The 144,179-nt window shown below is 42.3% G+C and overlaps 3 protein-coding genes across 4 annotated transcripts in view; 1 reads left to right on the top strand and 2 right to left on the bottom strand.

The window, feature by feature from the left end:
- Window positions 1-2,834, bottom strand: part of ttc14 (tetratricopeptide repeat domain 14) — a 9,017-nt gene extending 6,183 nt beyond the window's left edge. The window contains exons 1-5 of the mRNA XM_079349687.1: window positions 2,233-2,834; window positions 1,909-2,039; window positions 1,181-1,380; window positions 728-812; window positions 1-99 (exon numbers count right to left, since the gene is read on the bottom strand). The exon at window positions 1-99 is cut by the window's left edge and continues 31 nt beyond it. Of these exons, the coding sequence (XP_079205813.1) occupies window positions 1-99; window positions 728-812; window positions 1,181-1,380; window positions 1,909-2,039; window positions 2,233-2,372 (655 nt within the window). The 5' untranslated portion in view covers window positions 2,373-2,834. The remainder of the gene's footprint in view (window positions 100-727; window positions 813-1,180; window positions 1,381-1,908; window positions 2,040-2,232) is intronic.
- A 39,664-nt stretch (window positions 2,835-42,498) lies between these two features.
- On the bottom strand, window positions 42,499-50,843 carry LOC306828501 (uncharacterized protein). Of its 2 annotated transcripts, none has more exons than XM_079351016.1 (14): window positions 50,470-50,843; window positions 49,104-49,307; window positions 48,871-48,945; window positions 47,603-47,721; window positions 46,904-47,078; window positions 46,537-46,662; window positions 46,203-46,252; window positions 45,796-46,098; window positions 44,846-45,026; window positions 44,522-44,605; window positions 43,854-43,999; window positions 43,469-43,707; window positions 43,242-43,351; window positions 42,499-42,964 (listed from the first exon to the last, which is right to left on the bottom strand). In XM_079351016.1, exons 1-14 carry the CDS (start codon window positions 50,599-50,601, stop codon window positions 42,779-42,781), a joined length of 2,130 nt encoding a protein of 709 aa, XP_079207142.1. In that variant the 5' UTR covers window positions 50,602-50,843; the 3' UTR covers window positions 42,499-42,778. The 2 variants fall into 2 exon arrangements, with proteins under 2 accessions (XP_079207142.1, XP_079207143.1); XM_079351017.1 differs by having other exon boundaries at window positions 46,203-46,243.
- Window positions 50,844-68,337: 17,494 nt separating this feature from the next.
- Window positions 68,338-142,585, top strand: cachd1 (cache domain containing 1). The gene is made up of 27 exons (XM_079350987.1): window positions 68,338-68,680; window positions 96,275-96,337; window positions 101,670-101,818; window positions 109,870-109,976; window positions 114,273-114,399; window positions 115,705-115,849; window positions 116,018-116,234; window positions 116,325-116,474; window positions 119,218-119,502; window positions 120,567-120,716; window positions 123,039-123,162; window positions 123,278-123,395; window positions 125,572-125,740; window positions 125,898-126,040; window positions 126,910-127,091; window positions 128,042-128,152; window positions 129,521-129,643; window positions 130,177-130,276; window positions 130,386-130,502; window positions 131,186-131,346; window positions 131,688-131,774; window positions 132,548-132,664; window positions 133,105-133,256; window positions 133,848-134,009; window positions 134,915-134,992; window positions 135,104-135,205; window positions 139,303-142,585. The coding sequence occupies exons 1-27, from the start codon at window positions 68,432-68,434 to the stop codon at window positions 139,551-139,553; spliced, it is 3,939 nt and encodes a 1,312-aa protein (XP_079207113.1). The 5' UTR covers window positions 68,338-68,431; the 3' UTR covers window positions 139,554-142,585.
- The last annotated feature ends 1,594 nt before the right edge of the window (window positions 142,586-144,179 follow it).

Genomic DNA, 144,179 nt, shown 5'->3' with positions numbered 1-144,179 from the left:
CGACTCCAAGTTTGACGCGCTCCATCTTGGAAGAAAGAGACGCCTGGTGGAGTGAGACTGTGACTTTCTCCTGGTAACGGTCGATATCCTTCACTGCAGCTACGGAATGACAAATGTACAGAGAGGTTTTAAATATGTTTTCAGTCAGATATGAGGCGTGACTAATAAACAACAGTATCAAAAATGTTATAGAGTATTTAAAAATGGTGTTTTATGTTTTCTGCAGATTGACTTACTGATCACTTACAGGTTGATGAGCTCAACTTTAAAAAACAAACAGAACACTAGACCATACATATATTACAGTGAGTAGAGGATTTTATGAGCTTTAAACTCGCTCCTGAACGTCTCGAAATTTTAATTTGCAAACAAAGTAGAAGCATTATGTGTATTTAAGAGGCTCAAACGGTTTTATTTCACTTTTACACAGAACATTGTTGATTTTCATTCGGTCAGCCTTGTTAGTGTAGAAACAGCAGAAGTACCGGTTTGGCATTGTCATCCTGTACGTTTCAAAGAGTTTTATTAGTTCAAACTGTTTGTATTTAATGGATTCATGTTTAAAGTAACTGCAGCGCTGCAAAAATGGTTTCAATAAAACACAAACTGAGAGAAAGACGGGTCTTTTTGGAGCTCTTTTTTTGGGCTCTCTCTTAAAATATAAATGACTAAACACAGTGAAAAGTCTGCGGTAAAATAATGTCATGTAAAGTCATAACACACTAACCTCTGATGAAGTCCCCAATCTGGTAGTAGGACAAAGGGTCATCATGGCTTCCAGAGGAGGGAATTTCTCTGATGTGACAGAGAGCCTGAAGGCAGAAAGAGAAAGAGGGGAAAACGGAAGGTTTGAGAACAACTTAGCCTTTACCAAACGATGCAAGTACAGAGTTTAACAGACTCAGAAAGAGGAAAGAAATGTTGTCCAGTATACACAGAATGCATTTCATATAAGCAGAAGCATTGGCTTATAAGATATCCAATGCATTAAGACTCATGTTTGCTTCCACTGTCAGTCAAGCAGGAAATCTCAGAACCACTGAGTTGGCACATTACGCCAAACTGGACAACTAACTATGTCAAGTATCCTGTTGCATTCCTGTTAGGTGGACTAACTGGTTTATATCTGTTTCAACTTTATTGCATCAAGTACACACGCTCAGTGTACTTGTTGACCTACCGACAACTCCAAGTCTTCAATGTCTCTCTTCAGCCCTCCCGCCGTGCAGAGCAGTGTCAGGAAGAAGCCGTATTCTCTGATGTTGTTGATCCTCCCCACCACAATATCTCCTTTTTCCAAATCCCTGTACAGCATGACTCGCCTCTCCTCAAAAGACGCCTCCATGAATAACTCTAACGGTGGCATTACAGCATAGGGCTCTGTGGAAGATCAGACACTTGGATCATTAAAGTTAAACAAAAAGGTGTTTGTTTTTTTGTTTGTTCAACTGACACTGCATATAGTGGTATATAGTGGTTCATCTAATATTTCTTTTTTGATGACTTCTTTAAAAATAAATGGAAGGAAATATCCAAACCACACCAACGGATTTGTTTAATTCTTTGGAGCTGAGAAGGTGCTCAAAAACAGCACCCACATTTATCAAGTGACTTTTCTAAATTATATTGGATTTGTTAAAATTGGTCACTACAAATACACATTAAAAAACACCACTTGCGGGAAAGACTACAGTATTCTGACTGAACTAACGCAGGGCTCGATGAGTGTTTATTACTGCTATTAATAAGATTAATTAATATTACTCATGAAAGCCTCCTGCGCATAAAAGTGTGGTATACATATAGTATGGTTGGTGGAGTTCGCTTCATTAAACAAAATATAAGTCATAACAGAAAGCAGAAGGGGACTTTCCACACTGTCAAAGTATTTTCTTTCAAAAATCACACCTGCATCGTCCTCCTCCTCTACTTGCTCCTCTTCCTGCCCCGTGGCAGTCTTCCATGATGGACAGAACAGGATGTCAGCCTTCCTGGCAATAAATTGCTCCACAAGGGGGTTGTCCTGAACTTCACAAATGCTGCACAAAAACAAAATCTGCTAGTTAGAAAAAAAAACAAATCATGTCACATATGAGTAATGCATACACAGGGGAAGGGGTTAAAAATTGCCATACAGATAAGTGATGTTTAATGTGCAAGTGATCAGACATTGTCAGAAAAGACTACATCTAAACTGGAAAGTGGGAGACTGGAAGTCACATGTTTACATACCTTTCACACGTGGTCTTGCACAGATCTGATACGACTGCTTGAAAGTCTGGGTTTTCTATTTGTTCACATTTCAGTTTGTCTAAAAGTGATTGTCCGTGATATGTCAGACACTGCCTCAGCAAGTCTTTGTCCATTTTCATTCCAGGACTGAGCTCACATTACTTATACAAGTCAAAGATACAGCTGGTATTGCGTGTCGTTCACTATGTTGCAGTTGACTCAGCTGTTCACGTAAAGTAGTGAATGCAATGTGTTTTCTTGCAGAGGAGGCACCTGGGCACATTGAGTACTTTTTAAGTGTAGTCTGCTCGAGAAACACACACTCAGGATCTTAAAACTATTACCCTAAGCTAGCAAAACAAACGCTGGTTAGCTAGCTATGCTAACCCTCTGGCGGGGTTTAATTCGCTGTATTCGTAAAACAACAACAACAACAGCAAGACGATAAGGCGCGAGTTTTACTATTGCAAAGTTCCCATATTTTCAGTAGCACTAACGCACTACTGTCTTTATTTAGAACAAAGTCACGTCAGAGGTCCGTCACTCAGTTTTCCGTGTGCAGCCATACTCATGAACGACTGCGCATGCGCACATTGTGTTACACTAAAAGACTCCACGGAAACAATCTACGTCGAAATGAAAGTACCATACAACATACTTTATTACCTTATTTTTATTCTCTTATTTATTGAGACTTTCATTTACTTTTTATGCTATCATTATTTTTGACACATTGATTATTTAATTTAAATGATCGACTCTTCTAAATACCTGATGTCTTTGTACATTGTTTCTTGAATAAAGTGATAGAAAAAAACACAAAGACAGGCAGACAAAACCTGTTACTGATTTTTTTTTTAAGTGTTAACATATTAGTCAAGTATACAACTTAATAATGACTAGATTGACTTATTAAGTAATGAACACAAGTTTTTCAGAGTTTCACTCCTGTTATTGTGAGCATTTGTAAATATTTAGGCTACAAGCAAATACAAATGTAGTTTAGTAGTTATTAACCTACTGGGACTGTGAATTATACAAGGGGGATTGCTCCCATACCTTAGCAACTTGACGATTAGTAAAACTGCCTTTACTGATGTTAGAGATATATGAGAGTGGTAGAATCGCCCTCCTGGTATTTTATTACTTTAGTTTTCTCAGTGTGAAACAAATAGAATTGCACAAAAACATGAAAACTGTCAGAGTAAGCCATTGATGATCCTAAAGCAAGCTCAGTAAGTTTCCTTATCAAACTCTGTAGTGATAAAATTGAACTTGTCTAAATGCAAGATGTACAGACTGCATTATTTCTCACCGATTCAATTTTGAAATATTCTAACAAAAAAGTTTATTTGCACATTAATAGTAGGGAGTAGTAAATGACATGAAGTTAAAAGGTTACACATTTACTAAGTACTTACTAAGTATTGTTCCCATTTAATTAATTACAGTGTTGGTGTCTGTTTCATAACAATCATGACGAGCAGATGCGAAACTGACGAGCCTGCATCCTGCGATACACATTTATTTAGAATTTGACAAAAATGTATCTCATGGTGATGAAAAACATGTAAAAGCATAAAAATGCCCTGATGATAAAAGGTATACCATTTCATTATTGTCACCCACCCAAAAGCAGTGAGTGCTGCAGAAGAGAGGCATTGCATTACATCGGGAAACCTGTTTTGCAACACTGATTAGAGTTTCCAGTAAAGGGAAGATTAAATACAAAGGAATTTTATTTGAGGGCAGCTCTGGATTATGATGGCAATGTATTTACGCCCAAAAAATCTGGATAAGGAAGTTATCCTGGAGATTCAATTGATTAGACTCATAGACAATCAGTTATGTTAGTATTGCATGCAAAACATTCTGGTGACATCCAGCCATTAGACTCAAAATCAGCTTTATTGGCCAGGTATATTTAACACTATTTAACTTCGGTAAACTGTGCTTGCTCTGTATGAAAACTTTTTGAGTCTTTGACCTTTTAGTATTGTTGTAACTCTGGGATTTTAAACACTTTGTAGATCATCCCAGGAGATGTTAAAGCTACATTAACTTAATTATTAATGCTTTACATGAAAGGTCATTCCAAGGACTTTCAAACCTTCCTCAGTCATGCAAAGTGTGATATACAGTATCTACGCTGTTTTAAGACCATTTTATATTTGCTCAATTGTAAAAGGAAATGGTTTATTGTACCTGATTGAATGCAACACCTGACTGATGCAAGTATCACAATCTTGCTCACATTTGAAACTTTTGGATTTGATCTTAGCCATGTTGCATTGTCATGCAGATCATAGACAATATAGCATGTAGAGCTGAATTACAAGAATCATTGTTAATAACTTTTTTAGGCTCTAGAGTTAAAAAGAATATAGTCGATTTCCTTCCCATTTCACCTGCATCAGAAATGCTTTTTCATTACGAACAGGATGTGTGTATATCAAGTCTGTGGGTGAGAAATTATCTACCTTTGTGTGGTAAAATGAAAGCAACACCACACTCAATAAGAAAGTCAAACAATAATTAAGGTAAAAATCATGGCTCAGAATGTGTCTCAGAATGTGAATTGTTATCATTTGAGAAAAGGTTATTTGTTGTGCTCATTCTATAACTTTAACAATTATGACTGACCTTGTCAATTCATCAGTGAGCACATTGTCAGTGATGCATGGTATAATGTCTCTACAATTTGAAAGAGCTTGATATTTATTTTTTGTATTGTTGTTTAAATTTATTTTTTATATTGTTGTTTACATTTATTTTTTGTATTGTTTAAATTGGTTCATTGTTTATTTATATTTATATATTATATTTATATTATATATATTTATTTGTTTCCAAGGGACATGATAAACGTGTATTTAATTGACCTGGTTTTTCAGGTTATATGAAAGCCAAACCCTCATAGCCTCACTTTTTGTGTGAAAGAGGAGTTGTCCACATGTTAAGTTCAACATACAATCACAGACTGAATACTAGTCTATACCTGAAGAAGTGAGAAGTAACACCATCACCATGGACATGGACAGAAAACTCCTTTATTGGATATTCATGCTTGGATATTTACGTCTATCCTCTGGACAACGTAATTATTCTTTACTGTCTAAAATGTGTTATTGTTTCATATTGTACAGGCACAGAAGAAATGTATCTGTTTTTCATGTTTGAGTAATCGATTATTGCTCTCTTTAATTGCCCAAAATCCACTAATGTCGACCCCAGAAAGAACAACTGAGCTCTAAGGGAAAGCTAATGAGAATCCTAACAAATAAACTATTAATCTCGTAGAAAGAAACTGTTATTTAAAAGATTTAGAGGGACAGAAGATGTATGGTGAGACAGAGGGGTATGTCATGTTATGAATAAAACAGCATCAGGATCAGGAGACAAACCTGTGACCAGTGTGCCTTACCAACTGAGCTAAACCTTACTATTCATAGTCCTCTAAAAAAAAGCAATAACCTCTTTTGCATGGATTATTAAATAAGGAAGCAGGTTTTTAAATGTTGATGTATACGTCATAAGACATACAAATTGGCATTATTTTCAATGTAATTATCATTAATTATCCTTTTAAGCAAGTTACAGAAGTGTCCACTTATGTAATTAACTACAATGGACATCATAAAATGCTGTTAAAGAGAACCTGGATGTTACCAATTTAAAATTTATCGTAATTTGATAACATAAATCAAGTAACTGTACGTCACCTGTGAAACATCGCCACAACATGATCACCTGCAGTGGTCCGGTCTTATAAAACAGCAGGATTTTCAAGATACGCCTGAGTCACATTCTAATTGAGCAGCCAACCTGAGTTTGAAGCCCTTAATGGTACACTTACTACAATTTGCAAGAGGATGGCAGTGCATAGGAGGACTTGCTCACGTCCACAGAAGTGGCTGATGTTATACTAAATTAATTTAGTATAACACAGCTTTTGAATGGCAGTCCACTGCAGTGACTGTTATGCATTAAAGGGTTAATCTTGAAAGTGATTGCAAGCAAAGTGGCAAAAAACCTGCATTGATATTGAATTATTACATAAATTGTAACACAATAAGTTAATGTGATTGGAGATTGTGTAGCCAAACATTATAGCCAAGGAAACATTTCATTCAAGGACTATCACATGCAGAAGCAACATGTTAATTAGTTTGTTTCTTGTATTCTTAAAGGCTTGTTACCACTGGCACATCTCCAGGTAAGAATACGTACCTTTGGAGAAATCAGCAATCAAACCCTCATCGCACTTGTAACACAGGTATGTAACAGCATATGTTGAGTTAAACATAAAGGTAATGGAGGAACACAGAATAAAGGGTTGGGTGAAGGGAATGAGAGCAATCTTGGGATGTTAACTAGTTCTCTCTATGCAGGTTTTGAATGAAAAGATTGGCATGAACCACACAGCCCATACTCCCACAACTGTAGCTCCCACAACAACAACCACAGCTCCCACTTCCACAACTGCAGCCCCCACTTCCACAACTGCAGCTCCAACGACAACAACGGTAGCCACCACTATCTCAACTCCAGCCCTCACTACCACAACCACAGCTCCCACTACAACAACTGCAGCTCCAACTGCAACAACTGCAGCTCCCACAACCACAACTGCAGCCCCCACTGCCACAACTGCAGCCCACACTACAACAACAGCAGCCCCCACTACCACAACTGCAACTACAACTGTAGACTCCACTACCACAACTGCAGCCCCCACGACAAATACTGCAGCCCCCACGACCACAACTGCAGCCCCTACTACACCAATTGAAGCCCCCACTACCACAACTGCAGCTCCCACTACAACAACTGACGTCCCCACTACCACAACTGCAGCTCCCACTACCACAACTGCAGCCCCCACTACCACAACTGCAGCACCAACTACCACAACTGCAGCACCAACTACAAAAACTTCAGCCCCAACGACCACAACTGCAGCTCCAACTACAACTACTTCCCCCACTACCACAACTGCAACTCCCACTATCACAACTGCAGCTCCTACTACAACAACTGCAGTCCCCACAACCACAACTGCAGCTCCCACTACAACTACTGCAGCCCCCACTACAACAACTGCAGTCCCCACTACGACAACTTCAGCCCCTACTACAACAACTGCAGCTCCAACTACCACCACTTCAACTCCCACAACTGCAGCTCCCACTACAACTTCAGCTCCAACTACAACAACTGCAGCTCGAACTACAACAACTGCAGCTCCGACTACAACAACTGCAGCCCCCACTACCACAACTGCAGCTCCGACTACCACAACTGCAGCTCCGACTACCACAACTGCAGCTCCGACTACCACAACTGCAGGACCCACTACAACTGCAGTGCCTACTACCACAACTGCAGCTCCGACTACAACAACTGCAGCCCCCACTACAACAACTGCAGCACCCACTACAACAACTGCAGTCCCCACTACCACAACTGCAGTCCCCACTACCACAACTGCAGCACCAACTACCACAACTGCAGCCCCCACTACAACAACTGCAGTCCCCACTACCACAACTGCAGCCCCCACTACCACAACTGCAGCTCCGACTACCACAACTGCAGCACCCACTACAACTGCAGTGCCTACTACCACAACTTCAGCTCCCACCACAACAACTGCAGCTCCGACTACAACAACCACAGCCACCACTACCACAACTGCAGTCCCCACTACCACAACTGCAGCACCAACTACCACAACTGCAGCCCCCACTACAACGACTGCAGTCCCCACTACCACAAATGCAGCCCCAACTACCACAACTGCAGCTCCGACTACCACAACTGCAGCACCCACTACAACTGCAGTGCCTACTATCACAACTTCAGCTCCCACTACAACAACTGCAGCTCCCACAACAACAACTGCAGTCCCCAAAACCACAACTGCAGTCCCCACTACCACAACTGCTGCACCAACTACCACAACTGCAGCCCCCACTACAACAACTGCAGTCCCCACTACCACAACTGCAGCCCCCACTAGAACAACTGCAGCTCCGACTACCACAACTGCAGCACCCACTACAACTGCAGTGCCTACTACCACAACTTCAGCTCCCACTACAACAACAACTGCAGCCCCCACTACCACAACTCCAGCTTTAACTACAACAACTGCAGCTCCGACTACAACAACTGCAGCCCCCACTACAACAACTGCAGCCCCCACTACCACAACTTCAGCTTTAACTACCACAACTGCAGCTCCGACAACAGCAACTGCAGCCCCCACTACCACAACTCCAGCTTTAACTACAACAACTGCAGCTCCGACTGCAACAACTGCAGCCCCCACTACAACTGCAGTGCCTACTACCACAACTTCAGCTCCCACTACAACAACTGCAGCTCCCACAACAACAACTGCATCCCCCACTACCACAACTGCAGTCCCCACTACCACAACTGCAGCCCCCACTACCACAACTGCAGCTCCGACTACCACAACTGCAGCACCCACTACAACTGCAGTGCCTACTACCACAACTTCAGCTCCCACTACAACAACTGCAGCTCCCACAACAACAACTGCAGCCCCCACTACCACAACTCCAGCTTTAACTACAACAACTGCAGCTCCGACTACAACAACTGCAGCCCCCACTACAACAACTGCAGCCCCCACTACCACAACTGCAGCTTCGACTACCACAACTGCAGCACCCACTACAACTGCAGTGCCTACTACCACAACTTCAGCTCCCACTACAACAACTGCAGCTCCCACAACAACAACTGCAGCCACCACTACCACAACTCCAGCTTTAACTACAACAACTGCAGCTCCGACTACAACAACTGCAGCCCCCACTACAACTGCAGTGCCTACTACCACAACTTCAGTTCCCACTACAACAACTGCAGCCACCACTACCACAACTGCAGTCCCCACTACCACAACTGCAGCACCAACTACCACAACTGCAGCCCCCACTACAACAACTGCAGTCCCCACTACCACAAATGCAGCCCCAACTACCACAACTGCAGCTCCGACTACCACAACTGCAGCACCCACTACAACTGCAGTGCCTACTATCACAACTTCAGCTCCCACTACAACAACTGCAGCTCCCACAACAACAACTGCAGCCCCCACTACCACAACTCCAGCTTTAACTACAACAACTGCAGCTCCGACTAAAACAACCGCAGCCCCCACTACAACTGCAGTGCCTACTACCACAACTTCAGCTCCCACTACAACAACTGCAGCTCCCACAACAACAACTGCAGCCCCCACAACCACAACTGCAGTCCCCACTACCACAACTGCAGCACCAACTACCACAACTGCAGCCCCCACTACAACAACTGCAGTACCCACTACCACAACTGCAGCCCCCACTACAACAACTGCAGCTCCGACTACCACAACTGCAGCACCCACTACAACTGCAGTGCCTACTACCACAACTTCAGCTCCCACTACAACAACAACTGCAGCCCCCACTACCACAACTCCAGCTTTAACTACAACAACTGCAGCTCCGACTACAACAACTGCAACCCCCACTACAACAACTGCAGCCCCCACTACCACAACTTCAGCTTTAACTACCACAACTGCAGCTCCGACAACAACAACTGCAGCCCGAACTACAACAACTGCAGCTCCGACTACAACAACTGCAGTCCCCACTACCACAACTGCAGCCCCCACTACCACAACTGCAGCTCCGACTACCACAACTGCAGCTCCGACTACCACAACTGCAGGACCCACTACAACTGCAGTGCCTACTACCACAACTGCAGCTCCGACTACAACAACTGCAGCCCCCACTACAACAACTGCAGCACCCACTACAACAACTGCAGTCCCCACTACCACAACTGCAGTCCCCACTACCACAACTGCAGCACCAACTACCACAACTGCAGCCCCCACTACAACAACTGCAGTCCCCACTACCACAACTGCAGCCCCCACTACCACAACTGCAGCTCCGACTACCACAACTGCAGCACCCACTACAACTGCAGTGCCTACTACCACAACTTCAGCTCCCACCACAACAACTGCAGCCACCACTACCACAACTGCAGTCCCCACTACCACAACTGCAGCACCAACTACCACAACTGCAGCCCCCACTACAACAACTGCAGTCCCCACTACCACAAATGCAGCCCCAACTACCACAACTGCAGCTCCGACTACCACAACTGCAGCACCCACTACAACTGCAGTGCCTACTACCACAACTTCAGCTCCCACTACAACAACTGCAGCTCCCACAACAACAACTGCAGCCCCCACTACCACAACTCCAGCTTTAACTACAACAACTGCAGCTCCGACTACAACAACCGCAGCCACCACTACCACAACTGCAGTCCCCACTACCACAACTGCAGCACCAACTACCACAACTGCAGCCCCCACTACAACAACTGCAGTCCCCACTACCACAAATGCAGCCCCAACTACCACAACTGCAGCTCCGACTACCACAACTGCAGCACCCACTACAACTGCAGTGCCTACTACCACAACTTCAGCTCCCACTACAACAACTGCAGCTCCCACAACAACAACTGCAGTCCCCACAACCACAACTGCAGTCCCCACTACCACAACTGCAGCACCAACTACCACAACTGCAGCCCCCACTACAACAACTGCAGTCCCCACTACCACAACTGCAGCCCCCACTAGAACAACTGCAGCTCCGACTACCACAACTGAAGCACCCACTACAACTGCAGTGCCTACTACCACAACTTCAGCTCCCACTACAACAACAACTGCAGCCCCCACTACCACAACTCCAGCTTTAACTACAACAACTGCAGCTCCGACTACAACAACTGCAGCCCCCACTACAACAACTGCAGCCCCCACTACCACAACTTCAGCTTTAACTACCACAACTGCAGCTCCGACAACAACAACTGCAGCCCGAACTACAACAACTGCAGCTCCGACTACAACAACTGCAGTCCCCACTACCACAACTGCAGCCCCCACTACCACAACTGCAGCTCCGACTACCACAACTGCAGGACCCACTACAACTGCAGTGCCTACTACCACAACTGCAGCTCCGACTACAACAACTGCAGCCCCCACTACAACAACTGCAGCACCCACTACAACAACTGCAGTCCCCACTACCACAACTGCAGTCCCCACTACCACAACTGCAGCACCAACTACCACAACTGCAGCCCCCACTACAACAACTGCAGTCCCCACTACCACAACTGCAGCCCCCACTACAACTGCAGTGCCTACTACCACAACTTCAGCTCCCACCACAACAACTGCAGCCACCACTACCACAACTGCAGTCCCCACTACCACAACTGCAGCACCAACTACCACAACTGCAGCCCCCACTACAACAACTGCAGTCCCCACTACCACAAATGCAGCCCCAACTACCACAACTGCAGCTCCGACTACCACAACTGCAGCACCCACTACAACTGCAGTGCCTACTATCACAACTTCAGCTCCCACTACAACAACTGCAGCTCCCACAACAACAACTGCAGCCCCCACTACCACAACTCCAGCTTTAACTACAACAACTGCAGCTCCGACTAAAACAACCGCAGCCCCCACTACAACTGCAGTGCCTACTACCACAACTTCAGCTCCCACTACAACAACTGCAGCTCCCACAACAACAACTGCAGCCCCCACAACCACAACTGCAGTCCCCACTACCACAACTGCAGCACCAACTACCACAACTGCAGCCCCCACTACAACAACTGCAGTACCCACTACCACAACTGCAGCCCCCACTACAACAACTGCAGCTCCGACTACCACAACTGCAGCACCCACTACAACTGCAGTGCCTACTACCACAACTTCAGCTCCCACTACAACAACAACTGCAGCCCCCACTACCACAACTCCAGCTTTAACTACAACAACTGCAGCTCCGACTACAACAACTGCAACCCCCACTACAACAACTGCAGCCCCCACTACCACAACTTCAGCTTTAACTACCACAACTGCAGCTCCGACAACAACAACTGCAGCCCGAACTACAACAACTGCAGCTCCGACTACAACAACTGCAGTCCCCACTACCACAACTGCAGCCCCCACTACCACAACTGCAGCTCCGACTACCACAACTGCAGCTCCGACTACCACAACTGCAGGACCCACTACAACTGCAGTGCCTACTACCACAACTGCAGCTCCGACTACCACAACTTCAGCTCCCACTACAACAACTGCAGCTCCCACAACAACAACTGCAGCCCCCACTACCACAACTCCAGCTTTAACTACAACAACTGCAGCTCCGACTACAACAACCGCAGCCACCACTACCACAACTGCAGTCCCCACTACCACAACTGCAGCACCAACTACCACAACTGCAGCCCCCACTACAACAACTGCAGTCCCCACTACCACAAATGCAGCCCCAACTACCACAACTGCAGCTCCGACTACCACAACTGCAGCACCCACTACAACTGCAGTGCCTACTACCACAACTTCAGCTCCCACTACAACAACTGCAGCTCCCACAACAACAACTGCAGTCCCCACAACCACAACTGCAGTCCCCACTACCACAACTGCAGCACCAACTACCACAACTGCAGCCCCCACTACAACAACTGCAGTCCCCACTACCACAACTGCAGCCCCCACTAGAACAACTGCAGCTCCGACTACCACAACTGAAGCACCCACTACAACTGCAGTGCCTACTACCACAACTTCAGCTCCCACTACAACAACAACTGCAGCCCCCACTACCACAACTCCAGCTTTAACTACAACAACTGCAGCTCCGACTACAACAACTGCAGCCCCCACTACAACAACTGCAGCCCCCACTACCACAACTTCAGCTTTAACTACCACAACTGCAGCTCCGACAACAACAACTGCAGCCCGAACTACAACAACTGCAGCTCCGACTACAACAACTGCAGTCCCCACTACCACAACTGCAGCCCCCACTACCACAACTGCAGCTCCGACTACCACAACTGCAGCTCCGACTACCACAACTGCAGGACCCACTACAACTGCAGTGCCTACTACCACAACTGCAGCTCCGACTACAACAACTGCAGCCCCCACTACAACAACTGCAGCACCCACTACAACAACTGCAGTCCCCACTACCACAACTGCAGTCCCCACTACCACAACTGCAGCACCAACTACCACAACTGCAGCCCCCACTACAACAACTGCAGTCCCCACTACCACAACTGCAGCCCCCACTACAACTGCAGTGCCTACTACCACAACTTCAGCTCCCACCACAACAACTGCAGCCACCACTACCACAACTGCAGTCCCCACTACCACAACTGCAGCACCAACTACCACAACTGCAGCCCCCACTACAACAACTGCAGTCCCCACTACCACAAATGCAGCCCCAACTACCACAACTGCAGCTCCGACTACCACAACTGCAGCACCCACTACAACTGCAGTGCCTACTACCACAACTTCAGCTCCCACTACAACAACTGCAGCTCCCACAACAACAACTGCAGCCCCCACTACCACAACTCCAGCTTTAACTACAACAACTGCAGCTCCGACTACAACAACCGCAGCCACCACTACCACAACTGCAGTCCCCACTACCACAACTGCAGCACCAACTACCACAACTGCAGCCCCCACTACCACAACTGCAGTCCCCACTACCACAACTGCAGCCCCCACTACCACAACTGCAGCTCCGACTACCACAACTGCAGCACCCACTACAACTGCAGTGCCTACTACCACAACTTCAGCTCCCACTACAACAACAACTGCAGCCCCCACTACCACAACTCCAGCTTTAACTACAACAACTGCAGCTCCGACTACAACAACTGCAACCCCCACTACAACAACTGCAGCCCCCACTACCACAACTTCAGCTTTAACTACCACAACTGCAGCTCCGACAACAACAACTGCAGCCCGAACTACAACAACTGCAGCTCCGACTACAACAACTGCAGTCCCCACTACCACAACTGCAGCCCCCACTACCACAACTGCAGCTCCGACTACCACAACTGCAGCTCCGACTACCACAACTGCAGGACCCACTACAACTGCAGTGCCTACTACCACAACTGCAGCTCCGACTACAACAACTGCAGCCCCCACTACAACAACTGCAGCACCCACTACAACAACTGCAGTCCCCACTACCACAACTGCAGTCCCCACTACCACAACTGCAGCACCAACTACCACAACTGCAGCCCCCACTACAACAACTGCAGTCCCCACTACCACAACTGCAGCCCCCACTACCACAACTGCAGCTCCGACTACCACAACTGCAGCACCCACTACAACTGCAGTGCCTACTACCACAACTTCAGCTCCCACCACAACAACTGCAGCCACCACTACCACAACTGCAGTCCCCACTACCACAACTGCAGCACCAACTACCACAACTGCAGCCCCCACTACAACAACTGCAGTCCCCACTACCACAACTGCAGCCCCCACTACCACAACTGCAGCTCCGACTACCACAACTGCAGCACCCACTACAACTGCAGTGCCTACTACCACAACTTCAGCTCCCACTACAACAACTGCAGCTCCCACAACAACAACTGCAGCCCCCACTACCACAACTCCAGCTTTAACTACAACAACTGCAGCTCCGACTACAACAACCGCAGCCACCACTACCACAACTGCAGTCCCCACTACCACAACTGCAGCACCAACTACCACAACTGCAGCCCCCACTACAACAACTGCAGTCCCCACTACCACAAATGCAGCCCCAACTACCACAACTGCAGCTCCGACTACCACAACTGCAGCACCCACTACAACTGCAGTGCCTACTACCACAACTTCAGCTCCCACTACAACAACTGCAGCTCCCACAACAACAACTGCAGTCCCCACAACCACAACTGCAGTCCCCACTACAACAACTGCAGCTCCCACTACAACAACTGCAGCACCCACAACAACAACTGCAGTCCCCACTACCACAACTGCAGCCCCCACTACCACAACTGCAGCTCCGACTACCACAACTGCAGCACCCACTACAACTGCAGTGCCTACTACCACAACTTCAGCTCCCACTACAACAACTGCAGCTCCCACAACAACAACTGCAGCCCCCACTACCACAACTCCAGCTTTAACTACAACAACTGCAGCTCCGACTACAACAACTGCAGCCCCCACTACAACTGCAGTGCCTACTACCACAACTTCAGCTCCCACTACCACAACTGCAGTCCCCACTACCACAACTGCAGCATCAACTACCACAACTGCAGCCCCCACTACAACAACTGCAGTCCCCACTACCACAAATGCAGCCCCAACTACCACAACTGCAGCCCCCACTACAACAACTGCAGCCCCCACTACCACAACTTCAGCTTTAACTACCACAACTGCAGCTCCGACAACAACAACTGCAGCCCCCACTACCACAACTCCAGCTTTAACTACAACAACTGCAGCTCCGACTACATCAACTGCAGCCCCCACTACAACTGCAGTGCCTACTACCACAACTTCAGCTCCCACTACAACAACTGCAGCTCCCACAACAACAACTGCATCCCCCACTACCACAACTGCAGTCCCCACTACCACAACTGCAGCACCAACTACCACAACTGCAGCCCCCACTACAACAACTGCAGTCCCCACTACCACAACTGCAGCCCCCACTACCACAACTGCAGCTCCGACTGCCACAACTGCAGCACCCACTACAACTGCAGTGCCTACTACCACAGCTTCAGCTGCCACTACAACAACAACTGCAGCCCCCACTACCACAACTCCAGCTTTAACTACAACAACTGCAGCTCCGACTACAACAACTGCAACCCCCACTACAACAACTGCAGCCCCTACTACAACAACTGCAGCACCCACAACAACAACTGCAGCCCCCACTACCACAACTGCAGCTCCCACTACAACAACTGCAGCACCCACTACAACTGCAGTGCCTACTACCACAACTTCAGCTCCCACTACAACAACTGCAGCTCCCACAACAACAACTGCAGCCCCCACTACCACAACTCCAGCTTTAACTACAACAACTGCAGCTCCGACTACAACAACTGCAGCCCCCACTACAACTGCAGTGCCTACTACCACAACTTCAGCTCCCACTACAACAACTGCAGCCACCACTACCACAACTGCAGTCCCCACTACCACAACTGCAGCATCAACTACCACAACTGCAGCCCCCACTACAACAACTGCAGTCCCCACTACCACAAATGCAGCCCCAACTACCACAACTGCAGCCCCCACTACAACAACTGCAGCTCCGACTACCACAACTGCAGCACCCACTACAACTGCAGTGCCTACTACCACAACTTCAGCTCCCACTACAACAACAACTGCAGCCCCCACTACCACAACTCCAGCTTTAACTACAACAACTGCAGCTCCGACTACAACAACTGCAACCCCCACTACAACAACTGCAGCCCCCACTACCACAACTTCAGCTTTAACTACCACAACTGCAGCTCCGACAACAACAACTGCAGCCCCCACTACCACAACTCCAGCTTTAACTACAACAACTGCAGCTCCGACTACAACAACTGCAGCCCCCACTACAACTGCAGTGCCTACTACCACAACTTCAGCTCCCACTACAACAACTGCAGCTCCCACAACAACAACTGCATCCCCCACTACCACAACTGCAGCCCCCACTACAACTGCAGTACCAACTACCACAACTGCAGCCCCCACTACAACAACTGCAGTCCCCACTACCACAACTGCAGCCCCCACTACCACAACTGCAGCTCCGACTGCCACAACTGCAGCACCCACTACAACTGCAGTGCCTACTACCACAGCTTCAGCTGCCACTACAACAACAACTGCAGCCCCCACTACCACAACTCCAGCTTTAACTACAACAACTGCAGCTCCGACTACAACAACTGCAACCCCCACTACAACAACTGCAGCCCCTACTACAACAACTGCAGCACCCACTACAACAACTGCAGTCCCCACTACCACAACTGCAGTCCCCACTACCACAACTGCAGCACCAACTACCACAACTGCAGCCCCCACTACCACAACTGCAGTCCCCACTACCACAAATGCAGCCCCAACTACCACAACTGCAGCTCCGACTACCACAACTGCAGCACCCACTACAACTGCAGTGCCTACTACCACAACTTCAGCTCCCACTACAACAACTGCAGCTCCCACAACAACAACTGCATCCCCCACTACCACAACTCCAGCTTTAACTACAACAACTGCAGCTCCGACTACAACAACCGCAGCCCCCACTACAACTGCAGTGCCTACTACCACAACTTCAGCTCCCACTACAACAACAACTGCAGCCCCCACTACCACAACTCCAGCTTTAACTACAACAACTGCAGCTCCGACTACAACAACTGCAGCCCCCACTACAACAACTGCAGCCCCCACTACCACAACTTCAGCTTTGACTACCACAACTGCAGCTCCGACAACAACAACTGCAGCTCCCACAACAACAACTGCATCCCCCACTACCACAACTGCAGTCCCCACTACCACAACTGCAGCACCAACTACCACAACTGCAGCCCCCACTACAACAACTGCAGTCCCCACTACCACAACTGCAGCCCCCACTACCACAACTGCAGTCCCCACTACCACAACTGCAGCCCCCACGACAACAACTGCAGCCCCCACTACAACAACTGCAGCCCCTACTACAACAACTGCAGCACCCACTACAACAACTGCAGTCCCCACTACCACAACTGCAGTCCCCACTACCACAACTGCAGCACCAACTACCACAACTGCAGCTCCGACTACCACAACTGCAGCACCCACTACAACTGCAGTGCCTACTACCACAACTTCAGCTCCCACTACAACAACTGCAGCTCCGACTACAACAACTGCAGCCCCCACTACAACAACTGCAGCACCCACAACAACTGCAGTCCCCACTACCACAACTGCAGCCCCCACTACCACAACTGCAGCTCCGACTACCACAACTGCAGCACCCACTACAACTGCAGTGCCTACTACCACAACTTCAGCTCCCACTACAACAACTGCAGCTCCCACAACAACAACTGCAGCCCCCACTACCACAACTCCAGCTTTAACTACAACAACTGCAGCTCCGACTACAACAACTGCAGCCCCCACTACAACTGCAGTGCCTACTACCACAACTTCAGCTCCCACTACAACAACTGCAGCCACCACTACCACAACTGCAGTCCCCACTACCACAACTGCAGCACCAACTACCACAACTGCAGCCCCCACTACAACAACTGCAGTCCCCACTACCACAAATGCAGCCCCAACTACCACAACTGCAGCTCCGACTACCACAACTGCAGCACCCACTACAACTGCAGTGCCTACTACCACAACTTCAGCTCCCACTACAAAAACTGCAGCTCCCACAACAACAACTGCAGCCCCCACTACCACAACTCCAGCTTTAACTACAACAACTGCAGCTCCGACTACAACAACCGCAGCCCCCACTACAACTGCAGTGCCTACTACCACAACTTCAGCTCCCACTACAACAACTGCAGCTCCCACAACAACAACTGCAGCCCCCACAAGCACAACTGCAGTCCCCACTACCACAACTGCAGCACCAACTACCACAACTGCAGCCCCCACTACAACAACTGCAGTCCCCACTACCACAACTGCAGCACCCACTACAACTGCAGTGCCTACTACCACAACTTCAGCTCCCACTACAACAACTGCAGATCCCACAACAACAACTGTAGCCCCCACTACCACAACTCCAGCTTTAACTACAACAACTGCAGCTCCGACTACAACAACTGCAGCCCCCACTACAACTGCAGTGCCTACTACCACAACTTCAGCTCCCACTACAACAACTGCAGCTCCCACAACAACAACTGCAGCCCCCACAACCACAACTGCAGTCCCCACTACCACAACTGCAGCACCAACTACCACAACTGCAGCCCCCACTACAACAACTGCAGTCCCCACTACCACAACTGCAGCCCCCACTACAACAACTGCAGCTCCGACTACCACAACTGCAGCACCCACTACAACTGCAGTGCCTACTACCACAACTTCAGCTCCCACTACAACAACAACTGCAGCCCCCACTACCACAACTCCAGCTTTAACTACAACAACTGCAGCTCCGACTACAACAACTGCAGCCCCCACTACAACAACTGCAGCCCCCACTACCACAACTTCAGCTTTAACTACCACAACTGCAGCTCCGACGACAACAACTGCAGCCCCCACTACCACAACTCCAGCTTTAACTACAACAACTGCAGCTCCGACTACAACAACTGCAGCCCCCACTACAACTGCAGTGCCTACTACCACAACTTCAGCTCCCACTACAACAACTGCAGCTCCCACAACAACAACTGCATCCCCCACTACCACAACTGCAGTCCCCACTACCACAACTGCAGCACCCACAACAACAACTGCAGTCCCCACTACCACAACTGCAGCCCCCACTACCACAACTGCTCATCCGACTACCACAACTGCAGCACCCACTACAACTGCAGTGCCTACTACCACAACTTCAGCTCCCTCTACCACAACTGCAGCCCCCACTACCACAACTGCAACCCCGACTACAACAACTGCAGCCCCCACTACCACAACTGCAGCCCCCACTACCACAACTGCAACCCCGACTACAACAACTGCAGCCCCCACTACCACAACTGCAGCCCCCACTACCACAACTTCAGCTTTAACTACCACAACTGCAGCTCCGACAACAACAACTGCAGCCCCCACTACCACAACTCCAGCTTTAACTACAACAACTGCAGCTCCGACTACAACAACTGCAGCCCCCACTACAACTGCAGTGCCTACTACCACAACTTCAGCTCCCACTACAACAACTGCAGCTCCCACAACAACAACTGCATCCCCCACTACCACAACTGCAGTCCCCACTACCACAACTGCAGCACCAACTACCACAACTGCAGCCCCCACTACAACAACTGCAGTCCCCACTACCACAACTGCAGCCCCCACTACCACAACTGCAGCTCCGACTACCACAACTGCAGCACCCACTACAACTGCAGTGCCTACTACCACAGCTTCAGCTGCCACTACAACAACAACTGCAGCCCCCACTACCACAACTCCAGCTTTAACTACAACAACTGCAGTCCCCACTACCACAAATGCAGCCCCAACTACCACAACTGCAGCTCCGACTACCACAACTGCAGCACCCACTACAACTGCAGTGCCTACTACCACAACTTCAGCTCCCACTACAACAACTGCAGCTCCCACAACAACAACTGCAGCCCCCACAACCACAACTGCAGTCCCCACTACCACAACTGCAGCACCAACTACCACAACTGCAGCCCCCACTACAACAACTGCAGTCCCCACTACCACAACTGCAGCACCCACTACAACTACAGTGCCTACTACCACAACTTCAGCTCCCACTACAACAACTGCAGCTCGCACAACAACAACTGCAGCCCCCACTACCACAACTCCAGCTTTAACTACAACAACTGCAGCTCCGACTACAACAACTGCAGCCCCCACTACAACTGCAGTGCCTACTACGACAACTTCAGCTCCCACTACAACAACTGCAGCCACCACTACCACAACTGCAGTCCCCACTACCACAACTGCAGCCACCACTACCACAACTGCAGTCCCCACTACCACAACTGCAGCACCAACTACCACAACTGCAGCTCCCACAACAACAACTGCAGCCCCCACAACCACAACTCCAGCTTTAACTACAACAACTGCAGCTCCGACTACAACAACTGCAGCCCCCACTACAACTGCAGTGCCTACTACCACAACTTCAGCTCCGACTACAACAACTGCAGCCCCCACTACAACAACTGCAGCACCCACTACAACAACTGCAGTCCCCACTACCACAACTGCAGTCCCCACTACCACAACTGCAGCACCAACTACCAAAACTGCAGCTCCGACTACCACAACTGCAGCACCCACTACAACTGCAGTGCCTACTACCACAACTGCAGCCCCCACTACCACAACTGCAGTCCCCACTACCACAACTGCAGCACCAACTACCACAACTGCAGCCCCCACTACCACAACTGCAGCTCCGACTACCACAAATGCAGCACCCACTACAACAACTGCAGCCCCCACTACCACAACTCCAGCTTTCACTACAACAACTGCAGCTCCGACTACAACAACTGCAGCCCCCACTACAACAACTGCAGCACCCACAACAACAACTGCGGTCCCCACTACCACAACTGCAGCACCAACTACCACAACTGCAGCACCAACTACCACAACTGCAGCACTAACTACAACAACTGCAGCTCTGACTACCACAACTGCAGCTCCGACTACAACAACTGCAGTCCCCACTACCACAACTGCAGCCCCCACTACCACAACTGCAGCTCCGACTACCACAACTGCAGCTCCGACTACCACAACTGCAGCACCAACTACAACTGCAGTGCCTACTACCACAACTGCAGCTCCGACTACAACAACTGCAGCCCCCACTACAACAACTGCAGCACCCACTACAACAACTGCAGTCCCCACTACCACAACTGCAATCCCCACTACCGCAACTGCAGCAGCAACTACCACAACTGCAGCCCTCACTACAACAACTGCAGTCCCCACTACCACAACTGCAGCCCCCACTACCACAACTGCAGCTCTGACTACCACAACTGCAGCACCCACTACAACTGCAGTGCCTACTACCACAACTTCAGCTCCCACTACAACAACTGCAGCCCCCCTAACACAACTCCAGCTTTAACTACCACAACTTCAGCCCCCACTACAACAACTGCAGCACCCACTACAACAACTGCAGCTCCCACTACAACAACCGCAGCTCCCACTACAACAACTGCAGCCCCCACTACCACAACTGCATCTCCCACTACCACAACTGCAGTCCCCACTACCACAACTGCAGCTCCCACTACAACAACTGCAGCTCCCACTACAACAACTGCAGCTCCCACTACCACAACTGCAGCTCCCACTACAACAACTGCAGCCCCCACTACCACAACTGCAGCTCTGACTACCACAACTGCAGCACCCACTACAACTGCAGTGCCTACTACCACAACTTCAGCTCCCACTACAACAACTGCAGCCCCCCTAACACAACTCCAGCTTTAACTACCACAACTGCAGCCCCCACTACAACAACTGCAGCACCCACTACAACAATTGCAGTCCCCACTACCACAACAGCAGCCCCGCACTACCACAACTCCAGCTTTAACTACAACAACTGCAGCTCTGACTACAACAACTGCAGCCCCCACTACAAAAACTGCAGCCCCCACTACCAAACTCCTGCTTTAACTACCACAACTGCAGCCCCCACTACAACAACTGCAGCACCCACTACAACAATTGCAGTCCCCACTACCACAACTGCAGTCCCCACTACCACAACTGCAGCACCAACTACCACAACTGCAGCCCCCACTACAACTGCAGTGCCTACTACCACAACTTCAGCTCCCACTACAACAACTGCAGCTCCCACAACAACAACTGCATCCCCCACTACCACAACTGCAGTCCCCACTACCACAACTGCAGCACCCACAACAACAACTGCAGTCCCCACTACCACAACTGCAGCCCCCACTACCACAACTGCTCATCCGACTACCACAACTGCAGCACCCACTACAACTGCAGTGCCTACTACCACAACTTCAGCTCCCTCTACCACAACTGCAGCCCCCACTACCACAACTGCAACCCCGACTACAACAACTGCAGCCCCCACTACCACAACTGCAGCCCCCACTACCACAACTGCAACCCCGACTACAACAACTGCAGCCCCCACTACCACAACTGCAGCCCCCACTACCACAACTTCAGCTTTAACTACCACAACTGCAGCTCCGACAACAACAACTGCAGCCCCCACTACCACAACTCCAGCTTTAACTACAACAACTGCAGCTCCGACTACAACAACTGCAGCCCCCACTACAACTGCAGTGCCTACTACCACAACTTCAGCTCCCACTACAACAACTGCAGCTCCCACAACAACAACTGCATCCCCCACTACCACAACTGCAGTCCCCACTACCACAACTGCAGCACCAACTACCACAACTGCAGCCCCCACTACAACAACTGCAGTCCCCACTACCACAACTGCAGCCCCCACTACCACAACTGCAGCTCCGACTACCACAACTGCAGCACCCACTACAACTGCAGTGCCTACTACCACAGCTTCAGCTGCCACTACAACAACAACTGCAGCCCCCACTACCACAACTCCAGCTTTAACTACAACAACTGCAGTCCCCACTACCACAAATGCAGCCCCAACTACCACAACTGCAGCTCCGACTACCACAACTGCAGCACCCACTACAACTGCAGTGCCTACTACCACAACTTCAGCTCCCACTACAACAACTGCAGCTCCCACAACAACAACTGCAGCCCCCACAACCACAACTGCAGTCCCCACTACCACAACTGCAGCACCAACTACCACAACTGCAGCCCCCACTACAACAACTGCAGTCCCCACTACCACAACTGCAGCACCCACTACAACTACAGTGCCTACTACCACAACTTCAGCTCCCACTACAACAACTGCAGCTCGCACAACAACAACTGCAGCCCCCACTACCACAACTCCAGCTTTAACTACAACAACTGCAGCTCCGACTACAACAACTGCAGCCCCCACTACAACTGCAGTGCCTACTACGACAACTTCAGCTCCCACTACAACAACTGCAGCCACCACTACCACAACTGCAGTCCCCACTACCACAACTGCAGCCACCACTACCACAACTGCAGTCCCCACTACCACAACTGCAGCACCAACTACCACAACTGCAGCTCCCACAACAACAACTGCAGCCCCCACAACCACAACTCCAGCTTTAACTACAACAACTGCAGCTCCGACTACAACAACTGCAGCCCCCACTACAACTGCAGTGCCTACTACCACAACTTCAGCTCCGACTACAACAACTGCAGCCCCCACTACAACAACTGCAGCACCCACTACAACAACTGCAGTCCCCACTACCACAACTGCAGTCCCCACTACCACAACTGCAGCACCAACTACCAAAACTGCAGCTCCGACTACCACAACTGCAGCACCCACTACAACTGCAGTGCCTACTACCACAACTGCAGCCCCCACTACCACAACTGCAGTCCCCACTACCACAACTGCAGCACCAACTACCACAACTGCAGCCCCCACTACCACAACTGCAGCTCCGACTACCACAAATGCAGCACCCACTACAACAACTGCAGCCCCCACTACCACAACTCCAGCTTTCACTACAACAACTGCAGCTCCGACTACAACAACTGCAGCCCCCACTACAACAACTGCAGCACCCACAACAACAACTGCGGTCCCCACTACCACAACTGCAGCACCAACTACCACAACTGCAGCACCAACTACCACAACTGCAGCACTAACTACAACAACTGCAGCTCTGACTACCACAACTGCAGCTCCGACTACAACAACTGCAGTCCCCACTACCACAACTGCAGCCCCCACTACCACAACTGCAGCTCCGACTACCACAACTGCAGCTCCGACTACCACAACTGCAGCACCAACTACAACTGCAGTGCCTACTACCACAACTGCAGCTCCGACTACAACAACTGCAGCCCCCACTACAACAACTGCAGCACCCACTACAACAACTGCAGTCCCCACTACCACAACTGCAATCCCCACTACCGCAACTGCAGCAGCAACTACCACAACTGCAGCCCTCACTACAACAACTGCAGTCCCCACTACCACAACTGCAGCCCCCACTACCACAACTGCAGCTCTGACTACCACAACTGCAGCACCCACTACAACTGCAGTGCCTACTACCACAACTTCAGCTCCCACTACAACAACTGCAGCCCCCCTAACACAACTCCAGCTTTAACTACCACAACTTCAGCCCCCACTACAACAACTGCAGCACCCACTACAACAACTGCAGCTCCCACTACAACAACCGCAGCTCCCACTACAACAACTGCAGCCCCCACTACCACAACTGCATCTCCCACTACCACAACTGCAGTCCCCACTACCACAACTGCAGCTCCCACTACAACAACTGCAGCTCCCACTACAACAACTGCAGCTCCCACTACCACAACTGCAGCTCCCACTACAACAACTGCAGCCCCCACTACCACAACTGCAGCTCTGACTACCACAACTGCAGCACCCACTACAACTGCAGTGCCTACTACCACAACTTCAGCTCCCACTACAACAACTGCAGCCCCCCTAACACAACTCCAGCTTTAACTACCACAACTGCAGCCCCCACTACAACAACTGCAGCACCCACTACAACAATTGCAGTCCCCACTACCACAACAGCAGCCCCGCACTACCACAACTCCAGCTTTAACTACAACAACTGCAGCTCTGACTACAACAACTGCAGCCCCCACTACAAAAACTGCAGCCCCCACTACCAAACTCCTGCTTTAACTACCACAACTGCAGCCCCCACTACAACAACTGCAGCACCCACTACAACAATTGCAGTCCCCACTACCACAACTGCAGTCCCCACTACCACAACTGCAGCACCAACTACCACAACTGCAGCCCCCACTACAACAACTGCAGCACCCACTACAACTGCAGTGCCTACTACCACAACTTCAGCTGCCACTACAACAACAACTGCAACCCTCACTACCACAACTCCAGCTTTATCTACAACAACTGCAGCTCCGACTACAACAACTGCAACCCCAACTACAACAACTGCAGCCCCCACTACAACCACTGCAGCCCCCACTACCACAACTCCAGCTTTAACTGCAACAACTGCAGCCCCCACTACAACAACTGCAGCACCCACAACAACAAGTGCGGTCCCCACTACCACAACTGCAGCACCAACTACCACAACTGCAGCACCAACTACCACAAATGCAGCACTAACTACAACAACTGCAGCTCTGACTACCACAACTGCAGCTCCGACTCCAACAACTGCAGTCCCCACTACCACAACTGCAGCTCCGACTAACACAACTGCAGCTCCGACTACCACAACTGCAGGACCCACTATAACTGCAGTGCCTACTACCACAACTGCAGCTCCGACTACAACAACTGCAGCCCCCACTACAACTGCAGTGCCTACTACCACAACTTCAGCTCCCACTACAACAACTGCAGCTCCCACAACAACAACTGCAGCCCCCACTACCACAACTCCAGCTTTAACTACAACAACTGCAGCTCCGACTACAACAACCGCAGCCCCCACTACAACTGCAGTGCCTACTACCACAACTTCAGCTCCCACTACAACAACTGCAGCTCCCACAACAACAACTGCAGCCCCCACAACCACAACTGCAGTCCCCACTACCACAACTGCAGCACCAACTACCACAACTGCAGCCCCCACTACAACAACTGCAGTCCCCACTACCACAACTGCAGCACCCACTACAACTGCAGTGCCTACTACCACAACTTCAGCTCCCACTACAACAACTGCAGCTCCCACAACAACAACTGCAGCCCCCACTACCACAACTCCAGCTTTAACTACAACAACTGCAGCTCCGACTACAACAACTGCAGCCCCCACTACAACTGCAGTGCCTACTACTTCAACTTCAGCTCCCACTACAACAACTGCAGCCACCACTACCACAACTGCAGTCCCCACTACCACAACTGCAGCACCAACTACCACAACTGCAGCCCCCACTACAACAACTGCAGTCCCCACTACCACAAATGCAGCCCCAACTACCACAACTGCAGCTCCGACTACCACAACTGCAGCACCCACTACCACAACTTCAGCTCCCACTACAACAACTGCAGCTCCCACAACAACAACTGCAGCCCCCACAACCACAACTGCAGTCCCCACTACCACAACTGCAGCACCAACTACCACAACTGCAGCCCCCACTACAACAACTGCAGTCCCCACTACCACAACTGCAGCACCCACTACAACTGCAGTGCCTACTACCACAACTCCAGCTTTAACTACAACAACTGCAGCTCCGACTACAACAACTGCAGCCCCCACTACAACTGCAGTGCCTACTACCACAACTTCAGCTCCGACTACAACAACTGCAGCCCCCACTACAACAACTGCAGCACCCACTACAACAACTGCAGTCCCCACTACCACAACTGCAGTCCCCACTACCACAACTGCAGCACCAACTACCACAACTGCAGCTCCGACTACCATAACTGCAGCACCCACTACAACTGCAGTGCCTACTACCACAACTGCAGCCCCCACTACCACAACTGCAGTCCCCACTACCACAACTGCAGCACCAACTACCACAACTGCAGCCCACACTACAACAACTGAAGTCCCCACTACCACAACTGCAGCCCCCACTACCACAACTGCAGCTCCGACTACCACAACTGCAGCACCCACTACAACTGCAGTGCCTACTACCACCACTGCAGCTCCGACTACAACAATTGCAGTCCCCACTACCACAACTGCAGCCCCCACTACCACAACTCCAGCTTTAACTACAACAACTGCAGCTCCGACTACAACAACTGCAGCCCCCACTACAACAACTGCAGCCCCCACTACCACAACTCCAGCTTTAACTACAAAAACTGCAGCCCCCACTACAACAACTGCAGCACCCACTACAACAATTGCAGTCCCCACTACCTCAACTGCAGTCCCCACTACCACAACTGCAGCACCCACTACAACAACTGCAGTCCCCACTACCTCAACTGCAGTCCCCACTACCACAACTGCAGTCCCCACTACCACAACTGCAGCACCAACTACCACAACTGCAGCCCCCACTACAACAACTGCAGCACCCACTACAACTGCAGTGCCTACTACCACAACTTCAGCTCCCACTACAACAACTGCAGCTCCCACAACAACAACTGCAGCCCCCACTACCACAACTCCAGCTTTAACTACAACAACTGCAGCTCCGACTACAACAACTGCAGCCCCCACTACAACTGCAGTGCCTACTACTTCAACTTCAGCTCCCACTACAACAACTGCAGCCACCACTACCACAACTGCAGTCCCCACTACCACAACTGCAGCACCAACTACCACAACTGCAGCCCCCACTACAACAACTGCAGTCCCCACTACCACAAATGCAGCCCCAACTACCACAACTGCAGCTCCGACTACCACAACTGCAGCACCCACTACCACAACTTCAGCTCCCACTACAACAACTGCAGCTCCCACAACAACAACTGCAGCCCCCACAACCACAACTGCAGTCCCCACTACCACAACTGCAGCACCAACTACCACAACTGCAGCCCCCACTACAACAACTGCAGTCCCCACTACCACAACTGCAGCACCCACTACAACTGCAGTGCCTACTACCACAACTCCAGCTTTAACTACAACAACTGCAGCTCCGACTACAACAACTGCAGCCCCCACTACAACTGCAGTGCCTACTACCACAACTTCAGCTCCGACTACAACAACTGCAGCCCCCACTACAACAACTGCAGCACCCACTACAACAACTGCAGTCCCCACTACCACAACTGCAGTCCCCACTACCACAACTGCAGCACCAACTACCACAACTGCAGCTCCGACTACCATAACTGCAGCACCCACTACAACTGCAGTGCCTACTACCACAACTGCAGCCCCCACTACCACAACTGCAGTCCCCACTACCACAACTGCAGCACCAACTACCACAACTGCAGCCCACACTACAACAACTGAAGTCCCCACTACCACAACTGCAGCCCCCACTACCACAACTGCAGCTCCGACTACCACAACTGCAGCACCCACTACAACTGCAGTGCCTACTACCACCACTGCAGCTCCGACTACAACAATTGCAGTCCCCACTACCACAACTGCAGCCCCCACTACCACAACTCCAGCTTTAACTACAACAACTGCAGCTCCGACTACAACAACTGCAGCCCCCACTACAACAACTGCAGCCCCCACTACCACAACTCCAGCTTTAACTACAAAAACTGCAGCCCCCACTACAACAACTGCAGCACCCACTACAACAATTGCAGTCCCCACTACCTCAACTGCAGTCCCCACTACCACAACTGCAGCACCCACTACAACAACTGCAGTCCCCACTACCTCAACTGCAGTCCCCACTACCACAACTGCAGTCCCCACTACCACAACTGCAGCACCAACTACCACAACTGCAGCCCCCACTACAACAACTGCAGCACCCACTACAACTGCAGTGCCTACTACCACAACTTCAGCTGCCACTACAACAACAACTGCAACCCTCACTACCACAACTCCAGCTTTATCTACAACAACTGCAGCTCCGACTACAACAACTGCAACCCCAACTACAACAACTGCAGCACCCACTACAACAACTGCAGTCCCCACTACCACAACTGCAGTCCCCAGTACCACAACTGCAGTCCCCAGTACCACAACTGCAGTCCCCAGTACCACAACTGCAGCCCCCACTACAACCACTGCAGCCCCCACTACCACAACTCCAGCTTTAACTACAACAACTGCAGCCCCCACTACAACAACTGCAGCACCCACAACAACAACTGCGGTCCCCACTACCACAACTGCAGCACCAACTACCACAACTGCAGCACCAACTACCACAAATGCAGCACTAACTACAACAACTGCAGCTCTGACTACCACAACTGCAGCTCCGACTACAACAACTGCAGTCCCCACTACCACAACTGCAGCTCCGACTACCACAACTGCAGCTCCGACTACCACAACTGCAGGACCCACTATAACTGCAGTGCCTACTACCACAACTGCAGCTCCCACTACAACAACTGCAGCTCCCACTACAACAACTGCAGCTCCCACAACAGCAACTGCAGCCCCCACTACCACAACTCCAGCTTTAACTACAACAACTGCAGCACCCACTACAACTTCAGCTCCCACTACAACAACTGCAGCTCCCACAACAACAACTGCAGCCCCCACAACAACAACTGCAGTCCCCACTACCACAACTGCAGCCCCCACTACCACAACTGCAGCCCCCACTACAACAACTGCAGCACCCACTACAACAATTGCAGTCCCCACTACCACAACTGCAGCCCCCACTACCACAACTCCAGCTTTAACTACCACAACTGCAGCTCCGACTACAACAACTGCAGCCCCCACTACAACAACTGCAGCACCCACTACAACAACTGCAGTCCCCACTACCACAACTGCAGTCCCCACTACCACAACTGCAGCACCAACTACCACAACTGCAGCCCCCACTACAACAACTGCAGTCCCCACAACCACAACTGCAGCCCCCACTACCACAACTGCAGCTCCGACTACCACAACTGCAGCACCCACTACAACTGCAGTGCCTACTACCACAACTTCAGCTCCCACTACAACAACTGCAGCTCCCACAACAACAACTGCAGCCCCCACTACCACAACTCCAGCTTTAACTACAACAACTGAATCTCCGACTACAACAACTGCAGCCCCCACTACAACAACTGCAGCACCCACAACAACAACTGCGGTCCCCACTACCACAACTGCAGCACCAACTACCACAACTGCAGCACCAACTACAACAACTGCAGCCCCCACTACCACAACTGCAGCTCCCACTACAACTGTAATGCCTACTACCACAACTTCAGCTCCCACTACAACAACTGCAACTCCGACTACAACAACTGCAGCCCCCACTACAACAACTGCAGCACCCACTACAACAACTGCAGCCCCCACTACCACAACTGCAGCCCCCTCTACAACAACTGCGGTCCCCACTACCACAACTTCAGCTCCCACTACAACAACGGCAGCACCTACTACAACAACTGCAGCTCCAACTACAACAACTGCAGCTCCAACTACCACAACTGCAGCTCTGACTACAACAACTGCAGCCCCCACTACAACTGCAGTGTCTACTACCACAACTTCAGCTCCCACTACAACAACTGCAGCTCCCACAACAACAAATGCGGTCCCCACTACCACAACTGCAGCTCCCACTACAACTGCAGTGCCTACTACCACAACTGCAACCTTGACTACAACAACTGCAGCTCCGACTACATAAACTGCAGCCCCCACTACAACAACTGCAGCTCCCACTACAACAACTGCAGCTCCCACTACAACAACTGCAGTCCCCACAACCACAACTGCAGCACCAACTACCACAACTGCAGCACCAACTACAGCAACTGCAGCTCCCACTACAACAACTGCAGCTCCCACTACAACAACTGCAGTCCCCACAACCACAACTGCAGCACCAACTACCACAACTGCAGCACCAACTACAGCAACTGCAGCTCCCACTACAACAACTGCAGCTCCCACTACAACAACTGCAGTCCCCACTACCACAACTGCAGCACCAACTACCACAACTGCAGCACCAACTACAACAACTGCAGTCCCCACTACAACTGCAGCTCCCACTACCACAACTGCAGCTCCCACTACAATAACTGCAGTCCCAGCTACCACAACTGCAGCCCCCACTACAACAACTGCAGTCCCCACTACCACAACTGTACCTCCAACAACCACAACTGCAGCCCACACTACAACAACTGCAGTCCCCACTACCACAACTGTACCTCCAACAACCACAACTGCAGCTCCCACTACCACAATTCCAGCTCCACCCACAACAACTGCAGCTCCCACTACCACAATTCCAGCTCCACCCACAACAACTGTAGCTCCAACTACCACAACTCCAGCTCCACCTACATCCACTGCTGCTCCAACTACCACAAATGCAGCACCTTCTTCAACAACTGCAGGCCCAACCACCACAACTGCAGCTCCAACTACCTAACCTTCAACTCCAACAAAAAAATGTATGATCATCCTAAATTGAAGAGTTCTGAATGATCAAAGTTTTGAGCACAGAAAACATTGGCTTTAACTTCCTAAATGGGTCACCTGAGTTATAATGATGAATTCAGCTAACAGTTCTTCCACCCGGCCAGTAGTGTTGCTTTCTTCTCAGTCTCAATGTTTATTCCCTGTAGAATTCTTTAATCAGAGCTGAAGAAGGATGTTGGACTCCCCCTTCATAAACCTGCCATCACGTCTGTAGAGGTGTTCTCTCCTTCTCCCTCTTTCTGGACACACGTATAGCCCAGAGCCTTGTGCCTGGCTCTACTTCGTAGCTCCTGCAACTCCTGTTGGCATCAAGAGATCTGGAGTAATATTTGTCACACATTTTATTTTTTCTATCAAACCACCATGCACATGTTAGATGTAATGTTTAACCACATGACTATAGACATCGTTTACTTCATCAGTGTGGGCTAAATGGATTTTAGGAATCCCACAGCTGGACAACTAGCCGCAATGACTGGGAGACAGACATCTTGACATTTCTGCAACTCTGCAGCTGCAAAAGAAAGACACAAGAGTTATTTGTAACTGTAAAAATGGGTGTGTGAGTATAAACACTCAAATGTATATAGTACTGCATAGGTTAAATTATTGGGCATGTTTTTTCAATGTAGCTGCATGGTTGACATGTGATGATCGAAATGTATGGAAGCCCTGAGAGGAAGAATTGTTTTTTTATTTGTTTTTGCCAAGTTGATGATTAACTTGAGAAATTATACCATATGTTTATTTTTTAACAGCTACAACTTTTGTTTCCCTATGTTTACATTTGACAGTCACTGAGATAATACTAGGTCAGCCCTTGTTATAATATAGATTTGCCTGGACTAACGACTGGATTTTGTATAACATTTTAATTCACAGAGAACAATGAAAATATTTGAACTCTGGCAATTCCTGCCTAAAATTACTTTGAAATAATCTTCATTTGAATAGGTATTAATTATACCCACTTTTATACCTTCACTATATTCCCAAGGGCAATGAAGATGCACTTTCTCTAAAGTATCAAATGATTTGCACACAACAATGGGCAGCTCTAAATGTAATCTGACCTTTCAATTAGGTTTCTTAGAGGTGTCAGTAATTCCCATGCTTAGAAATTTGAGGATCAGCTGGCACTAGTCTCCAGGAAACTGATAAACATTGTGTGCTGCTCACTCGTCCCTTCCAATGTATTTTACAAGCAAACATTTCAATAAAAACAATGGTACGATAACCTGCATGAGCTCTTTTGCATGCTGCATGACAAATGTTTCAAGAATCAGTGAAGTGAAAGGTTTATCTGGTAATCATGCCGATATGTATAGTTATTGCATGTGAATCGGATTTGTCATTGATGTTTGTTTTCAATTTGTTTAAAAAAATATGAAGTCTTTTCTGATTATCTTGCCCTAGAACAGAGAAGGATGTCTGAAACACTGTGTGGGTTTATTTTGTATTGTGTTGGCTTTTTGCCCCCATACTTTAGCAACTTGATGATTACTAAAACTGCCTCTACTGGTATTGAGATGTGAGAGTGGTAGAAATGTCTTCCTGGTATTTTATTACTTTAGTTTTCTCAGTGTGAAACAAACACAATTGCACAGTAACATGAAACCTGTCAGATTAAGCTATTGATGATCCTGAAGCAAGCTCAGTAAGTTTCCTATGAGCATAGAAATGCCCTGACGATAAAGGGTAACCACCGAAGACACTAACAAAGGCTACATTGCTGTTGTTTAGCATATATATTCTGTTAAAAAAAAAAAAACTTCAGGAAATGTATCAAATAAATCAGATCAAAGTTTACAAGATTAAATATGGTTTAAGGAATATGGAACTTGTTTTTATCTCAGCTATTGGCATATATACACAAAAAGAAACTATTGTCTTATGGATAATGTGTGTATTGAGTGATTGTATTGAAGAGTGTCACATTGTGTTAGTAATAATTAAGAAATAGTAGATATAGTAATAGTAAGAAGTTAAAAAGTAATGCATGTAAACCATCTTGTAACAGCATTTCATTACTGTCACCAACCCAAAAGCAGGGAGTGCTGCAGAAAAGAGGCATTGCATTACATCGGGAAACCTGTTTTCCAACATTGATTAGAGTTTCCAGTAAAGGGAAGATTAAGTACAAAGGAATTTTAATTGAGGGCAGCTCTGGATAATGACGGCAATGAATTTACTATTTGTTTGTTCGTAAATGGGTTACCTGATTGAATGCAACACCTGCCTGATGCAAGTATCACAACCTTGGTCACCGTTGAAACTTTTGGATTTGATCTGAGCCATGTTGCATCGTCATTTACAAAACTCAGTCACAGAGAGCATAGCATGTAGAGCTGAATTACAAGAATCATTGTTAATTACTTTTGGGGTTTTTTGCTAATGTACTGTAAATACTTGATTGATTGCTCATTTCACCTGTATCAGAAACCCTTGTTCATTGCGAACAAGATGTGTATATATCAAGTCTGCGGGTGAGAAAGTGTCTGCCTTTGTGTGTAAAATGAAAGCAATACCACATGCAATAAGAAAGTCAAACAATCATTAAAGTAAAAACCATGGCTGTATCTCAGAATGTGAATTGTCATCATTTCAGAGAAGGTTCACTTTTTGACAATAATGACAGACTGTAATCTTGTCAATTCAGCATTGAGCTCAATTTTCTAAATGTCCAGTGATGCATGGTATAACATCACAGCAATCTTCTTTCAATATTAAGAGTTTGATGATTTTGTTTGTATTGTCATACATGTGGTTTAGTGTAGCTTATTGTTCAGGTTTTGTAGGACCATGGTAAATATGTCTTAAATGTACCTGGTTTTTCAGGTTATTTTAAAGTCATGCCAGTAAAACCCTCCCTCCAAGTGTGAAGGAGGAGTTATCCACATGTTAAGTTCAACATTCAATCTCAGACTGAATACTCGTCAACACTTGGATAAGTGAGAAGTAACACCATCAGCATGGACAGAAAACTTCTTTATTGGATATTCATGCTTGGATATTTACATCTATCTTCTGGACAAAGTAATTATTCTAATTATTCTAAAAGTGTTTTTGGATTAGATTGTACAGGCACAGAAGAAATGAATCTGTTTTTCTTGTTTGAGTGATCGATTGTTGCTCTCTTTAATTGCCCATTATTAATCTCTTCTTAGAGAGAAAATGCCATCCTAAAGATTTAAAGGGACAGCAAATGAAGGCACTGCTTTATTATAAAAAAACAAAGCAGGATTTTAATTGTTTATGTTTACTTCTTAGGACATACAAATTGGCACTATTATTGTTTAATTTGATAATCACTTATAATTTCAAGCAATTTACAGAAGTGTCCACTAAAATAAACATCATGAAAGGCTGTTAAAAAGAACCTGGATGTGACTGGTTTTTAATTTTGCATTATTATTTGATAACATAAATCAATTAACTAATCACCTGTGAAACATCACCACAACATGATCACCGCAGTGGTCCGGTCTTATAAATCAGCAGGATTTTCACAATACACCTGAGCCACATTTTAAGTTTGACCGAGTTCGGCCAACTTGAGTTTGAAAAACTTACTGGTACACTTACTACAATTTGAGCCCAGAGGGTGGTAGAGCATGGGACGACATGCTCACGTCCACAGAAGTGGCTGATTACACATTAAATCATAACCTAACAATTTAGTAGAAAACAGATTCGAATAGCAGTTCACTGTGGTGACTGTTACTCATTAAAGGGTTAATTGTGAAAGTTATTGCATGCAAAGTAGCAAAAAACATGCAATGAACCACGACTTGCACGGTGTTTGGCTGTAAGCACAACACCCACCTGTGGAAGTCAGGCCCTCATGGAGTCTGTTTCTAGTCGTTTGAGCAGGCACATGCACATTTGTGGCCGACTGGAGGTCATGTTGCAGGGCTCTGGCAGTGCTCCTTCTGTTCCTCCTTGCACACAGGGCAAAGGTAGCAGTCCTGCTGCTGGGTTGTTGCCCTCCTACGACCTCCTCCACATCTCCTGATGTACTGGCCTGTCTCCTGGAAGCGCCTCCATGCTCTGGACACTACTCTGACAGACAGCAAACCCTCCTGCCACAGCTCACATTGATGTGCCATCCTGGATGAGCTGCATTACCTGAGCCATTTGTGTCAGTTGTAGACTCCGTCTCATGCTACCACGAGAGTGAAAGCACAGCGAGCATTCAAAAGTGACCAAAAAATCAGCCAGAAAGCATCGAAACTGAGAAGTGGTCTGTGGTCACCACCTGCAGAACCACTCCTTTATTGGGGGTGTCTTGCTAATTGCCTATGAATTCCACCTGAATATTCCATTTGCTCAACAGCATGTGAAATTGATTGTAAATCAGTGTTACGTCCTAAGTGTACAGTTTGAAATGACTGAAGTGTGATTGACTTGGAATTACAATGTGTTAAGTGTTCCCTTTATTTGTTCAGCAGTGTATTTTACTGACAGAAAAAAGAGGTAGTTATGCAATATGGTTGGTTCCCTTGTGAGCGTTGGGTTAACTTGATCCAGGAGGATCTTTGATTAAGGACAATGAGTTTCAGGAAAAATATTTAGTCCATCTTAATAAAAGTTTGACAGACTAGTGGTAATATTTCAGCTAAATTTACATTGTACTACTATTGTTTTAATGACGAAGCAAAGACCACATTTGATATGGTAGATCTGCAGCAGTAATATCTTGTAATATTTGTCTAATTTCACCAGCCACAGCTCCTCCAACTGCAGCTCCGACTACAACAACTGCAGCCCCGACAACCACAACTGCAGCCCCGACTACGACAACTGCAGCACCCACTACCACAACTGCAGCTCCCACGACAACAACTGCAGCCCCCACTACCACAACTGCAGCCCCCACCACAACAACTGCAGCCCCCACAACCACAGCTCCCACTACAACAACTGCAGCCCCCACTACCACAACTGTAGCCCCCACTACGACAACTGCAGCTCCCACTACCACAACTGCAGCCCCCACTACAACAACTGCATCTCCCACTACCACAACTGCAGCCCCCACTACCACAACTGCAGCTCCCACTACAACAACTGCAGCTCCCACTACAACAACTGCAGCTCCCACTACAACAACTGCAGCCCCCACTACCACAACTGCATCTCCCACTACCACAACTGCAGTCCCCACTACCACAACTGCAGTCCCCACTACCACAACTGCAGCTCCCACTACAACAACTGCAGCCCCCACTACCACAACTGCAGCCCCCACTACCACAACTGCAACCCCCACTACCACAACTGCAGTCCCCACTACAACAACTGCAGCCCCCACTACCACAACTGCAACCCCCACTACAACAACTGCAGCCCCCACTACAACAACTGCAGCCCCCACTACAACAACTGCAGCCCCCACTACAACAACTGCAGCCCCAACTACCACAACTGCAGCCCCCACTACCACAACTGCAGCCCCCACTACCACAACTGCAGCCCCCACTCCGACAACTGTAGCTCCCACTACCACAACTGCAGCCCCCACTACAACAACTGCAGCTCCCACTACAACAACTGCAGCCCCCACTACCACAACTGCAACCCCGACTACAACTACTGCAGCCCCCACTACCACAACTTCAGCTCCCACTACAACAACTGCAGCTCCCACTACCACAACTGCAGCTCCCACGACAACAACTGCAGTCCCCACTACAACAACTGCAGCCCCCACTACCACAACTGCAACCCCCACTACAACAACTGCAGCCCCCACTACAACAACTGCAGCCCCCACTACCACAACTGCAGCCCCAACTACCACAACTGCAGCCCCCACTACGACAACTGTAGCTCCCACTACCACAACTGCAGCCCCCACTACAACAACTGCATCTCCCACTACCACAACTGCAGCCCCCACTACCACAACTGCAGCCCCCACTACCACAACTGCAACCCCCACTACAACAACTGCAGCCCCCACTACAACAACTGCAGCCCCCACTACCACAACTGCAGCCCCCACTACCACAACTGCAGCCCCCACTACCACAACTGCAGCCCCCACTACCACAACTGCAGCTCCGACTACAACAACTTCAGCTCCGACTACAACAACTGCAGCATCAACGACAACAACTGCAGCCCCCACTACCACAACTGCAGCCCCAACTACAACAACTGCAGCTCCCACTACAACAACTGCAGCCCCCACTACCACAACTGCAACCCCGACTACAACTACTGCAGCCCCCACTACCACAACTGCAGCCCCCACTACGACAACTGCAGCTCCCACGACAACAACTGCAGCTCCCACTACCACAACTGCAGCCCCCACTACCACAACTGCAACCCCGACTACAACAACTGCAGCCCCCACTACCACAACTGCAGCCCCCACTACGACAACTGCAGCTCCCACGACAACAACTGCAGCTCCCACTACCACAACTGCAGCCCCCACTACCACAACTGCAACCCCGACTACAACAACTGCAGCCCCCACTACCACAACTGCAGCCCCCACTACCACAACTGCAACCCCGACTACAACAACTGCAGCCCCCACTACCACAACTGCAGCCCCCACTACCACAACTGCAGCTCCCACTACAACAACTGCAGCCCCCACTACCACAACTGCAACCCCGACTACAACTACTGCAGCCCCCACTACCACAACTTCAGCTCCCACTACAACAACTGCAGCTCCCACTACCACAACTGCAGCTCCCACGACAACAACTGCAGTCCCCACTACAACAACTGCAGCCCCCACTACCACAACTGCAACCCCCACTACAACAACTGCAGCCCCCACTACAACAACTGCAGCCCCCACTACCACAACTGCAGCCCCAACTACCACAACTGCAGCCCCCACTACAACAACTGCAGCCCCAACTACCACAACTGCAGCCCCCACTACCACAACTGAAGCCCCCACTACCACAACTGCAGCCCCCACTACCACAACTGCAGCCCCCACTACAACAACTGCAGCCCCCACTACCACAACTGCAGCCCCAACTACCACAACTGCAGCCCCCACTACAACAACTGCAGCCCCAACTACCACAACTGCAGCCCCCACTACAACAACTGCATCTCCCACTACCACAACTGCAGCCCCCACTACCACAACTGCAGCCCCCACTACCACAACTGCAGCCCCCACTACACCTGCAGCCCCCACTACCACAACTGCAGCTCCGACTACAACATCTGCAGCTCCGACTACAACAACTGCAGCTCCCACGACAACAACTGCAGCTCCCACTACCACAACTGCAGCTCCGACTACAACAACTGCAGCATCAACGACAACAACTGCAGCCCCCACTACCACAACTGCAGCCCCGACTACAACAACTGCAGCTCCCACTACAACAACTGCAGCTCCCACTACCACAACTGAAGCCCCCACTACCACAACTGCAGCTCCCACTACAACAACTGCAGCCCCCACTACCACAACTGCAGCTCCCACTACAACAACTGCAGCTCCCACTACCACAACTGCAGCTCCCACTACCACAACTGCAGCTCCCACTACCACAACTGCAGCTCCCACTACAACAACTGCAGCCCCCACTACAACAACTGCAGCCCCCACTACCACAACTGCAGCTCCCACTACCACAACTGCAGCCCCCACTACCACAACTGCAGCTCCCACGACAACAACTGCAGCCCCCACTACCACAACTGCAGCTCTGACTACAACAACTGCACCATCAACTACAACAATTGCAGCCCCCACTACAACAACTCCAGCCCCCACTACAACAACTCCAGCTCTGACTACAACTGCACCATCAACTACAACAATTGCAGCCCCCACTACAACAACTCCAGCCCCCACTACAACAACTCCAGCTCTGACTACAACTGCACCATCAACTACAACAATTGCAGCCCCCACTACAACAACTCCAGCCCCCACTACAACAACTCCAGCCCCCACTACAACAACTCCAGTTCTGACTACAACTGCACCATCAACTACAACAATTGCAGCCCCCACTACAACAACTCCAGCCCCCACTACAACAACTCCAGCTCTGACTACAACTGCACCATCAAGTACAACAATTGCAGCCCCCACTACAACAACTCCAGCCCCCACTACAACAACTCCAGCCCCCACTACAATAACTCCAGCCCCCACTACAACAACTCCAGCCCCCACTACAATAACTCCAACCCCCACTACAACAACTCCAGCCCCCACTACAATAACTCCAGCCCCCACTACAACAACTCCAGCTCTGACTACAACTGCACCATCAACTACAACAATTGCAGCCCCCACTACAACTCCAGCCCCCCCTACAACAACTCCAGCCCCCACTACAACAACTGCCCCAACTTCCTCAATATCACAAGGTATGTTTACATTTTAGTATTCACTCTTACATTTTTTTTCTTCCCGAAGTGCTGCAATAATAGTTACAACTGGCACTAATAAAGGGTTAATTTCAATATTGATGGAATTGCTTGAATTACGGTATATACTTTTTGAAATTTAAATAGTCCTTCATATATAAAATCAGTTACAAAATGCAATCTCGATTTCCTTTGATATTTGTAATTACAATTTGGTTAATAAATTGCACTGAGCTAATATTTCGTTCTGCTCTAAGTGTAGGATACATTTTCCTGTTTTTTTACTTTTACCACAACTGCAGCTCCGACTACAACAACTGCACCATCAACTACAACAATTGCAGCCCCCACTACAACAACTCCAGCCCCCACTACAACAACTCCAGCTCTGACTACAACTGCACCATCAACTACAACAATTGCAGCCCCCACTACAACAACTCCAGCCCCCACTACAACAACTCCAGCCCCCACTACAACAACTCCAGTTCTGACTACAACTGCACCATCAACTACAACAATTGCAGCCCCCACTACAACAACTCCAGCCCCCACTACAACAACTCCAGCTCTGACTACAACTGCACCATCAAGTACAACAATTGCAGCCCCCACTACAACAACTCCAGCCCCCACTACAACAACTCCAGCCCCCACTACAATAACTCCAGCCCCCACTACAACAACTCCAGCCCCCACTACAACAACTCCAGCCCCCACTACAATAACTCCAGCCCCCACTACAACAACTCCAGCCCCCACTACAATAACTCCAGCCCCCACTACAACAACTCCAGCTCTGACTACAACTGCACCATCAACTACAACAATTGCAGCCCCCACTACAACAACTCCAGCCCCCACTACAACAACTCCAGCCCCCACTACAACAACTGCCCCAACTTCCTCAATATCACAAGGTATGTTTACATTTTAGTATTCACTCTTACATGTTTTTTTCTTCCCGAAGTGCTGCAATAATAGTTACAACTGGCACTAATAAAGGGTTAATTTCAATATTGATGGAATTGCTTGAATTACGGTATATACTTTTTGAAATTTAAATAGTCCTTCATATATAAAATCAGTTACAAAATGCAATCTCGATTTCCTTTGATATTTGTAATTACAATTTGGTTAATAAATTGCACTGAGCTAATATTTCGTTCTGCTCTAAGTGTAGGATACATTTTCCTGTTTTTTTACTTGTTTTTTTACGTATTGCACTAACACAACAACAAAATAGATCATTGAAAACACAGTTCATAATGATTATTCAATTAAAAAATCCATCTTTTGAAAGAAATAAACATCCTAAAAAGGAACATGCAACACAAAGACAAATTGTAACTTATGCATAGAGAAGCAACACTTTTTTGGGAAGTAACTAACGTGGGTTTCTTTTTGTCATATATTCCTTTTGTTTTTAAACGCTCGTTAGCAACGGTATATCTCCGGATTAGAGTACGTACCTTTGGAAGTGTCAGCAATGAAACCATCAAGTCACTTGTTACACAGGTATGTAACAGCATTTGTTGAGTTAAACATAAATGCTAACACATGTACACAATATGAAGGATTGGGTGAAGGGAATGAAAGCAACCTTGGGACGTTAACTCCCTGTGTTTTCTGCCTATTTAGGTTTTGAATGAGAGATTCGGAGTAAACCAGAGTAACAATGAACGGTTTTGACATTGTCCCATAGGACAGGACAAAAAACAACAACAACGTAAGTGTGCTTTTGGTTTTGTGTATGCATAATGTGAGAGAACAGTTCAGTTCAAATGCTTCTTCATATCTGGAAAGACGTTTTGTTGTCTTTTTTCAAATTAATTTTATGACAGATTGGACAGTGGATAGAATCTGAATACATTTTATTTAATTTTTCATTTCCTTTTTAAAGCAAGTAGAATTATTTAAACATGAACTTTAGAATCCGCCATAATAAATTATGTTAAGATACAAACAGGAAAATACAAGGCATAAATATTTTTGATAATTGTGCACCAAAAAAACCCAAAACGTTTTGAGCACAGTTCTTTAACCCAAACAGTTGTGTGTCTTTCTTATCAGTCTCAAGGTTTATTTTTTCTAGAAACCTTTGATCAGAATTGAGGAAGGATGTCAAGCTTCCACTTTATAAACCTGTCGTCACATCTGTAGATGCTGTTCTCTCCTTCTCCCTCTTTCTGGATACAGCCTTATGCATGGCTCTACTGAGTAGCACCAAAACATCTGCAGCACCGGCCACACCTGTTGGCAGCAAGAGATCTGGAGCACAGTTGGAGACGTTGAGCAGGTGCACACCTGACATGCCCCCCTCCTAGACAATGAAGTCAGGGCATGGGAGATATAAAATGAACATTAATGTGATGGCCGAACAAAATCAAGGCAAAGACAAAAAATCTGTTATAATTATATCATTATCAACTGAATATCTACAAACTGTATTTATATTATGCTACATGAATAAATCATAGCACCAAGCACTTGGAAACAGTTGTAACGATGAAATACTCCTATAAGAGGCAGAAACTGGTACAACCAGACTCCTTGTTGGAAAGCAATCTGCAAACTGTTATGATCTAATGGTTACCAACCTGGGTGTAAAAACGCAAAGAGATCAACATGGGGAAGCCAAAAGGAGGATGATGATCAACTCCAGTGATGAAGCAGAGGAGTTCTTCAAGGGAAATATCTGCCTGTCCATCTGATGAAGAAAAAAAAATGAAGAAAAAAAACTAAGTCAGATGGTCTCACAGTAAACCTTGGACTCCTGACACAGCTTAAAAACATCATGTCACCCCGTTCAACCCTCTGATCTCACCACTGATCAAGGCAAGGGCTGTTTCCCAGTGAGCGGCTGCTGCCTCCTCAGCCGCCCTCAGTGGGCTGTCTGGAGGACTGTAGCAGACGGTAAAAAGCTGTTTGAACTCTCTCAGGGTCAGAGGCTGCTGTGCACCTGTCATTACTGGTTTAAACACCTCCCAGTGGGACTGTATCATATTCCATAATCCACTACAGCTGTTCAGCCCATCAGTGAACTGGGAGATCATACTGGATACCCTAGAGAACAGCCATATAGATTAAGTGACCAATTTTATACAAGATGCTATTCAATTATTTGAATATTTGTGTTAAAGAAAAAGACTTAAGGAATGGACAGAATTTAAACTTAAGACCGTTCAAGCATGTGTGTTGGTTTCCCCTACCTGTGGTAGATGTAATGTTTCACCACATGACTATAGATATCTGTTACTTCCTCAGTGTGGGCTGAGTGAATTTCAGGGATCCCACAGCTAGACAACCAGTCACAAAGACTGGGAGACAGCATCTTGACATCTCTGCAACTCTGCAGCTACAAAACAAAGAAAAGAGAGTTATTTTTAACTGTAAAAATTGTTGTGTAAATGTGCACACTCAAATGTGTATATGCAGTACTTCACAGGTTACATTACTGGGTATGTTTTTTTTTTGTTTTTTTTTAACTTTAGCTGGTTGATATGTGATGATGGAAATCTATGGAAGGCCTGAGAGGGAGAAAAAGTGTATAAAAAATACATTCAGACCTATGAGTCACATTTGATATGATTAATTTGTGAAATTATGTACTATGTATACTTTTGAACAGCTTAAACTTTTGTGTCCTCTGTTTCCATTTGATCGTCACTTCTGGCATACAAACAACAAACAAATGTTTTTCTCCGTCACCACCAGAAACACAACCTGTAGAGTTGTATTTTAGGGTAAAGTTAAAATTAATTATGTGTATTCAAGAGATACAATGCAGATGCCACCTCCATGGGGCTCTCAATCAGTACGACAATAACAAAAAATGACGTCGAGGCAAGAGGGGAAACATGAAAGTTATCTCTGATACCTGCTGCAGTCTGTTTTGTGCTTCAACATCAACAATGTCCTTCCAGCTGAAGTCTTCTAAAGATGGATTCTGGCCACACATCAGCTGTGACAAAAAATAAATAAATCTTCAAACCTGCTTCTACACAACCGTCTGTCTCTACATCATGCTTTACTCAAAGCTTTAATTAATCATTTAGAATTAGAACAATAGAAGAAAAGAGTGATCCATTCTTAAATGATGAAATTGATAAAGCTTTCCCCTGTCGTGGTATTTAATTTATATACGGGTGATATTAATAAATTGGTTTGGCATGTATCGAACAAAGACAAGTATGCACACAACCTGGTAAAGAGCTGGGTGTAGACAATAAGGTCCAGGCCCACCCTGAGTCAGAGACCAGCCAACCAGAACACCAGCTTCATAGTACTTCCTATCTTCTAGAGCTGAGAGATCATGGGTCAAGAACAGACGTCCAGGGAGACCTTCAAACAAAGACGTTTGTCGCAACTCCAGCAAAGTCAGTCTAAGTAAGGAGAAAAAAACCCAACAAATAGTGAAAAATTCCAAAGCACATGTGACAAGATTTAAATAAAAATAAAATAAAAAACTATAAGACTTATCAGCTGCGTCACAAAAGCTTGCCTGTTTCTCTACATTAACATTAATTATCTAACTAATTATTATTACTGTGAGTTAATGTAAGCCTTTCTTATCAAATCTACTTGCCTGTAAGTGATGTTAGCTTCTTTTGTTTGTAAAGATTAGCTGTTGCTTTATGGTAAAAGCTGATCAAATGAGCTTCACTTTTTATCTTCCTTTTCAGCTGATAAATTGAGCATGCATGTCTGGAACACAGACGCATGACATTACAACATTTGAGCCTGAATATGGTGGATGCTACTATTGAAAAGAATGTATCCAGAATAGCCTTTAGAAAACCAGATAATGTTGACACCTTTAGAAGTATGGTTTTAAAAAGGAGATCAATTTTGATTTGATTCTATTCATTTTGAAATACTATATTATTCCCTGAGGGATAATCACACATGCAAAAAACAGGATCTGTGGACATGCATTGGTGAGAGATGTCAGATTGGGGCTGCTACATACTGCTAAAGCTCGGGAAGTGCCCTGGCACCTTTCCAGCAACTAGAACGACTTTGTATTTCGGTCCACACCAGGACTTGAAAGGGCGACACTCCGGTTCCCAACCCAAATCCCTGCACACTGAGCTACTGCCGCCCCTACAGCACCAGTGTTTTATGAGCAAATATGAGCTTAACGTTAAAAACCTGAAGAACTCTCCGAGTGCTCCCTCATGACTGTGAGTCTCCTCCCCGATGAAGGAGATGGTTGGTGTCGTTCTGAAGTGGAAGCCAGGTCTTCTTACTGCCTGCAGAGCACAGTGGAGGAGGTCTCCCCTCCTCAGCAGGATGTGAGTTTCCAAATTTTGATCCACATTCTCCTGACAGAACAGCGTCAGGATGGTTTTCAGGTCAACCTCCTCTGAGGGACTACAAACACATGGCTGGATCTGCTCTGACAGCTCACTTTCTTTATCCATTGCTCCTTCCTTTGGGCTAAAGTCATCTTTCCTAACAAATGGTGAAACAAATGGTGAAACACCAATACTCAATACGCAATTACATTTCCTTATTTATAAATTAACCATTGTAAGATATTGGAAATATTTCTTTACTTGTTCAACACAGATGTCTCATCGGCTGCCTTTTCAGAGTCCTGTACTCTCTGAGAGTGGAGGGGGGAAGGAGGAAGAGAGAGAGAGGACCTACATTTACTGAGACAAAATCACCAAACAGAAAACCAGTACTGCATTGATGTAATTGCTTTTTTTTTTCCACTGAATCGTTATCCAAAACACATGAAACGTACACAGCATATGAGAATAAAAGTCTTCTCCTTTTATGCACCAAATTAAATGTTAAGAACATTTCAGAACAAAAAACAATGTTTTAATGTACTTTTTTTTTTTAGCATCACACAGGTAAGAATGCATTTTTATAGCTGTTCACCTGGGGGTATTCCTGTTGGCTGAGGATGTACAGAGCACCATGTCCAGCCAACTTCAGTACCTCTTCTCCTGTCCAGCCTTCTGCAGGGGTGATTGGAACAAACAGCACCCTGGAGCCCTGCACACACTGCAACCAAATATTACATCACTTATAAATACATTTATTTTCTGGCAGGCTACACCTTATCAAAAGGAAAGAATGACCCTGATGAATGCCACAGGACGGAATGTTAAAGTTGATCTTTATAAAACATGTTTTGCTGGAGCTTTTTGACCACCCAAAAGAAAGAAAGATATAAGGTGTTGAATTGAAAGGTGCTGGAGTCAGATAAGCGTTCATATTAATTATTGTACACTACTCCACACACCTGTAAATATGTGAAGGAGAACTTTTGTCCCATCTGTCCTTCTATCTGCCCTCGGAAGAGCAACAACAGCCGACTCTCCATCTGATTGGCTGACCATCCACAGTCAATGGTAATGCGAGCGGTCATTCCTGAGGCCACTAGTGGTGCTTGTTCTTTGTCACATGGAACAACGGGTCTGGATAATACAGAGCGGAATATTTACTGCATTCATTTATTATTTGTATTGAACAATAAAGAGTTTCTGAACACGCAATATAACCAACATGACGAACAAATGAAGAAACTGGCCACAAATCAAATTAGTGTAATAAGTTTTTACTTAAAATAAAATATACACCGGTACATTTAATGATGGAATTGGAGAACGTGTCCAAATTGGAAAGGTTTTATTTTCAATGGGGCAAGACTGCTCTTGTGTCACTGTGACCAATAAATATTGGGTATAAGAGTCAACTAATTGTCTTGCTATTAGATCAATAAAATGTGAAGATGTATCCTTTAGGAACTATGGAAAATAGCCTTCAGTTGAAGACAATTCATCAGGATTACAAATACAAGCATAAAGAGGAAGCAATATATCCAAATAATAATATTAAAAGATTGATCAAGTAGAGTGCCATTAACATCCATACATTTCAAACCACCAGCAGTTCAAAATGTTGCTGAATTAGAAACGTTATACATGTTAAAGTCTCTCACCTCTCCAGCTCTTCCAGGTCAAGTCCTCTGGGGAGACAGATCACGTCTTTGACAACCAGTTCTGTCCTTTGTGGAGTCTGTCTCTTCCATTTTAGACGATTAACTTTCTTTGGAGTTTGCTGCAGCACACAACATTATTAAAAAGTCAGGTAAAAAAAACATAAAATGGTGGATTGGTTGTATTAATACGTCATATTAATTGCATCCTCACATCGTTTCACTTTTGCTTTTTACCTTTAGTTTAACTAAAGAAACGTGCTACTATTTGGTGAAAACCCCTCTGGAGAAGGACAGTAAGTATTAACATTGAGATTTGCATAGAGCAAAAAAAAAAGCAGTCATGCTGTGGGGTAAAACAAGAAATATCTAGAGCTATGAAAACATGATTAAAGAAATGACCAGCTCCTCTTTAAGCTATGAGCTGGCCTCTACTTCAACACATGCAAATAAAAATAACTCTGGGTCACTGCTAATAATCTAAATGGCTTTTCAGTTAGGCATTTTTACATGATTGCCTATTTTTTGCCTCTATTGGATAGGACAGCTAAAGAGAGAAAGAAAATGATGGGAGGAGAGAGTGGTGGATGACATGCCGCAAAGGGCTGAGATCGATTTTGAACAGAGAGCCGCTGCGAAGAGGACTTTAGCCTCTGTGCATCAAGCACGCGATATAACCACTAGGCTATCAGCGTTCCCATTTAATTGACTAAGTTTAACAATAACACTGACTAAATAGAGCATAGTGCAACAACAAAGAGGAATGAACCAAAAACTATTTGTGTTGATAATACTAATTTCAGCAGTCGTTTAACAACGGCTTCTTGAATCTGATGCCTAACCCAAGCAGCAACCTCTGCTGCGAAAAAAATGAAGCAAACGTGGAAGTGCAAAAAAACTGCATTGCCCAAGTGTCCATTAGAGGCTGGCTCTAAAAGAACTGTGATCCCAAAAAATAAAAATCTCTTTTACAAGAGACATGACATTTGCCCTTGACATTATTCACCCTGGGAACAACACCTGCCCACATGTTGTCAGGTGTTGGCTCTGTTACCCATAACAACCATTACAATGCATTCAACAAAAAAAACCTGACTGACTTGCAGACTGAAAGAAACAATTGATGAGATAGCTGATAGGAGTTTTATCACTGCACTGGCATGGGCACAGATAAAGGGACCAGATAAAGTGGTTTGTCTGTTCAAGTGTCACCCTGTTGGAATGTGAGTGTGCTGATCAGGAAGTGTCAAAGTAAACCTCAGGTGACTTACCACAGTCATCAGGGTTGGATCATCAGACTTTATCCCCACCAGCTCTCTCTGAGGCACTCTGAGGGGCAGAAACAACTGCAAAGAGGGGGGGGGGGGAGAGAACTTCTCAGAAATGTATTATCCGTCAAATCATATTCACACACTTTCCCAACTTTCTTGCAGTTTTATTCTCCTTTGCATTGCATATCCATCAGCTCACTTTACAGCACTTAGGAACATGCATTTTCACTTACATCCATTTCAATCTCAATCTCCTCCATGCATCCTGGGACAGGGAGGTGGTGCTTGGTCAGATCCATAGCAGCAGTCTCTGCACTGGTCTTTGGATGCTGCTGCTCCTTGAGAGGGGTCTCCAAAAGCTGCTCTGGGTCCTCTGCCTCCTCCTCAGAGTCAGAGTCAGAGCCAGAGTCAGAGACAAGAGGATGCTCCAGATGTTTCTGAGTTAAAGAAAAGGAAAAGAGAAGATGTGTAATCTGCTTGGCTGTACAAATTAACAAAGAATAGAGAAGATGTTTCACAATGGAGGGAGAGTATCTGAGAAGTGTTGATGGTTGCTATATTGGGTCTGAATAATGTAAAACTAAATGTAAAAAAAATAAATTAGAAACTAAAGTTTACATGAAGCAACTGTGATGTATGTGACATGACATTGTTTGTGACACCACTGTTTATGTATTTTGGTCCTTGTCAATTGTGGGGTTTTGTATTCATTTTTTGTGTTGATGGTTTTTAAAAAAGGTTCAGTTCCCCAAACTCACATACACTGAAATTACTATTTTTTTTCTTACTACTCCTAAAGCTGCTGTTCCCAGGCCTTTTTGTGCTAGATATTTTTTACTGATTAACTTCCTGATAAGAGTAAGATTTCATTTCTCTAGTCATATATCCTCCACTTCACCTCTCCACTTGTCATATCTGTCTGTCTGGGATTTACTGCCTTAAAAGGAATCCATTTGAAGGTATTGCTGATGTGTCAACAAAAAACACGCTGCAGTTTTAAATATTAGGTGCATGGAGTTTTGTTTGTGTGCCAAAACACACACACAAAAAAACAAGAACACAGTATAGCAGAACACTTTTTCAGAAACGACAGCCATTTGTAGTTCTAATTGTTTTGTCTATACTGCATTTAACTGGTACCAGAAATTTCTCATAATAAAATAATATGAAACAAGTATATCTAAAAATCTGGGTTTGTAAAATAATGATTATTTGCAGGGAATTTATCCATAAATGTGACCTTTTGTACTTTGTTTTATGTAATGAACATGAGTCTATGTGGTGACATATGGTGAATCAGCTAATCCTACAAGTGATTTAACTGGAAAATGAATCAGTAGTATGTAATCTGAGTCACTTAGAACATTCAACAACCTGAATTTTGACAACAGTTTCCTCATGAACTGCACAACCCTTAATATTAAAAATGTCGCAGATAGTTAACCTAATGACATATTTTAGGGTTTTAAGTGCAGAACAATGTTTGGACCTCCACTTGATAACGGCAAAATCTTTCTTTTAACATGAAACATATTTGGTCCGAGTGCATTATCAGTTTTCTTCTAGTTTACAATCATTACATTTAAATTTGAGACACACCCAGTCATAGCTGCATTCTTCTTCCTTCTCGATTGTTGTTATAACCATGCAGGGCTCCTCTGAAGAGAACAGCTCCATCTCAATGTATTCTTTGACAGACAGCAACGGCGTCCTCCTTTCACTGAACTTCATCCTCTGTTACAACTTGATATCTCTTGCTGTCTTTCCTTTTGAATCCACTCCTTGTCAGAACAATTTCCTTGACTTAAATAACTTCTGCCTTTTTTTCTTGTTAAATTTGCCCTTCTCTCTCTTTTCTTTCTTTCTCTCAGATGGCTTGAACTTATCTGCTGTTTCTTCTCTCTCTAATTCCAACCCCTCAACACACTGAGCTTGCAAATATTCTTTAGGTGACTGGGGCCTTTCAAACACCTAATCAGTTCAAGCTGAGATCTATCAGAGTCCGAGGCTCTGATTGGCCCACAGCCCTGCTCTCATGTTGTGATTGGTTGTGTGGACTGCTCTGAAGTTGTCCATGGCTCAGTAAGTGTTGAAAACAGATGAGATAAATTGACTTAAGTCTTCAGCTTCATGCTTTCATTGAGGCCTGTCTCAACATGATCCTAATGATTGAGTCAAATTTACATAATCAATATTGTACCCAAAGTAAACCACAGTAAAAAAAATCCATAAATAGTTTTAAGAATTTAGGCTTGATAACCTCCCATTATTCATTGTACTTTAGTATCTGTTGTGTCCTGTAAAGATTGTTTCTTTGACCTTTATTAAAAACTATATAAACAGAGTTCCTTAACTAATGTAAGTAAATCAGTTTGCAGTCTTCAAAAGGAATCCACATAGTGGATATTAAACTATGGTGTTCTGCTATCTAATCATGTTTGTCTGGGTCAAACTGATGTGTTTGTTGTGTTAAAGACACATTGCATACACAACACACTGAAAGATCTGTAATCAATATCAATCAACTCCAACACAGCGAATCTTTGCCAGCATAATCAGCAGCCTCATGACCTCAAACTCAAACCAAAAAGAAGACGTGTAAAAAGCAGCACTGAACCATGGATTTTAAATTATTATTTTAAACTGAGTTCATATGGATAGTTAAAATACGAGTATCACTGTTATCAGCAATCATTTTATGCTGCGCTACATGGCTAAATGTCTGCAGAATAAAGTTCTCCAATTAACATTACGTGGATTCAGTGTGCCAAGTTTATAAAACTCTTTGGCTCATGATTAACAGTTTAAAAAGCAGTTTAAAAGAAGCATTTTTCTGCAAGCAATCACCAGAGTTAAAAAATAATCCAATTATTAGAAATCCAGTTGTTCACAGAGTGATCCAGAACATAGGTTCTCTGGCTCTGTATATGTTTTTAAAGTGCAATTCTTGTGAAGCAGGCAAAAGACGGCGAGGAAGGACTTTTATTATATTATTGGGGGTTTGTACACCGACTCTGGACACACAGTAGACTTAAAGAACCAAGGTAACATGTATTTTATGTAAACTTTTAAAAACAACATAATGGCCAAAATTTCTCAACTCAGAGCTGCCAAAAAAAGGAATTCTATATCTAAAATCATTATTATCAATTGGTTCATTCCTGTTTTTGTATTTTCTTATAATCAATGGGTGTCAGGCTTTTAAATGAAAGTCAATGAATTCATTATATTTCCTGTAGTCTTCCTGTTGCCAGGAATAACCTCAAGGGGAGAAAATACTGGTTGCTGTTTTTCTGGTTTGTTTGCTTTAAACATTACACCTGGCTGGCAATGACTTCTATGATTCACACTGCATATCAGCAGATGTAGCTTTGTAGACAGACGTACAAACATGCAAACAGATACATTAGGTGGGCTGGTGGTCAGAGATACACCCCAGGCAGACATTCAGATCATACATTTATACATCTATTATAAAGAGAGAGAGAAATTATGTTAAGGTCATTTCTATCTCTAGTTTATTTTCTCCTGAAAAAATCATCTCCGCTTCATGTTTTTATCTTGACACAGTCATGTGTGTTTGGGCATTTCCGATGTCAAATAGTTAACGCAGACTATCAAAAAAATGTACAATACAAATATGCCTGATTATGTTTCCGAGATGATTTTGTTTGTTTTACCAAACGTTTCAAACAGAGATGGTTTGCTAGTCTGCGTCATAGTTGTAATGACAGTAAAAACCCACTTGATGTCATCAAATCAGCATTTCTGTGGGTTTTCTTTTATTTCCTTATTGAGTTGTAGTGGCCACTGTTCACCAGGTGGTGGTGCCTCTCAACTATAAGACAAAAGAAGGGATGAACCTCTTACAGCAGGGAACAACTTAGTGCATAGAAAAATGAATCTATTGTGATGTCTTGTTTTGTGTGTATCAATGTGTGTGTGTGTGTGTGTGTGTGTGTGTGTGTGTGTGTGTGTGTGTGTGTGTGTGTGTGTGTGTGTGTGTGTTGTGTGTTTTGATAAGAATAAGGATAAACTTTATTGATATTCCAAAGGGGGAAATTTGGTTGTTACAGCAGCTACAAAAAACAGGAAAACATAAACTATAAACAGCATCAAAATCAAAAAATTCCCAAAAAAACAGTTATGAGCAATTTAACTTTAATTGAATAAAGGAAGAAAAAAATACAATAGAATTAATTAATACTAGGCACAAACACTATGTACACTTTCACTTGTGGCAAGACATATCAAATCACATTAAAAAAAAAACAAACACTGTGCAGCATTAATGATATTAATGATCAGAATCATGTGGCGGTGATGCAGTCTGTTTAGTCAGTATGTCAAAACAAATAAAAAAATTAACCAAATATACCTTCAAGTGCTTAATGGAGATTCAAACAGTATATATATATTTTTTTTTTTTTAGACTCTACTTAGTTTAACACAGCTGGGTGTTCACCTTTTCTGTTTCACCAACCTTCTCTCAGTGCTTTGCATCTGCCAATCAACCAAAACAAAATGTCAAGGCCTGATCATCTCTCCTCTGTTCTATCTAATGGAATAAAATGTATAATATGTGATGAAACAGATGCATAAAAAGCTTAAAACGTTCTTACATTTTTTTTGGGAATGAACTTGCCTTTAGTCTCAAACTCTGAGTGATGGCTTTATCGTGATAGTCTGGTGTCCTGTCCTGATGCTTACATCTCTTCAAAAGCCAGCGCGGACATTTCCTATGCCCAGACAGTGTAACTGAGGCGACCACTCCCTGTCCTCTTGTGACAGTAGAACCCTGAGGGCACTTTTTGCTAAAGGAGCACAGTTAAGCCTCTTGAGTTGAGGATGTAATGAGCTTCGAAAATAAAGGGGATGAGGTTTAAAAAAGAGAAAGATAGATGAACAAAGAGTGGAAAGCCAGAGCTACGGATACAGTAAAGTGCATTGGAGGATTAAGAAGGTTTTGCTTGACTGAAAACATACAACATAAAAAGGAGGGGAAATTTTTCCCCTGATAACCAAGTCATGTACACATAAATAAAACATTTACTCAGCGTTAGCAGTTGAGTTGAGGGTTCTTTCCATTAACCACTATTACACCTGTTCTCCTGCAGAAAGTTGATATGACATGATGACTTAGAAGAAGGCATACAGATACATGTAAGTGTTGAGGGGGAGAGACAGGCAAAGGGATACAGTTTCACAGACGTCTCACTCTGTCATGGCGGAGTTGAAAGCCTCCAACAAGCCCCTGATTGTTGGAGAACATGAGCTGTTTTTGTTGAGGGGGTGACAGGCGCTTGACCTGTGCTGTCCGTGCTGCAACATAATGACCTTGGAGAGAGGAAGTAAAGAGAAGCCTTTGAAAGCAGTCAAGTGGACTATCACTGCTTTTTTAAGCCATTGTAGAAGAGCAAAAAACTGCAGTTACTCTTATGTCCACTGGAGGCTCTAAAACTGAAGACATCTCCAATAAGTCCCATTTTAAAATAAACATTTTTTTTTAGACTTTCATTGAATGTGTTTACAGCTTGGTAAATTGCTGTTAATCTACAGTATTTTCAACACTAAAATACTGTTTTAATCTAACACAGTTATGAACTGTAGTTAGCAATGCATTCTGATGCTCACCTTGAAGCAACAGGACAAAAGTCCAGAATAGTATAATGATTTTTTAAATGACAGGACACTACAGTATTTTTTTTTAAAAGTGGGTGTTGCCTTGAGAACTTCGACTGCGGTCATTAGTGTGGTACATTAGGCTGTTATTCTTTTGTTTCTAAAAATATGCCACGGCTGATTTTTCTCTGTTAGTTTTTTTTATTAAAATACCCAAAGCTATGAACTCCTGAATGGAGAATCATTGAAGGATCATTTAAATCACTGTTTTTTAGAAAAGACACAATATGGAGGACATGTGGTGCACATCAAAAAGACCTGCATCATCAATATGCATCGGATTTTGAAACTAAAAATTAGATATTAGGTCTTGTTGAGATCATATTTTATTTTTTTAACATTCCATTTTGATTTTTGATACAAGCACTAGCTTGTCTAGATATTGATTATAACATGTCATTTAGGAGTGAGGCTTTAATTAAATTAGTGTAAACATATTGCTTCTGGGCAGTTTAAGTTATATTGAGGTTAAAATTAATATAGCCAGAGGGCGCTGGTGGCGCAGTGGCAGTGCGCGCGCTCCCATGCATCGAGGCCACAGTTCGGGCTGATGTCCGGCCTGTGGCCCTCCTCCCGCACGCCGTTCCCCACTCTCTCTTCCTGATTTCCACTCCTGTCCACGGCCCTTAATCTCTAATTAATTCTAAAGCTAAAGTTGGTATGCAAACTCTTTTCAATTCTATTCTATTCTGTTTACCATAATAACAATATAAATTAACCACGCCACCATGCCAGCATGCTAACACTTGCTTATTAGCACTATAAAAACTAGTCACTTCGAAAGTTATGAATGTCAATAGTTCTGAGAGTATTTTGTCATTAACCAAAGTTCTGCAAAATTAAATTGGCAGCACTTAAAGTATTTTTGTTACTAGGATAAATCCTCTTGTGGAAAAAGTCTATATACTGTTAACTCACTGACTTCCTGTTGGAAACATTATCTGCTGAAAAGCTGATGTGGGACTTGTTCTTGCTGTGTCTTCAAGAGCTGAAAGTCATTCGTTCAGGTGGAGAGTATTCAGCTGTTTTAAACATTTAGAGTCCTCCTCATTGTCAGACAGATACTCATATGGCAGCAGGGTAGGAAAGAAGGGTTGAGAACAATAGAGTGAAAGATGGATCCACATTCCTTGTCTCTATTCATGCCTCACAGGTCTGAGATCACATGACTTATTTCACAGATGAAGCTCAAAGAGTAGCTTGGCCTATTAGGATGAAAACCCTCTTGCGTAGAGGTTTAAACCAGAGGTATCAGGTGGTTACACTTGCAAGCTAACATTACTTTTGAAAATAGGGAATTGGCTATCCTGCCTGTATCACCATTCAAATTTGAAAAGTTTAAACAAACATAATATAACATTTCTATTCAAAGAGGTACTGGTATGTGATTGAACTAGCTAGCTAACTTGCTCCTTGACTTTAGCTGCTTTATCTGCTAAATTAAGCTAAGCGTAACTAACTTCTAACTCTGCTTTCTAGATAGCTCTGAAGTTCTGACTTTGTTCCTCAAAATAACTCAACATTTTCAGTTGAATGAGTTAGGCTAATAATTGTTCATTAATCTTATGTAAGGATGGTCTCTCAGTAAAGCCTGATGAAATTAGATTTAATCAAGTCCCAAGAAGAAGTTATCAACACATTATATAGCGACAGTTTATACTGAATTTGTTTATTTTAGCAACATTAAAATGATTGCACCACTTATCCTGTCATGATCTCAACGCAAGCTAAATGTTTTTCATAATTGTGATTCTATTCTACAGTTTCCTGTCTACACAGAACTAAATGGGATTTAAATGACTTGGGTGTGTGTGTTAAATGCTCTGCGCCACATTATAACATCTGTTTTAGGTTAGAGATAGATATCTTGAAACAGGGTCCACTTGGTAGTAAAATGAATGTGTACAGAGTGGTCAGGAATAAATAGTTCAGGGATTAAGGACATAAATAGCCCACAGCAAGTACCATAAATGGTAAAGGTACACAGAGAAGAATGTGTACATTTATTTCCCCAGAAGATTACTAAAAAAAAACCCTGCAAGTTCCCAACCATGTACTAATATAATGTACCTGCTGTTAACTTATTGTGCAGCTCAGCTTGTTCTCATGGATAAAAAAGGGAATCCCTCTCCTTAAAAAAACACTTTGTAGGCTTTATTTTTGCATCTTTAATATTTGGACGCTTTAATGACAATCACTTTAAAATTGTTTTACTCTACAACTATCATATGCAATAATGTGTACACACAACACTTTCATTAAGGTGTAAAAGGTTTAAAAAAACACAATTGAGTCTATTATCAGTTTGGCGAATGCTCAGCTATGTCATCAGTAATTTATGTACACAACTTCTACTTTTAATAAAAAGAGAAGGATGACACATACAAACTTCTTATGTGACGTATAAAGAAGTCATTGTTGATTACAAAGGGACCTGTATTTGTTCACCGATCAACTTCTCTCTTAATTGACAAATTAAACTGTCTACAATATCCATAATTAATTAATTAATTTATACTTTATTAATCCCACGAGGGGAAATTCAATTTAGACTCTCTTTAATGGACATGAACACACACATGGGCTGAAATACTCACTTATGCACAAACAGGATCCTAGTGATGTGAATTAATGGTAAGGTCTCAGAGTGAGGGGGCTGCTCACAGCGAGCAGTTTTTAGGGTACAGTGCCTTGCTCAAGGGCATCTCTGCAGTGCTCAGGAAGTGGACTGGCACCTCTCCAACCCAGTTCCGGACTTGGTCCGTGCCAGGACTTGAACCAGCAGCCCTCCGGTTCCCAACCCAAGTCCCTATAGACTGAACTACTGCCGTCCCCCAAATTAAAATTGGCAACAAGCTAGCCAGTATTCCTCTAATGTATTCTTCTGTCAATTGCCTGCTCCTCGCCTCTTAATCACTTCCCCCTACACTTCTTCCTCTTTCTCCTCTCCTCCCCTCATCTCCACTCAGACTATCTAATAATCCATCCAGTTTTTGTGCTGGAATGAAGATCTAATGCTTTCCATCTGTGTGCGTCAATGTTAGGGCTCCAAGTGCAAGCCCTGCCACTCTTTATTCACTCCCCCCCACTCCACTTTAACTCCTTTCCAACAAAACGCAAAGTCTGGTTCCACTCAGCATAAAGGTCTAAGATTGCTCTCCACACTGGGGCCCCTCCTAGCCGGAGGCAGAAAGGGTTCATCCAGGATCCTGGAGAGTCAGTGGCACTCTGAGAAGAAATGAAGGAGTAAATTAATCACAAAGAGGAATTCCTATTGTCTATATCACTCCAAATCATTGCATATACTGTGTTTAGTCAAACCTAGATCAATTATTTTTTAATTATCTGTAGATTAGAAACTGAAAATGTGTTAATTAATGACATGAGTGGATGAGGTTACCAGTATACACTGTTTGCTGCTCAGGTTTATGAAAGTAGTGAAGTTGAAGTCAGCCATTTAATTGCGCCTACCAATAAAAGATATGCACATACTTAATCATTGCATGTTTGTCATTTCTGGATAATGTGGAAAACACAAGAGTCGCAACTTACCATGACCTTTAGTTCAGTCTATTAAGATATACAAATGTGAAAAAAGTACAACCACTTCATTTGTCTTCATGAATTCTTTTATAACTGAAACCAATTCATTATATTCTTTTGTTTTCTTTGTTGAACATGATGTCTTCAATGAATTGAATTCTTTGTGCTACATTATTTGTATTAAAAGTGGCATACAAATAAAGTTTATTTTAAAAATGACTTCTCCGACTTCTTTAATAATTTTTGTGTTCTTGTAGTTATAGTTAATTTTATTTATTTCTAAACATCAATTGATGCTACGTATGCATTCTTATTCTACAGCAGCTGAACAAAAATGCTGCAAATGTATTTCAATCATGTTTTACTTTGTCCTTGTACTCAAGTACTGCATACATTTACTTATAAGCTGAGTAATCATTTGTCGTTTAGTAACTGGTATGCAATGTATATGTTGCTTTTCGTTTCAATTGAGTTTTGTCATATAACAGGATTGTCTTTGATAATTTTGATCACAAGCTCTCGTCTATTTGCTTGTGTTGTGCAATGATGTCAGTGTGATCCAGACCACCCATGGAGATAACATGTGGCATGTGAGCTATGACAGTGATGTGCATGTCATAAAAAAAGACTAATTGCATAGAGGGCAACCCAAACTCTGCAGGAGATTAAACGGCATAATTCATGTTGTCATGGTGGAGGAATGCGCTGGTGCCATCAAAGGAAAAGTCCACCCTAAAAAACTGAATGCAGCGTGATGTTGCTTCTCTGATCTTTGGACATTTTAATTACAGTTTTAAAACATGAGTCATGAATACAATTACCTGAAAGATTGAAGACTTCCATTGAAGGGATAGTGATTAAAAAAACCTAACAATGTTTTTTTTACTTGTTAATGGGAACAAAAGCACAAGAGAATTCTGTTATTGGTTGAAGTCTGTAACTACAAAAGTCTTTCATTTGAGAAAATTAATGGAAGAAATGGTTTGAGGCAGTTTTTGCTTTGTATAGCTGGCAGTGAGACATGAATACAGAGCTGTGCTCTGAAAATACTCCCTCTTTTATCTCCCATCTTACACTGTGACCCACGAAATACTGCCGCTTCAACAAAACAGTCTTTGTAGAAAAGTCCTGATTCGGATTAAAGGCGGGGAGTGTGTTGTGCACATTAAGCTCAAGGTCTCTTTCAGTTCCTCAGTGCAGAATCACTGTTGAGATCAGAAACGTGATTATGAATGCTCGCCCATTTCCTGATGATAAAGGTGTGAATGGATTTACAGTATTGAAAGAGACTGCAGCCACACTAACCTGTCAGTGAGTTTGACATTTTGGGAATAAGTTTACGTCCTTTTTTGCAGAGAGCTGGATTATGAGATAAATATGGATTTCTTTGTAAATATGAAAAGCTACAGAAAGCTCACAGTTAGCTTAGCACAATGAAAAGAGGACCTTAGGGGAAAAGGACATAGTTTATATACCCATTTGTTTGAGTGAGACATGGCCATATGATGAGTGGTTGGTGTCTAATAGAAGCTAGGAATCTGTAAATACCAAGTTACCACAAGTCCTCAAGACTGCAGGGGGCTTCGAAAGCTCCTCGCCCGCAGAGCTTCGAAAGCTCCTCGCCCGCAGCCCCCTTGCTGGAAATGCTGCCACAGCCTAACTTTCAGAGCTAGAGCTGAGGCGAGTGAAAACGTTTTCAATTTAAATGTCCAGAGGAGAGATTAGATAGTGTTCTTCAATGGGAGCAGCAGAGCCTCCATAGTTCTTCTCCACTGCCTTTGCCAACTTCTTCTCAGAGAATGCACAACGTGAAACGGGTCTATAGACCACAGCAGCTGCGAGTGCTTTCAGAACAGCGATGACACTTGAACTTCATGTTGTACTTTATATGACTGCACTGAATTGGCAAACTTTAGCAAAGCTGCTCTGCTTTTTGATCGACATGATATAAATAATGGCAAGCTCACGCAACTCTCCTTCCCTGGTTGTTAGTTCAACAAATACTTCAGACATAACAGTTTTTATTGAGACTGACTTAGAGTAGGCTCTAATTACACACCTTTTATGCCTCTGTTATTACCTCTTGCTTCCTCAGAAAATGCCTGTGATACATATACCTTGACTGCGAGGCATAACAGGAGTATAAAAGGCCTATCTTCAACTGTCAGTGTAAAAGAGGATGATGTGTACAGTTAACTGCCTCAAAAAAATTGGAGTCTCATTCGAGCGTCTGTATTTGGATGTTCTTATGAATATTTGATCTTTTATCTACTTGAGACACAGTACTGGAAACATGATGACACATCATGGCATGTTGTGCTCCTCTGCGCTTTTCTTCATCTCCTATCTTCTTCCTCTTCCTGTCCCTCTCCCCTTCCTCTCTTCTCCTCCTCCTCCTCCTCCTCCTGCTGCTTCTTTCATCTCCTGTGCTCCCACCATCCTCCTCTTTCTGTTCCCTCCTCTCTTTACCCTCGTTCGTGTTTGATATTTTTGTGCAGTCTCTGTCTGTGCTCGCACACAACACACATTCGTACCATACACACAAATGGACACTTCTGGACAGAAATGGACAGTTCTAATTATCACTCCTGCCCAGCTCTGCTTGTTTACACTTCCTATGCTGCAAACACACGCACAAGTTTATCCATCTCTTGTGGTCTGAAATCTGTCATAAACAAGCATACTGACACACACACACACACACACACACACACACACACACACACACACACACACACAGATATGTCAAACACAAGCTATGCATAAAGCCACAGCCCCAGTCTTGAATAGAGCCAGAAATAGCATTGGGTTCGACTTGGAATCGGCTTAAATCTTCAAAGAGAAAAATTCTGATGTAGTAGAGGGAGAGAGAGAGAGAGAGAGAGAGAGAGAGAGGAGGTGTGGGGGAGAAGAGAGAGCAGATCTGGTTGTTATATCCAGCTGTAGAAAAAAAGGGGGGGTGGAGGGGGGTAAAAAAAAACTTCAAAGACTTGTGTTGCCATGGTAACTGTATGGTGTCGGCTTTTAAGCCCCAACCCAACCCCTCTTGTACGTCAGAAACTCTCACATGTTGTAAATGTATTCATAAAAACCAATGCCAGCAGAGGAATAGACTGCGAAGTTTTACTTTCTTCTATTTTTTTTTCTCTATCAAGTCAATGTCATATTAATGGGTGTCGTGATGGGTACTGCTCCTGCAAATTAAAACCCAGCAAGTGTCCTTGTTTGAAATGTTTGGTTTAGTATGAAAGACGTTGCTTTTTCATGTTCCTCTGTAGTGATGTGCGGGGCATGTTCCCTGTAATCACCGCAATATCACTTCCAGATCCTTCTCCAAGTTAATCTTTTTCTTCTTTGTTTGTCTTTGCTAAGTTGTTATTTTTGTTGTTGACTCACCCACGAATTTAAAAGCATTAGCAAGACTGTTGTACTTTCAAAAAGTAAAAGCATATAAATTACAACCATAGTCTCCTTTGATGTCTACTGTTTTGATTACATGTTGAAAAGGACCCATCAATATGACTATAACAGAGCGAGCTATCAGTCCAAAGATTGTTATACAACCTTCTTTTAAACCATAAATCATGATTAGTTGTATAAAGTAAGTGTAGATACTTCGGAATTTTGTTCAATGATAGATCTTTGAATATTTTTTTAAATAGAAGACAATTAGCACACACATTTAAACAATTCTCTTATGGTGCGAGAAGTACTTTACAGCTTTTCTCTACTGGTTAGATACAATGGCTGATGCTAAGAGACAGAAGAGTACGGTGATGGATGAAGCCAAGTGAGAAAAGGAGGGCACGAATGAGCACGATGCCCATTTACATCCCTGCATATATTACCTATCACAGATTGTGACATTACATAAGGCTGCGTTGTTTTCGGAGACGTCTCACGTTTTTAGCAGCTTTATGTGTAACCCATGTTATGGCATTCGCATACCAATAACTAACTTACAACTAACCTTATATTTGCAAAAATTATGCTAAAATCATAGTACCTTGCCAGCCAAATTGGTTGTGTGAACATCACCTCTCTGCTTGTTGACAAATACCTATTGTTGACACACCAAATCTGAAAATTAACGTTGTTTTACATGCTTAACGCTACAGCTACGTTAATTGTCAAAAACACTACAGAAAAATGAAAATAATTCTAGATGGCTGTCTGTGACCCTGAACTTTTTTCCCTGTCCTTCTCTCATGGCTGTGTAAAGCATAAGAATCTGTCATGCATTAAGAAGAACTGGGTCTAGCTGGTTTGTCCCTGGAGCATTTCCTGTCTGCAGATGGATGGATGCCCAGAGACGCTGAAACTGAAGCTCTGATGCTGCCAGTACGTTCCAGTCAGCTGGGAACTGGGAGGTTGTTTACGTCTAAAAGGATTTTAGTTTCAATCCAGGCGCTGTGGTTATCAAGAAAGAAAATCAGGTTAGTCAATCAGGACCTCTCCTTTATAAAACTGACAGAAGTTTAAAGGGATACCTCACCGAGTTATATTAAGCTTTGTGTCATTATAGAATACTGCTAGTATTGTTGAATAGTCGCACATCCAGCTCTCATTTTGCCCTGAGACGAGAAACAAACGTTTTTCTTTGCCTTAAACGGAGCCTACAATGATGCAAAAATCATCATATTGCATCATTGAAAGGTGTTGTGGTTAGTAGGGAAGAAACAACATTGCTAGTTCCTCTTTTTTTTTTTTTTAAACCACTGAAGTAACAGACCTATCACAGATCAGTGGGCGGGACCTCACTTCCAAAAATCAAAAATTAATCGGATCGTAACTGACCATTACCAAACACTAAAACACCTGAGACTATAGAGCTAGACAATTATTTTTTGGGTCAATGTCAATATCGGATCATGTGGGCGAATATCAACAATTTTTGCAATAATATTGCAAATTTAGCCATTAAAAACACAGACGTAATAAAGGCAGATATTTTACATTGTAATATAAAACTGTTTGTCCTAGAAGGGCACTGTGTAGTATGGGGAAGGGGATTTTAATCAAAAGAAGACCTTCTTCATAAATTGTTTGATTTTATGACTGAGCAAACTAAACAAACAAATTGTCTTTGAAAATATGCATCAAAACATTTAGGTAAGAAAATGTGTCGTAGGTCAGTTGTCACTGCAAGCTAGGCTTCATTAGACCTTTGAAAAAAGTCCTGGGACCAGATTGTCATGTGTTTGACAAAAAGGAAGGACTCTGTTTTAGTTCTTAGCTCCTGTGTGAACTACCTGAGTCTGGGTGTGTGGAGTGACTGTCGTATGGCATATGGCTTGTCTCTGTTCCTCTCTGCAGAATTATTTCAGTGTTTCTCTGTAGAAAAAAATATATTTATCATAAATCATTAATGAACTGTTGATTTAAAATATATATAATACATACAATATATACCCCAAATCCAACTGAATTATCATTAATCTCTTATAAATGTGGTTTTCCAATTCCCACCAGGTTCAAAGAGACGTGACAAAACAAGCCATTTCTATCCTGTATCTTTATTTCAGACATTTTTTGTCTTACTGTTTTTCTACCTGTCAATTCATACTTGAACTCACCTCCTAATGTTATGTAAGGGCCTTGTTAGTTTGGAGGAGTGTGTCTGTAGAAGTTCAGGTCTCAAGTATCAACTCCTGTGTTTCGGATGAGGAATTGTCATGCTCAGTCAGTTGTATTTGGCTTTGGATGTATTAACACAGCATGACAAAATCCACAAGAAGCATTGTCTACTTCCCACAAGCAAAGATGACTTGAAGTTTACTCTTCTGCAGGTAATGTTTGACCCTGAGCCAAAATGTTCCTGTTCCATTTTTTTTCTGTCAGAGCTGGTTTGAAGCTGGATGCAAAAGCCAGGATTTTTCTTTAACCAGAACCTTCCCGCATCTCGCACCGGATCTTGTTTAATACATTCAAAACCCTGAATACTGGGAGTAAGCAGCCCCACTTTCTCCCCTTTATCTTCCCAAACCAGGTGGCTTTGTGGGGGCCAATGCTGTAATTAAAAAAATGCAAATGTGGTAATCCAGTGTTCCCCTCTGTTATTCTCTATTAATGAAGACCCCTGCCTGCTTTCTTGTGTAATGAAATATTTTGGTGTGAATAAACCACACTGCGTTCTCTCCACAGAGATATGCCAGTCATGCAGTCGGTCGGGATTTTTTTTATTTTTTTCCTGCTTTGACTGACAGACACGTTCCTTTGGCTAAGCTGCAGTTTGAAAATGATCCAAAAGATAAAGTGAAAAGAAAACAAGAACAAGTTAAACTGGTATTGCTGCTGCTTTCTTTGGCATGAACCGAGAGACTTTATTGAAACGGATTGATTTTATAGATGTTGTAGTTCCTTTCAAAGCAAAACATTGAACTTGATGAACAGCAACCATAGTAAAAAGACTCATGGAATTTCTATATTTAGATCAAAACCTCTTTGTCATACTGTAAGTCTAATTAAAGGAAACAAATAAACTAGGTTTATTTGCTAGAAACCTAGTGAGGTCAAAGCTGCAACATATCCATTAAGAATCCAGACAAATATCATCACAGCTTTCTGTCCTCTTTTCCTACATTATTTGACACTTTATCAAAAAGCTAACACGATCCAATTCAACAGCCCTGCAATAATTAAAACCTTTATAAGGCTTATAGTATACAGGCTCTGTTGACATATTGCCTTCGAGTGTTTGATTAAACATTATTGGAAATCTTGAAGGATTCATATGTGATGCTGTTGAATCAAAGCATGTACTGTTAATTTTAATTCATAGGTGGCACATGAATGTTGTGAGATGCTTTTTAAACCTCCAGCTGGGTTGGTCTGTCAGTGGGAAGCCTGTTTGAGGGATCCAGGCCTCGAGCACTAAATGACATGTTACTGGTTGCTGTGCATTAAAGACACAGATGTGTTTTCCATTCAATCTTATTGAAGCCTGTACCTTGACAAATCAGACTCCAAGCTGTAGTGTGACCCTAACACCCTGTTCACACCCTTTGATTAAGCTAATAAATTTCATATATCAGTGAATGTGGTTAACTGACCTGTTAAAAGTCAAATCTATTCATGTTATGTTTGTTCATTTAAATTAAATATAAGCAAAGTTGGCCGATTTCCTTCCTCGCTCTGATGCATCATCTAATGTTTTTGTGTTGTCCCTGAAGTTCAGAGTAAAAATAAAACTAACTGTTTCCATGAATAATATACAGGCTCATTTAGAGTTGAACACAAAGGAGTAATTGGAAAAAGGAGGTAGTTATCATGTAGGGCAGTGCAAAAAAAGCACACTGAGGAAGATGTCTGGCTGAAACACTGTGATTTTGAATGAAGACTTTTTGTATTTTGAGGGGTTTTTACTGCTTCAAAGGATGATATTTATCTTTTTTCCATATTTTTGCAAAATGTTCTATTTTCCTTCATGATAGATAGATAGATAGATAGATACTTTATTGATCCCGAGGGAAATTCAAGTTTTTTTTTTTTTTTTTTTTTTTCATGAAAACATTGCCACCAGCTTGGGAAACAACGTCCTTTAAAATGCAACTACTACCTGTATGTGTGTTTATGTAAATGAAAAGAGGTTATTTGTATATAAAGTATACGTGTTTCGGTTGAAATTACAGTTCAAGCTGCAACAACACAAACCACAGAGAAGAGAGAGCTTATAATGAATGTGGACCACTCAACAAACACCCTTGTGTTTGTAAGTATCTGAAAGGATCTGACGGCCATGCAAACATCTGATGCTGTCTGCAGCCAGAGACACAGACACACGAGGCATTCAGGAGCACGGCTGTGTCTGGATTTAGAGAACGCTTCGCCTACACAGCAAATTTCTGGAGTGAAAAAATTGGGAGATGAACAAAAAATAGTGAGTTAGATTTTCTGAGTTTATTCACACATTTTGTTCAGTGATACTCTTCTTGGGCGGTGTTAAAAAAAAAAAAAAAAAGTTGTTCATTCACAACGTGTTGAAGACCATGATTAAAAACTGCTCCAGATTTCATTCTTAATAGTTCTGTTGCCACGTCCAGCAGTGCTCACTTGGGACTTTGTTGGTTGAGAAAAATTTGAATGTGCACTTTTACTTCTCTTTCTGTTAATGTGAGTGGTTTTCACACTGGATGCATTTATTCTAAGTAATCTGTACAACATGAATAGACCTAGTTTGTTTTTGTTTGTTTTAAATAATGAAAAAATGATTTTTTTTTCTCAGCTATTTTTTCATTTATGGTTTTTATTGGACGACAGAACTTCACCATTTTGAAGCTGCCATTGAAGCTGCTATTTGAATGCTCACTGTTATTTAAGAACACATAACTTGGTATACATGTACATATGCATCCCAGTATGGGAAATCAGTGAGCTATATTTTGTGCTTAAAAGCCACTTAGCTTTACCTAAAAAGCCACAGAGGTGGCTATAAACCAGTTGTGAAGCTGCAAATCCAATCCACCCTTCAATCCAGTGAAGTGTATTCTTGTTTTTGTGTGTGTGTGTGTGTGTGTGTGTGTGTGTGTGTGTGCGCGCGCACGTGGGTGTGAGTGAGAGAGAGAGAGAGAGAGAGAGAGATAGCACCTTGCATCATTTGCCTTGACTAGAAGTGTCTTAAACATTAGCTTTCATATTTATTTTGGGGGGTTTTTTCAGTGAGAAAAATGTGAATTGTTCAAACATACAAGCTCACGATCTACCTCAAAGGAGCTCAGCCAAAGTGAAATTGAGGCTGCAACAAAAACAAGAGCTGGATTCTTGCAGGATGAGAGTCTTGATGGCTGCTTCGTCCAATCTGCTTTCTCTCATTGAATTTAGTGAAAGAACTTAATGATCCTCTTGGAGACTTGATATCACAACCCTTGATTCATGGCTATAAGCAGGCGATATTTGTGTGTTTGTGTGTGTTTTGCTACCCCAACCGCAAAACGTTTTACCAAGCTGCAACATCTGGTGTTGAAAAATAAAGTCAATGCAGAAGTGCAAACATCTACAGTTCCATCAAGGCTCGTTTGAGGCTGGATATAAAATGTGGATAGTTAGGGGCATGACAGGTCTAACTGCAAGCAGCCTTGCTGTAGCGGCCTGTACAGTAAGAAGGCTTAAGGCCTATCTCATAGGCTCTTTCCACACCAAATTACATTTTTTAACACTGAAGGTGCATTTAGAGACACAAATCCACATATAGGGTTATTTGAGATACATGCATATTTTTTCAAGATCCAAAGGCCTTACAACATGCTTTGCAGCCTATTCATTATAGCCTAGAAAAGAATAAAGGTGTGAATTCACTAAATATTAAAAGCATATAAAAGTTAAAGTTTAGTCAACCTTCAAAAATGTTGATTAAAAATTAAGAATGAAATATGCATTAAAAGGCTTTGGTCAACTTTTACCATCACAAGAGTTTATATGCTTTTTGTGAGACTTTCTGTTGTGGCTTGTGCTGGTCTCATGTTTATGCTATCCTACTGTTGGGGCTCAATGGACACTAAGAAAAGGTTAGGTTAGAAAGCATGTCATCAGCTACTATTATTTTTGGCTGAGTCATTGTTTATAAAACATTGAAGTCAATCCTCTGGCTAAACAAGAAGGTCATAGAAAGTCTATTTTGATATGAAGTTAGGCCTTACAATATGTTTACACATTTGGTTAAAGTGATGGAAACAAGTAGCTTAAATTAACGTGCAACATACTGTAGACCTATTGATCAAATTTGACAATTTAAAACGCTATCTTTGAAAAAATAAGTTATGTTCACTTGGCTAACTTTTAAAATAAGTGGTTATTATAATTCTAATCAAATTCTAAAGAGCAACAGTCGAGTTGTCTGATTTTTTTTTTTTGTCAATGATTAAATCTGAATTAATTAAATAGACGCTTTGAGGGTCGATTCACACACTGATCGCCATTTTTCCAGGGGCAGCTGAAGGCATCACAAAACCCTGATCCATTGATCCGGGGATCCAGGCGCCGGTAGGACTCTTGTGTTTCAACGCCTCCCACTTTCACCCCCATTGTGGTGAATCTCCGGCTCACACACACTTTGCCAGACTTCCAGGAGTTGGAGCGGCTGGCTGAAGACGGAACACAGACAACTTAAAAAAAGAAGGGGAAAACATCTCCTCTTTCGCGCATGGATCTACTTTATTCTCTCATGGGATTTAAAGGAGTTGCAATTGTTTGCGCTGCTAGAAATGTTGGAGACTTTTGCCGGAAAGAAAAGGCAAACGTTCCCGACGGTGCTGCGAAGTTGTAAAAGTAATTTCCCTTGATTTTTTTCCGCCTGTAGTTCAGACTTCGTGTTTCTCCTGCCTGTAGACTCACAGCCATCATGGCGAGGCGGGCAGGCGAGAAGCGTCTGGTTTTAACGCCGAAAACGCGCGCTGCTTTCCGGATTAACCACCTCGGCTTTCACCGGGGCTTGTTGGCTTTTTCGTGGAGTTTCGTTTTTATCTGCTCGGCTCTTTCTTGTGGATATTGCGGAGCCGAGTCGGAGTTTTCCATCCTGGAGGAAGCGCAAGTTTTGGCCGACCAGATGAAAAAGCTCTCCTCTCAGGAACTAGGAGTCTTCACCATGCAGGTAAACGTGGAGGTGTAATGTTTAAAAGTGCACCCCGTCTTTATTTCTGTGTCCGATGTGCACGATGTCCTTGCGCCACTGTGAGTTTTAGCGGATTATAAAACCTTCAACGTGAATGTCAAAAAATGCATTGAAACCCTCAAATATTGTATCTAATAACAACAATCTCGTGGGCAAATGGAGTTGACAGAAATGTTTTTAAACATGAAGCTGCTGTTGCGTTGCTCAGTGTTGAAGTGCAACAACAGGCGCTTTGAAGTTAGGACGTCCTTATCTGGGGCATCAGCACGCTGGAGGTTTGCTGTTCTGGCCAGCTTGTGTTTCACCTTCATTATTCTCCAATCTGGTTAAATACACGCATTTAACAAAAGATCTGACAAGACCTGTGTGTGTGTGTGTGTGATTGAAAGGTGTGTAAACTGTCACTTACAGAACTCATCCTAAGGAATAGCCCACCCCATTGAGGGTGCATTTCATTGAAGGCTATTTTCTTGATTAAACCAATTAAATAAAGGTTGTTCTTTTATGTTACAATCAACCTGATTCAGTTAATTGGAACATGTGCTTTACGATTTATTCCTGGTTTATACCCGATGAAGCTGTGCCAATGTGCAGATGAAAACGTCATCTACATTTCCATGCATCTGCCCTGCAGTGTCTGTGCTAATATCAAATAACAGGAAGATTTCCACAGGCCCATCTCAGAAATCAGCCTTTAAAAAATGACACGTGTGTCAGTGACACACAAACATTTATCAAATTGTTTTGATCAGTGTATTCACTATAAATCTTGATTTATCATTGATGTAGGAGCTAAAATAGCTGATCAATCCATGTATTAGAATGACAGTTTGACAAATCAATGAAATGTACAAAATTAGAGTCAATCAAATTTACTCATTATTTTCGCAAAGATTGTAAATATGAGCAGCCCTCATATCTCTTATAGTATAAATAATTGAAACATTGATTAGACAAATATTCATATTTCACAAATTGTTAAAGATATGCTTGATATTTTTTGGCTAGTGAATGTATGTATTATTATGAGAAAAATAACAAGCCTATAATTCCATATGGAAATACTTTTCACATCTTGAACCCACAGTGTGAACACACAGTGAAACCCCTCTTTGCCGTGTCCATGGCTGCAGAGCTTCATCGAGCCACCAAATGGCAGGAGGTGCAGTGTGCTGGGTGCTGCAGGGTGCGAGAGGGGTGTTTTACACTTCAGAGGCAGATGCGCTCTGAACACAGAGGCGAGGCAGCAGGGGGGCCCTGCCCCCATTTGGTGTTTCATCTTCTCAGCTTCCACACTGCGCTGCCTTCATCCCGGCTCTGGGAGTCTGCTTTGAGGTCTTCCTCTGATCCCTCTGGATCCGCCTTTGTCACCGCTCATCCCTCCCTGAGCTCCAGTCTGTGCTCGCTTTCTGTTCCAGCATTCTCTCTGCTGTTTGTACACCCTCTTTTCTTCTTCATATTATTCTTGTGTTTTGCTCTTGCTGATGCATACAGTAAAATATTCACTCTTCTTTTACTTGTTGAAAGAGTGAAAATGCAGTGCAGATGTGTGGACAATTCTAAATATTTTCGACATCTTTTCATACTCTCCCATTTCTCATTTTAATTTCATGCAGCCCCTCCAGACTATTGATGAAAACATTCACTCAGGCTTCTTCCCGTGTGCTGTGAGAAACCAGTTTTGATCATGTTGTTGGACAAGCTGTGAAATTCTGGCTTGGCGTGAAGCTAATGTTACTTTGATTCAAGCGGTTTATTTCATGGACTTGTCAGGGTTTTTTTCGCCAAATGTAAGAGATTTGCATCCAGTAAAAACAGTCAACATCTGCCCACGAAAACCACTGCTGGAATCTGCGGGCCAAGCTGTCTGTGTGGACACCTGCTCTGATGCTCAGATGTGGCCTGACTCACAGTCTGCAGATGTGTGTCTGCTGGACTACTCCTCAAATTATCAGTTTTTCTTTTTGGCCCTTTTCCCCGTTTCCCCTGTGAAGTTATGAGGACGCAGTGATTTTCCACATCCCCCCCCCACAAAACAAGTCTGTATTCAAACAGCACTGACTTTAACATTGACTTCTGTTATCATGGCTGACATTTATTGGCTTCCTGCGACCTTTTTCAAATAGGAAGCTGCACATTTTTCGGATGACATCTGAGGGCTTTGTTATCAAGCAAGCATCCCAGCATCACCATTTAAAACGTAATTCTACCCCTCTCCACTCCACCCCTCATTCTGTGGTGGATGTGTAATTTGAGGCATTCCTTGTTACTATCTGTGAGTCACTGGGTCAACTTTGTTCAATCTGTCATTAAGTTACTCAATTGTCAGGGGACGCGGGGGTTTACAGACTGTAGTCTGTATGATCAGGTTCACTTCTCCGATTAGTTTGAAGTTTAACATTGAAAAGGTATTTCCTCCGTGCTTAATCATTAAATTAATGATTCTATAATTGGCTTTTTTTCATCTCTGTCATACTCACATCTTCTCACTCATACATGAACACACCAGACTCCAGCCGTGTAGTAAAGAGCCTCTGACACGTCTTGTTTTTAACCACATTGTTGCATGCAATGTAAAAAGTTTCCCCCCTGCTTTACTGTGATACATCAGGACATTGACTTGCACCAGCTTGAATGGTCATTTTCATTGTGAGCCTCCTGTCAGGTAATGTGGCTAAGGAGAGAATTTGATTGATGATTGGTTAAGTTAAGTTGTGATCGTGACATTACAACCTACTAAAGCGGCTTTTAAAGAGAAACAGATGAAATCCACAGCCGCAACTTTATACTTGTGTTATAGTTCAGATTCAAATGTTTTCATCAAGAGTAGTGTCGATTCTCAAACTTAAAAAAAAAAACTTAAAAAAAATCTATCAATAACAATATCAATAAATAACAACAATAATTGGCTTTTGTTGAATATCAGCATTGGGGGGGGACATACTTTTCTCCGTATTTTTCTACCAGGTATTTTGTACTCTTAAGTACAATTCATGCATATCACAATCATTACCATATTATATTTGCTTTCTTAATTAATGTACCTATTTAAAAGTGTTGAGTCATCACTAAATCACACTGTGGTGTGCAGCACGGCCTTATCTCTGAGGAGCTGCGTGTTCTCGGTGTATAAATCACAATGTTTAGAGTCTTATTCAGAAATAATTTCATGTCACTCTGAATAATTTATGACGCTGATGTCTTCCATGGGACCTTCAATAGTTTTGGTAAAAGGGATCACTCTGTGTAAAATGTAACGAATGGGGAATTCATGTCAGAAGTTCTACCGTGGGAGATTGTAATCACCGATGTGGATGGAAATACAGATTTATATTCTCTTTTCTATACTATTAATAAAACGACTCAGTGCTATTGCTGTCATGTTTCTCGCTAAGAGTATTTAAATGAGATGGTATTTACTCCCAGTTGGCTGATTTTTCACGAATTAAATTTGCCTTTGTTCGTTTCAAGGGTCTTAAATTCATGGAGAAGGGGGGTTTGTTTTTGGGGCTGACCTCTCCGGTTTCTCCGGCCCACTAATTGAACATTGATCGTTATTTCAGGTTTGTGCAGGGAAGAAGAAAATTGGGGTTGCTCTAGTTTTGGCTTGAATCTGTGATTGGGTTGGGTTTGATCCAAGGGAAACACCAGTGGAGGGGCCATCACAGAGCACACATTCCTACTTTGCAGTTTTTCACATTAACTCGACGTTTTGATGAGGGATGTTTTAACATGAATCTACTTCTTGGCTGATTAGGCGCCGTTTCTTCACTTTTTATGAAATCACATGCAGAGGCAGGAGGAGGAAGAGGGAGAGGAAGAGGGGGGAGAAGGGTTAGAGGATGTTCAGCAGGACATCAGAATTCCTGCTAGCTTCTCTGCAGCACGGCTTCAAAGCCTTCTTACCTCTTTCTGCATTGGCGGCATGGCTGTGTGCTCCAACAGTCAAGGTTATCGTGAGCCTCGCACAGATCCTCAGCTGCATGTGGGGATATTACTAACTCGTTTCTTCTCTCTTTTGACTTTAAGGCAGAAGTTTCACTGTTGGGCTGTCAGCCATTATAAACGTATCTTTCATTAAGTTGATTGCACGTTCAGTTGAATCAAACGTCTGTATCATATTGAGCCTGCGGGTTCTTTTGACGAGAAAGACAAAGCACATTTTTCTTCACCATAAAGCTCATCCAAAGGGCAAAGGAATATCTCCAAACACATCACTTCACGTTTCTTGTTCAGAAAAAAATAGAGCTCTTTTTGTTGCCCCCTCAGGCACAGAGGCTGCATAAAATCATATATACATAATCAACTATTCAGATGGTCTCATTTGCAAGCTATAGAATTTGGAAGCTCAGCATGTGTGGAGGTTTATGTTTATGGTCTTTAAGCAGCGCAAATATAATAAGATTTTGGGTTATTGACCTTAACTTTTGACTCCTTAAGTAATTATCATCTGTAGCTTCACAGCTTATATAAGCTGAACCATCCAATCAGGGGTTTTGTGTGTTCTGTTTTCTAAACAGGGATGCCTTACTTTAGTGTTAGCATGAAGGCTGCTGTGATGTGATGGGGATGCTTCTGAAAACCTGGAGTCCATATTTAAGATTTCTGTCATTAGTTCTGTCACATTTTTTCTTAATCTTACATTTCAGATTCTACACAGCAGCTGTAGTCATTAACTTTACTTCCTTAGTTTGCAGAGCAGGCTGTGTTCAGTTGGTTTTATGAAGCCTTTTTATTAAGAAAAGGCTGAAAGCAATAGTGAGAGCACAACATTTAATGTTAGTCAGACAATAATTAATTTCCTAAATAGGATATAGAACGATAAATTTAGTGCTGTTAATTAGCAATTAGCCTAGCATTGGCACCACAATGGCAGGAGTAGAGTTTTGGTTTTTTTTCTGTCGGCCTGCCCGTCCATCTTTTATTCAAAAAGAGAAGTATTAACACAAAACAGCTACATTTCATTTAAATATTTTCCCATCCAGCCCCAAAGTAAAATATCTTAAAAAAGTCTGGTTGAGTGGATTTGTGAATGATGCATGTGATCTGTAGAAATAAAAAATCCAGCATGAAGGTTATGTCGTTGATATCCCACAAAAGCTGTGTTTGACTTTCATGCAGGACTTAGGCTCTTTCATTTATACTGTCTATTACTTTCTTCTTCAGAGTTTCCTCTCGCCTCCTTTCTCTTGTATGGAAGTTTCAGGTCATCTTAGTAACAGGTGCTTTGCATTACTCAGCCCTGCATTGCGATGGCAAAGCTCCTTGTCTTCAGTCCGACCATAAATCGTGACGTGCCTCTGCGGTTTACGAGCCGTTCAAGGCTGTGCTAAACTATCTGCACCTCTCTTCCTTTTCCATTTTGACTGTTGCTTTTTACCCAGCTGTTATTGCAGGGAGAGTTATGTTTTTTCCCGATGCACTTCTGAGCTCTCGCACATAGCGAAATAATTCTTGGTCCAAAGCTGCTGCTGACACTCGAACACTTTATAACTTCCATTTCTATTGTTCTGTTTGTGTGTTATGACTTTTTATCTTCATTTAAGCTAATAAAAAATATGACATGATGTTGGTAATATAGTTCTTAACTTTATTTCTGAGCAAAACGTTCATATTAAATCATTTTGTTTTAATTTCTTGAGAAAAACAGCACAGTTGGACAGCTGCAAAGTCCCACAGCCACATCTGCAATGTTTCAAACCCTGGAATGAGTTCCATTTCAGACTTCAAAATACTTGGCTGGTCCAAAACCAGATCCAGATCTGTTGACTATTGCCTTTGTCATCCTGTCACAACGCAGGTGAACACAGAGCTAAGGGCCCTGCTTTTTTAAATATGAGGCTGCTTGTATGTCTTGGCCTGAGTCCAGGCACCAAATAGCTCATATCAGGCAGTCCTTCTATCCAACGTCTCTGCACCACAGTGTCTTTAACCTCACAGCTGAGCACACACATCAGACACGCTGAAGTCTCCAGAAGTGTTGGACATAACTGGAAACATCCTCGCCTCTTGTGGGTTTAAGAACGTTTTTTTCTAATCTATGAACCTCTATCAAGGTTCAGTAGTTAGTTAAATGAGTTGGTGCTTGTTCAGACAGCCAGCCCTTAACTTGTTCTTAATTTATCAATTCTAAATATTCATTTTTGGTGGTGCACCTGGTCAAAAAGTGCGGCGGTGGGGGGATTCAATGATGGTTACTGTTTTTTGGTTATCATCACTACTTCACATGTAAAGGACCGTTCTAACACTAAAATAGAATAATAAAGAACACGATACAAACAACTGAGGGAAGCAGTGAAGAGTATGAAGCAATAAAACTCTGCTCAACATGAACACGGTCTCACTTCAGATGAATGGTGACTGTTCAAGACTATTATCTGTAATCACACACACACCTTCATGGAGACACGTATACCTCGGGTATTACAAGATAAAGTCTTTTAAAAATGTTGCCATTTGTGCACACACAATAACCTTCCCTGGGCCACGGCTGGAAATTCTCAGGGGTCCTGTGCATATGTGTAAAATGGGCTCGCTGATAGATCTGCCTACATGCATTAAAAAAATGGTCTATTTTGTCATTCTGACACCTTAATATGTGCTTAATGTTTGACATACTGTACGTATCTCATTCTGCTCATGCTCCACAGCTCCTGCTCTGACCCTGAAGTCAAACAGCATTAAATGTGTAGATGAAAGCCAGGAAGAAAATATGACCTATTTTTAAGATGGCAACATGCCAGAGTGAGAACCACACATTTTAGGACAGATAAGGAGACACAGTATACTCGGCTCAGTGAGGACAGGTCTTCTTTTACATTCTCTACATACAGTTCACCACTTAACTTGTTTGTCGATTGTTTGGTGTGTGTCGTAATAGGTCAACCCAAAGATGGTCCAATAGCAAGTAGCTGAAAGGGGGAATATCACAAACTACAAGAGCATAGTAAATATTGGACAGTAGTCCAATTAAATGGCATAATTGGCCAATACCCCCAATGTACTACAATAAGTGTCTGATACAGCTATGGAGAACAGTATCAAAACCAATTTTATCAAGACTCTTTTCTGTTCATAGTCTGCGTCCATGTTTTAGCCTAACGTTTCAGCCTAATGATATAAAGATGATATGAAAACAGTTTTCAGGGATATCTTTTTCTCCAGAGCTGTTGGACACCACGACTGCCATTCATTTCAACGAATTCCCTCAAATTCTTCTTCTGCCTGTGTAAGTACAGCCCTGTGCACCATCTCTTGGCTCCTGCTGGACTGTGGTCTGGATGGAGCACAAAACTGATGTTCCTTCCCTTCTGCACCAGCTGTTGTGGTTTAAATCGGTCTGTACTGTCGTGGCCAGATCATTTATCTGACCACTTTTTGATCCGTCTCCCACGTCTCCCAGCTGAAGGAGGAAAAGGCCCCTTTCACATTTTGGCATTGACTAAAATTGGTTTTGCAGTGATTTGCTGCCTCCTCAGCCTGCGCCTCTTTGTGTCTGCTTCTGCTTGCTTTAAGTCTTTCCTGTGTCTCGTTTCGATGCTAAGCTCCTGTTAAAACTCTTAACTGGAAATGTCTGTGGAGGCTTTTTAACTGCGGTTAAACTTGATCTCATTAGGGGAAACAACTTTTTATCCAGATGCACAAATCTTTATAGACGGATGAATATCAGGATGTTTGTCATTAGAACTACAGCACGTAATTATAACCAATAAGTAATGTTTGGGCTAATTAAACACATTAATATCTGGCTGTTATCATGCCAAAACAGAAAATACTTTAGTTTTTATACTGTCCAAAAAATCAGCTTCTTCACTTTCAATGACAAATAAAGGACACAACCAGCAAATCCTAATATTTCTTCAACTGGGTTCTTTTTACTTGCGGCATTTCTGTCACTTATAAGATCTGAAAGTGTAGGCACATGGATGAGTTGATCAAGAGAGATTTCAATTTTAGTCATTTATAAAGCAAAAGTCAAGTCAGCGTCGGCTTCAAACGTTAAACCGAGGGGTTTTGGATGCTTGTAAGAGAAGAGTTTCAGATATTTAAAGACATTACATTGACCTGAGAGGTAACTATGATGGGCCTTTCATTCCCCCATCATCCCCTCAACAGATCTTTATATTGATTCATAAAGTATTAATGCAGCCACAATGAAGTAACACATTTGGCACATGAAGGTAGAGCCAGACGAGCTTACTCTCAGAGCCATGTTTGAGTTCAAACGACAAATCCAAAATAAAACTCTCTGCTTACTCTTTTTGTGGAGGAGGCAACTATTCATCATTTACTTTATAAATCAATAGATGACTTTCATGTATCGCCACACTCATTCACTTTAAAAGTATAGTATGGAATTGTTGACTCACTCCCATGATACCCCACAAGCCTGGACGTCACCTTTTGTTATTGTTTTGATTGAGAACCCTCCCAGCTGTTGCTTTTACAGATGACGCAGAAAGAAACTTAGAACATATTTAGTTTTTAAGTTTTATCAACAAGTCTTTTTGTCAAAAGTGCTGTTTAATTTTCTTTTATCGGATTGATCAACTTGTCCTTTCACCAGTGTACAGCGATGCCCTGCAGGTTTTCAGTGAGAGTGACCGTATCACTCTGCTTATAAAAGAGGAGGACTACTTTACTGCATGGCTTTGTTTTATCATCTCACTCGCACTGTTCTTAATGATTATCCCTCCCTCTTTTACCTCTCTCTTTCTTCATCACTATCATCCTCTCTTCCTTGTTCTTCTTCATGCGCTGGCACACACACGCACACACGCACACACACACACACACACACACACACACACACACACACACATAATCCTCAAACTCACAAAGCGAGAACAAACGCACTCAATGAGAGAGAAAGAGAAAAGACTCTTTATTGGCCATCCAGGCTTTGTCTTCCCCCCCCTCCAAATTCCTGCCAGTGTTACTTAGTTAGCACCAACAGGGCTGACCTGGCAGTCCGAGCCAGGGGACCCCGGGGCCACCCCTTAGCAAGTCAGTCCCTTCACTCGGCACAATGGCCGAGACTCGAAATGAACTCTCCCTGAAAGAGAGAAAAGGGGGGGGAAGGGAAGGGGGCGGGGGCTTGTGGTGATAGGCAAAGAGGGCAGTGAGCGAAATACCCTTTTGGGAGGGCAAGGAGAGGAGAGGGACCGGCCCCCTCCCCCTGACAGCGTGCATTTTAAGGCCCCCATCCCCCTCTCAGTGCACAAGCACACTCCTGCAGAAGAGGCTTTGCATTCTCGATGAGGAGAGAGTTGGAGCTCCTACTGTGGAGAAACAGATCAGACTGTTTTTCATGCCCCCTTTCTCTCTCTCTCAGAGCTCTTTGTTGCACTCATAAACCCACCGTTACCCAAAACTTCACAGTTGTTGAGAAATGCTGTTTCGGAAGCTGTCTTGAATTCCAATCTCTGTTTTTATGTTCCTCTTTTTTTGTGTTGAGGTGCATTTTTTTTGGGAGTAGATTCAACTGTGAATATGTAGCAGCAGTTGCTTTTGGGTTGTTTGTTGAGGCAGAGGGCTGCTTAGACTGTGATGTAGAGACTAAATAGGTGCAAGCCACAGAAATTAAAAAAAAGTGGATGATGTGCAACCAAGAAATTGCAGCTCTCTTGCAGAGTGATGAAATGTTCACAAAGAGTATGAACACTGTCGCCGTTGTTTGTATCTTTGTCTGTGACATTGAGGGATTACATTTCGCCTCTCAAAACTCAGCGGTCACAAGGTCATGGAGGTCAGCTCAGCTAGTTTAACTTCTCTCCTCACAACCGTTTATAAATAAACTCAATGCAGCCAGTTGGAAGTTCATCCAAGGATTCAAAATATCCAGTCATGTTTTAGTGTCTCAGTTTCACACACTCAGAAAAAGTTCCTTCCATTTGTGAACGTTGATGCACCAAATGAAAGGCAGAGGGAGCTTTGAACTGTGGATGTTTGAAAAGTTCGGTGGTGTCTTGAAAACCTTTGATGTAGCTAACGCTTTGTAGCTTGAGACTTCTGTTAGTTTTACATTCTCGCCTCGAACCATTTTTTATTTAGGACATGTATTGGCTCATGGGTACAACACTAATTAACTTACATTACTGACTTATTGCATCCAGCCATTATTATTAAAAAAAACAAACCCTTAAACAAACCAAAAAAGGTAGAAACAGTGATGGACATGAAACCGTTAGGAAGAGTTTGATACTTTGATTGAAAATGATTTACTGCTGGAGAAAGTTGAAACCATTGTCATGTCTGCTGTGAGCTTCACGCTGCACAATGACTGACGCACAGTAACGCACAAGGTGATTAGCCTAGCTTGGCACAAAGTCTGGAAATCGAGTTTGAAAAGCAAGCCTGTTTTGCATGCTGTATGTTCAGGACCTTTAAACTGAAACCATTTTTTTAGATATTTGAAAAGAGAAGGCAGATAAATAGTTCACAATGCGAGTGAAAAACATCATCAGTGCCTTGAGTTAGACAAGGTGCTTGCTACTTTGTCTGATTTTTCTGTCTTCTCATCTTTTTGTCTGCTCGCTCTTTGTTATCTCTCACTGTAATTGTGTCTGTGGGTGGTGCTGTGTGAACCTGTCCTGTGCCTTTTGTCTTCTTTGAAGACAAGTCAGGAAGTGACCTGGACTAATGAGTTGAACTTTGGACTTCTCTGCTCTCCTGTCTCTCTGTAAGAAGAGGCTGGTCCAAAGATAAGAAGAGAAGTGGTGTTTATGTTCTTGCACAGAAAATAGCGAGGGGTAAAATGTGATATGGCCTGTTAATGAGGAGGCAGACAGAAGTGATGGGGCTTTGATTGTGTGTTGAAATGGGGATGCTGTTTTTTCTTATCTTGTTAAGTCTGTTAAACTGAATTTAAAGTTGTTTTTAATTGACTTTAAAATGAGTCACACAGGACCATCCGGGCACACTCATACTCGGCAATCAGCACTGTGCCCAAGCACGCTTGAGCCCCAAAGACCAGTACATGTGACAAGTGTAAGTGCTCTGTTCACTCCCTCGGCCCTGTCATGCTTTAAATGCTTGGCACAGTTACGATTGCACAATAAGCACAGAAATCCAGAAGTGTTAAAGGTCTGTATCTGACCAAAACTACTCAACACAAGCCACAAAAATTCAGTCATGCTGCAGTCATGTTTCTCTGTGTGTTACTCTCACTTGTTTGAAAAGAGAAATATTCACCGTGCCGCAGCTATTGATCATCAGTTTGTAACTTTGCACCAGCAAACTGTGGGTCCTGCTGTCAGCGACGGGAGAGACAAACCCCACACTCGCATTGAGCCTTTTTTTCTGCAGTTTATGGATCTTTTATCTATTCATATAGGTTGAAATGTCACTGTGAAAATATTCTCCTGCATTGCACTGGATTTGAACTAACAATTAACCTACACCTGCACCTTTTTACCACAACAAATCCACTGTTACAGAGTTTTGCATCTATACTCTCTGTTGTTATGAGCTACAGAAACTTCTCACAAATATATTACTAACTTTCTCAGGTAACATATCATATGTGTAATATAAAGCAAGTTATTTAATCTTTGCATCCTTGTGCCTTTTTAGCATCCCAAAGAAAACTTTGAGAGACATCATTGTGGTCTTAAAGGAGGTTTCTGCAAAACAATGACTTGATGAATAAAACTGCATATGCCAATAAGATTTCAGCACGACTACCCGAGTACAGTAGTTAAATGTGGTGGTATCTGAAGCCATGTTGTGAACTGACTGATCCTTCAAGTGAAGCTGGAAGCAGCCTCTTACCTGCTCTTCTTTTCAGAGCTGCCTCTCAGCAGGATGCAGCTGAGCCAGATCGCTTACCTTTTTTCCAGAAACACTAATCCTGCAGTGTTACTTGGCCTATATGTGAAAGGGCTCATGGACTGATACTGAGCTCTGTGGGAACAGTAACTCGTGTGTGTGAGTGCCTCTGTGCCTGTGCCAAAGTGTTGTTTCGGTTTTACTTATTTTGCCTGACAAGTCTTCAAAATGGTTCGGGGAATTTGCAGCGTAATTGTTGTCAAGAGCAAGCAGATGTTTGTTTATGCGTTATAGAGTAGTACAAGATTTATTGGAGTCCTTTATCAATTCACTCCTTAATTGATTTGGTTGGATCTCGTTGGGAGAGAACATAAGAGAAGAGATGACGAAATGTTGTCTTTCTTCACTGAAATTAATACAGAAAACGTCACAAATATAAAAATATAGTCATTGAGCAAAGAGTTTTCTACTAACTGATGTCATCACTGACTTCTACCCTACTCCTACTCTACTGTCAATAAATAAATCTACACAAGTCCACATTCCATATTTCATAACTGAAGAGCAATATGCTGTTCTATCACTCAAACTGTACAATGTGGCTGTCAGAATATTTTTATTAAGTTTAATGAAGGCCCACCAGACATTTTGACTGACTGTTGGAGCAGAATATTCCAAATGGAAGTTTCTTCTTAGAGAGGAGCTGTCGTACGTCTGCTGCACACTTCAAAACAGAACCCCTGCGCTTCCTCTCCTCATATTCGCCACTCATCATTTACATACCAGAAACTTGTGGACGTCCTTGGGGAACTCTCTCCCTCTCTGTCTCTCTTTGAAAACACTCACACTTGAGCTTCTGCACACAGCAATGATCGACTCATGAATGTGAATAGGAGCCGTTTCCGATGTTTAGACAGCATAGGCAAGAAACCTGATGCATATTCAGCTGACCCCCCCCCCCCCCCCCCCCCTCCCCCAACCGCCCATAAAAGGCCTGCCTGCTGTCTAAGAGCATGGCTCCACGCGTTTTTGCAACTCTGTGACAATGTGTGTTGTTGTGCGCCAGTCACATGTGTATAAATGAATGTAAACAACATTTATGCACAGATGAGACTCATGCGTATGAATCTAATGCCTGAGATTCGAGTGCAATCACTTTAATTAATATGTAATTTATCATACATTTTGGCAGTTTGTTTTAATTGAATATTTCACTACAAAGCTCCAGTTTTCATTAAGAGCTTTTCTTCCCATCGCTCCTTGCATCTTGTGTTGTATTGTTTGATGATGGAAGAAGAATGACATTAATTAGGGAATGCACAATTGTCAAAACATCTGGTTTATTTTTTTCCTGACAGTTTGATTTGTGTGCGCTGCATAATGCACACAGAAAAATAAACTGCAATTCATTGCGCTTTTACTCACCAGAGTAGGCTTTGCTTGGAAACTCATTTCTGGTGTGTAGTGGGAAATTTAGTGCCCCAGATCCTTGACAAGAAACACTTCTTATGTCATTTCTCTTAGCACAGTATTTTTTTTCATCGACAGCAGGGGAGGAGCGCTTGTTTTCCTCATCAGTGTGTCATCTATCATTCAGGATTTATTAAAATGTCTACCTTAAGAGAAGTTTGCCCAAAGTGAAGAAATGAAGTTATAACTGAAAAAAGGGTCTTTGCTTTTGCAAATCTACCCAAATCTAATTATAAACTTCTTTTGTAGCATTAGCATGGAAGTTATCCCACAAAATGTTTTTTTTTTTAACTGACTACCACTTGAAACAATGCTGTAGATAAAAACAAACAAACACCAATTGATGCACAAACAACAAGTCAAACAATAAATGAACTTTAATTGTTGCTATAGCTAGAAGAGAAGGTACATCAGATATGCACTGCTATTAGCTTGCCAACCAACTTGTTAGCTGCTAGCTATACCAATGCTAAATTTTAGATTTAGCTCGATAAATGTATCAAATATACTTTAAAAGATACCAGGACCTATGTTCATGTCTGATAGCTTCCAAGGCGAGATAACAGCTGGCTAGCTAGCTTTTGACATGATATTTGTGACCTTTTATGTTTTACTTAAAAATATATATTTTTTAAACACCGTTATCATGATAGAGATACTTCACAGAATATTCAAGAGAAGGATTGTTTTTTAATCAGCTACTGTCTAGTTGACAGTGTGTATTAATTGTTTGGTCAACAATAATTTGTTGCAACGAAACAAGACATTGTGCTTTACTGGCTTACATTACATTTTGATAGCGATACCTCTGAATATTAATTACCTTCATAATAACTTAAATGGGGAATCTGTGACATTTCCAATGTGTGTTTTTCATTCTTACATCAATTGGAAACGCTTTGGCTGTGCATTGCACTCTAATTAATTGAATTGTAATTTATGGTTATACTGAGACTCAATTGCAGACCTTGTGCCAATAAGTCATGGTTTTCAGTCATGGGACTGATGCAGAGCCTTTTTTTCATCTCTTCAAAATGATGTTCTTGCCCAGTAATGTTAGTTATATTTTGCTCAGGTTAACAAAACATTTTATGGCGAGATTAGGAGAAGTCTGTTGTCTTGTTACCTCAGGGGACCGTGTCTAAGAGCATTTAAACCAAATCTCACCCTCAGGCTTGTCCCCTTGTTGTTCAGTGTCTCCAATTTTAAACGTTAATACGTGTGGCAACTGGCAACTTTTCAGTAGCGCACAGCAGTAGAAAACACTTCTTATATATTCATTATTTGATTACAGTTCCAATAAAGCATCTTAAACAAACAAACTTAGGGTGCAGAGACCTAACCTTTGTCATATGGTACTAACAGCAGGTTGTCTGTGGGCCTTTTTTCATCCAAATATTTTTTTATTTTCTGAAAGTTCTACTTGAAAATATTGGTTGACTCTGTTTTATCGAAGCCAAAACCAGCAGGTGCACATTTCTGATGATTTTTTATTTTTTTTTGCTGTCTTTTTTCCTCTCCTGTCTTTCATCTTCCTCGAGAGCTGCCCCCCCTCAAAAAAAAAAAAAAACAACTCATCTGACTACTTTTTTCAAACAAGTCTGCAAAAACATCTTTGTCTTAAAAAAGGGAATCATTTTTCAATATATTCCTATTTTATTTATTATTGTTTCTTCATTTTCTCATCTTAATTCCCTCTCTGGAAATGTTGCTGACTTCTGAGACAGTTTTCTCACAAAACATGTTTAGGAGTTTGCATAGAGAAAAAGGAGGGTTTGTTTATATGCACATACTTTTGTGTGTGTGCTTTGGCATTGTGGTTTCCTGCCGCAAGTAAGGGTCACAACTATAAAATCTCCTCCGTTTAATTGACGTTTCTGTAGGTGTGCAAAGTTGTAGAGTATTGGCTCTACACTCAGTTTAGATTTAGAATAATTAAAGTGTTGTGCGTGTTGTTGTGCGTATTATTTACCATGCATCGGTGTAATTGCATTATTTGAATTTGAGTCTATAAAATACATAAAAGCTCTTGTATGTATTTCTGTAATTGAGCCAAGCATGGGTCGATGTTTTCCTTTCCCACCACAGCTCCCAGGTTGCCTCCCTTAGCACGCTGAGTAGCCAACACAAATCCTGTGTCCAGCAAGTCATCTCGTCATAAAGATTTTTGCTGTGCAGTTTAACACTATGGCATCTAGTCTGCTATGTTAGATTAGTATAGTAGACATTATAACTTAAGAATATACCTGTTTCCGTTTTTTATTTTTATTTATTTATTTTTGTTTTGATATTCACTAAATCTGTTGAAGACTTTCATCTCTATAAAGAGAAAAAGAAACATTCTCATGGTGAAGAATAGCCTAATACATCTTTAAAGTGAACCCTTTACTTTCTGCATGATTGAGTATTACCACTGAGATGATATGGTGAACAAACATAAACTTCTTGCTGGCGTCAAGCAACTAAAGAACACAATATCATCTATAACTTTACAAGTTAAAGATATAAGCTAGCCAACATTGTAAACTAGCCACTGTGCAAGCTAGCTAAATAAGAGTTAAGAGCTTCAGATGACTTCAACTTAAAAAACACTGTTTCATTGTTAGTATCTAGCTAAAGGTGCTTGCTAACTCTGTAAGCTAACTAACTCTTTAAGCTCACGTAAGGAATAAACTGCTACTCAGACGTGCCACTGTAAACTCAAAGGGGTTTAAAAATGTTGTTTTGACAAAAAAATGAAAACGATGCCTTTCAATGAACATTCATTCAATAAAGGTATTTATAAAGGTAAATTAGGTTTTTGACCATTTTCCAATAAATATTTGAAGTACCACTTGTCTTGCATACTACCTCCTACAAAATATGTAAAATGATAAATATACCACTTTTTTAAGCTGTTTGAAACAATCTCTGAAATGGCTGTATGTGTTAACACCAACACCATGTTTAACACAACAATAAACATTTTTAAACCCACATTTAACTCTTTTCTTCTTTATGGCCAAACCAGTATTATATGAAACGTACGCTTCTCTGCAGAGCGACACACGGCTCTATTAATCAGTGCATGTACTGCCCTTAGAGTACATGATGAAGAACAAAGTGCCTCGTCCATAGAGACACCGTATCACAGTGTCCAGACATGATCTCACATCAGGCACAGAAACCTGAGAAGGAGACCACCCTGGGAACATTTTTTCCCCTCTATGTCCATGCCTTTTTTTCTCTGCTTTATCTCTTCCCCATCACTCTGATGTATTGTTCTCATTTTCTAATCTTTCTTCACTTCACCTGCCTGAAAAAATAACTACACACCAATTATTTTTCTTCAACTTTCCAATTTCCTTCTTTCTTTCTTTCTTTTTTTACATTTTTTTTTTAAATTACATTTCTGGAAAATAAGCATCCTTATTTAGAAGAAAATTAAACATGTATATTTAGCAACAACCTTTTGGACACTTGGTATAGTGTGGCTCCTTTCTACCTTGTAAATGCCTCTCAGATGAGTCCACAGCACAGGAATGTGAAGCTAATCTAGGATAGTTTGTGCAGACAGTGCAGGCGCCCCATCTGAACATCTTCTCTGGCCGAGAGCAGGACTCTGTTTTGGCAGGAAGCATATATCAAAGCTGTAAATTTATTGGCGCTGTGTGTCAGGTCCTATGCACCTCGTGTCTCTTCTCTTGCCTTTTATTTCACACTTACTCGGAGATGCTTAGCCTCAGTTCTTTCACACACTCTTTCTGATCTTTATAAGATCTCTAAGGGGTCAAATTGAAGTTTTGGCTTTGGCACGATGTATCATCAGGGTGTGACTAGGACTTTGGGTGCCAGTGGCTGCTGGGCAGGCTAGCAATGAGCTCTGAATGCTGAAGCCAAGCCGAGGGGTTAAAAGATTGAGACTCTTACTTAGTTTCCTGTGGCGCTGTGGTGCCTGTTTGCTTCAGTGGTGTTTTCTCCCTTAAACCCCCTTAATCTGAAATATGTGATCCTGCAGTTCTTTTTTGACTTTTTGACAAACTCCACTTGTTTAAAAAAAAACAACTGCCACAAAAATACAGCATGATGACAGAATGAATGGAGAAATGTTGATGCTTTCTCTTTGGCCACTTTTGTTTCATGTCGGGATAATTATGTCTGAGTCTTTAATTTGGATTCTAGTCACTTCATTTTGCAAAATAAGAGTGTCTTTTAGCCTTTTATGTTTAACTGGCTATGAAAGTACAGTTATTATAAAACATGTACTCAGACAATGCTTTATTGAAACATATTTTGTAGATCAATCAACATTTGACATTGGAATGTTTGATTCAAAATGGGAAACTGTCTTTTTAAGTGATTGAGTCAGAATCTGTTCTTAAAGGGAATTCTCTGTAAACATGCCTGTGACCCCACTGTTGGCCTTAAGTAACAGTTCTGCAGGAATGCATAATACACATCAGCCCACCACAATTTGCAGGAGAGACTCTTTCTCAGTTTGAACTCCTTCACCCTGATCCCCACAGTCAGTTACAGGCATTCACAGCATGGAGCTTTTCAAATGAAATAAAGGCACTGCAGTAATGTTTCTTGACCTTCAGTCATCTGTGTGAAATCAAACACGGCAAGTTACAGATCTGTTTGATACAGAATAGCGTTCAACAAAACAACAACAGCATCGCCTCATTATCTCGCATTCCTGTGTTGAACTTGTTTTATCGCAGTGTGTGTGGTTTTTGTTTTCGTCCTCTCTCTCACTCCCAGATTTTATCAGCTTAATGGGGGTGCTCAGGTATGCAGCTTTGATCTGTCTTTGGAAAGTTCTCACATTGGTTCCACTCTCACAGCAAGATGCCATTCCCATATTGCGTTGATAGTCGAAGGCTACATGCGTATGTGTTGCTGCTTTCAGGCTAAGATTCACAAAGTTAACATTTCTGCACAGCCTTGAAGCACACGCTCCTTTTCATGCACTGTGGGTTTTCAGGTCACCTTAGAACATTTCATTGGGTGCAAAATATTTAAATACAAAAAAAGAGCTTTTCACCACAGAGTTTCTTGTGAAGTTTAAATATTTCTAATTAGTAAAGAATTGCATGGTTGCTGTAGCCGGCAGCTTTGTTTTAATGACCAACTGCTTTAACATCAAAGGGCCATGTGTGGAAAACGCTGTGAAATTATCCCTTTGCCTCTTAAACGTTCACTTTTCATTCTCTCTCAGGAAAACACAGGCCCACTAAACTCCTGCAAAGATAAAGTGTGCACATACTAAGTCATAAATGCAATGCTTGTGCATTTGCTTTTTCTCCAGAGAATTGAAGACATTTTTGGGGTGGGACATTTCTCTGTGTGCCTACTGCCCATCCCTCTGCTCTGTACCCTCAATTTAAACTTTAAAAAAATGCTTCTTCAGACAGAGAATAAGAAACGACCTCATGTACTCCTCTTCAATTGCTTGATAATGCCCCTCATTCAAGTTACAATGGCTTATTTTTAGCCAGTAGTTGAAACACAATAGGGATGGTTCATTACCATCTTTTGTCATGCAAGAGGACTGAACGACTGTATGCTTGAATAACGCTTCATGTTACTTAGACAAGAAGATACAATCTTGACAACATGAGCCTTTTATGGTCAGTATTACAATATACTTACCTTATTTGAAAGCCGATGAGAGTTTAGATTTGGTTGCAGAGATGCATTTTGCATTCACAATTTCAAATGGTAGCATTATGATTGTCATGAATTAAGAACTGAAGTTCAATGGAAAAGATAGAGAAATGCTGTTATCTTTCTTTAACCAAATAAAATGAAGCTTAAGTGAGGATAATTTCCAATAGTCATATGATGGATCCTTTGTCCCCTCTTTAAATTTCTCTTTAGCTCCTTTTATATTGCCGATACAAAGCTGTACTTAAAGCCTCTGGTACACTGCTCTGTTGGTGTAAAGTTACTGAGGTGAAATTTGGGGACAGTGTTGATCAGCTGCTGAGCCGTCATCAGAGGAAGTAACAGACGGGTCACAGAGGCGAGATGGTTGGTTGCTGGGTGTCACAGTTGACTCTTGATGTTTTTTTGTACAACCAACGAAGAAGAGTCTCAGTTATAGATAGATAGATAGATAGATAGATAGATAGATAGATAGATACTTTATTGATCCCGAGGGAAATTCAAGTAAGAGTAAGAGTTGTAAGAGGGAGAAGTTTATCAAACTACAGTTCTGCTTCTATTTATTGCCCCCCCTCCTTTCCCCCCAGTTTTCTCTTCCCCCTGCCTTTTCTCTCCTACACCCTCCATTCCCTTTTTTTTCATTCTCACATGTGGAAAGCATTATATCCTGTCTGGTGGAGAGGGAGAGCAAACATCCCAGGCCCGACACTGAGAGACTGAGAGCCTTTCGGGGGGGGGGGGGGGGGGGGGCGTGTAGGGGGCGGTGGAGAGGCTGAGCACGGCAGTGACTCTCTCTCTCCCTGTCTCTCTTGGCCATGACGCTGTTTGGACAAATGGGGGTCTTGTTATTTCAGAACCACAGCACCCGATAGCTGACAGGCTTCACCCTCCCAACACATGGGACTAGACCAGACCCTGTACGAATGGGCGAGAGAGAGATAGAGAAAGTCCAGTGAGGGGTTATGAGTAATATCAATGGCATCTGCAGATGAAGGTTTCAAACCCTTGTTCAGGACTCCATTGGTACCTCTTTCTGGACTTTATTACAGCTGGTAGCAGGTGGTTTATTATTATTCAAAGCAACAAAAGGGTTTGGATTGAGTTTTGGATGTAGGATCTGCTTTGTTCAACATTTTAGTTTAAATCATTATATCCGACTAACACAACAGATTTTCATTGTTTAAAGCTTCAACGTCATCTTACCTCATAGAGACGCAATCCACAACATGCACTGTTTTACTCAGTTTAGAAATACTTCTGAAACGTTTTTATAAAATGTGCAGTTCCAGGTCTCTTCATTTGTTTCTGAGGCCGTTTGCTGTTTGTTCATTGCATACTGATGAATGCTTGAAACTATAATGAAGGGCTTTTTTCTTGATTTATTGCTGTGCTTTTTGTGCCTTTATTTTAGATATGGGACAGTGGATTGAGTCAGAAATTGGAAATAGAGAAAGAGTGGGGAATGACATGGGGTAAAGGATCCATAGGTCAGATTCAAACACTGGGTCTCCCACTTGGAGGACCACTGTATAGTCTCTTTACAGTACATAAGAGGCATGCATTTTAACCGCGAGGCTACTGACGCCCTGGAAATGGACTTTAGAGGAAAAACGTTGAGAAGTCTTGTGTGTTGTCTTTTTAATAAGCCTCTACACATTGAAAAGTCATCATACTGTATATGTGACTCATTTATAGAAGGTCTTGGACTCTTCACATTTTGAAATAGTTCCCAGTTTTTCCTTTACGTCCCTGAGCTGGATACATAAAGAGCAGGCTGAAACCAGCACCACACCCTTACTGCTTGGACTAGAGCCCTTTAAATAAAAAAATCAACTCTTTAAAAACTTTCGGGCAGTTCAGAGAAATGTAAATTATTTTCTTCACAATGGCCATCGATCAATTCGCTATGATAATAAAAATGGATGCTGCGGAATACCTGACTTTTTTTGTAATTCAGTAGAAATGGTAAGAGTAGTGTACGTTATCAAGGACATTTTTACCTAAAATAAAATATAATCATTCTGTATTCATGTGAATGAACCAGTGAAGCCTAAGATGTTTTATCCATTACAGTTTTACAGAAGCATTATGTTCTCCCAAACCATGTTTGAATGAACACAATAAGATTAGGAATCATCCTCACATGTTGAAGCAGTTTCATCTTTTTTGTCACTTTTCCAAGTTGAAATGTCCACAAGACCTTCGAGACGTGCATAAAGACAGAAAATGGAGCAAAGTAAATCACAGTTAACCATATGCTGTTCCAAGCCTTTGACCACACTTAGGATACACTCGACACTACCATAGTGTGTGGGCTTGATGGGCTTTGGAAGCATAGCCTCAGGTGGTCCGTTAGTTAGATTCAACCAAATTAAATTGACCCCCAGTGCTCTCTAAATGCAGCAGGAAACAGTTGGCAGACACTGACAGCAACTCACTTAATTACTGGATCTTCTCCATGTGGTTGAAATAAAAGCAGACTTAATTAGCCAGGGTTTGATTTTCTAAATGGCCATAAGAGGGACATTTGGAGACCCACATTTGACAAGTCTCTTGCGGGGTAACTCTCATTTTTTCTTCTTTTACTCTTTGACATAATTACAACTTGGATGAGTCATGAATTGTTTAGTTGTCAATAAAAACTGGCCTGGAAATTGAAATCTTTGCAAGCAAACACCGTAGCATTTTTTTCACACAAAAAAAAAGCTAAATAAATACCGACGAGGGAGTGAGACTGAGCCAAAGACAGTGAAGTTGTGGGGCATTTAAGTAAAACACTGAGCTAAAAGGCCAGCAGAACTTGGAGGGAAAGCAAAGTTAAAAATTCTTTAAAATTATTTCTTTTATTCCTATAAAAATATAGACAAGCATAACTTTGAAATCCAGTTGACGCTTTTAACTTGAATGTGAATTTTGCATATTGTAATAATCTGTTTTTAACCAAGCAGAGTTTGTGTTATGCATCGTTTTAATGAATGGGTAATTATAAGTTATTTTAAATCGTGTCTTCTAAGTTATAGTTCAGTTGGTGTAAATGTTAAAAAAATTGTGAATAAAAATTCTCTTTTGTTGTTCTCTGTGTTATTGTAAACTGCAGGTGCAATTATTTCCGACTTCCTCTGTTGTATTGCAAAAATACAGAAACACAGCTTGCTCAAACAGTCTCTCTCTCTCTTTCTCCCTTGCTCATTCCAGGTGCCTGTTTTTCCGACTCCGCTTTGTAGTTTACAGAGAAAAATCGAGATTGGAGTCTGAGGTTGGGGATGGAGACGCGGCAAAGGGTTTAGCAAAAAAAACAACACCCATGCACATCAGAGGAAAGCTATGATGCTGCATCCCCGGTTCCAGCCCTTTGTAGTGCAATGAGCGGAGAGTTGGCTAGGGGCAGGGAGGGAGGGAGGGAGGGAGGGAGGAAAAGCTAAAGGGAGAGATAAAGCACTGAAGGAAGGAGGCTGAGCTGTATTCCAGCAGCATGGAGGAAGCAGCAGTTGCTCTCTCCTGGGCTTGAGGCTTTTGTCTGTCAGTTGTATGGAAACCAATCTCTTACGCCCTACAGCTCCACAACATCTACACTGCAGCTTTATGTGCTAGATGGGAAATTTGCGCATGTTCACACTCATAGAAATTTCCAGCAATGAGAAGCCCATAGTGACAGATGAGCTATGCATGTTCCCTCATATTTGCAGTCTGTACATCGGCAAATATTTGTGTCATGATGAGCCCTCCTCAGGGATGTTCCTGTTTCAAGCTTTACGTGTTCACAAACTTCAGACAGGTTTAATGGAAGTGTGTGCATGCGTTCCTGTCCAATTCCAAATTAGCACGGCCTACGGCTCAACTCTGGACTTTGAACATGGGAGAATTGCTAATAGGTGTATTCCCACTACAGCACAAGCACTACAGTTGGCCTCCACCTATATTCTTCTCTCTTCCTTCCTTCTTTGTTTTTTTTTTTTCACCTCTTCATAATCTGCTCAGTATTTCTGTAACTTCTCTTTTGGTTATATTTATACACCGTTTTCCCCTCTCCTACAAACTGACACTGAGACTTGAATATTTGCACAAACAACGAGGAAGCCCTTTAGACCCTGGTGTGATGAAAAAAGTGAATGGTGAACACAGTATTTCCCATACCAGTTGACACACATCAAGTACAGTCATTTACAATTTCCATTTCCAGTGCATCTCCTTTGAGTAGGCTACTTAAGATCAGAACTTGTTTCCCTGTCGTTGCATTGTTCCAGGATGCATACCTGTTTACACTACCAAACCCATCTGGATAAATGTGTGCCAGAACATCTACGTTTGTGGTCTGAGCTGTCATATCTCAGTCCGTCCTCAGGGTATATTCACACCTGACTGAGATACTTAAATCTTGACTTGGTACCAGACAAACAATTTTACTCTTTCTGTGCATATTTTACCATGTGTTTACAAGGAAAAAGAGCCATTGGTGACCCTCAAAGTCTTTGTGGCTGGTATCCTGAGTCATGTGTCTGGACTTTATCCCCTTGCCCCAACTAAGAACAAAAGAGTCTCTAAATGGAGAAGAGCCTCTTGGGGTGGTTTATGGATTCCCCCAGAGAGCCTAACAGAAGAGCTGAAGAGGGAGGCCCAATTAAATGGATGCTGTATGCATGGAGGGTCCCCATGGTTTGACCATTGAAATAAGCTTCTATAACAAGGTACAAGAGGTTTGGGGTGATGAAAGAGAAACTTAACGATGAAGAGAGGGTGGTGTTAAATGGGATTCAACACATAAACACCACAGTCTAACCGAACTGTCTAAAGATGGTGGTAGATTCTTAAACTGGTTTTTAAAGTTCTTATGTTATAATGAGTAACTGCTCAATCTTCACCCTCCTCCTTCCCTATAATGAAGAGGGGCTCAGATTAAATCACTAGTCTGAATAATGCAGTTTAAATGGTAATGGGCTGTTCTAAAAAAAGAAATTGCTTTCCACAGTAAGAGGAAAAATCTGCGTATCAATAAGACAAATGTACTTTAGGGTTGAAACAACACAGGCTCTGGTATTTATCTTTGTACCATGACGTTTCTGACTCCTCTAAGGGCCAGTCATTCATGTGAACCCCTCAGCTGTGGCTTGGATTAACCTGGAGGTGGATGGATTTAAAAAGTGGCCTAATTAGACAAAGGCTGGTGGTCAGTGATCAATGAACAGGAGTCGGTCTGCATTTCTCTGGAGTCTAGTGTTTGGAAAGCTCCTTGGAATCAGGGTTTGCTAAATGATGCAGCACAGATTTCTTTAAAAAATAAATAAGTCATTCTCTCATTTAGTGTTTTTCAGCAGATCACAATGGATGTATGTTTATTTTATTTCGATGGGTATTAACACAAACAGTTGAATACAGTTCAATGGATGTATTCTTGAGGTGTAATGTACTAGTTTCCTTTGACAAAAAGCTGATTTTAATAATGACTCTAGTTTTTAAAAAATATTTAGCTAAATCAAAATGATGGAGATCCTTCCTCTCAAAACAAAGTCTTTTGTTGCTAAATTGATTTAATTTTTCCCCCTAATGTTGATTGTTCCAAACAAATATTAAATAATGTAATAAGAAAATAGCTGGTACCCCTGGTTCCACCTTAAAAATCCTTGTTTTGTTTTTGCACTTTAGCAGGCGGTTAATGCCAGGAGGGGCTGTGAGCTGAGCTGCAGCTACCTTTTGATGAAGTTTATCCTTTTACTTTGTTCGGATTCCCTCAGTCTTTGTTCTCAGTTAGAAAAACGATCCATGGAGAACCAAAGAGGCCATACCTTGCAATATTCAGAATAGTATGAACTCTGCATGTTTTAATGTATAGCCTGAGGACAGCCTGAGCTTTTAAAGTTTGAATAATGTGCATCCTTCAATTACGACATAGCACCTAAACTTAAAGAAAAGGGAAAAAAAAGTTTTTTATTCGAATGGCTAAATCCAATTAAAATGACAAAATTCTGGTTTTGATCTAGTCGTGCTGAAGAGAGCTTTGTCAGTATGTTTGGGCATTTGGCTCATTTGTCATCTAAATGGATTGCTTGTGAATGTGAACTCAACACATTGTTTAAAAAACCATGTTACTCCACAGCTTGATAAATGGGGCTAATAATTCATAATGTTGCAGCTGCTCTGTGAAATATCGTTGTGTCCCGCTGCTTTAATGGGCGACGAATGGAGAAAATCTTGTATGTTAAATGTTGATTCTATGCTTGAAGCATTTCTTCTGTATGTTTGTCTCACTAAGTCTTTGGAGTAAACTGACACTGAAACACATTTTAAAAAGTTGGGTTTCCACCAAATATCTGTAAATCCTGAAGAATTCCTATCTTACTTCCTATCAGCGTTCCCCTGTCATCCATGAGGAATTTAAAGTGTTCTCTCATCTCACATGTTTATTTGTTCTCTTTCGCCCAGCTCAGCAAGGTGCGTAAGGTGGGTGTGTGAGTCCACGGCTGACACTGTGTAGTTGTCACTGCGTGCCTCTGTGCCGCTGCGTATGTGTCTGTGTACATTTCACTGTTTGATTACGGGTCAGGGGAGGCCACAGGTCCACGGTGGCCCGGGAAGCCTCAGGCCTCTCAGGTTTCAGAGCTGAGCATTCCTCCCAGGCTGCTACATAGCTGTGAAAACCGCAAAGCAGCTCCAACAACAAACACTGGAGGCACCAGGGGAAAGACGACTAACCTGCAGCTAATCAACAACAGGAGTTTTATCCCTCCTCAGGCGTCTTTCTCAATGTTTTCCACAGTTGCTTTCTTAATAGGAAGAAATAATTTCTCCCTTTGAGTGCCTGTTTTCTCTACCCAGTTTCACTCTCATTTGCCAGTGTTTTGAAAGCATACAACTCCTGCTAAGATGTAGCAATTGTTTGTGTGTGCTTGTTCATGTTTATTTGACACTTCTACATCTTGGACCTGCATGCTTGTTTCCACTAAGAAGGGTGTGGAACAGTGGACAGTCGGGCTTGGTTTAACACATTGTGAATAACTCCGTAGTGAAGTGTGTGTGTGTGTGTGTGTGTGTGTGTGTGTGTGTGTGTGTGTGTGTGTGTGCGTGTGCGCGTGCGCGTGCGTGTGCGCGTGAACGTAAAACTGTTTGTGTAGCACTCCAGTGATAGTTTCATGCGTGTGTAAAGTGACCGCCACAAACATTCATAAGAAGGACTGCTGACTCCATTCAGACAATCAGGATTCAACTGAGCTTTTGTTTGGTTCTGTTGAGGATAAATTGGCAATTAGCTGTGTTTGTGTTCATGCTCGCATGAGTTTATGAGTCCAATTAGACAAAATTGGATTTCCAGAACTACATTTGATACTTTATCTGAAAAAGAGTGACGTTAAATGGCCTAATTATGGCAAAGAAGAGGGCATTGTTTTTAGATTTGGCGTACATCTGCTTCATTTTATCGGCATCTAAAACAAAAATTACAAACCTTTTCTGGGTTCAGTTTCTCAGAAAGTCAGAAACTGCTTCTAAAGGAATGTAAAAAATGTAAGATATTATTAATCAACATTAAATTGGGATTTTAAAGAAATATATATACAAAAATCTGATAATAATCTGTAGTTGCAGCCCCTTTTTCATTAATTCATTTAAGCTTTAATTTATGCCCTTTTAACTTGTCATACAAAAAAACCCTTGTCTGCAATCACCAGATACAAATAACAAGTTTGGATTTTAAACAACTGTACATTTAACGAAAACTTGTGTTTCCAATTCAGAGCAAACCTGTTGAAGTGTTCTCTTCCCTGTTGAAGTTGTGCATTTCTTAGTAATAAGCTCCAGTTTTCACTGACCTCTTTAATTGGTGCCCTCTGGAATGCGCCTAACAAAAGGTGCGGACAGGCAGCAGGAAGTGGTTAGCGTGTGGAACCAGGTGATTTAAGGCTTTGTGTGCAGTAAGGGAGGCTTACAGTGAAACACCTGCCTACCTGCCGCCTCCAACACAACACAAACATTAGCTTTACTGTGTTTGTATCTGCAACATAGTGCTGCTGTCTGTGTTCGGAAAGTATGCGTTGAGAAAGAGAGCTAACGTTGAGCTGATGGGACCCAGGAGACCATCTGGACTGAAGTGTGTGTATGCTCTTTAAATGTTATTCTGGGGCTCTGTTAGGCTGAGGTCACACCAGGACTCATTTTCTCCATCCCTCAATGCTTCCTATTCCCTCAACAATATAAATTCAGTACTATTACAGTGTGTCAGTCTGGAAGCTGAAAGGGGAAATTCAGCATCATTTTAGATTTTTTGGGGGTGCTTTTTATGTTTTTCTTTTTTAAATGTTTTTCAGAGATAGGACAGTAGATAGTCTGAAATTAGGGAGAGAGAGAGAGAGAGAGAGGGGAACGACGAATGTAGGAGAGGAGCCACAGGGTGGATTTGGACCTGGGCTGCCTTTACGTTGATCAAGCTCACATTGTGTGTTCTAACTATCCTCTAGAATGAGACAAGTGATGTATTTTAAACCCCAAAGACCAGTAATGAGCAGAGTAATCCATTATTTCTAATGCTAATGTCTGGTTTACTCTGTGTTGTGTAAGTCCCACTTTCAAAAAGCTCTCATGTAGCCATCTTCTTTTTATGATTTCTGGTTCATTTTCAAAAGTCTGGGCCAGACATCCTATAAAAACGTTATCCTCCTGATCTAACCTCTCCGTCTCTGTCTCCTTCTCCCTCTGCAGAGGATTTTCAACTCGTTTGTGTACACCGAGAAGACATCAAATGGAGAGACAGAAGTGCAGCAGGTGAGTAACAAAGGCTTCTCCCTCCCCCTGTGTGTGTGTTCATGTGTGTCTGCTAGTTTGTGCCATAGACTGTGCCTGTATGTGCCTTAGATGATGTCTGTGGCATTGTGTAGTGCAGGAAAGAACACACACACACACACACACACACACACACACACACACACACACACACACACACACACACACACACACACACACACACACACACCATCAGAGGAAAAAGAGGGTTTATTAAAATTCTACGGCTGCTGTCTCATTGGCTTTGAAGTGCTCTGTCTGTTTTTCCACTCACCTGTCTTTCTCTCAGCTAACAAAATGAAATCAGAGGTGCAGTCAGTCTGTATGAGAAGGCTGAGAGAAGACAATGGCATATTTAAAAATATATATAACAACTCTCAGAGGATCTTTTTCAATTACCCTATGTCCGGAAGTCATCATCTGTGTGCTCCTAGATTGGTGAGGTTATGGTCAGAATGTCCATCATCTGGCGTCCAGTCAAACGTGTACGTCTGCAGGCAAGATGTGCATACTTTATATACAGGGATCTAACTGTGAGTGTTTCCAAGATCTTTAAAATGTGACTAGACGTCACACTGGAAAATAGCCACCAGCAAGAACAGGCTGGTTGGTGTTTGTGTGTATTTCCTGGTGAATGTGTGTCTGTGTTTTCTTCTGTGTGAAATGTTTAGTATAACTCGTTTTGCAATATTGACTCCAACAGAAGCGGCACTATTGGCCTTCCAATTCTAGCTTCAAAAAACTATTGTGTTGTCCTTGGAAACTTTCAATAAATGTCATTCATTATAGTTGGAATGTTTTGAAGCTATTGGGGATAATATGAGGAATTTTATGAGATTCTCGTGGCAATGTTTGGAAATGTTCATGTAAATTTACAGCAACTTCAGAGGATTTTTTTTTAGTTTTATCAAAAACGTTATGGACGTTATTTATTTACATTGTACATTTGAAGTTTTTGTCAGAATCTTCTGTGGTTAAACAAAAGTTTTATGGAAATTTAAGACATTTTCGTTATTTTAGTTGTAAATTTGAACTCTGAGACCTTTCTGTGATGTTCAGGTTGACTTCTTGAAAATGCAGATTGACGAGGCTTAAAATGTCTGGGTTGTCCTGAACATTTCATGTTGGTCCATGATGTTGTTGTCCTTGCTCCCTAAATCTCATGATCTCACAAAAACAGATAGGTCCCTCCTCTGTACCTGTGTGCATCAGGCCTCCTTTGTCCTGCTTTGCTGCTGTAACTGTACATTTCTCCGTTTGTGAGATAAACAAAGGATTATCTTACCTCTCATCTTAAACAAGGTCCAGAGTCAGTTTTCAATGTGTTGATATTTTTACTTTTTGAAAACATTTCATTATCAGAACAGAAGGCAACAAGAGAATTTTTCCCTCAGCTGAAAACCCCTACTTCTGCAAAGTGCTCTCTAGTGCTCCAAGCTGGATTGCTTTCAAAGGAGCGCCTGATGTTTCCAACTTGGAAAAAACTCTTTGGTGAACTCAGGCCCTGAAGGATTTCCTTTCACAGAAACCTCATCCACAATACTTAGTCTTAGGTTTTGGAATTGGTGTCACATAGATTTGATGTTTCTTAATGAGCACCAGTCCCAGAGCACTACTTTCTCTCGTGTTTGTTCCATGTAAGAATACATTTTAACCATTTTAATTCCGTTGGCCATCTCGTGGAGTGCACATACATTCAATCTGCAGCTTTTCAGAGCGGTTGCCAGTTAATTCAGGCGACAGCACTGGGACAGTTGGCTTGACAAATTTCCCTCTGAGGAGCTGTGTCCACCAGCCAAAGTGAGACTCAATTAGGAGAGGGTCTGCAGAGGAAGAAGGGGCCACAGAGAGGAGCCACTGGCTTCTCATACAACCTTCTCTTCTAGAAACTCATTATTGAGAGACACACACAGACTTCTGTCCTTTTGTCATGACACACACTCTCCCTATTCCAGAACAGTCTGTTCATACTTATTTTCATCATTCTCTTCTGTTGAATAGTCGCCATTTAAGCATGCAATGCTGTGTTAGCACTTAGTTATTTTAACAAAGTATGACACAGTGTATAATCAGGCTTAATGTAGCTGATGCATCTATTCATTATTGATATCGATATACAGTGTTAAACTGTTTGCCTCCACACTCATTCAGCGTCACACCTACATCCCCGCTCGCCTCACGTTCCCACCAAGAAGCGAAGGTGGATTGTCCTTTGCTCCTGCTGCAATCACCTGTGGCCTGTAGCCCTGTACTGTCGTGTTAGCAGGTTAATGCTAACACAGCAGTATGTCCGTGATCTAAAAAAGGCTCAAGGGGAGGAGTCAGCCGTTCTCATCAATGTAAACATGATGTAAACACGGCTCAACCCTCGACAGTTTGCACGCTTTTATCATCTTTAAGTTTTCACCTTTACAGTTCAGCACATTCAAGAGAGGCATTTACCACCGGACGATTCTCCAGAGATTTGTATCGACTGAATGTGCTCACATTGGCAGAGTGGTTATCAGTTGAGTGTGCTCCTGTAGGTGTGTGACGGTGTGTGAGCCAGTTTTATGTCTTTCGGGAAAATAGTGACATTTAAGAAATGCAAGGATAACGACACACAGAAATGCTTCAATTCAAGTATACAATGCATGTTGATTATCTCACTGTACTTTTATTTGAAATGTTCTGTAGCATTTTATTGGTTTAGTGTATTTACTTTTCAGCATTGGGGATATTCCTGTAGACCACATTGCGTTGGTAAAGCATCGCGTATAAGCGAACAGTGGGGGCTTCACATAGACGCACGCTAAGACACGCACACACACAGAGCTGTTCTCTGGTACTTTCCCCGATGGCGGCACAGTGGTCTGACATCTTGTACCAAGATTCTGTGACATTCATATTGAAGGCGAGACATTGCAGGGGCAATATGAGTAGCTTATTCTTTTAACATGGAAAAAATGAAAATAAAACAGTAATTCACAGGTAGGACTCAAAATATTGTGAATTTGTAACAGTTAAGTTTGGAAAGCTCACTATATTGTTGTTATTTAAATCACCCTTCTTTTGTAGTAAACGTTTTTTTCTTTTCTTTTTTTTGCATGAAAAGAGTTCCTAACTTCTTCAATTCATTCAGATTATTCAGTTAATTACAGCAGCTTCAGCACACAGTCAGCTCGGCAGTCTGGAAGATACTCAACGTTTTTGAAAAAATAATTAGACGCAACTTGTCCACTCCTTTTACCAGTGACAAATGAACTAATTCAGTTCCAACCAACATGAAGAAAGTCATTTATTTACACTGTGCCAGTCCCTTCAAAGTTCCTCAGGTTTGCAGAACTCGTGTAATATTCTTCTCTATTTACCTCAGGCCTGCATTTTCGAGTAACTCTTGGTTTTGCCATAAACACCACTGCCAGGGACTGTGGTCAAAGGCTCACAAACCTCAGTGCTCCCAGCACAAGAGTTCAGGGTGCACCCATTCCACTTAGCCCATCTCTGCGGCTCAACAAAGTCCACCGGGTGCTGCAAACCCGAAAATCTGGTTGGTTGTGTGGGAGAGTGGAGAGACGAGGCCTGTGTTTTGGAGAGTGTGGTTAATCTGCAGAGTGCAGGCTTTGGCTGCACACTGTAACTTTAGCTGTAACTTGCACTGCTCAAAGTTTCTGGAATATTTCGATTCATTCTATTAAAAGTCAAGTCTTACTTTGGAAACACTCCTTGTCTGAACACTGGCCCATTTTTACCTTTCTTTAATCCCATGTCTATTTAGCTAATTGCCATGCTGCCATGCATGGAACGCACTGTGTGTCAAGTGTGTTAGGGTGCACATTTAAGTGTATTAATGTGTGTGTGTGTGTGTGTGTGTTTTTGTGGTAGAGGTGTAATTGTGGGCTGTGCCTCAGGCCCTTGTTAAACCGCTAATAGTACCGTAAATTCCGGACTATAAGCCGCTACTTTTTTCTCACACTTCGAGCACTGCGGCTTCTACTCCGGTGCGGCTAATGCATGGATTTTTTATGGGGGACAATGAGCTTCTGCCGCAAAAACTTTTGACTTCGTCACGTCGGATCTTAATATCAGTCATTTTGCGCTTCATGCACGCACCCTCATCATGGCAAACACACGGAGAAATACATATGATGCAGCTTTCAAGTTAAAGGCGATCGACCTGGCTGTCAAGGAAGCTAACAGAGCTGCTGCACGTTAAGATGACACTGACAGCGACAACAGAGACTGAGGAAGTGAGTAATGAGGTCATTCTGAGGCAGTGAATGGATGGACTTTTTCTTGTGAAATATATTACGGTCATCTTTTTCATCAGCCGTGTTACAGACACCGTCGGCTAGGCTTCGTATTGTAACGGTTCATGTTGTAAAGTCAGTAGTTGATAATGTGTTCATAATTCCGATTATGTGGAGAGTCAGTGAATGCACCAGCGAGAACGTGTTGAGTGGCTGTATGAGAGAACGCTGGGGGAGAGAGTTGGATTGTTACGGCAAGTTATGTGTTGCTCTCTGCTGTAAACGGCGTGGTCACGGCCGACAGTGATCGGGTTATTAAAAGTTATTATTTGAACGCTCTCGTCGTCCTTTAACGTCCGTACGGACGCTACAGTATTTGCGGATGTTACCGGTAGCCTACGTCTGTGTAAATAGCTCTTGTTATAGCGTGGACACCTGCGGCTTATAATCAAGTGCGGCTTATATATGTACAAATACATTTATTTACTTATTTTTAGCCGGTGCGGCTTATATCCAGGTGCGCTCAATAGTACGGAATTTACGGTAATAGCGGCCGGCTGATGAGGTGTGTAAGCGGTCAGTGGGTCGTGCTACATTTCCCTGGTCCTGGCTTGAAAAACAGCCCCATTTGGAGGCAGGGATGTGAACAAAGGGGGTCCAGTTACTATGGAAATAAGCCTTTTCTCTGTATTCATCCAGACCGAGAAGGTAACTCACAATGGCTTTCGAAAATATACAGACCACCTCCATTTTCCCTGCAGATTGAGTGTGAGTTAGTGTAGTTTATGTAAAATGGAAACTATATTTACACACGGAGACGGACACTTCAATCAAGTTAATTGGATCCCTTTTTTCATTCAAGTGAGGTCATCATTTAGCCTGCTCATTTTATAGAGACTAACTGCGTGTGTATTTGTGTGTTTGTGTGTGTGTGTTTGTGTGTGTGTGTGTGTGCGCGTGTTTGTGTTTGTGTGTGCGCGCATGGTGATCATTTGGCTACTTGAAGCTTTGGTCAGAAGTAAATTGAAGACTCACCAACCATCACTAATGATTGTCTGATAAGTGTTTGTTTTTCCTCTGTGCAGCTCGCCAAAAAGATCCGTGAAAAGTTCAACCGCTACCTGGATGTAGTGAACCGGAACAAACAGGTGGTGGAGGCCTCCTACACGGCACACCTAACCTCTCCACTCACCGCCATACAGGACTGCTGCTCCATACCTGCATCTATGATGGAGTGAGTACACTTCTCCTCGATACACACGCACACACACACACACACACACACACACTCAAAGTTTTTTTCTTGGCTCACTCATAACGCTGTGAACATAATCTCGACAGGAGGTTCATTCTGTTTGAAAACACACCTTTCATTGTTAGCATCTGAACTATACAGTACATCTGCTTTTTGCTCCAGAAACAAATCCCCACCTCTCCTTTTGTTTAAACTTGTTTTCATCATTGCCAGATTACGTCACACAATTTACAGCCTTAAGCAGCTCTGGCATGCTTACACATTTGTTTGGATTTTTAAACCCAATCCTTGTTCCAGAACATTTTTAAGCATTCATCAGCCGTGCATGTTTTTTATTTGCTGCAGTGTGTGTTTAATAAGAAAAAGTGTATTCTTGTTGGAGCCCAGTCAGGCAGTGGGATATTAGGTTTGACTTTCTGAAAGCTGTCATCATCTCATACTCACTATTGGAACGGAGGTCTATATCTGAAATGACTTAAAGGGATAGTTCTGTATTTTGGGGGTTGTGGGATGTATGAGGTATCTGACCATAGTAATTATATTACCCACAAAAGATGCTGGTCAGCATGGCTCTTTTAAGTGGAGACTGGCATGCACGGAAGCTGCGCTGTACAGCTATGACGACGGGGACTTTTGCTCCAATTAAGCAAATTTGAAGAAAATCTGAGATTAAAAAGCAACAATGGGTTAAATGTTATGGTTATGTTGTAAATTCTTGGCACTTAATTTCCTGCTAGCAGGCTGCTTTGCTTTAGCACTACTTTGGCACACCACATACATGTTCCTCCGCCTGCAGCGCATTGATCAGCTGTTTGGGTTTGTAGTGTACAAAAAAGTGTTTAGATCAAGTAATAATGTATAAAGTCAGCAAGGTGTGATCTGGGGAAGTGGACTGGCCTCCACAGAGTCCAGAAGTGAAAATGATAGAGGCAGTATGGGAGCACGATGTGCTGGATGGTATTATATACCTGAACATTTTAAACGCTTAAGTGCAAAGACAGTCTGTAGAAGCCATCGTGTTCTGAAAAAGTTTTTTTTGTTATATTTTGTGTACTTATTTCCTGTTTGTGACACAAAAGACTAACACAGTAATAGAGCAATAAATATGGATAGTCATCACATGCTAAACCCAAAGCTCATGAGAGCAGGATCCCAGTGTTAGGGTTATAATGTACTGAAATTGGACCTCTTATTATAGGATTGACAGTGTAATTAGTCACATAAAGGCACACAATGTGATGACACAGTGTTAACTTCGTTGTGTACTAAATATAGCTCGGAGGCCTACATGAGCCATGGAGCTTTAGAAAAGGCTTTCCCACATGAAGAAAACACTTTTAAAAAACTGGCTGTGGGATTGAAAATGTCAGATTCAAACCCTCTGCTGAGAGAGTTTAAAATTGCCCCGGCCCACAGTTCAGAGTGAGTTTTTTTAGCCAATCACAGACTCCAGCAGGCAGAAACAGAGTTCAAAGCTGAGCTCAGATAGAGAGAGAGCTGCTTTTAGTTCTAATCTACAGAGCCGCAGCTGTCTCTCCCCCTCGTCCTCTCCCTCTCTCTCTCCATTTCTGTCTATCTTCCTCTCCTTTATCAGCCAATCAACTAGTTATTGCTCTCTGAAGTTTTTCTCTCTGCAGACTTTCACAGGCTGCAAGGTCACCTGCCCCCCCCCCCCCCCCCCCCCCCCTCTTTTTGTCAGTCGGGCAGAGAGGAGGTGGTCTGGCTCTGGGCCACTAGCCACCTGTAGCCGAATCATTCACATGACATGCTGGACATACATTCAACAGTTGTTCACACGCTAACATGTTGTATTTATGTCCCAACATGTGCTGTCTATAGCCAGGTCTGAAACCCGGGATTTACAGCTTACAGACGGTTTGAGGCAGATTTTGCAGAGAAAAGATTATATAAGACCGTGATATGAAGGATAGAATGATGCAGGGGGAATCACATGGGTGGTGCTGGTTGGGAGGGGAGGTAGAAATACCAAACTGAAGCTGAATCTGACGGATCCCTGAACTTCAAAGGATCTTCCTCAGGGGAAGATAAAGGCACGGAGCTCTCTCGCTTTCATTTTTCGGGGTTATGCAGGATCCCAAGATAGTTGAAGAAGCAGAATGTAGAATAGGTTTGGTCTTTCTTTTTCAGTTCACTTCATCAGAGAGCTTCGGCTCCCATACATCTTCCTACTTTATATCTGAAAAATGGGAAGAGCTGTAGTTCTGTTGTTTTGAAGTGATAACAAAATCAACATTGTTCTTGAATTATATTTAAAAATTTCTGACGATAATTACATGGGTTTTTCTTGTAACACATTTCCCATATGAACCCATATTACAATAATGTAAGTATATGTAGGAGGAATTTAAATGCCAAATATACACCCCTGAATTGAAGTGTTCCTGGGTCTTGTCAACTAGAGGGAACTGGAAATGTCTTTAAAGCCCTTTTTCCAACAAGCAGCCCAGTTCAGCTCAGTACTGTCCGGTTTACATTTATTAACAGTCGAGGTTCCACTTTAGTTAACACTGCTACATTTACTGTGATGTTTATCAGTGCACACCTTCCCTGAAAATGAGAGATTTAAAATAAAAAAAATAAATAAAAAAACATTTACAAGTTCTCAGACTTGTAACATGCACTATTCTTCCTTGGCAAAGGATTAATCGGTCATCTTTTTTATTGTAGGCGTCCCATGAAGATTCCTAATGTCATCTTTCTGGTTGAACAGGATCCATACCAGACTCAGGACGGGACTTGCGTTCCTTGTAGTGAACCTCTGAGTGCCCTTCATTAGTCTCAGGCATCAGCTGCTTGTGGGGGTCTCAGTCAGGTCAGCCAGTTTAGAGAGGGATCAGGTGGTTCACAGGGTGTCCATATCTGTTAGCCATCAAGCTAGTAGGCTATCATTTCTCAGGGAGGCCACTAAGGGCAGTGCTTAGCGCCTGCTGGTATGCTTTAATCACTGCTGGGTCTCAGCGACAGGCTGGACCTGAAAATAGCTAATGTATATGACTAGTAGAGTTGTTGCGTGTGTGACTGTGTGTTTGTATTTTTAACATGAAACCTCCTGGTGCTCATTTTCAACAGCCCCACTGCTATGTAGTTGTAAAAGTGAGAAGTGTGCTGGGGAGCAGCCTGGGCGGTACTTAACAGTCTCATTTCTCCAGTAGTATAGAAGAGATAAGCTGTAAACGAACTGTGCAGAGAAAATACTGTTCATATGTCGCTGAAGGGTTCTCTTTAGGAGGATAAAACAACAGTGGAAAGGAGAGGGAAGATATAGTTAGATGTGAGCATGGTTAAGGTGTCCTTGAGTGTTTATCTTTTTCCTGAACATCTATCCAGTCGTCTGGGGGATTGTTTGTTCACAAACACTCTCATGTTACCATCTGTACCATTACACTGATCACCACGTCTCCAGTACGGAGACATACTTTCTTTCTATGTCCTTTATGGTGTATGCCAGTATATTGCCATATTTAAACACTATTTTGATGCGTTGATTTGTGTTGAAAATAGAAACTTGGTTCTTGGTTCAAGGGTTCAAGGTTTAGGTTTACCTATTGTTGTTTAGGTTTACTTTAGTAACCAGCACACTGATGAATTGATGCACAGTACCGTTTTTTTCATTTCATTTCTCGCACACCTTGTTTGAATCACGTGTTCTTTCTAATCCTGGCCAAATGGGTTTGTGACATTTATTGCATACAACCTAAAATATTTAGTTGTTGTTGAGTAATTCCTTTGAAAGGAACTCGGATTCAAAGAACAAAATGAGATTTTAATCATATTTCACATATTTATTTCAGGCATCTTAACTAAACAAACTATACAGTCGTGGGTTTGAATCTACAAGCAGTTTGTCTTCTGTCTTGGTGCTGAACACTAATCCCTAAGTTTGCCTCAATGACCTCTTGATAACTTTCCAACATGCAGTAACATCATATCAGTGATGATATTCCAGATGTCAAATACCTTCAGTAATAATTAAGCAAAGATTAAAGACTGCATGCTGCTAATACAGAGCTCCTGTTTCTGAAGAGACATTCTCACTATCTGAGCCACGGGCAGATTTACAGTCCACATCAAGAGTATACGGATCACCAGTGAGGAGCTCCTCGGTGTTGCAGCTTCAGGTCAAGCTGCTCATTCAGCACGATGATGATACCTCTGTTTTGTCGTGAGCGAAGGAAGGACATGGCAACATATCAGAAGAATTAGGAGGAGGTTCGTTCAAATCACTTCAACAGCTGTGAATATTTGTCAGAATATTTTCCAGAACTCCCTATGGCCTCTGTAAATGTCAGTTTCTTCCTCTCTCCTTCTCCCCTCTGGTCTTCTATGTTGGTCCGCCCTGTACTCCCTTAAATGTTCTCCTCCTAAGTCCCTCTGCTTTAACTGTTTTGTCCTTCCAGCCTCTGTCTGCCATGTTGATATACTCCCATCCTCCTCACCCTCCTTTAAGTTCGCCTTTTACTGCTTCCTTCCTCCCCTTCTTTACGGTTTCCTTCCTCCACATCTCCACTGATATTCAAGGACAGGTGAAGAGGTGAGGCGGTCTTAAGATCTGCAGCTATTTTCCTATGCTCGCATACCATATCTGATTTACAGTCTAATCTGACAACCAAATGTATAATCCATTCACTTTGCAAATCTCGTTTTCTTCATCAAGCAGCTTTCTTAATAACAAAACTGAGACCAAGAATGGTTTCCCAACATTTGTACCAAACATCTGTGGCTGACGATCGACCTATTCTCCTGTTTAGGTCTGAGCTTTGGTAGCTTTGTTGGTCTGTGCTCCTCTGGTTAAATTTGGATTGCTGCTTGTTTTTTATGGTTTTATTTATTGATGTCAGTGTGGAGGCAGCTGAATGTGTGCAACCCTTAAAGTAAGAGACTCTTAAGTGTCCTCATGGGGTTATTTGTCCTGGACTTATCGCATCACAGACTTTAAAATTTAACACAACATAAGTATCTCATTCTCCCGAGAATCCAGAAGTGTAACGCATTTATTGGACCCAAATCTGTGATGTATTCACATTGTGTTATAATGCCTCAGAGCAGACTTAATCACGTCAGCTTTGTCAGCCAGAGTTTTGAGCTTGGGCCCCTCTAGCCCAATCTATATTTCATGATACCACCACTCCACTCATACGTCAGCTTGTGGGTAAGCTAACAAACAACACAGCTGTATGTGAGTCTAAATGTTTGAAGTGATTATAATCAGAGATACTGTATCAGTCATCATGAACAGTTCTATGAACCCTATTCTTTTCTGCCTCCCAGTGAGATCTAAATAAGAGACTAAATAATGAATGTTCATTTTTTGTATAATAATAATAAAATAGATAAAAAATACTTCAGATACGCTAATCTAACTGTGCTGAAAACAGTCCAATGACTTGGAAATGAATTAAGATACTTAAACCTTTCCTTGATGTCAATACGAGCTTAATGCACAAGAAAAAGAGGATTCATCCTTTAACAGGCACAAATTCAAAACAGAATTTCATACAAATGAGGAAAATACAGATTTTCTTTTCAACGTTTCTCCCTGCTCGGCACTCTGTCTCCCGCCCTCCTTCTTTGTCCTTTGCCATTCACATGGCGGATATAAGGGATAGCAGGAAAGATTTATCCATTCCACGTCATCATCTATTCTCTAAAGTGTCTAGCTGTACGTTCTGATTCAGATCAATTGCAAATATGTTCTCCTCACCCACCGTTACACACATGACAAACCATACAGGTTTTACTCAAAGAGCTTTTTTACCAAAGCCAGACACTCGAACACAAAATTCCTCTCTGCATATTGCTATCACAATCCGATCTGTTTGGTTCGAGCTTCCTTTTAGCCCTCTCCATTAACCAAACTAGCTTGCATCCTGCTTCACTTCTGCGTTTCAGTAAGAGATACAAATACAGTTAATAGGGTATTGCACTTGAAGTTGAAGATGGCACAACAGCAAGACTCTTCAAGGAGATCGTACTCATGGGGTCCTCTGTGGATATTCTGCAGCAGGATACAGCTACATAGAATAGTATGTTTTAAATTAGAAAAAGGAAGTAACTGCTGAACGTGGCAGGTGTCATCTCATTTAAATACTTCTGCCTGTTTCACTTTGAGTTGTAAGTACACTCTTTTTCTCCTGAAGATATTTAAATGATGGGGAAAAATGTTATTTCCCTCTCATGGCAGCTTTTGGTTTTTTTTAGATTTGATGCATATTTTCTAACTTATTTTCTTCAATACTTGTACTTTATTCTGGGCTAAAAGAAAAGAGAGAGTTACGTTTCAGTCAAAATGTGTAGCACCAAAACTAAGTCGTATTTTCAGTCTCTCCCCGGATTAACGCATATTATCAGTGTTTTGTATCTCTTGAATTGTCTTCAGGATCTTTTCTAATTACCGCATACAGAAAGATCCCTTCTGGGAGGAATGATAATCAAGCCAGCATTCCTACAATACATTATTTATATGCATATTCAGAGGAGGAATTATTTAAAACGTTGTGTGTTCACATTGTAACGCTCTTGGATAAGAGTTTGGATTTCCACTATTATTTTTCATATTTTGTGATTCATTAAGCTTCTGTGGCTGTTCCTGCTCCAGTCTGGTGAGTCCAGCCTTTCAGCAAAAACAGATTTTTTTTTTTTGTGTGCCCTCGTTAAGATGTCTGATCAGAATCGAATCGCTCTCTCCCTCATTCTCATGTGTGTTTTTTTGATGTGGAATTCAAAGCAGCTGCAAATGTATTTTTTATCTGGCACACATTTCTGCCCACCCCTTCTATGCAGAGCGGGCTGAGGCAGAATAGTAATGACTTCGGCCTTATGGGACTCTAATGAGTGAAGTTCAAACGTAGCCTTCACATCACAGCACCTGTCAATCAAACCAGACTGGTGCCAGGTCCACAAGCAGAGGGAGCCAAACAGTGTGTAGCATCTGCGTGTGTGTGTGTGTGTGTGTGTGTGTGTGTGTGTGTGTGTGTTTACGTGTGCACATGTGTGTGTGTATGTAGCCAAGCCAGAAGGAGGGAGGGGGGGCTCGTTTGCAGGATGGCAGGATCAAAGCAGCCAGACTTGGTGCAGTGCAGAAATAGGCAGCTCCTCTGCATACCTGCCATTTTTGGTCAGCTACTAACTGCAGAGAGATAGACTCTGGAAACCGTGCAACCTGTCGTATAACGGCTTGTGCTGTTGGTTAACAATGAAACAAATAACTGAAAATAATACGTGTGAGGATGTTTGCAGCAAAACCAAGAGTTAAAGAAGTGCTCACTGCTACACCGTCTGATTTTTTTGTCTCTCACCTCTTAAAGTCAACAGGGTTTGTGTAAGCTCAATGATGGTGGGATATTTGCGCCATTTTTACACCTCAGCTACAATATGTAAGGCACGGAGAAATTAATGTGGTTCACAGGGTGTCATTAAATTAAATTATTTCTCAGAAAAAGTGACTTCTTGAGTCAATTTCTCAGCCTTCTGCCACTGTGACCAAACTCCACGGATGGATGGATGGATGGATGGATGGATGGATGCTGGGCAGGGCTCTGTGATAGATGATGCTGGATCAACTGCATTCAGACGTATTCTGGAAACTGGGCATTACCTTTGTTAAGAGGAAAGAAAGTTTGAGCAGCTCTCCATGGAAAATGTGATTCTAGTCATTATTCTTCTCTAATTTGAAGTCTGGGTAACAGATGATACAGCCAACAATTCAAATAGGCTTAAATGAAACCAGCAGAATCTATTAGTTTCAACAGATGTTTTCGTGCAATTAGATGTACTTTATGATTTCACATATATTTTTTGTCTGGCAGTCCAGAGCTTTATTAGTTGAGGCCTAGATTTAACTATAAAGCCAGAACTATTGGCAAACCTGTGGGGTTTTTATTCTATTGGAAATGAAGTTGTGCAGCAATAAATCTGTTTGTGCTGAGAGGAAAGTCAGAGCTGCTCCACCAACAAATGAGCTGGACACGCTTGATAAACTCCTCAAATGTTGCCTGTTTGTGTGTGTTTAGGTTTGATGGAAACTTCAATACCAACGTCTCCAAGACCATCTGCTGCGACAGACTCTCTCCAACAGTCAATAGCCGAGCTTTCAACCCCGGACGAGACCTCAACTCAGGTATGTTGCACACGCACACAGACATTAAAACACAAACACATAAACAATAAAGGATAAGGATTTGGTACTAAATGAATTGAAGTGGCTTAACGGTTACAAACAGGGAAAACCGTAAAGCTTAAAACCATTTGAGTTTTGAAATGTATTCCATAAATTGCCAACCAAATGCTGAATAATTTAAAAGCTGTTGCCACGGCAACCATTTTTTAATTAACAAGTTGTACGGTTCTTTCTGTTCTTCTTATCTTCTAAAATTTTGAAAGTGGGGGACATTGATCTGATAAAAATAATTAGCTGTGCGTGTTGAAAGAGGGAGGTTTGCAGTCTCTCTCTCTCTTCCCTCTCTTGATCCGTCTTCTCTGCCTTTCCCTCCATTCGAATTTAGAAATATTTTTTATAGCCTCAGATCAAACACACTCTTTTTGACTTTGAACTCAGTCTGCAAATGTATTCATGTGGTTTATGTTTTTATCTTCGTGTTGTTAAGGCTTTGTCAGTTCTGTCCTCACTTTTACCTCAAGTGGTAATTGCATCAGTTTTCACAGAAATGCTCCCCTTTTAAAGTTAAAGAGCATATACAGTATATGTTGGCTCATCATCACTCTCAAAAAGAAGGAACAATGGCACACAGTGTGATTGTGTTCATGCGGAAACATTTATTGAGGGGCCAGATTACACAAGTATATTGCAGAATAAGAATCTCACATCAGTCTGGACCAGTCTGTGTTTGATTGAAAAGAAAATGGATCAAATTGAACAAAACCTGGTCCAACTTTCCCCTGCTGCTCTGTCTGTTCCTCTGCCATGGCTTTGTGTGTTGCTCCTGCTTCAGTAGAAAAAACTTCAAGCTGAGCTGTGTGCATTAGTGAAATACATGCACTGTTTTCTCCCAGAATACTGAACCACACTCTAAACTCTCCATTTTCAGTTCATTATTTTCATTTTTTCCATTTACTGTACTTTAATAATCCCTGAGGGAAAATCTGCTTTATACTCTTGGACCTTAATGTACCATGCACGAACCAGACTTACAGACCATGGATTAATGGAGCAATTTCAGACTGGGGCTGCTACACAGGGAGCCTGCCAGAGCTGTTGGTGGTGCGGTACCTTGCTCAAGGACACTTCGGCAGTACTCTGGGAGTGACCTGGCAGTTCTTAACCGACCTTCCACTTCCCAATCCAAGCCTCTATACAGACTGAGCCCCCCATTCATACAGTACATGGTCCATTTCCCCCAGAAATGTTACATTTGTAAGGGAGTGATTGCACTTATTAAAACTAGTCAGAAAAAGGACTCAAGAATGTACAACGATGGCTCTGGATCTTTCTCAATCTAAAAATGCACCCATTTTCTTCAACAATTTCCCCGACCCCAAAACAATTCTACATTTGAAGCATTCTGTACCCTTAACCTCTCAAACTTGGATAATGTAGTCTCCCATTTCACAAGAAACCACCATCATTTGTTCTTTTTTTGCCATCCTATTGCGGTCAACCATCCCAAGTCCACCTCCCACTTTTTCCTTACATCCTACATCCAACCCAGCCTCCTCTTTCTACAAACCATTCATAATGACTGCCATTCATAACACATCACCATCGGCTGGGTTTTATTTTCCTAACAAGCCAGTCATGGTGAGTTCAAGTTACCCCCCCCGCACACACACACACACGCACGCACGCACACACACACACACACACACACACACACACACACACACACACACACACACACACACACACACACACACACACACACACACACACACACACACACACACACTCTCACTCAGCCCTCCTTGACCCCCATGTTCCCAGCGTATTCATTCTCTCCCATTTGTCTCAGCCCAGTCTAAACAAGCAGCTACAGAGACGAAGGAGGGAGAGAGCGGGTGAGAGAGGGAGGGATAATTAAGAGGGAGAGAATGATGAATGAAGAGGAAGAAGGGAGGGGTGAGAGCTGATTGATACGGAGTAATTATATCAAGACTGTTTTATTCAATCTTCTCTCCTCTTATCTTACATTTTTACTGTTTCTAAGAGGCAGAGGACATCAAAGAGATATTGGTGTAGGATGTGATAACAGTGATAAGTGGTTTTATGTGAAAGAATATAGAGGTGTCTCATTGTTGTTTATGAAGTCTGTTAGGAACATACTATATTTGTCCTTCTTTGAAATGAACCATCTATTTTTTTCAAATGGTGCTTTTAAAGTATGGTTTATGCAGATATTTATTTATAATAAATGTATCATAGTGTTACACAAATATATCAAACTTTACAAATGTCAGTTATGTTGTAGGAGATGGGTCTCATTTGGGTCCCATTTCTTGGCTTCGCCTGCTCGTCTCTTTCTCAGATGATCTAAACATAGTTGGCAGAGTGGAGCACTGTAGGCTGACAGATGTTTAACAAAGCCCTCTTCCACTGTCAACACAACTGAGTGTTTCCTGTTTATACGAGCGTCAGAGATGAATGGACTGACTGGGTTAGGATAATGTACGATGGGCAGTGATTGTGTGCAAGAACAGCTTATTACCAAGAATGTTTCCAAAGGTGTCTTTTGCTGCTCTTTGTAATGTTTGGCAGGTGGATAATTTCAGTTGTTTTATAACCTTTTATTAGTGTGTATATGTCTTCCCTTTTTTGAATTCCAGTAAATATTGAATATATATCATTATCTTCAATCCCTCCAAGCAAAAACAAAACCCTTTAGGGGTGTACTATGCTGGAAGGTCAAAACAGGCTGTTGGAGCCCCATTGATAAACTATTTGTTGACCTGATGTCTGTGTGTGACGTGTGCACTTCACCTGGCTGCTGTGGTCTTAAGAGCGCTGATAGGTAGCCTTCAAATGCGGAGTGTCTTTGTTCGTGGGTTCAATGGAGGAGAGCAAAAGGTTTCCCACAGCAACCTTGTTAAGTTTATAAAAAAAAACAACATTAATTATATGATGAAACATTTTATTTGTGTCATTCTAACGCCCTCCCTCCTCTCTTTACATAAGGCTGTTTTGTGTCGCAGTTGAGGGAAGGAAGTTTCTGCTTTGTGATGGGATCTCTGTGAAGATACTGTTGACTCTGTGAGCGAGCCAGTTAAAAAAAAAAAATAATCTGTCTGTGCTGAGCAAATCCTCAGGCTCAGTGAGTGTGCAGAGGTTGTAGTTTGTGCTGTTATTTCAGCTCGTCCTGCTGTCACAGTTATGACACACAGATTGAATGCAGCGCCAATGTAAAAAAAAAATAAAAAAAACATTTTCAATGGTTACACAGTATTTGGCTGATGGAGATATTTTTATATGAAGGGAGAAGGTTAGCATTAGTTCCCCTTCAAGCTTGTGTGTGTGTGAAAAGCAAATGACTTAAAAACAGATTTTTGACTCTATCCACCGTCCTGTCTCTAAAATAAAGGCGCAAAAAGGCAAAAAATACATGTTTGAAAAAAGAAACAAAATGCTTGCCATTAAAACTGAATTTAAGTCCGGAATTACAGTATATTGATCGTATTTTTAGATAACATTTTCTAAGACGTTTCCGTTACATCACAATGTTTATTATAGAGCTCTTTAAATAAACAAGTGCTTCCAAAAACCACAAGTTTCCAACCAAACGTGAGAACTTGACGGAAATTAAAACACAATAATTTCACTAATTTTGTGATAATGTAACCATCTATCCTGGGGCTGTCTGACGCCACATTAAGCATCTTTTTTTAACTGATCATTCCAGTCGTTTCTCTCAACAGCTCTGATTCACACAAGTATCATAGTCAACCCCTGAACTTAAAATGCCGCTATCCTGAGAGAGCTTTAATGTAAGCTTCTCACTGATACTGACGGAATGAGTCAGGGTTTTGTCGTTTACAGTTTAGGAACAATTTTCAGAGTTTGTCCCTCCACCCTTCCTCTTGAATGAGAGCTAAAGGTGTGGATATCATTCTCTAGAAGTCCCATCCTCACACTGCACACGCCTTGATAATGAGACTTCAAGGCAAGGCTTCTGCAGGCACTTAAGCACCTTTTGTGGAGGTAATAAGTGAGCATTAAAGGCAGGTTTTTCTTGTCTATACATTGCTTTAGAGGAAAATCTGACTCATTCTGCCTTTTCAAAGTTTAATATAAACAAAAAGGAACTCTTAATCATTCTTTAATCCTGTGTGTAATTATTGGTTTCCCCTGCCTTTCCAATTTCCCCCTCCTCACTTATTCCCTTCTCTCTCCTATTTCTCAGTCTCTCTATTTACCCTGTTTTTAAAAATGTTACTACATTTAAATGTCTGACTGCTCTGTCTGCAGTGCTGGCAGACAACCTAAAGTCCAACCCTGGGATAAAGTGGCAGTACTTCAGCTCAGAGGAGGGCATCTTCACAGTCTTCCCCGCCCACAAGTTCCAATGCAAAGGAAGTTACGAGCACCGCAGCAGGTAAAACACTTTTTTCATTTGTTTTTCTCTCATTGTCAATCAAAAAAAATCTGCAGAACACCCAATTTGTTTACTTAGTGCCTGTGTATGGTCTCAAAACAGACGGGCTGAAGTTAAAGCACTCCCCCTCCCCTCTGTCAGTGGCTGTGGGGTGGCCCAGAGGGCACGTAGCTGGCATGTGGCCCTCACACACACCCTGACCACACATGCCCTTGGCAGGAATGTGGCTCTGTACCACTAAAGCCTGTTGGAATTTCACACCTCCATTGTTGTGGGTTTTTTATTGGCTGTGGCTGAAAGATGTTTTGTCCTCTCTTTTTTCTTTTCTCTATCTATTCTTTTGTCTCTCTCTTGCTTCTCTGGTACACTTTTAGATTTTCTTTCTCTCACTTTTTTTAAATCATGTCTCGTGGATTTTCTCTGACTGCTGTTCAAGTCAGTGAGCTGGCATACAGCCATGACATAAATGACATTTCTTGGCCTGCTCCGAGTGTGAATAAGGCTTTGTGAGTACATCATCCCCCTTCCCACCCTGTGTTGTCCAGCAGACCACACACGCAGGCGCTGATCCCCCCCCTGCACCCATTTATACCCCAGCGAGCCAATAATCTACTGACATTAACACATACAGCACACTTTAAAATATATACCTGAAAATAATAGATGATGATCTACATTTATGCATGTTTCAACACTGATGGTCAATATCAGAAAATCAATTGTGATACTTTATATATATTATTAAATAACCTTGCTGTGAGTCTTTCGACGTTACCATGAGTTCATCTTACAGTAAGGGCTCAAAGCTGCTTAAATCACATTTTATTATTCATACCCATCAACTGAAAAGTAAAGACAAACTTTCCTAACCTTTTCAACTTGTGTTAATCATCAGGGAGTCTTGCACATATGGTTTCTTGATAAATAACTCTGCTGAATTGCATGAGAAGGGTTGAACAGCAACCAAAAATAACAGGAAAGGAGATGAAAGGAGAGAAACTACAGTTAGGTGCAGAACTGGATTAGTAAAAGAAACTAAAACTTGAGAGGGTAAAGAGTAGAAGACAAGGTGAGGTTATTGCAGACTCACATTGCTACTCTGGTTTAAGTATAAATCCACAAACTAAATCATGTCCTTCCATAGTTAATGCACGTATATCCAAACTCCCCCTGTTCATGTAAGCCTTCATTGTGACAGTACCATTTCTTTTCTGGTATGTGTTAATGTTGTCTTGTATTTATATCCCTGTATGGTCAAGTGTCTGATCTGGACATGCGTGTTTGTGTGCATTTCTACCCCTGCAGGCCTGTATATGTGTCAGCAGTACGTCCCCAGTCAAAACACATTGTGGTGATTGTGGACCACGGGGCGTCTGTGACTGACACCCAGCTTCAGATCGCCAGGGACTCAGCACTGGTCATCCTCAACGCCATCGATGAGCACGACAAGGTCAGTGAACCAGGGCCTACCAATCTTGTCTCACTTTATTTGGAGGATTGTATGTTTACTGCTCATATTTACAAGTTTACAGAGCATTCAATAATCCTTAATTCCTTGATGATATTGAATAACTTTTTCAATAAACATTATCTTTCTCACTTTATCATTCCTCTCCAGATCTCCATTCTGTCAGTAGCAGAGACGGTTCGCTCCTGTTCCCTGGACCAGTGCTATAAAAGTCTGCTCTCTCCAGCCACCAGTGAGACCAAGAGGAAGATGAGCACCTTCATCTCCAACATCAAGGCCTCTGATGCATCCACACAGCACGCAGCCGGCTTCCAGAAGGCCTTCCAGCTACTCCGAAACACCAGCAGTCTCTGGAAACAAAGTACAAGTAAGGAATCTGGGTTGCCTCAGTGATGACTGCCAGTGTTTTGCATTCATTGATCCGAATGAGTGGGGTGATTAGTTTCTGTTCTTTCAGCCACAGACATGGTGATCATCTACCTGTCATCTGGGATCACGTCCCGCGAGTCGTCGGAGCAGGAGAAGAGAGCGACGCTCAGTGTGGTTAGAGAGGAAAACCGGCACCTCAACAACTCCGTCATGATCCTCACCTACGCTCTCATGAATGGTACGCAGCCCTATTCTTTCAGAAATACAGTCGCTTCAATGAATATTCGACTGCTTGTCATGCTCACACTGCTAGCTCTCTGTACTATGAAAAATTTATTGTGTAAACGCACAACAAGCTGACTGGCTTTGAGATTCAGACATTCTGCTCGTGTTTGTTCGTGTAGTTTGCCAAGATATGCTGTTTTGTAATGTAAGTTAAAGTACCAGGACAGTTGTGAGAAGTGCTGTCTACAGTGGGAATGCTATCGCTACTTATTAGCTTTGCTGCAGTAATTGTAGTGACAGTTTGCGAGCTAACAAAACATACACAGCTTACATTTCTTATTACATCATGATATTTGCCCGTTCAACATTTACATAGGATTGTTCTTGGTAGAATTTGATGAACAATCTTCAGTTCAGATCGCTTGTGTCTATGTTCTTTGGCACAATTTGTTTAAGTGAAGACTGAAGGTTAGAGAGCTGCTCAGAAACCTCAAAGGCTTTTTTGTGTTTGCTGGTGCAGTGCGTATGTTTTCGTTCCCTCTTTTGTTGTCCTTGTCCATCCATATGCCTCCTTTAAAACCTGCAAAAAACCACACGCACACACACCACTGCTGTACATGCATTAGTCCACCATTAATACAGATTGCTTTTGCATCTAAGAATGGAAATGAGGTAGATCTAAGTGAGGAGAGTAAGACTTCAAAGGGCTGTGTGTGTGTGTGTGTGTGTGTGTGTGTGTGTGTGTGTGTGTGTGTGTGTGTGTGTGTGTGTGTGTGTGTGTGTGTGTGTGTGTGTGTGTGTGTGTGTGTGTGTGTGTGTGTGTGTGTGTGTGTGTGTGTGTGTGTGTGTGTGTGTGTGTGTGTGTGTGTGTGTGTTCCATGATGAAAAGGATGCAGAAATCTGTCGTCCTCTGAGTTTATTAGCATTGCATATCCCACAAAAAATATTTGTTTTGTTGCTGAGGCACACAGCTGAACGGCCCTCTGTGTGTGTGTCTTTTTCCCTGCATCTCTTGCCAAACCTGAAGTGCTGATTGTTCAAGGAGATCAGCAGTCCCTTGGCAGTATAATACACAGTTGTTTGATTGTGTACTCCTGTGTGTTTGTGTGTTTGTGTGTGTTGCCTGCCTACTGAGAAGGACTGTGTTGTAATCTGAATCAGCTGATCAGTGTGTCTAGCGAATAGCTGATTTTATTTTAACTGATCACTTTTTAAATGTGTCTTACTCATCATTGCTTCATATTGCAAACTCAATTGGACTTCTGTAAGAACACACCGACTCAGACATTGGGATAGGTACATACTTCTAGGATTGATTCTGGACTTTCCTCTCATCTCCTCGTGAGTCCACAGCCTTTGTTCATTAGACTTTGGGCATTTTGTTGCTCCCAATGTCAGTACAGAGTCGGAAGGAAAGCTTTTATTTTGTCTGCACCTTTTGCTTGGAACAACCTGCAAAATGTAGTTACCCTGAATGTTTTTAAAACCTTCGTAAAAAGTGTATGAGTTTGTGTGTTTTTGTTCTTAAAGCTGTGTCTGATCTCAATGAGACTAACCTGTACAAATGAAGGTTAAATAAATAAAATGTCACTTAACGCCGAAAAAGTTCAATTACAATCTGACTGCTTGTTGCCCCAAAAATATCTAATGCTCTTTTTGGTAACATTGGAAGCAGCAATCAAATGACTAAAACACACAATTAAGCAATCAACAACCATTCAGACAATGTTTATTTGTCAGGCCTTAAACACATATCTTATAACATGTTAATTCAGATATTGTTATGGGTTGGTTTTAGTGATCATTGGATTGACCCTAGATATACAGTATGAGTAGGAATTGACACTACCTCCTTAATAAAAACGGGCAGAAATCTGTTCAATCAGCATTTTCTTCTTTGTTGGTTTGACATTGCCACCTGTGACGTCGCCCTCCCCCCCTCAGGCGTGGTGATCTTCAGAGCAGAGCCTCAGCATTAAAAAGGAATTCTTCTCTAATCCAGTCAGTGATTGGATACTAGCAGACATTCTTTGCGCTATCCTTCCTAATGAGTTGTGGGATGCCAATTGTTCCAGGTGACAGCTGTAAGGTCCATCCATGGTTCTCCACCCTCCTCTAAATGACCTTATGAGGCATTGAAAGATAGAGCCTGAGCTATGTGTTAACTTCTCGGCTGCATAGTTTCTTTCTAAAGAAGAGGGATTTATCTGTGTTGTGATCTCTGAGCCTCACAGATGACAGTTGTGTTCGGCAGACGCCTGGGATTTTATCATGATCATGACGCAGGATCACACGGCCCATGTGAATGAATGAATAATCTCTGCTGCTGATTGCAAATTAGTTCAGGAAATCCTTGTGACATTGTCGACACTGATTCATGACCGTATTGCTTTCAAGCCTCTTGCTGTTTAGCCATGTGAACTGCATGAGGTTGAATTCACTCGTTTGAAAGAATTCTGTTGAATCTGGCCCCTGTTTTGTGGAAGAATCTTCTTGAACTTTTTGGGGTTTATTACAGCCAGAGGCGAAAGAAAACAGTTTTTCTTTATTCTGTATTAAGGATGTTAGTAATAAGCACTTAAGTGCCTTGCATTTAACTCTTTTTAGCTTTCCTTTGAACCTTTTCTTGTCATTTAATCTGATTAGCCATGTGAGCAGTTACTTGATATACCAGCTTGATTGAATCGAATAAATCTCAAATCGACATTCCCATCAAACTATTCATTCTTTCTTCATCCCATGTTCTCCTCCTTCAGAGGGAGTTACCGGCCTGAAGGAGCTGGCCTTCCTGAGAGATCTTGCGGAGCAGAATTCGGTGAAATACGGCGTCGATCGAAGTTTCGACCGAGACCGCTCCTTAGCGGCGTCTTCATCCAGATCAGCAGGAGCTTCAATGATGCCAGTGGTGAAGGGAAGCATGATGGTGCTGAACCAGCTGAGCAACCTGGAGACAACTGTGGGCCGCTTCTACATCAACCTGCCCAACCGCATGATCGACCTGGCTCGCTTCAGCCTACCCTACTCTGACCCCATGGGAGATGGTGAGTGTGGACAAAAATAGACAGAAAATCTTTACATTGACCCACAAGTACTGTTAGTAAGTGTTGTGGTCCCTACCAAAATAAGGTCAAATTAATACTTAAAAGCTTCACATTCACCAAAAGTACAAACATTTTGTAATTCCAGTTTTGAAGGGATAGACAGTTTCCTCCAGCGTGTTTTTCTCTGCATTTCTACAAAGATCTAAAGAGCCTTAAAGATGATGCAAAACAGTCAGCTTGCATGTGAAAGAGTCTTCTGAAAGCTGCAAGCACTCAACCAGATATATTCATTAAGTAACACTTCTCTACCAGGGACCCTAAGTGGGGTAAAATCTCTGACTTTAAATGGCTCTGGGTTTCTGTTACTCCAAACGTCCCCAGTCAATGGGGAAAGCTCCTGCAGTTGCTAGAGATCATCATTTCATAGCAATTCCAATCACAGAAAGTTGAAAGGAATAGTTTCACAGTCGCCTTGTTGCATAACTAACTCATCTTAACCAATGAATAGGAAGAGAAAACTGACACAACTCTCAAATTTAGGCTGAACACAAAGTGAGAAGGTAGCAACATTTAGCTTAGCTTACAGACTACAAACAAGGAGCAGCTAACACAGCCCTGCTTTGAAGTAAGAATCGGCCTTCTAGGACTTTAGATGGCACTTTAGTTAGGACGTGTTTTTAATGTCAAAACATGAAACTATTCGTTAACATGCTGGAACGTTTGCCAAAGGAGACAAATGCATTGAAACAAAGCTTAAATCCATGATCTGTACATGCTGTTAGGCTGTATTTTTTCAACACCAGGCTAGCTGTTTCAGCTTCCAGTTCTTCATTAGGCTAAGCTAATTGTCAAGTGGCTCTAGGTCGATATTGTACAGACATACAGGAAGTGTTGATCTTCCCTTTATTTGATTAAACACAATTAAACAGTGGATACTTTTTATACTCTGCACAAAACAATGGAATGAGCTCAGCAGAACTTTATTGCATATGCCAAAGAGCTCAAAACAGAAAAGTGTATCAAAGGTGTTGCCTTAGTCAGATTCTTTGTTCTTCTTTCTCCAGGGTTTATTATGACTGTGAGTCGGCCTTGTTATTTTGGTAACCTGCTCCTGGGCGTGGTTGGGGTGGATGTGAACCTGGCCTACATTTTGGAGGATGTCACCTACTATCAAGACTCACTGGCTTCCTACACCTTCCTCATTGACAACAAAGGTCAGTTACACAGAGACAAGAGAGATAGTAGAGATCTCTCCTAACCATGCACTTTGTCAAGTTGAGCTGTGGACTGCCCAATGAGGATCTAAATACTGACGTCCTGTTCTCTCAATACAGTGTTCTCCATATGCAGTAATACCAGATCTGCTGGGTAATACAAAAAACACATCTTAACAAATCAGTTTCACTGCCTGTTACTGGGCCTTTAACTGAACAAGCAACAGCCAGGGAACATTTTGCTACAGCCTATGATTTCATCAAACTCCAGAGGTATTAATCTGTACTAATCACCGGCCAATAGAGAAAACACTCCAAATGTTTAGAAGAGTATATTTTCCATGTTTTTGTTTCTCATACAAGCATCATTACACTTTACGTTGTCTTTCTCAACTTCCTCCACAGGCATTATGCATTATTAGAATTGAAGTGACATCTTCTTGGTAGCTCTGGCCCTTCTTTGGCATTGCAGTCTCAATTTAGCTTTGCCTCAGCGCGCTGCCACATTACAGGGCGGTAGTGCTCATGTCCGCTCTTGGTTTGTTTTGGCCTCAGCAGAGGGGAGTTTTTACTAAACCGCTGGTACAGCAGGTGAGTTTTGCTTGTAGAAGGTCTGGAGAGCATTGGCAGATTTGGACAGAGTTCTGCTGTATGACACTATAACTACTGATTACTCATATTGGGTAATATTGGCTGCAAAAACATTTAAGTTTTTCTTTTTTTTTTTCCCCCGACAGGCTAAAATGATTGCATCTGAAAACTAAAGAAGAAAGTATCACTTATTGAGAATCTTTGCTTGGGGAAATGTAGAAACAGGATTTTTTGCCTCGTGCAATTGACCACATCTGACACCAGCTTTTTCAGGCATTAATACAATAGACACAAGCTTATTACTGATGATCTTAATTAAGTTTTGGTAAATTTCGATTTTTTTTGTAGTCCAGGGCATCTCTGCTGTACGACAGCACTACATTTCATACATACATACATACTACATACTTAAAACTGAATCAAGATGTTAATATCGAAGGCCGTGTGAAGAGAACTGTCAGAACACAAGAGGAGACTATCTGATGTTTACTCACCTGAAGTGTTTAACAGCTGAATTTTTCACATTCAACCTGATCATTCCTTGTGATTTGTTTTGCAGCTGCTCCACGGTGCCATTAAACAAGTTTCCTTTTTAAACCCCCTATATGTTTGTTATTGTAATAAATAAGCCATCAAATTATACCTTATTACTGTGCCACTGTTATTAGTGCAGCCACTCGGTAAACACTGACAAATGACTGTCATTAAAGTTATTAACCCACATACAAATAGTCTGCTGCCAATTACAGTCTAAGTAAATAGAATTAGTTAAATAGAGAACTGAAAGAGGCTTCCAAACCTGAAATTTCAAATAACACTCATGTATATGAGAAACTTTATACAATACTGTAGACTGTTAGACCCTCCCCACCCCCAAACTACCGGTACACTCTTTCGCAACACCGGAGCCCTGTTTACGTCTCATTAGATGCTCTTGTTTTTCTCGGTGGACTTTAAGGTTTTGGATCCTGAGCAACGCAATGTGTTTAATGCAAAAGTGTTTAATGCAATCACAGCGCAGCATTAAAAAAATATTTATGCTTTTGGATTCCTGTCAAATTTTGTTAAAGAAAGAAGACTAAATTCCTTAGAAGTGTTTTCTTTCTTAATGGGACTGAAGCTCAACTTGTGACGTAGAATGTGTCTCGTTTGACAACATGAAAAATATGTGATTCTTCTTTGCTAAATATCAGAGAGAAAATATTTAGGTCCCTCAACTTTAAAATGTAATATCTTTCCTTTATACTTTGTTCAAAGGGCTCAATTAAAAGGAGGTAACATTTCTGGACTTTAACTTAAGAGTATTTACAAATTCAGTGAATAAATCAAAACACATTTCAAGAACAGGACAATGGGACAAAAAGTAGCTAATTTAGGAACAATTTATCATCTTATCCTTGTATCAGTGGTTGTATGTATCAACCTGTAGCTACTTAGGCTGATGCTAATTTGTGTGTATCTTTGAATTAACAGTGTTTTAAGCCGTCTTCAAAATGAGTCGACAAACTGAACAGAGCTGTGTTGGTAATAATGCTGTTTGCAGAGAGTGAATAGAATAATGGTCACATATTGTTTATAGCATGTTTAATTATAAAACAGAGGCACCCTTAGGTGCTGTGTTTGAGAATGACCCTGTCACAGCTCTTTCATTCAGAAACTGGTTTCCTTCATGTGTCTGTTTAATTTTCTTCTTCAGTGTATTTAACAATGTTGATGTTTTTTACTTTCTAGGTTACACACTGATGCATCCATCTCTGACACGACCCTACCTGATGACAGAGCCTCCGCTGCACACTGACATCATCCACTACGAGAATATCCCAGGATTCCCTGCTGTCCGACAGAACATCCTCGGGTAAGAAAAGATGAGGGACGCTTCATTTCACAAGAAAATGTGTCGCTCACCATCTTATATAAGAATGATTTTATGTGTATGTTGAATTGTTCTTCATGTTCGGTGTTTGGTGTAGACTCCCTCTGGGCAGTCAGGTCATCGCTGTGCCCGTCAACTCCTCTCTGTCCTGGCACGCCAACCGACTTCGGGACAACACCAAAGACACGTACAACGTCAGCTACGCCTGGAAACTGGTACGTCACAATCTGACATCTGTTTACTGTCACATTTACTTTAACTTTGCCCTCAACCTAGACTGAATAATGGACTTTCCTCTGAAAGTATGATACTTCGAAACACGGACTAATGAGTAAACTTTCTTTTAAAACTGAGTCAAACAAAAAGGATTGAGATGGAAGTGCAATTATACCAAACATCATGCAAATGTAATGCATACTGTTATTATACATACAAAACCAATGCAGGGACTCAGTTCAAATGTTTGAGGGAAACTAGTGTGACACTGGATGTAAGAGCTTAATTATTATAGAGTCTCCTGACGTCATTGAGTATCAGAAACAGAGGACTTATTATTTTGAAGGAAATCTTTCATTGGCTGAATTTCCCCAAAAAATAGAGAAGTAAGTAGAAAAACATGGTAAAAGTCCTTCTTTAGTAAAACATCTAAGTCTTAATAAGACACCCAAAGAAAGAGAACCAGGGACTAGGAGGTAGTGTTATTAATTGATGCTGCAGTAATCAGTATTTAGTAGCTAGAGAAGTAATTGTAAGGGGAGGGTTTGTTGACTAACATAGTCAGAGCCGAGATGAATTATAATCTTTGGCTTTGGGGCGATTATTCCAATGTTGTGGTTTGTAAAGAGTGACTCATTTAGTCTCTCTATGTATCACTCGTTTCTGTCCATAGGTCTTTATCATTATCACTGTTTAAAAGCTGTTTAGAGATTTATGTCCCGAGGCTTTATGTCACCAACCCTCAATCACTTTTAATTAGCTGTGGTATTGTACAAGGTGTAATAAAAAAGTGCTTCCACACCCAGGAACTGTCTGTCCTTTGAATCTGTTTTTCCTCTCGGAGCCTGACGAGTCATGTCTTAGGAATAAATGGCCACAGAACAAATAACATCACCCCATGTTGAGCCTCTTTTTTTTTCTCTCTGACATTCAGAGTTTTGGCAGGACTAGAAATATCACACTTAATTCAAGCTTTTCACTTTGAATATTTTTAAAAAGCTTTTGACATTTGACAGCTGGTCAGGTTCAATCACGTCACCTTTGCCACAAGTTTGGCAGCCGTCTCTGTTTTTCAAATGACTTTTCCAGAGCCAGAAAAATGGCTCAAATGGCAGAGGGAGCAAAACCCAAGGGGAGTCTGTTTTTCCAGTGCCATTTGTGTTTTTGGAGTAATAATCGGTTTAGCCTGTCATCATTGTGCTTGAAACCACAATTAATGCAAAACATGTCTTTGTGAAACTGGGAGTAGAGGGGATTTCCTCTTGAGTGATGATGGAAGTGTCTGAGTCTTGTTTAACAATACAATCGTTCAACAACAAAGTTTCAGATTTCTGGGAAGCGCCCTTTTTAGTGTTTGTATCATCATCAATAAGGAAACAGTGGTTAAGCCAGACTAGATGTTTTCTTTCTGGCAGACTTCTGCAGCAAAATGAAACACTGTTTTTTTTTGTTGTTGTTGTTGACTGAAACGAAACACTAAGAGGGAGAGAGAGAGAGAGAGGGAGGGGATGTAAATCTGCAGGCTCTCTTGCTTTAGACATGCAGGAAAACACATAACTAATGTCAACTTACAATATTGTGTATTTTAAGTGTTCTCTGTATTACATCTAAGGCTCCACATGGAGAAAAAATCCCAACTAAATGCACATTTTGTGTTTTTGATTTATTTGCATCATATTGGGCCCTCGCCTTAATAGCACTGTCTGTTATATGTACAGTATATCTTAAACATAAATAATGGATTGTCCTTTTGTCTCTGGTTTTTGAAAATGACAAAATAGATCAGAAACACTGGCACCAGTAGCCTAGTGGTAGTTTGTGGCTCTATGTGCAGAGGCTGTAGTCCTGTGTGGGGATCCAGGTTTCGAATCGGACCTGTGGCTCCCTTTTGTATGTCAACCCAAATTCTCCTCTTTCAGACTCTATTGACTGTCCTGCCTCTCTAATAAAGGCCTAAAAAGCCAGAAAAAAAATCTAAAGTAAGAAAAGTAAAGGATGGAAAGAGAATAATCTGTAATAAACGCTCCAGTTCAAAAGTATCATACCCTTTTCCTCAGTCTCCAGACATCATGCATCTGTAATATACAACTGACAGTTTATACTCAGGACTTGTTTAGATGTGTGTTTTAGGATAAATTATGCTTAATAAAGCAAACTGGTCTTTTTGTGTTCTAGGTTCAGGACACGTCCTTCATCCTGTGCATCGTGTACGTGCAGCCGGAAATCCCGGTGAAGCAGCTGAAGAACCTGAACACAGCACCCAGCTCCAAGCTGCTGTACCATCGTTTAGACCTGCTGGGTCAACCCAGCTCCTGTCTGCACTTCAAACAGCTCGCCACAGTCGGTAAGAAGAGCCCCAAACCCACACCACTGAACTTATATATAACTTTAAAGTGATAAATGAGTCTGCAAGCTTTACTTTTTACTCTTAGTCAGCTTTAAAATACTGATTAGCATCCCTGACTGTCCCCCTTTCTCCCTGTTTTTTTGCTCTTTCCCAGAGTCCCCCACAGTGATGTTGGCAGCTGGTAGTTTCTCTTCACCCTATGAACACCTCAGTCAGCCAGAAACAAAGCGCATGGTGGAGCACTACACCGCCTACCTGAGTGATAACACCAGGCTCATCGCCAACCCAGGCCTGAAGGTACACATGCATGGGAACATGGATGCAGCTAATGGCTAAAACCAAGTTGCGGAAACACAGCGTTTATGTTATTTACCTCACCAACACATGGAACGTAGCGAGCCATGTGGTGAAGGTAGTCATTCTTTATATTTCACTAGGTCCATTGTGGAATAGTAGAAGTGTTAGTATGTATATGTTCAATGCCACTATCTGGCATCAAACGTGTATGACAGGTTAAATTCACACTTATATAATTGAAGTTCTGCATCTTTAAGAAGAAGACAAAACTCCCTCGTGATTTTGGCAGTCTGTGTGCATTCCTGTCCTGGAGGGGAGGGAGAGTAGGGGGTTAGAGTTTGAACTTTAAGCTCCAGTCCCGGCTCTGATTCCCAGGCTAGTCTTAAAGGCCCCCTCCAGTGACCTCATCACCCCTTTCAAATGGAGAAGCTTTGCTGAAAATGGCACTGAGATGTGATCGTTCAGGGTGTTTTTCAGGTCTCACAAGGCATGGCGTTCCAGTGATCCCTGAGTACTGGTTTTAGAAGGGTTGTCTTTTGTTTTTCAGAATCAAGCTTTTCAAAGTTGATCCTGAAATAATACTCATCTTCTTTTAGCAGCTATACAGAAAAGTACCATTTAAGTTAAGGTGTGTTTGAATAAGCAGGAGCTCCTTTTCATGGTTAAACTGATTGAGGTTAAAGTGGAAGTCAAAATTGCCAAAGTTTAAGCAAACTTTATTCCTGCCAACCCCGAGACAAACTTTTTTATATACTTCTTTAACTTTTTTTCTAACCTTCTTGTTTACCTCCTCCTTCCTGCTCTATATTCTCTTTATTTCCCTTTTTTCACTTCTCTCCCTCTATCCATTCACCCTTTCCCCTCTGCAGTCCTCTGTCAGGAATGAGGTTATGGCAACCAGTCACGTCACGGATGAGTGGATGACACTAATGGAAATGAGTAGCCTCAACTGCTACATTGTGCGGCGTTACATAGCAACGCCCAGTGGGGTGCTTCGGATTTACCCAGGATCACTGATGGACAAAGCCTTCGACCCGACCCGCAGACAATGGTGAGGCTTACTTTGGAGGGTGTGAAGGGGGAAGAAGGGAAGGAGTGTGTGCATGTGACGGTGTGTGTTTTCGGGCTGTAGTAGGGGTTTAAAGTGTTGGGTAGGTAAGAGTTAAAAGGAAAAGGTGTGCGCAAATTGCAGGCACATGCTTACCCGTCTGTACTGAGCTGTATGAAGCTTTTATTATCAGACTGTTGAGTTTTAATGAATTGTCATATAACTCCCTGAGTGTCAGATAAATAAAAAAAAATGCAGTACTTTTCATACAGACAGTGTTTAATTCATCTAATATTTCAGCATTTAATTTTGTGTTTTATTGTGATGTTTGTAAAACAAATGACGTTTCTCACAAAAGTTAACCCTAAGGCTGCTTCGCCATGTCAACCCTTCTTTCTTTCATTGTTTATTCAAACAATCGTAACATAAAGCAATCGTCTGCTTAATGGAGATGCCAGGCTCAGTAAATTTATCGTAGAAAAATGAACTCATTATTATTAAAGTTTAATCAAAGTAAATGATGGATAAATATACAGTTTTTATGCTAACAGGTGTTCTGACTGCTAGCTGTAGGTTTTGTTTTTTTTGTATCTTTTTATTACATTTTATGAACAGAACATGAAATAGCATTTTGTAGATGAAATAAACATGAGATATAACTCATGTCTTAGTTTTTGATCCAAACAATACTCTGAAATCATCCACAGCTTGTTTGTCTCCAACAAATCCTGAACCAAAGGCATGAGCAATTCTCTGCTCTCCCCACAAAACATGTATTCATAATAATATTTGTACTTGTTTAGCTGCTTTTAAAAAACAAAGAGGAAAAAGACTGTTGGTTGAGGTGTTACATTATAACTTAACTATAAAAGAACTAAATTAAGCCAATCAGGAACAAATAACAATAGCCACTTGAATGAAATAACCCTCGATCTGTGTGATATGTTGTGTAGGTACCAGCATGCTGTGGCTAACCCTGGCCTCATCACCTTCACGGGACCGTACCTGGATGTGGGCGGGGCCGGCTACGTTGTCACCATCAGCCACACCATCCATGCCTCCAGGTAGCAATATGATTTAATTCTATGTGGAATCACAACTGAATCTCATCAAACCAAATGTGACTAATTAAAAAAATGTATCAGCCTAACAAAAAAGGACTTAGTGACAGTGAATTATTATTTTATTTTTATTCAAATAATAAGTAAAGTCCTAAATGACACGGTCCTGGTGACATTCCATTTGTTCTGAACTGCAAAAGACAAATATTTGACCTTTAGCTAAAGGTGGCTAATGTAAGATAATGCTAGCAAACTTAAGTTTGATAGAATTGTAACTAACTTTCCTAATTTAGACGAGCATTGTTCTGTAAAGACAAAGTAGGTGATACTTTGTGATACTATTATTGTTACAACTTAGTTGTACACTTTTTTTTAATACCTTGACACTTAAATGATCAGCTCTCAGAATCTGAAGAATGTGAATCAGGACCAACATTATTTTCACTATACAAAGATACAATGAAAAAACATGTGACTTCTGAATTTTCAGTCGAGAAAAGACTACATATCAAAAAGTAAACAAAAACAAAAAGAAGTAATTAAAAAAAATAGCTGTAAAAACTTTAAAAAAATATTTTTTGATTGTTTGGTTAGAGGAGCAGAAGATTAGCTGAGATATATATTTCACAATTTTCAGTATTGGATCAGCATTAGATATCAATCTCATAAATAGCCAAAACTTCATTGTGAACTTTTCACAGAGCGCTCGGTCTCAGGACAACGATTTGAAAGAGGCTTAAAGAGGACCATGTTTGCTTCAGGCCTATTTTGTGAGTGACAGAATATCCCTCCATCAAATGGTCTGGCTTCAGTTATCTTCAAGTGACAGCACTTTCAAAGTACCCTCGAGCCACTGTTTTCCAACCACCTCCTTGGCTCTGGTGTTTTGTAGCAGGGAGTAGCACCTGTTCTTCAGCAGGTCTTAACACAAGTTTTGGCACTGTTTTTGCCACATCCTCTTTGAGCCTGTTGCTTAGATTAGAGTGTTTATGTTCCTTGTTCCGTTTGCTTAAAATGCAACAACATAGCCACAAAACCACTGGCTGTGTTACAATGCAAGTGTTTTCCTTAGTCTCTGCAAGTGCACACTATACACATAAACATTGTGTTTCTGATAAGAGGGGATTAGTGTGTTGATGCCTGGCTCAGTGAGCATACTCTAACTTTATGCAGTCTGCAGTGTATAAACACAGATTAAAAGAAAGGTGTGTTTGTGTCTGTGTGGCTCTTGTGGGTAAACATTTGTCATCTTTAGAAAGGTTTAACATCTCAAATGTATTCGGTCAGCAATACAGCTTTACAGTAATGCATCACAAAAGATGCATCATGCATTTGTTTTTTTAACCTGTAAATACTCCTTCCTCCCTTCAGCTCCCAGATGGCTCCTGGTTATGCAGTTGCAGTGATGGGGATAGACTTTACCCTACGATATTTCTATAAAGTCCTGCTGGACCTGTTACCCATCTGCAACCAAGACAAAGGCAACAAGATCAGGTAAGAAAGGGATGTTAGGCTGACCTTTCTCTCCTTTTCCCCCCCTGGAGATCAATAAAGTATCTATCTATCTACGGTATTTATTTATCTCTTTCTTTTTTTCTTTTATTTTCTCCCTGAACTTCTTTGAATTTGAGCTTGTCTTGTTAAGCAAGCAAGTAAAAAACTTGCAAGGACATGGGTAAGAAAGATAGAGAACAGGAAGAAAAGATAAACTGATTATCATGGCATTCCTTCTGAGGATGTGACATTGCCTCTCTCTCTCTCTCTCTCTCTCTCTCTCTCTCTCTCTCTCTCTCTCTCTCTCTCTCTCTCTCTCTCTCTCTCTCTCTCTCTCTCTCTCTCTCTCTCTCTCTCTCTCTCTCTCTCTCTCTCTCTCTCTCTCTCTCTCTCTCTCTCTCTCTCTCTCTCTCCCCACTGTACACTCTTTAAGAAATGGAGGGAAGCTGTTCTATGAAGGGATTCATTGGGGATATAAAATGCAGTGGTGCATATGTGTCTTCAGTCTTTACATGCATGTTTGTACATTGTAGGTGCTTTATAATGGAGGACAGAGGATACCTGGTGGCTCACCCTACTCTAATTGACCCCAAAGGCCACGCCCCTGCAGAGCAACAGCACATCACACACAAGGTAAAGGATACTGCTGAATGATGCCTTTAATAATCACAATGAACTCCCTTCTTGTTTTGTACATCTTCCTTTAACTGACCCTTCTGTCTTCCTGTCTTTTTCATGGCAGGAGCCGCTGGTGGCAAATGACATCCTGAATCATCCCAATTTTGTCAAGAAAAACCTGTGTAACAGCTTTAGTGACCGCACAGTGCAGCGATTCTATAAGTTCAACACCAGCATCATGGTGAGTCTAAAAAGACACAATACTGGAGATATGAACGACTGCACTGAAAACAAAGTAGAAGAGTAATACTCATGAGGCTTTGAAATATTTGAAAGTGTAACACCGCCGTCTTGTGGTGGACCAGGGTGTTGCAGTTATGAAATGTTCCTGTATACTTCTTAGTGGTATTTTGAGTTAGACTCACAGAACCATTTTAAACTTGTCATTCCATCTTACCAACTTTTAAATGCAGAAATAGTAATAAGTAGTAATAAGTTTTAGTGAAATCAATTACACGTTTTAAAAAGCTAAATGTCCCTTAGATTCCTGTTAACTGGTTAAGTTGTATATTCTACTTTTATGGATACAGGTTTTATTTTATATAATTAGTCTTTATGAAGAGTTCTTCCTTTCTGTTTACATTTTAGGAGTAAAGTGTAATCAATATTTACATTTTAAATTTAAGCAGCACAATATCATTGAGACGGCACATCATCTAGAGTAATTTAATTAGTTTATTATTTCAAAAAAGCACCTTATAGTATCATTTCTTTCTCGTAAGTCATTTGTATTCACAGCATCTACAGCTAGATTTACTTGCGTCAAAATATAGAATAACTAGAGTCCTGCTAATTGATGTGAAGTATTATAAAACTGTTAACAACACCCGGTGTTTCAATGTTTATGATCTGTCTCTTTCTTAGGGGGACCTAACTAACCTTGTCCATGGTAGCCATTGTTCCAAGTATCGTCTGACCCGGATCCCTGGTACCAACGCCTTTGCTGGTATAGTCAACGAGACGTGTGACTCTCTGGCGTTTTGCGCCTGCAGCACTGTGGACCGGCTCTGTCTCAACTGCCACAGGTATCTCTCTCTTACCTGCGCACGATAGAAAGAGCTTCTGAGCTTCTTGAGCTGCTAAACACTGAGGACGACACAAACATAAAATGATACTGATGCATTAGAGTTTGGCTTCTTGGTTCAACAAGGTCACACAAAGAACTTCCTGTTTTTATTCATTTTATTACATCTGATTGTAAAATCCTGCACTAGGGTCAAGGGTAGGCATTGATTTAAACAATCACAAACATTGCATACTGTACGTGCATGTGTGAAAGGTAGTCGAGGAAAAAACATGAATGACGTGCAGAGTATGACATAACAGTTCATTGAGAGAGTCTTTGAATGTGAATCCTGTTTTTCAGAATGGAGCAGAATGAATGTGAGTGTCCTTGTGAGTGCCCCCTGGAGGTCAACGAGTGTACTGGCAACCTCACCAATGCTGAAAACAGGTCAGTGTAAAAACATGAACCTCATAAAGGTGACATTACAGTAAAAGTTACGTAGCATTACCTATAGCTTGTCAAGTATATTGCATCAAGTAATGTAAGAAAAACAGTAAGAAGAAGATTATTCTTTTCTTTCATGATAGTTTTTCCCCCCCATAAGATTACCCACCTACACCAGCTCTGTATCTTTAGTTAACGTAATATTTTGCACTTTTATTTCAGTGTTTAAAACAAATACAAAAGTTAATTTCTGCCTGACAAGTTCCTTCTACAGATGCTCCTACTCTCTGTTATTGTTCCATCTGTGCAGATGAATGTTCTCCTGTAAACACATAGGGAGCTGAGTAAATGTTTGTGGGTGTTTCCTCCCTTCTCTCTCGCTCTTCCTCTTGTTTGACTCATCTCCTTTCATCAACCATCAGCAGGCTTCGACAGCGAATCACTGTTTGAAATGCCAGCTCTTTCTTTGTTTCAGGCAGACATGCAATTATCATTTTCCACTGTCAGATTTTTCTTTGTGTTTCGTGTCAACCATCAATTTTGTTTGTCCTTTTAAGCGCTGATTAACATAAATTGGCGTGCTGAAGTTATGACTGTGATGGTTCATGCTTTGATGTATTTTACGTTTTATTCTAAACCTACTGTATTTGTCATCTAGCCATGCTTCATTCTCGGATCTGAATGGATGCTGTCAGATAAAAGTATTTCAGTTCAACTTATGTACGGTACCAACACCTTTTATGATTTGTCTCATTCTGTGTTTTATTATGTTGCAGGAACCCGAGTTGTGAGGTGCACCAGGAGCCAGTCAGTCTGAATGTGATCGATCCCAGTCTGCACGACACCCTTCCCCAGTGCATCAACACTCGCTGCAGCCAGCGATACACCAGCAGGTCTGCACGCTTTACTGCACATGTGCACACTACATGTACTGACATGAAGACACTATTGTTTGTGTGATGTAAATACAAACACATTGTATAGAGAAATATACCACACACCTCTGCACTGTTGTCTCATTTCCCCTTTACATGTGAGTCTTTGCTTAGTTTGTATTTATTGTTGATTTAGTTACACTTTTGTACGTAGAGAGCACACTTCACCAAAGTGTGTAGAAGAGGATGATTTTGTGTTGTAGCACTAGCACACTCCCCTCTAGTGGTGATAAACACATATTTTGAAAAGTGTCCTCTTCATGTCAGACTAACTTGAATCATTTGTAAATAAAGCCGTTTCTTTTGAGTAGTTTCAGTAAAAGTATCCCTTTTTATTATTTACATCTGGCCTATCTTGTTTGCTTGTTGTGACCTCTCTATTCTGCTCTGTGTTGCAGTGACTGTTTCGGCGTGCTGGACTGTGAGTGGTGCATGGTGGACAGTGATGGTAAGACTCATCTGGACAAGCCGTACTGTGCCTTGCAGAAGGAGTGTTTCGGGGGCATCGTCGGTGCAAAGAGTCCCTACGCCGATGGCCTGGGATTGCTAGGTGAGCGAAATGTGGAAAAGAATCAACACTATAAATAGAGTAGCTAGAGAAAAACAGTTTTACATACTGTATTTTAACATTGTATGTTTTCTTTCTTTTACTTAAGTTGAAAAGTTGAACCTTCCAGTGTCTGCTTTGACAGTTATGAAACATTTTTTCCCCTGATGTACTGTTGTAGTAACTTGTCAGGCTGCAGGCTGAAGACAGAAAAAGGTCAAATTGTATTCAAGGCTTCTGGGAAAGTAGAAATATAGTTTTTTTTTTATTTTAGGTCAGGTAAAAAACCAATACTTCAGACAGATTTAAACTTTTCTGTTATTTTCATCTTTGGTTTTGTTATCACTATTTCAAAAGGAATATTGACTGCCTTCCTGCAGTTGAATAATTCATCTTTGGCATTCAACTCTGATGAGAGAATAGGGGTACAGGAGAAAATATCTTGCTTGTGTCAGTGTGATTCAGGATCTGAGCGCGAGCTGTTTTATATTGTTGCTTTTCTCACTTCTGATAACATCTGACATCCTTTAATGTCTTTTCACAACACTCACTCTATTATTTCCTTTTTGCTCCTCCACTCTCTTTCCCCTGCAGATGAGGAGGTGGCTTCTCTGAACATGATCAAGAGCGCACCTGTGGGTCCGGTTGCTGGGGGCATTATGGGATGCATCATGGTGCTGGTGCTGGCTGTGTATGCATACAGGCACCAGATCCACAGACGCTCACACCAGCACATGTCACCGCTGGCAGCACAGGGTGAGACTGAGGGACTAATAAATCTTACAAAACATGTTTAAGGAGTTCAAGTGAATTTCTTTGAGTTATGAAAATTTAAGATTAAGGGAAGTTCAAGAAGAACAATAAACCCACCACAAGATTTTCTACATTTAAGGTGAAGTCTTCTGTGTTTAATGCGGCCCCAAAACATAAAGAGCAACCGCTGAAACAAGTCTGGAAAAGCAGCTGTTTGTATTAATCTTAACATTTCCCATCACATATTGGCATTTCTGTGAATATCAAAGTTTAAAAGTAGCATGATTAACAAGCAAGTGTGCAGCAAGTGCTGCTGGAGCTCAACAGCTGACATTAGCATCACACCGCCACAGCAGCTGCTGCTGCAAGATTTGTGTCATTACTCAGCGCTATTGACAACACCATCACACCAGACTACTACCTCATTAAAACTTTTGAGTCCTAGTCACTTCCAGGCTGATGGTTTGGTAAACAACTTGGGATAAATGGCAGATCGTGTGGGTACATAAGATCCAAGGCATTGGAAGGAGGAATTAGCTCGTATAGTTGCTGTGTTTAGCTATGTCTGTGTGCGTGTGTGTATGAATGTTTACCAGCAACACACATTCATGGTTCATACGCACACAATCAGAGGCAAAGTAAATGTTTTTATACTTTTGCTGTGTATATACTGTATATATATATTAAAAAAGAAACACTTCTTTCAGGCGTGTGTCTAAATGAACACTGGTAATAAGTTGGCCTCAAGAGTCCCCCTAAAAAAACAACTTTGTCCAAGACTATTCGGCTTTGAAATTAAAAAAATCAGTTGTAATGGTTTTTCTACCCTTCATGCCTGTAATTTTTAAATATCTTATATCTCTTATCTTTCCTTTCATCTTGCTCCTGTTACCTCCATGCTGCTCCAGAAATGTCAGTGAGGATGTCCAACCTGGACAACGAAAGAGATGAGAGGGATGAAGACAGTCATGAGGACAGAGGAATAAGTATGTATCGTTAGGCATGTGGTCGATACACAACATTATCTTTAACACATGCTGCAGAAAAGGAAATAAGGCTCTGTGCTAAAAATGACCCATGTGTTCTGCTCCCTTCAGTCAGTAACACTCGATTCATCGCTGCGGTGATCGAGCGGCACACTCACACTCCTGAACGAAGGCGGAGGTACTGGGGACGATCTGGGACGGAGAGTGACCACGGTAAGAGGAAAAAGGAACCGAGTGTGTTGTATCATAAATGTCCATAATGCTGCGTCATAGCAAAATGATTAGCAGTGTTCCTGTTATGGTATTCATGGTTCAACCTTTCTAATCTAACGGTCTGTGCTTTGAAATACTTGCAGGTCAAGCTAGAGTCATGGTTGTTAAAGGTGTTACAGTAAGTTCTCTGTATTTAAAGAGGATTTTCATTTGGTACTATTCGTCTTCTTAACAGCAGATATTGAACGGTAGTAATTGTTGGTTCGATACAGCCTTGACTTCTTCTCAACCTTTAGAAGGAAAATCCATCAGCTTTCTGTTGAATTTATTCTTGCATCCGACCAATATTTGTCAGTGCGTCATGTAATTCTTACACAACAGTCTAAAATAATCTGTTTCCTGTAAAATGAATCATCCATCAGTTACAAAACCAATCCATCCTGCACTGACTTAAATGTCAGTTTTGGACACACAAGTTTGACAGATTTTTTTTAAAGTAAGTATGCTACATAACTACATAACTCTAAACTTGGCCAGGAAGGGTGTGCTGGTTTAGCTCAGTTGGTAGAGCAGGCACTGTGTTGGCAGAGGCCACAGTCCTTCAGGGACTTGCCACGGATTTAACTCCCAGCCTCGGCCCTTTGACACTTTTCGTACCCCAGTCTCTCATCCCCACATTTTCTCTCGATCTTAAGCTGTCGATAAAGGTAAAATAAATTAGTTAAGAGTCACAGGTTGACTGGGCTCGTTGTTACAGACAGGGTGAGGAGTTCACACATGACTCAACCTTTTGCTACAGGCCTCAAAGAAATGACAGAAATTAAATAAAGTTTCCTTTGTCATAAATCAGGACTCTTTACTTTACTTAACACAAAAACATAATAAAGGTCAACTGCAACTATACTATAGAAATTCAAATAAGGGGCATTTAAATCATACTCTGAAATCCTCTCTGTTGTTTGGCTGTGGTTCAGCTCCTGGCTTGTTCTTTTCATCATATCACAGCTCAAAACCTCGTTTTCTCTCTTCTCCAGCTCTGGGAGAGTTGCTCATGTTTTCTGTAACTGATTGTACAACTTGTAAGTCTGACACTCGATAAGCGTGGACGGACAGTTTCACCCACACGGGCGCTTACCACCTACATATGGCATCACTCCACTTCCTGGCAATGAGAGTCTCCAATACTTGTTGCATAACTGATGATGGCAGAGAGAACGAGGATGAAGAGGAGAGAGTGAGCTAAAGTGAAACAAAGACATGAGTGAGAGCTTGTCAGATGCATGTGTTGTACAGTATCAGGGAGAAAAAGCCAGGACATAAAGCTGCAGTGGAGCTAAATATAATTTGTTTAACAACACAAAATGTTGTTTCGTGAGACTCTGTTTTTGTGTTCTTCGCATATTCTGCAGAACAGATTATTTACAATACCGACTGATTTGTTACCATCCTTAATATCATGGGATGAACACAAAGTCTAAGATAATGCTTCAGAGTTGTTGCTCCTTTCTGCTCGGCCAAAGGTGTCGTCCTCCCACAGTCAACCTGTGATTCATACTGCTGAAGGGTACGACACACACACACACACACACACACACACAATAACTACATGCAGATCTTAGAAGGATGAGAGCGTTTGATCCATTGAGTGATTCACACATCATCCAACCGTTTCTGTTGAGCTGTAATATTAGCTTAGGCTATAGGCTATTACTTGGCGTAGGTGAGCAACACAGGTAAAATGAAAGATCATATGTTTGGTTCATATGTATGCATCAACTTTAGCGTGCACTGCATAAGTTTAAGAGTTCACATTTGTAGTTAAATTCATATTTACAGAGAGGAAGGGGCAGATATTATACTGTTTCTGTTTGGGCAACACATGTAAAGAAAATGATTATTTTAATATGCTTAACTTACAAATGTAATGTAGTTTACTGGTCAGATACTTTCAGGGTTTCCGTTAGCTAAGTTAAGCTATCAGCAAACAGTTAAGGAATAATATCTATATTGTAAATCATTTTGTATAAGTTCTGTATTCGGGCACTTTAGATTTTAATTCCAATTTGATGGACATTAAAGTCACTTTCCGAAAGAGAAAAATATGTGTGAAGTTTAATACCACACATGCACTAGTGCTAATTCAGAAGCTACAGTTAGCATTGGGCAAGTATAGCTGAGCTAGCGACTGCTATTTTATAACAGCATTAAATTATATAAAATACACACAATACTCTTGCTGTTCTTCTGGTTAATGTGCTAGGCTAAGCTGTCCAAGCTGCTTGAGTTGGCATACTCACAGCACAGAAATAGGTGCTATTGATCCTTTCGTTTTACTCTAAACAGAAGGCAATAAGGTATCGATTCATGAACCTTTGTATAATATATAATTGTTCACGTCTTTAACTTGCTGTAAACTGCCTACAATATGTTTCCAGATTTTGACTTTCCCCATCCTCCAGTCGTTAGAAGAGAAAGTCTCTGAGTGTTTTTAAATCTCAAAGGGACAATTATCATTAGCAAGAAATGTGGAGTGTATCTGCAGGAGGCAATAATATGGTATTCAAACCATGTCTTTCCACATCTCTTCACATTTAGAAGATTTTTTGTTTTCCTCACCTCGTGCAGCTAAAAACCCTCAAAAAGACATAGTTAACTGAAGACCAGCCTTAAAGTTTGGCTCTCGCTTCGGGTCATAAAGAGATAAACTGTTTGCGTCGTCCATGTCTGGAAATTTTTTGAAGTCTTTTCCCTTTCCTATCCTTTAATCTGTCCTTTCCTTTTCCCCTCTGTCTCTCTCTTGGCCAGTTTTTTTTTTTTTCCATAAGCATGGGGATATCTAATAAGATGTCTGCATGGTAGAATGAACTTTTAGAGCCATCAGAGGAATCTTGACAATTTTACCTGATAGTTTAGATATTGAATTATTCATTCACGACACACGAGAGCTTTCATGGTGATACATTTGACACAAGGCCACACAAACACACAATTACTTCAACCTATCAATGTTTCCCTAGATGCCACAGACATGCAACGCCCAGCTGACAACATGCATGTTTGTTAATCATTTTGCTGTGTCTTCAGGGTTTACACTTCATTTTCAAAAACTGCAGTGGCTTTTTAATAAATAATTATTGACACACTGTGGCTTACAAGTTATTTCACTTTATTTCACAAAATGGACTATGAATTTACTGTATGTCAAGATTACCTTTTACAATCATTTTTTTCAGTCAGACTATCATTTTCAATTGGATTTCATTTACTTCTGCAGGAAAAAGAAACTCACTTAAATTGTGAAAGATTTGTTTTTAATCAAGCGAGAAAATTAAGCAAACTCAATAAATCTAGAGCCTTCAGGGCTTCATGAAAATGTGCAGCTTTGAGCAAGCTGAGAACATTATTAAAAATCTGTAAAGTGGAACAAACTTGGATGTTAATTTGACTCAGTGTTCATTTTAAATCGTCCTGCGTCAGTTAAATATTTGTCTCTATGTTCAATCTGTTATTTCCATTCCTGACCTCGTAATCCCGTTTTTCTCAAAGGCAGCGGTTCTGCACTCCCACTGATCCACTTAACCAATGTATCCTAACCAGCATGTTGGCTTCTGTTCTAACGTCCTCGGGCTACACGTATGTGTAGGAGAGAGGTCCTAAATATGTATGCTTGGTTTCTTTCTAGATTGCATTGTGCTCCTTGTGTTGAACACAGGGAGCCAACAAAATGTCAAGTGGGGATATTCAGTTGTCAAAGTGAGAGAGCTTGTTGAGCTTTCAGAGACATTGTGTGTTACCATGCGTTCACTTAAAGGTTTCTGTGTTCAATGTCTTTGACTGGAGGGCATCATCTGCTGCCGAGTTTCTTTCATGGTGTCATTACATTTCTTTTCATTTCTCTGCAGCTCAACAATCACATGTGTAGCAACTCTTCAGTTCCATACTGAATTTGATTTTATATCTGTCTGAAACTTTTCATTGGTAGAGCGCCAAGACAAAAGATCTATTTTTATTTTGTTATGTTTTTTAGATTTCCACATCTGTAGACTAAATAAATCGACTATTAGCTAATCCCAATTCTGCATGTCTTTTGTCTGCAGGCTACAGCACCATGAGTCCGCAGGAGGACAGCGAGAATCCACCCGGAAACAACGACCCGCTCTCAGCAGGTGTTGACGTCGGTAACCACGACGACGACTTGGACCTGGACACGCCTCCACAGACGGCGGCATTGCTCAGCCACAAGTTTCACCCTTATCGCCACACGCATACACATCACCACCCGCTGCATACGCACACGCACCACCTGCAGGCCGCAGTCACCGTGCACAGTGTGGACGCGGAGTGCTGATCTTCAGTGTGACATGAACTCTTTTTTTCTTTTCTTTTTTACTAAAGACTTTTTTAAAAATCTGTTTGTGCACAGACAAAGTGTCATGATGGACATGCAGAGAGAGAGAGCTGGAGCTTACAGCTGGACTCTGAACCTACAGTGTCACTGTGCCTCTTATGGATGGTTAGCTTGATGGATATAAGCCTCATGGTCTAATTTTTGCCAGGACCTCCATCTCAACCATTTTTTTAACAGCCTGGTTAAAAATCCGGCATGTGTACAAACTTTTCATACATGACATAACCAGATCTGGTTCAGTGAACACAATCAAATGTTTTTTTTTGTTTTTTTTTAGATATTCAGGACCCTGTTATTGCATGTAACAACATCTGGGGAGCAAACGATTTCAATGTTTGGATACAACTGGAAGCTGTGTTTGTGGGCAAATGTGTCCATTTCCACATGGAGGCCAGAGGATAATCACTTTAACATAGAAACATAGATGCTTCCCCGCTTGTGACAAACAAGAAGAGGGGAACTAAACACTCTTAAATTCATCTTGGATCAGGATGACCAGGGTGTCTTGTGGAAGTCTGACATGGATTCAAAGCAGCTTTACTCTCCTTGGTTTGGACTCTCCTCATTTGACTTTTCTCTAACAGTTGCTGCTGGCCTTGAAAGACGTGGTTTGGGAATACATTTGGACATTTCTTTGTGCTTCAAAGTACAAAAAAACTTCAAGAATTCACATAAATATAGGAAGAAACACTTTAAAGAGGAAAATATTATTTTTCTACTATTTATTTAAGAGGTAGATTTTCAGGACAGACGAGCGAGCAGCTGCATCAAACACAACTAGAGAATAGTGAGGAGAAAAGATGCATAACAAACCACTTTCTGTCAGAGGGAGGACTTAATTTTTTATTTTGGTTTCCCTCAGAATACGTGACTGGTTATGTTTGTTTTAAATTTTGAAGAAAATCAGTTGAACTGCAGAGAAGTTTTCTTTTTCTTTTTTTTTTTTTCTTTGCTCATCAACACGAGAAGAGACAAGAAACTGCTGTGCATACGAAGCAGCCTGTTTGATCTATCTGTTATACAGTACTCTTTATTTTCAATTACAAGAAACATATTTAAAGCGATCCCTTTTCAAACATAAGTTACCATTTATTCTAGAAACAAAAAATGTTTTTGGAAGAGCAGCGACTAAAATTGTGATTCAAATCACGACTTCTCTACTGGAATCTTCAGGTGGAAGTGGTGGAAAAAAAGTTGTTTTCTTTTGCCTCTGAGGCCGGGCTGATACTGTACGTAGGTTGAGATTGTGTGCTGGAATTGTTAAAGAAAAATCCAGCTGACTTTTCCAGGGATGCCAGAGATGGAGTCTCATTCTCATCCAAGAGAGTGAAAGAAGGAGAGATGATGCTGCTGCTGTTGTTGTTGTTGTTGTACAGAGGTTACACCCATCTGTCGGCTCCTCTGTGGTTAACCACTCAAAATATCTTTTTCTACAAGACTTTGGTTTATCTGTTATGTGTATAAACGCGTGTATGAAAATATGTGTGTAAGAAAGAGAGAGAGTGTGTGAGGAATGCATGATTGTCCACCTGGAACATGTTCAATGAATGCATTTTGTTTTTTCAAGATAGTATTAGAGAATTTTAGGTGAAATTATAATAATTGAAAAATCCACTTATTTTTATGATGAAGAGTCGTATGACCCCGTGTGTGCTGTATGGGTATGATTGTTGAGCTGGTCACATGACATCAGAGTGACATTCATTTCTATTTGGATGCTTCAAACCTCTATTGTTTTTCAGAGATTCATTATGAAGTGTAAATACAGAATCCCAAATAGCTATTAATGTCCTGTACCCTCCTTATTTTTGTAAGTGTAAAGACATGATGTATGTTTCGAATGATGCTCAGATATTCTGGTTTGATATATTTTAAAGTGTCTGTTCATGGTGTCTGATTATATCTTTTTGATGCCTTGGATGTTTTTTTTTTGTTAGATTTCTTTTTAGGTCCATATTGGATGGAAGTCAGTACGTGGGGGAAAAAATGCACACACATTTATGTTTGAGAGAATTCTAGTTTTTAAAAGTTTTATCATGTGTCCTCAGAATGTTTCATAAAGCAAAGCTCTCCACAACGTCTTCAGACCTGCAAGGAGAAGAAGGGTACTCCGTCTTTTTACTGAGTGATGACCAACACAGCCTTGAAGTGGATTCTAGCTTTACAGTGATCCTTTGCAAGTCTGGCTTTGGTTCTTTTCCTGCTTTTGACTGCTTACCAAATTCATTAACAGTTTTTTCAATGATTTAGTCACTCAAGTAGAATATTTACTCTTGCACAACAAAAAGTAAGCTCATCAAACTTCTCAATGGATGTCTGGTTTATTAAATATTCCACTTCAGACTTCATTTACAGAAAGATTCATAAACAATATTACCAGACCTTATAATGTTTGATTTCTGACACAAAAAAAACAAAACAGATTGTATTCATTTTTACATTTTTAAAATGTTACAATTTTGTTGCCACTTACAGTAACTGCTACACATTTTGAGTTCAGTTACATTAGAGCAGTCCTGGAGAATTTCAGGGCAGTCTGTAGATCAAATGCAGGTCGGTCTGTCTGTCTGTCTGTCTGTCTGTCTGTCTGTCTGTCTGTCTGTCTGTCTGTCTGTCTGTCTGTCTGTCTGTCTGTCTGTCTGTCTGTCTGTCTGTCTGTCTGTCTGTCTGTCTGTCTGTCTGTCTGTCTGTCTGTCTGTCTGTCTGTCTGTCTGTCTGTCTGTCTGTCTTGGGGATCATTTAGTTCTCCATGTCAAGTTCTTTCATTGAAAACGTTAATTTTGGGAAAAATTTCAAACAGTATTTACAGGCTGTGCTAAACAAGTATGTTATGTGTGTACATACACTCTGAATCACGTTGACTAATGTACTGAAGGAATGTGTACATCACCCCCTCCCCTCATGTATCATATAAAGTTATCAAATTGAGATTTATTGCAATGTGAATGTGATAAAGTCCATTTTACACTTAATCTGTCTGCTCTCTTTTCCTTTCAGAGACATTTTCAAGGTCAAGACACACTTAACCGTGTAGCTCAGCAAAGTGCTGTTTTTAGCTTCTTGTTGAGGTTTAAATGTAAAAGTCTGCTTTGTCCTCTCTAATATCCACAGGGGGTTACCATTAGGCTACCATTAAAAGCAAACCACACTCAGTTACACTGTTATGATGAGCCTAGACAAAATGCTCTGAAATACACCTTTTAATTTCCATCTACAAGGTCTACATGTTTATCTTTATTGCCATTCAGGAACTTGGCTAACACACAACAACTTGGATAATATGTAGCCTATACTGTAGTTTAAAATCAATAACATGCTTAGGATAAACGTCCATCCTTAAAAGAGCTGTTTCGAGAAACTTGATGGCCCCAGTTATCACTTTACTTTCACTGATAAGAAAACATAAACATAACCGCAAGTCTTTGGTAGTTATGTTTAGTTTGTTCACAAGCTAACAGAGGCTAGCGTATGCTACTGACTCATGTCTGCTGTTTATTGCTTCACAGAAAGCATTCAGGGTTTCTGCTGTAGCTTTTTTAAGATTAAAACTGATGCAGGTTGCTGGTGGAAATGTGTTTCATGAGGTTGGAGTCTTTTTGGACAACAATGTTGGAGACGGGTAAAAGCAAACATATTTAATCATTTTGTTCATGAAATTTGATCAGATTAAGTTTCACAGACTTGAACAGGATATGAAGATCCACAAGATGAACTCAGAGGTCTTTCTTCAATTTCTTGGCAAGTTTATCTATCAAAAGAAAAAGTCAATTTTGATCCACAACGTACATTATATAAATAGAATAATCTGATAAGGCTTTATTCTATGAGCCGCGTGAACATCAATGCAATTTAGCCCAAAAATCAGGTGAGCTGTTGCTAAAAGATTCCAAATTGATATGTTGTTAAATTGGCTAATCTTGTTTTCTCACTAGCATGCTAAATTAATTTTTATGGTGTCATTCCAACTAAAACTTCAAGTCTATACACAAATAAAGCAACAACTATCTAGGATTAGGGATCAGATATTCTGAAAACAAATTAATAAATATATATTTAAAAATATATATTTTACTTGACTGCACAACCTATCCCCATACTGTTGGAGTTCGTGAACAGGTCAACCAAAAAAAGGCTTCACATCGGGCAGATTATCCGACAGGGATTTTGTGTGTGTGCGTGTTGTGTCACTAACCTGGTCCAGTAATCACGTGCACTGACAGCAGAGTAATAATGTCTGATGCCTCGCTGGCCTGTATTATTGTTTCTGGTTCATTCAGGGACATTTAGGACGCCTGGTCTCCAAAAGCTCTTCAGAGGCTTTTTGGCCTTGTTTAGAAAGAAGGATTTTTAATACCACAGCAGGTATGTCAGACTTAGATAACAGTCTGACCCAGCAGAGATAGAGATTTTAACACATTCAAAGAGCTGTTCATGGCAGCACAGTCAAAATACAGAAAGAGACCAAAACAACATGATTTCATTTCTTCAGCGGACTTGTTTATTTGGATGGTTTTTTTTTGAGGAAATACGTTTTCTTAATCAAATCCCTTTAAACTACAAACATCT

Source organism: Symphodus melops (assembly GCF_947650265.1).
Source record: "Symphodus melops genome assembly, chromosome: 8".
In the NCBI taxonomy this organism is placed as follows: domain Eukaryota; kingdom Metazoa; phylum Chordata; class Actinopteri; order Labriformes; family Labridae; genus Symphodus; species Symphodus melops.
The sequence above is the reverse complement of the archived record's forward strand: the minus strand, read 5'-3'. Positions and strand labels throughout refer to the sequence as shown.

Bases quoted from the DNA above. Each gene is read 5' to 3' on its own strand.
- LOC306828501 (XM_079351016.1), bottom strand. From the start codon at position 50,601: ATGAAGTTCAGTGAAAGGAGGACGCCGTTGCTGTCTGTCAAAGAATAC. The intron at 46,253-46,536 runs GTGAACAGCTAT...CTCCACTCTCAG, and splicing joins GCCAACAGGAATACCCCCAG to AGAGTACAGGACTCTGAAAA. The intron at 44,606-44,845 runs GTTGTGTGCATA...TTTTTGTCACAG, and splicing joins TACACCCAGCTCTTTACCAG to CTGATGTGTGGCCAGAATCC.
- cachd1 (XM_079350987.1), top strand. From the start codon at position 68,432: ATGGCGAGGCGGGCAGGCGAGAAGCGTCTGGTTTTAACGCCGAAAACG. The intron at 68,681-96,274 runs GTAAACGTGGAG...CTCCCTCTGCAG, and splicing joins TAGGAGTCTTCACCATGCAG to AGGATTTTCAACTCGTTTGT. The intron at 119,503-120,566 runs GTGAGTGTGGAC...TTCTTTCTCCAG, and splicing joins CTCTGACCCCATGGGAGATG to GGTTTATTATGACTGTGAGT.